Here is a 144,179-nt window from a genome sequence, read left to right on the forward strand (position 1 = left end):
TTGTCCTCCTAGAACTCTTCCAGAGCACGTCTCAAATTGGGCGAGATGGCAGAAAGAACTACCCCTTCGCCTAAGATGGTAGCAGGCTTGGTCACCACAGGAGAATCAGCAAAGAAGCTCCTAGAGAGAGCGTCAGCCTTGACATTCTTAGTGCCAGGAAGAAAAGAGACCACAAAATCAAAACGTGTAAAAAAACAAGGCCCACCTAGCCTGTCTAGGGTTCAAGCGTTTGGTCGACTCCAGGTAAGTCAAATTCTTGTGGTCAGTGAGGACCACGACTTGATGTTTAGCTCCCTCCAACCAATGTCTCCACTCCTCAAATGCCCATTTCATGGCTAACAGTTCCCGATTCCCCACATCATAGTTACGTTCAGATGGAGAGAACTTTCGGGAAAAGAAAGCACAGGGATTCATTTTAGATGTTACAGGATCCTTTTGGGACAAAACAGCTCCTGCACCAATCTCAGAAGCGTCCACCTCTACCTGGAACGGGAGTGAGACATCAGGTTGCCGCAAAACCAGGGCAGAAGTGAATCTTTGCTTCAGCTCCTGAAAGGAAGAAACAGCCTCCAGAGACCAATTCAACACATCAGCACCCTTCTTAGTCAGATCAGTTAATGGCTTGGCAATACTAGAAAATTTTGCTATAAATTTCCGATAAAAATTAGCAAAACCCAAAAACTTCTGGAGGGCCTTCAAAGAAGTGGTCTGAACCCAATCGTAAATGGCCTGTACCTTGGCCGGGTCCATTTCAATAGTTGACAGAGACAAAATAAATCCCAAAAAAGAAATCCTCTGTACCCCAAAAAGGCATTTCGATCCTGTGACATACAGGGAATTCTCCCTCAAGATCCGGAACACAGTCTGAACATGTTCCACATGAGAATCCCAATCCTTGGAGAAGATCAAAATATCATCCAGATAGATTATCAAAAATTTATCCACAAAGTCTCGGAAAATATCGTTCATGAAGCACTGGAAGACAGAAGGGGCATTAGTGAGCCCAAAAGGCATCACCAGGTACTCAAAATGTCCCTCCGGAGTATTAAACGCCGTCTTCCATTCATCCCCATGCTTAATGCGAATAAGATTATACACCCCCCTGAGGTCAAGCTTGGTAAACCAGCAAGCACCTTTAACTCTGGAGAATAGATCCGAAATCAGGGGTAGCGGATACTGATATTTAATAGTAATTTTGTTTAGGGTACGATAATCAATACAAGGCCTTAATGAACCATCCTTTTTGGCCACGAAAAAAAAAACAGCACCTAAGGGTGAAGAGGATGGTCTAATATGACCCTTCTCCAACGCCTCCTTAATGTAGGATCGCATAGCCTCGTGCTCGGGTACAGATAAATTGAAGAGCCGACCCTTGGGAAATTTACACCCCGGGCTCAGTTCAATTGCACAGTCATAACTCCTATGAGGAGGCAAAGACGCAGACTCATTCTCACTAAATACATCATAAAAATCCACCAAATAGTCAGGAACATCATGCGACTGAGTTGAGGTGGAAAAAACCGGAGCCTCACTAAGGGCACACCGACAACCCCAACTCACCACAGACACAGATTTCCAATCCAAAACTGGATTATGAATTTGCAACCAAGGAAACCCCAGAACAATGGTATCATGCAAATTATGCAACACCAAAAATCTGCAATTTTCTTGATGGTCTGGGGCGACCCGCATTACCACCTGGGTCCAAAACTGAGGTTTATTTTTCGCCAAAGGAGTAGCATCAATCCCCCTCAAAGGGATAGGCGTCCGCAGAGGTGTCATCGGAAATCCACAACGTTTAGCAAAATCCAAGTTCATTAGGTTCAGGTGTTGAGTTCATTTTTCCCTTCACCATTGAGGTCTGATGAACTCCCTCTTCTGGTGAAGGAAGGTAGTGAGCCTGATTACCAAAACACCTGAGCAGATTGATGACTGGGTGACAGGTACTTCGGACTGGATATAAGGCAGCCGACGCCCTTCTGCTTGGCTGGTGATTTTCCTGCTGGATTCTTGGAGACCAGCCTGATTCCTGCTTCTCAAAGCGAAGTTTTTTGCTCTGCGTTTGTACACTTTAGTTTTTGGGGTTTTTTTTGCTCTGTTTTTTTGAGTTCAGCCATCCCTGCCGGGGGTGAGCTGAATTCTATTTTTGTCTCTGATGTTTTGATCTTTTGCTCTGTCTTCAGAATATACCTGCGTGCTGATATAGTCTTTTGAAGTCTAGCGACTTCAGGGCCTGTTTTTCCTATCAGTCGGTTGGCACATTTTGGATAGGGTTTTTGCGGATGGCAGAGAGCAGCTTTCCTATCCTGTCCTATTTTAGTTAGCTTGGGCCCCATCATTTGCTCAACCTATCTTTCTATCTGTGTTAGTGTTTTCATCTTGCTTCACAGTCATTATATGTTGGGGGCTGCCTATTGCTTTGGTGTCTGCTCTGGGGCAGTTTAGTTTTTCCCTTTCTGTCTTTAGGCTATTTAGCTCTCCGGCTGTGATCGAGGGGTCTAGGGCACCGTAGGAACCCCCCACGGCTACTGCTAGTTGTTGTGGATAGGTTCAGGGGTCTGCAATCCGATAGCTGCCAACCTCTCTGGTTTTTCTGGACTTAGCTAGTATTTTGTTTTTTCCTCCTTCGGTGACTCATCATAACAGAATCACCAGCCAAGCAGAAGGGTGTCGGCTGCCTTATATCCAGTCCGAAGTACCTGTCACCCAGTCATCATCAATCTGCTCAGGTGTTTGGTAATCAGGCTCACTACCTTCCTTCACCAGAAGAGGGAGTTTATCAGACCTCAATGGTGAAGGGAAAAATGAATTCACAACATTCAGGGCTGCTCCCGAATCCACAAAAGCCTTGGCGGAAAATGTGGACAGGGAGCAGATCAGAGTAATTGCCAGAAGAAACTTAGGTTGAACACCACCCACAGAAAATGTGTGCAAAACGGTTCTCTCGTTTAGGACAGACAGAAATAATATGCGAGGCATCTCCACAAAAAAAAACACAGCTTATTACGCCTTCTGAACTCCTAACGTTGCTCCCTGGACAAAACTCTATCACATTGCATAGGTTCAGACACTTGTTCAACAGGTGGCAACACCTCTCGTGCAGTCCTGCGTTCACGTAAACGCCGATCAACCTGAATGGCTAATGACATAGAATCGTCAAGACCAGAGGGAACAGGAAATCCCACCATAGTATCTTTTACGGCTTCTGACAAATCCTTCCGAAAGAGAGCTGCCAAGGCATTATCATTCCAGGTAGTAAGGACCGCCCACTTTTGGAATTTTTGACAGTACAATTCTGCAGAATCTTCACCCTGGCTCAATGCCAACAGGGTCTTTTCAGCCTGATCAATAGCATTAGGTTCGTCATACAACAACCCCAAGGCTTGAAAAAATGCATTCACATTAGTCAGAATAGGATCATCTAGTTTCAAAGGAAACGCCCAATCCTGGGGATCGCCACGCAGCAAAGAGATGACAATTTTAGCCTGCTGCGCGGAGCTCCCTGACGAGTTAGGCTTCAAGGCAAAAAATAATTTACTATTTTTGAAATTCAAAAATTTAGACAGATCCCCAAAAAAAAAATCAGAAGTAGGGATCTTTGGTTCAGCAGCATGTGAATAAGCAAGGTAGGCGGAAATTCCCCGCACTTCCGCAGCGAGCTGCTCCACACGATCAGACAATTGCTTTATCTCCATTGAGAGAAAAAAAAAATTCCCCCTACGGCCTCAGAGATATAGAGGAAAAAATATACACACCTTTTTTTTTTTTTTTTTTTTACAATTCTTTCCTGCTATTGAGTACCCTAGGATCTGCGGTATGGCTGGTGATTCTGTTATGAATGAGTCACCGTAGGAGGCAAAAACAGAAATACTAGCTAAGTCCAGAAAACCAGAGAAGTTGGCAGCTATCGGATTACAGACCCCTGAACCTATCAACAACAAATAGCAGTAGCCGTGGGGGGTTCCTACGGTGCCCTAGACCCCTCAATCACAGCCGGAGAACTACATAGGCCTAAAGACAGAAAGGGAAATCTAAACTGCCCCAGAGCAGACCCCAAAGCAATAGGCAGCCCCCAACATATAATGACGGTGAAGCAAGATGAAAAAACACTCACACAGATAGAAAGATAGGCTGAACAAAAGATGGGGCCCAAGCTAACTACATAGGACAGGATAGAAAAGCTGCTGTCTGTAATCCGCCAAAACCCTATCAAAACAAGAGCCAACAGCTGATAGGGAAAAAAGCCCTGAAGACGCTAGGCTTCAAAAAGACTATATCGGCACTCAGGTATCTTCTGAAGACAGATCAAAAGGGAATTCAGCACACCCCAGCAGGGAATGGCAGAAATCCAGAAAAACAAGGAAAAACAAAACCAAAACACAAATGCAAAAAGCAGAGCAGGAATCAGACTGGTCTCCTAGAATCCCTCAGAGAAATCACCCGCAAGGCAGAAGGGCGTCGGCTGCCTTATATCCAGTCAGCAATCCCAGTCATCATCATTCTGCCCAGATGCTTGGTAATCAGCCTCACTACCTTCCTTCACCAGAAGGAGGAGTTCATCAGACCTCAATGGTGAAGGGGAAAATGAACTCACAACACTCTCTCCATATTTGGTGGGCATGTCTGATAGTGAAGTCTCTGTGGAAAGATGTAGTAAAATTAATTGATACTATCTTGGGTAGGAAAATACCTGTGTCATCGTCGGTTCTTCTGCTGGGGGACAGACCAATCAGTGCTAACAGTAGGACTTGCCATCTTGTTGACTTTATTGCTATGGCAACAAGAAATCACATAGCTAGCAGATGGAAAACCAGTACGCTCTCAATTACGCAGGTGAGGAGAAGGGTCAGTCTGATTAATGTTATATGAGAAAATAGAAGCCATCAGATCTGATTCTTTCGAAAACTTTCGAGGTATCTGGGATCCTTGGATTCAGGCATATAGAGTTGATGACCTTTCCAAAATGATATATTTATCTCTATAATATACTGGCATGGCAGTGGCTCCTTACAATCAGAGACTCTAAAGCAGGTACACTGGTGTCCCACATTGGTATATCTCGTATTATCGACACTCACTTTAAATTCCCCACTATCCCTTCCCATCCCTTTAAGTTTAACTTAGTTGTGTTATAACTGTCTTTCTACACATATTCTAAACAAAGATTCTGTAGTCAAGGATATCGTATGACTTTAAGTGCCTTTTTTTTCTATGTATTTCCCCCTGCGAGGGGATCCTTGTACTCAAATGTGACTGTATTTCATGTTAAGTGATGTTTTCATTTCAATAAATTTGTTGAAACTAAAAAACCGCTGCAGAAACGCATAGTGTGAACTTAGCCTAAAGGTTAATGCAAGTTGTTTTGTTGCTGTTCCAGATCTCTCATTACAAGAGATGATGTCACGATTGGAGGGAATCTTGTCAGAATCATTGGTATCTGACATTGGGTCTTCATATCAGCTGTATGTGATCAAAAAAGATGGCTTGAGAACTGCATGTTTCCTTGATTTAACTACAGGTAGATACATTGACCGTCAGGAGGCTCTTCTGCCTGTGCAGGCTGTTTTCTCATTTCTACTCCACTTTCCACCATTTTTATCTTCCTTCTTGCAGGATCTGGGCTTTCTGGAATGGGGGTCCTCTCTTGTCCCCCTGATGTTACCTTAGAAGTTACACAAGAAGATCTCCTGTCTCTCATTAAGGGTGATTTAAGTCCCATGACTGCTTACACAACAGGTCGCTTACGTGTCACAGGAAATTTACAGAATGCTCTGCAGCTAGGGAAAGTCCTTCCAAAAATAATGGGTTCCTGATGCTTTTTCTATGTTTTTTTTTTTTTTTTTTTATGTTGAATAGTTATTTATTAAGAACATTATTTATTATACTTGTATATTGCCATTAATTCATCATCACTGTCCCATTGGGGCTCACAAGCTAAGTCCCTATCAGTAGCAGTCCCTAACGACAGTCACCGGGGAAACCCACACAAACTCTGGAAGAACATAACTCCTTGCAGATGTGTATAGATTGAGCTATGGAATTTTAGCATTGATTTGTAATTTGGTCTTTTTTTTTTTTTTTTTTTTTAGCACTTAATATTGACATCAAGCATATAGATACATGCTGTCAATGTATATCTTTATATTTGTTAGGGCTCATACTCACTTGCGAGAGACTCGCACGAAAACCTGGCACTGCCGCCGACACTGGGACCGGAGCGTGCGGCTACATGTATTTCTAAGCAGCCGCACACACCGGTCCCAGTGTCGGCGGCAGTGCCAGGTTTTCATACGAGAGAATCATGCGAGTCTCTCCAAGTGAGTATAAAGGTACTGTCACACTTAGCGATGTACCAGCGATCCCGACCAGCGATATGACGCGGTCAGGATCGCTGGTACATCGCTAAGTGGTCGCTAGTAAGCTGCCACACAGGCAGATCTCACCAGCGACATCGCTGGGGAAGGGGATCGCTACTTACCTGTCACACTAGGCGATCTTGCGTCCTCCCGTCCACACTCGTCGCTCGTCTCTCCACAGGAAGCTGACGACGAGAAACCGTCCTGGACGTTCTCGCGCGATCAGCGATAACCAGCGGGGGAGCGGGTCGTAGGTATCTCACACACACAGCGATATCGCTAGCAATATCTCTATAACGTCACAAGTTATAGCGATATTGCTAGCGATATCGCTTAGTGTGACAGGCCCTTTAGCCGTAAGGCCTTAGATTTGGCCCTCTGACTTCTAGATCCTTTGAAAAGTAATCTTGCTTTTCAAATACTACAGCACAAATCTCAATAATTTTCATTGAAACTTTATTGAAAGGCAAACTAAATTTCAAACTGTTGAATTAGCAAATTATACTGTGTTTCTGTGTTTATATACATGAATTAAAAGAAAAAAAAAAGTTTTACCATTTATTATTAACTGTTCTTTATATCATTGATGTAATTGTAGAGATAATAAATGTAAAGGAATTGGAACCTAATAGCATGAAAGAGATGAAAAATATTTCTGTTCATAGTGGCAAGCAAATTCTAAAAATTCAGGTAGTGATCCTTAGGATCTTCCCCTCCAGATTACAGACTTTAGAGCAAACCAACTTCTTGCTGGCAGGGAGATTGATTTCCATGCGGATAGCTTTACATGTAAATTTGGAGACAGGTAAAGCTCACACCTTCAATTTGCCACATAGAACATGCTCTATGTATCTTATGTTTGAATATATTATCTACAGCATCTGAATGGCGTTTTATAAAAGTATAAAGGATTTATTCCCAAGCCATTGTAAAGCATTCACGTTAGATAGCTTTTTCTGCATTTTTCTATGCAGATTTTGTTGCAAATTTTGCCACAGTTTTAGTGCTGTGGCTTTAAAGATCGGTAGAATTATTGAAAATTTACCATGAGGCACCAGGTATATAATGTCACATGTTGGGAAGGGTTACACATCACCACTTTGAAATTTACACTAAATGCTGTTAGTACGGTTATTACGCAAACTTGGAAATGAAAGTGGATATAAAATGTGCCATGCCGAGGATCCAATATACGATAGGGAAATGGATGCAGTTTTATTTATCAACGCATTTCAAGGTGATTATACCTCTTCATCAGGACAAACCACAATGAACATGGATGTGCTGAAAGTTGTTAAACAACTGTCTGCCACAACGCACCCTATGCTCCCCTACAAGCCTTACGCTATGTTCACATTTTGTCCAAACAGAACCTGCAAATTGTCTCTTTAGGATGTGTGCAGACGCTGCGGAATCCGCTGCGGATTAATCCGCACGGATTTTGCAAAAACCGCAGATAATCCGCAGGTCAAAAGACCTGCGGATTATCTGCGGTTTTGCCTGCGGTTTGGTCCTGCGGATTCACCATCTCCACAATGGTGCAGATAGGAACCCGCTGCGGATTCCGCAGAAAGAATTGACATGTCAATTCTTTCTGCGGTTTCAAAACCGCAGCAAATCCGCACGGATTTTTCGCAACGTCTACACAGCGTTTTTTTTGTACTATTCATTTGAATGGTACTGTACACCGCAGCGGCCAAAACCGCTGCGGAAACGCAGCGGATTCCGCAGCGTGTGCACATACCCTTAGCGTGGCAGAGGACTGGAACTCTAGCACCAGCTATTGGCATTAGCAATCCTATAAGGCCGGGGTCACACTGGCGAGGAATACGGACAAGTGAGAGGCGCTAAAAGCACGCATTAGACACAGACCAATGATTCTCTATGGGGTCCCTCGCACCAGGCGTATATTTCTCATCCGTATTCTACGCTCCGTGCCAATCGCAGCATGCTGCGATTGTCAGCGTACTACGGCCGTAGTACGCCAATGCAAGTCTATGGGTGCGCAAAAAATACGGATTACACACCGACCACACGTGTGACTTGCGAGAAATACGCACCCGGTGTCTTTTAGAAACCCTGTCATAGGGCTCCATTATATGTCCATTTTGCAAGCCTGCGAGAAAATCTCGCCATACGGATGCTTACATGCGCAAAATACGCGACCACACCTTGATTACGGATGACATACGGAGCACTATTTAGGGGTCTGTCATCCGTATTACGCATGTAAAATACTGACCGTATTTTGCGTCGATTAGTGTGACCCCGGCCTAAGTCATTATCGAGCCTTGCAATACGGCTTGGGATAAAAGCCAAATTAGAATCCCAATTTGTGTACACAGTGTTTTGGGGTATTGCCCCTCATCGGAAAAAAGCATGAGATCTGATTTGGGTGAGTGAGAGTCTAAGACCGGGGTCACATTTACGAGTGCAATGCGAGAAACTTTTAACCCCAAATAGAGATATATTTAGGGCCTCAAAAATTAGTATCATGAAAAATACCCTATTAAACAAATACTTTCTTGATTAAAAAAACCAAAGAATTGGTTCACACCAAAAAGTGACAAAATCATAAAGCAAAAAGGTGTTCAAAAGACCAATAAAAATGGATAAACTAGAAGTCCCTGGTGTATCGCCTAAGCTCACACCTACCTGGCAGCGGAGGTTGGCACCCTAGGGGGGAACGTTGTGGCTCCCCCGCTCAACGATGACTATCCCTAGGGACCCTGATACACCCTGCAGCCACTAGGGAAACCCTCTACCCGATACTTAGAGGGACCCCTACCAAGGACTATTGATGCTGGTGCACATTAGATACAACACACCAGCATCAAATTAGAAAGGTTTCAAAACATGCTGAACATCACAATGTGTTATTAGTGTCAAACAATGATTTTAATTTTAGAGACGGCCAAATACCATGTCACAATCACAAGCAGACAGGGGTCAAGCTTAAAGGCTGAATCCTTCCACAGATATCACATACATCATGCTGACCCAAACGTACTGTAGTAATTGCTCCTGTCAATAAGAGACAGCCGTTCCACCAGTATACTGACACTTATGAATGTTCAAACCAATACATCAATGATAATATGCCAAATGAGTATATCAGACAACATATTAATACTCATCTGCTTCACCTGCCATGCAATAATTTTAATTGCAATAGTTTACGCTGCCAGGTAGGTGTGGGCTTAGGCGATACACCAGGGACTTCTAGTTTATCCATTTTTATTGGTCTTTTGAACATCTTTTTGCTTTATGATTTTGTCACTTTTTGGTGTGAACCAATTCTTTGTTTTTTTTTAATCAAAGTATTTATTTAATAGGGTATTTTTCATGATACTAACAATGCGAGAAACTTGCATTAATATCCGGCACTCAGGACCGGAGTGTTCAGCTGCATAGAAATACATACAGCTGCACACTCCGGTCCTGAGTGTCTGTGGCAGTGCCGGGTATTGATGCGAGACTCGCATCACCCTTGCAAGTGTAACCCCGGCCTACGACTCAAAATTTACACTAAAAAGTGGTGTAACTTACCATAGAAATAAAAGGCACTTTATATCCTGCAGTGGCACAAGGCTGCCGAACGATGCGGCACAGTCATTAAGAAAGTCTCTTAATAAACTTTGCTCATCTCACTCAGTGCACTGTACACCAAGAAGGGAGTGCAGAATGCCAAACTTGATGAATCCGGGTCCATATTTTCTTCTGCTCCATGAACACATTGGGGCTGATTCGTCAAATCTTTGGCAGTACAATGGTGGTGTAAAAACTTTGAAAAGTTTCAGCATTTTTGTGCCTCTCAGACTTGCGCAAATATTGTGACAATTGGTGGTGTCACGCCATTTTGCATTGGGGAGGAGTCGTGGTGGGTGTGTTGCTTTGCTACCCGTCTAATTTATCAAATCTGCCAGTGTTTTCTATGTCAGAATTTATGCTCCCATTAACTAAAGCAGCATTTCTGCTGCAGCAGGGGGGACTAAAAGATCATGTTTGTGGAAAAATATGATTTTTTTTTTATTTTCACGCCCAGGAGTTATAAACTTATGTGAAGCACTTGGGGGTTCAAAGTGCTCACCACAAATCTAAATAAGTTCCTTAGGGGGTATAGTTTCCAAAATGGCGTCACTTGTGGGGGGGTTTCCACTGTTTAGGCACATCAGGGCGACATAACACCCGCAGACCATTCCTTCAAAGTTTGCATTCCAAAACATCACTACTTCCGAGCCCCGACGTGTGCCCATACAGTAGTTTTCTCCCACATATGGGGTATCGGCGTACTCAGGACAAATTGAACAAGAAATTTTGGGGTCCAATTTCTCCTGTTACCCTTGGGAAAATAAAAAATTGGACTAAAATATCATGTTTGTGGAAAAACTACGTTATAAACTTCTGCGAAGCACTTTGGGGTTCAAACTGCTCACCACACATCTAGATAAGTTCCTTGGAGGGTCTAGTTTCCAAAATAGGATCACTTGTGGAGGGATCCCACAGTTCAGGTACATCAGGGGCTTTCCAAACGCAACATGGTGTCCGATCTCAATTCCAGCCAATTTTGCGTTGAAAAAGTCAAACGGCGCTCCTTCCCTTCCGAGCTCTGCCATGCGCCCAAACAGTGGTTTACCCCCACATGTGGGGTATCGGTGTACTCGGGACAAATTGCACAATAACTTTTGGGGTCCTGTTTCCCTTGGAAAAATAAAATTTGGGGGCGAAAAGATCACTTTTGTAGAAAAAACAATTTTTTTAATTTTACGGCTGTACGTTATAAACTTCTGTGAATCCCTTGGGGGTTCAAAGTGCTCACCACACATCTAGATATGTTCCTTGGGGGGGGGGGGTTAATTTCCAAAATGGGGTCACTTGTGGGGGTTTCCACTCTTTAAGCACATCAGCATTGAAAAAGCTAAACTGCGCTCATTCTCTTCTGAGCTCTGCCATACGATGAAACAGTGGTTCCCCCCACATATCAGGTATCGGCGTACTCAGGACAAACTGCACAATAACTTTTGGGGTCCAATTTCTCCTGTTACCCTTGGTAAAATAAAAAAAATTGGACCTGAAGTAATTTTTTTTTAAACATTCAAAAAATTCCTGTGAAGCACCTGAAGGGTTAATAAACTTCTTGAATGTGGTTTTGAGCACCTTGAGGGGTGCAGTTTTTAGAATGGTGTCACTTTTGGGTATTTTCTATCATATAGACTCCTCAAAGTGACTTCAAATGTGATGTGGTCCGTAAAAATAAAATGGTGTTGTAAAAATGAGAAATCGCTGGTCAACTTTTAACCCTAATAACTTCATAACAAAAAAAATTTTGGTTCCCAAATTGTGCTGATGTAAAGTAAACATGTGGGAAATGTTACTTATTAAGTTTTTGTGTGCAGTATCTCTGTGATTTAAGGGCATAAAAATTCAAAGTTGGAAAAATGCAAAATTTTCAAAAATGTTCGCCAAATTTCAGTTTTTCACAAGTAAACGCAAGTTATATGAATGAAATTTTACCACTATCATGTCACGAGAAAACAATGTCAGAATCACCGGGATCCATGGAAGCGTTCCAGAGTTATTACCTCATAAAGGGACAGTGGTCAGAATTGTAAGGCTGAGTGCAGAGGGACTTTTTAGCCCTGCGGATTTTTCCGCACAGAATGGAAGAAATCCGCAGGTCAAATGACCTGCATTTTTCCTGCGGATTTCTTCCATTTTTATTGCGGTTTTTGTGCGGTTTTCCATTGCGGTTTCCCCCTGCGGATTTGTTGACAGGGGAGATGGAAAATCGCACAAAAGAAGTGACATGCTGCGGATTTTGTACCGCAGGAAAACCGCGCGGAAAAATCCGCAGCGTCTGCACAGCGTTTTTTTTTTTTTTTCCATTGATTTTAAGGCTACTGTACATCACAATGCAGAAATGCAACGTTTCTGCGCGGTAAAATCCGCTGCGGATCTGCTGCAAATCTGCATCGTGTGCACACAGCCTAAAAATTTGGCCCGGTCATTAGCATGCAAACCACCCTTGGGGTAAAGGGGTTAAATGTCATAATTCCCTCCATAAGTAAGAATACTTTATACTCCACTGCCTCTCCGCACGTCTGCACCATGGCCTGCTTGCCGTGCAGTGCCGTTAATGGGCTGCTGTTCTCAGACTTTCTAAGGCTATGTGCACACAGTGCGGATTCTGCTGTGGAATTTTCCGCGCAGATTTTGCTAAATCTGCAGGTAAAATTACCTGCAGTTTTTGTGCAGATTTCCCCTGCAGTTTCCACCTGCAGATTTCTACGAGGGAGCAGGTGGAAAACTGCAGCAAAACCGCACAAAAGAAGCGACATGCTGCTTTTATTCTGCGCAGAAAAATCTGCAGCATGTGCGCAGCCTTTTTTGTTTTACATAGCCTTAAATGGTACTGTACATCACGTGCAGTTCTGCTGGGCCAAATCTGCTGCAGAACTGCACAGAATCTGCACCGTGTGCACAGGGCCTAAGGCTATGTGCACACGTAGGAAATTTTCCAGCTTTTTTTTTTTTGGTAGAGAAAACCGCACCTCTTGGCAGAAACCGCATGTGCGGTTTTGATGCGGTTTTTTTGGCAGAATTGTCTGCGGTTTTCTACTAGAAGAATGTTAATAAAGTTGGACAATACTAGACTCAAGAAAAAAAAAAAAAATGTAATTTCCTGCTCCAACCCCCCCCAGCCTCCATTTTGCTTTTACCAATAATAATGATGACTGACAGAAATGAGCAGCAGAGTGCCCAGCGGAGTGAAGATTTCAGCGTGCAGCGCCAAATGGTCCACAGGCCGTTCAGAATCCTCATTCTGGGGTGTTTGCTGCAAATCCTGATGCAGCACAGAGAGCAGGTAATAAGGTGTGATGATGTTTGAGTTGAAATTTTTTTGGATAAGGACCGTGATTATGTTTGGGATTCCATTATGGATAGGATTGGGGTTTGTTGGGAATAGGGTTATATGGATGGAATTAGGATTAGGCTTGTGATTAGGTTAGGTTATTGATTAGTGTTTGGATAATATAGACTTGGGATTGGGTATGGGATTATGGATTGGGTGTGGGATTAGGGTTAGGGTGGGGTTTTGGATTAGCGTTATAGTTTGGTTAGGTTTGTGATTATTGTTTGGATTATGAATACATCTTGGATTGGTGTCTTGTGAAATCAGACTTTATTATGTTTTTGATTATGACTATTTATGTGATTAGGGTTATGAATCAGAAAATGGTTCACATGTCTGTTTTTTGAGTGTGCTGTCTACTAAAAGAAAAATTTTATTTTAGGCTCAGCAGCGGCGAAGGAGAAAGCAAGGACGTAAATTTTGGGTGCACCCACTCTTAGTCGACCGAACCGACAAAGGGCATTTTAACATTCTTTATAATGATTTGAGGAGGTAAGTTGCGAAATAACTCAAGCAATTTTACTATGTAAAATGTGTATAAAAGTATGTAATCATTATTAACCTTTTTTATTTTTTACTTTGCAGATATCCCGAAAAGTTTGTGTCCTTCTGCCGGCTTCCAATCGCCGCCTTTGATCATCTGCTTGAAATCTTGGGTCCTCATATTACATTTGCTGATACGTTCATGAGGAAGGCGATCACTGCTGAGGAAAGGCTGCTCATCACCTTGCGGTAAGTAAATAATTGTTGCTTGGAATGTCATTACGGCCCTTTCACACATCAGTGTATCCGGTAGCGGTTATTATATTTGGAACATGTAACGGAGACACTGACACAGGTAGACACACTATAATTAATGGGTCTATGTACATGTCAGCGTGTATCTGTCCAGCTTGCTTTTTACAATGGGGTGTTTGCCACAACATATAATACTTCATAGAAGACATCAAAGGCGTTTTATAGCGGCCATACATGCTGACACGTTATAGTACATTTTTGTGTGACTTTTCAAATTTTTTTTTTTTTTTTTTCTTTTCAGGTATTTGGCCACAGGAGAGAGCTACACATCCCTACACCTCCAATTTAGAGTTGGTAAATCCACCATCTCTCAAATTGTGAGGTGCACATGTGCCGTCATCTGGCAGAAGTTGCAGCCCATGGTGATGCCTTCCCCCAACCGAGGAGACTTGGCTGCAGGTTGCAGCAGGCTTTCAGTCTGTGGCCAATTTCCCAAACTGCATAGGTGCAGTTGATGGTAAACATGTAAGCGTGCAGAAGCCACCACTATCAGGATCATGCTTCTTTAATTATAAGAAGTATTTTTCGGTGGTCCTGATGGCGGTGGCTGATGCACATTACAAATTTGTTGCCATCGACGTTGGTGCTTATGGTAGTACTGGGGATTCTCGGGTGTTGCGAACATCACTTGTTGGACAGCAAATTCTTCGAGATGGCGGAACGCTCCCAGCCCCAAGACCTTTGCCGGGTTCCACACATCCAGTGCCCTTTGTGATGGTATCGGATGAGGCCTTTCCCTTAATGACAACCCTGCTGCGCCCATACCCACGAAGGGGACTGACTGCCCGGCGGAGGATTTTTAATTATCGGCTGAGTCGTGCATGAAGATATGTGGAATGCACCTTCGGGATCATGACTAGTCAGTGGAGGATCTTTCACACTGACACCGTGATTAAGGCATGCTGTGTACTCCACAACTACGCTCGTGAGTACAGCTCCGAGGTAGATGTGGAGTACCAGCAGCCACAATGTAATCCAGTGCGCCATGTGGGAAGACCATCCAACTCGGGTGTGCATGTGAGAGAAACCTTTACTGACTATTTTATGAATCCACAAGGTGCCGTGCACTGGCAATACTCCTGTGCTGGTGTTGAGCAGTCTGAACAGCAGTGAAAGATCCAAGAAGAAGAAGTTGAGCGGCAGCAAAGAAGGACCCGTTTTTTAACTTATATTTGGTGGATTGATAACAACATCATTTCTATGAGCACCGCCAGGACCACACGACCACCACTATGGATAATGAAACGTTTGTTTTTGCTTTTATACCGGTGGTCTATTGATTGGACTCAGGATGTACTATTGGGGATGCTGGGACCGGCCATTGAGCCATGTTTGCCTCATCTTGCCTATTGGAAAATATTCCTCTTTGGTTAGAGTACCTATTTCAACCTAAATACCTTGGCTGGAATAAGCCATTAATACAGCAGATCCGCTTACTTGACCATGAATGCCACTTACATTTGGTTAGTTTCTTCCATGTTGTCGGGCGTCCTGGCCTGATTCTCCACCATATATGATTAACATTTTGGATCTTCAAAATATGTTATGTAAAGGTGATTTTAAAATAAAATGTTTACACCTTTTTGCAAAAGTCAAAATTTTTTGGTCTTTAACTTTGTAGTAATGCATGACAAACGTTTTTGGATTTGTTGAACACATTTGGTGTATTTGTTGTCTGTCTATTGAGTTGCCCTTTTACAGGTTGGAGTAATTATATAGTCAGCAATTAGTGGTATGATATCCTATGCTAGAATAATAGTTTCTATGTATCCTTTTAGGCCCCCCAAAAAATTTTGTAACTGATAATGTTATGGACATCATTTTTCAATTTGCACTATGTGAGGTTTATTTCAAGTAATCTAGGTACCATAGTCCCGTAACAGCATCACCATAGTTTGACTCTACACAATAGTGTTGTCATGATGTACCCATGACACTGGCCGTTTGTAACCATAGTTTAGGCCCCTTCGAATTGTGAGAAAGAACACAAAGTAAATTTTCTAATAAAAATTTATTAGAAAAACAAACTTTATTACAAACATTGTAATTAATTTTTCAATGTGAAAGAGAACAGATGGCCAACAACATTTTGGCCCAACAACAAAAATATCAGCCACAAACTTTATTTAGTTTAAATTATGGTACTGTGGGTAGTACCCACAGTTTGTGGCTGCATCCTGAGTGTAAGTCTGATGTGTTGGGGGACCAAGCAGCTCAGTTGTGTATGGGCGACTGCCTTGAGATTGGGCATTTTGTGGTTGGCCTTGGTTTTTTTTACGGAAAATTCCTAAAACCGACATTAAAATTTCATCATAGGGCAAAATAGGTGTTGGATCATGTAACGCTGTAAGCGACATCTGGACCAGGCTTGTGAATATGTTCTGGCGATCCGGTGGCAGGGAGCGAGCCTTGTTAGCAATTTGGAGAGCGAAAAAATCAAATTCGTCTTCCGTGCTAAACCTCTTTATCAAGGCTAGCGTCTCATTAGCGGCTTTGATTGTTTTATCCTCGCTTTTTTTTTGTTTTGTTTTTTTGGTTGGGCTGTCCTGACACTGGACCGCCAGCCCTTCCTCTTACTGTTTCCAGTACAACACTATTTTCAGCAGAGGTTGAAGCAGATGCCCCAGCATCTGCTGACAATGGGGCAGCACCAGCAACATCTTCACCAACTGAAGAAGTGGTCACAGCAGCTACATTTGAAGGTCCAGAAGCGTCTTCAGAATCTTCATCTTCCGTAGGAACAATGTTGCCTTGAGTGCTGGTTTCGACAAAAAAAGGAGAATCTCAATATACTTATCTTTTAGAAACAGAGTGCAAACGCAAGACAAGTGACATGCTGTGGGGACAAAACACGTGTCACCTGTCCAGGGATGTAGCTATACAACCTCCACTGTTTCTACACATAGTGAAGAGGGAAATTCATCACATCTCCTCTACTATCCTGTTCTATGTGGGCACAACAAATTAAAATAACAGTGCAGTTGTATGCAGCTTAGAATACACGGCCAATTCTGCCATACCACCTACAAATAGAGGATAAATTTCTTAAAAATAATTTTTGTTAAAAAACAAAACATTTACCTACGCAGTGTCCTTCCAGTTACCAAAAATTGTAACTCCTCATAAAAAGGGAACGAGTGTCGGGTAGGAGACGATCCACTTTTCTTGCAGCTTGCAAGATATTTATGGAATCGGTCCTTCACGGATCTCCATCGTTGCTTGACATCTTTCTCTAAACGAAAACAAAAAAAAAAGATTAATTGTAATATTTAGGTACACCTATTTTTGTAGTGTCAAAGAACACTTGAATTACCAATTTGCAACTGTGTTGCTTTAGTACACGAATCCCAGTCAGGATACAGCCAGCGTAACACTTTGGTCCAGCAGTGATCCCGGTAGTAGCGGTCCTTGTAGGCCTCGTCAGAAGGGTCCCATATGGCTGGAAAATCACGGACCTACAATGTAGAGATTACAATCATTAGATACTATGTAAACCCGAAAACTTAAAGGGAAAAGCATTTACGCCAATAAAAAAAAACCCATAAACCTAACCATACCCTACCCCTAAACCAACCCTATCCCTAACCCTACCCTTAGGCCGAATCACAAGCCCTAAACTTTACCCTAATCTCTTCCCTTTCCATAATCCCTACACTTTGTACAATCCCTACACTAATCCCTACACTAATCCCTACACTTTGTACAATCCCTACAGTAATCCCTACACTTTGTACAATCCCTACACTTTGCAAAATCCTTACAGTAATCCCTACACTTTGTACAATCCCTACACTAATCACTATACTTTGTACAATCCCTACACTAATCACTATACTTTGTACAATCCCTACACTAATCCCTACACTAATCCCTACACTTTGTACAATCCCTACAGTAATCCCTACACTTTGTACAATCCCTACACTTTGCACAATCCTTACAGTAATCCCAACACTAATCCCTACACTTTGTACAATCCCTACACTAATCCCTACACTTTGTACAATCCCTACAGTAATCCCTACACTAATCCCTACACTTTGTACAATCCCTACAGTAATCCCAACACTAATCCCTACACTTTGTACATTCCCTACAGTAATCACTACACTTTGTACAATCCCTACACTAATCCCTACGCTTTGTACAATCCCTACACTTTGTACAATCCCTACCATAATCAATATTCCAAACAGAATACAAAATACGTCCTGGGTTGATCAATTACATGTTGGCTGGGAAGGGTTAATGTTCCCAGGCTGTAGTGTATGCACAGCCTTTCTGGCTCTAAAATTATTGGGACCCCCCCAAAAAAAATTACGTGGAGTCCCCCTATATTTTAGGGACAGAAAGGCTAAGCAGACAGCTAAGGGTTAATATTTGTAGCCTTGCTATGAATATCAGCCCACAGCTGTCTGCGTAGTCTTTCTGGCTCTAAAAATAGGGGTACCAACACAAAAAAATTTTTTGCGTGGGGTCCCCCTATATTTTAGGGCCGGAAAGGCTACGCAGACAGCTGCGAGCTGATATTCATAGCCTAGGAAGGGGCCATGGATTTTGCCCCCCCCTCGGCTACAAATACCAGCCCGTAGCTGCCCCAGAACCGGCGCATCAAAGATGCGCCAATTCCGGCACTTAGCTCCTCTCTTCCCACTCCCGCACAGTGGCGGGATGTGGGGTAATAAAGGGGTTAATGTCACCTTTCATCGGTGACATTAAGCCTGGTTAATAATGGAGAGGCGGCAAGAAGACGCCGATCCATTATTAATCCAAAAAAGTTGGAAAGAAAACGGACAAAAAAAAACATTCAATGAAATAAGAACACACAAGTTTTTGACAAAAAATCTTATTTTACACTCAATCCTGCGACGCCCTCGTTCTCCTAGAAAAAAAAAAAATAACAAACAAAATTCATACTCCCTGTTCCGTCGCAGTCCAAAACGAGTGTCCCACGACGATCTGCCATGGAGAACAGTCACATCCTGAGATGTGACCGTCCTCCATGGCTGCAGAAACACACTGACCCAGCAGTGTGTTACTGCGCATGCGCGAGAGAGTTTACTGGAGTTCATTGACTCCAGTACTCTCCTTTACGGCAATGCTGCGTGGGAAAGGTCACACGCAGCTACATTGCCGTAAAGCGAGGTCCCGGAGCGCCCAAACACCGGTAAACTCTGAGAAAAAGTGCAGGAGCATCGCTATGTGGTGAGTATGTTTATGTTGTATGTCGTTTATTGTATGTTACATGTGTTGTATGTGTATTGTATGTCTTTTTTTTTTTTTAATCATTTACTGTACAATTGTGCACGGTCGCCGCAGGGACTACTCTCCCATCCTATAGCCGCATGGGAGCAGCAGTCCCATACAGCGACTGAGCACAATTGTGGGCCTACTGTCGCATGGGGACTGACACACACACATACATACCAAATCTATGAGATGGCCCACATCGATCCCCATGCAACGGTATCCTTCCATGACGTTATGGCGACTTCCTTCTTCTTCCATACACTCCGCCCACGCACTTCCTCTTCCTCCCCACACATCACTTCCTTCTGTTGCGTTTTTTTCACCCAATTCCGCAGCAATAACCGCAGATATTTTTATCTCTGCGGTTTTGCTGCGGAATTGCAGGACTCAATGGAAGTCAATGGGTGCAGAAACTCGGCAGAACCGCACAAAGAATTGACATGCTGCGGATTGTAAACCGCAGCAAAACCGTGCATTAAAATCTGCAGCATGTGCACAGTTTTTTTTAGTTTTCATAGGAAATAAAGGGATTGTAAAACGCTATAGAATCTGCTGCGTTTCCGCAGGCCCAAAACCGCTGTGGAAACCGCAAAGTGTGCACATACCCTTAGGCTATGTGCACACGGTGCGGATTCTGCTGCGGACCTGCTGCATTTCTGCAGCTGCAGGTCCGCAGCAGATTTAGGTGCGTTGTACAGCACCATTGTTTTCAATGGTAAACTGGAAAACGCTGTGCACATGCTGCGGATTTTTCCGCGGTTTAGGCTAAGTGCAGATGGACTTTTTTGCCCTGCGGATTTTTCCATGCAGAATTGAAGAAATCCGCAGGTCAAATGACCTGCATTTTTCCTGCGGATTTCTTGCGGTTTTTGTGCGGTTTTCCCCCTGCGGATTTGAAGACTGGGGAGGTGGAAAACCACGCAAAAGAAGTGACATGCTGCGGATTTTGTACCGCTGGAAAACCGCGTGGAAAAATCTGCAGTGGTTTTTTTTTTTTTTCATTGATTTACATGCTACTGTACATCACAATGCGGATATGCAACGTTTCTGCGCGGTAAAATCCGCTGGATATCTGCATCGTGTGCACACAGCCTAAGGCTATGTGCACATGTTGCAGATTCAGCTGCGTTTTTTTCCGCGTGGAACCGCAGGTAAAGTGACCTGTGGTTTCACACCTCTATCATATTAAAGGTGTGAAACCGCCCAAACAATTGACATGCTGCGGTTTGCAAACCGCGCGGAAAAAAACGCAGCGTGAGCACAGCGTTTTTGAAAACCCATAGGGTTTCATTGTACTGTACTTGGTCTGTGGAACTGCTGCATTTCCGCAGGGCCAAAACCGCTGCGGAAACGTAGCAGAATCCGCACCGTGTGCACACAGCCTTACAATCTGCAGCATGTCAATTGTTTGATGCAGAAACGCTGCAGTTTTACACCTCATCCATTATGAGGTGTAAGGGTGTGTGCAGACGCTGCGGATTCATCCGGGCGGATTTTGCGGTTTAGTCCTGCTGTTTCACCATCTCCACAATGGTGGAGATAGGAAACCGCTGCGGATTCCGCAGAAAGAATTGACTTGTCAATTCTTTCTGTGGTTTCAAAACCGCGCGGATAAATCCGCACCGTCTACACAACGGTTTTTGGTTACCATTCATTTGAATGGTACTGTACACCGCAGCTAAAACTGCTGCTGGTCCGCAGCGGCCGGAACCGCAGCGGAATCCGCAGCGTGTGCATGTAGCCTAAAAACTAGAGTTGAGCGACTTTTGGTTTTTTAGGGTCGAGTTTCGTTTCGTGAAACCCGACTTTTCCAAAAGTCGGGTCGAGCAAGATCGGCCGATTATAGGGAAAAGTCGGGGTCGTCCCGAAACACGAAACCCAATGTAAGTCAATGGGGAATAAAAGTCGGCAGTGAGAGGAGGACAGGAAACACACCTACAGTGCTCATTTGAATGCAAAAAGCATCAATTCTTCTAACTTAAGCTTGTCAACCTTAATTAACTTCATAATACAAGTTACGCACTGAAAAATGGGGGTTATTTGGCTAAAGTTGTGGGGGGGGGAGGGCTGGCTGCAGGTTTTCATGTGCCCTGGGCGAAAGAGCGCCCCTTTAACACATACCACAACTCATCATGCTCCGACACGGCAGAGAAATAGCGGTATAGTACAATGAAAAATACCTCACTTTTTACATCTCATGACGAGGCCCATCTATTTCTCCATACAGAATCATTGGTCCCATATAATGTTTGAAACAGTATATGATGAGCTCCACATAATGCCACAGTATATGTTGGTCCCCATGGATGAAGCTCCACTGTCTGATAGGCCCAAATAATGCTCCAAACATAATGGGCCCCATTTCTAATGCTCTAGTGTATAATGGGCCCTGTAAATGCTGCTCCAGTGTCTGATGTCCACCTTTGGAATGTTCCAGTGTATGGTGGGCCCCATCTATCATTCTCCAGAGTATAGTGCTCCCCAAAACTTGCTGTCCCAACATTGAAAACAATCAAATAAGTCTCCTCGCTAGGGAATCCCTGTACTAGTCTGGACTCCTCGTCGTCCCCATCTTCTATCTCACTGCACAGTATTTCAACCTTGCAAGTGCTGTGATCCTGAGCAAGCAGGGGGGGCCCACTCGTTGGCGACGGCACTGGCACAGGGCCCCTGATAGTACGGTGGTGTGTCTGATGGCGGGTGGGCCGAATCTGCACTTTCATCTGCAGCTTCCTCTTTGTCACCGTGTAAGATGGAACTGTATATGGGAAGGGTAACCTGAGTTTCATCAGGGTCAGATTCAGGCCGTGTAGCGTGCGAGGGGAATGTAGTGGTCTGGGTCAATGTACCAGCATATTCATTGAGCAGTGGCTGGGCATCAGTGCACTTGTGTCGCCCCCAGGAGTACGGTCGCCACACTGGCATTACCTTCCTCCTAGGGAGTGTGAGGTCATTCTTGGGAGCAACGAAGGATCTCTCTAGCAGGTTAACTGATTGGGCGGCGTTATTCCCACGAGTCATGACCCTCCAAACAGCGTTCATGAAGGCAAAGTGTTTGTTTTACGTGGGCAGTATGGTTGCAAAGCTGAACCTTAAAGGAATGTCCAGAAGGGCACCACCAGGAGTGGAGCCTACGGTTAAATTTGACTCCACCTGCGAAACCTCAACCATGCCAGCTACAGAACAGATGCACACATTGCAAGCTTAATTCCGTTAACGACCGAGACTCCGTCATGCCCCGCGGTCCGAGTCCGGCTTACTAGAGGGACACGTGAGGCTCTGGCACATGAGATTGGCCAATAACTGGTGTGTCATGCCCTTACATGTCCGTGGCTGCATGTGCGCTACACTGAAAAGGCCGGCGTTTGTCGCTTACAGGTGCAGATAACCCGCTGAACAACGTTAGTGATGGGGATCACTGATTACAATTATTACCCGCGAACGATGATTTCCCAGTAAGTGCAGGTCAACCGCAGTTCCGGAATTAGGCCTAACCGTCATTCCTGAAAAAATGAAAAACTTGCGTGTGCAAACTACAGGTGCTATAGCTTGCTTAACAGCTCGCCAGCCGTTCTCACGCCCAGTATGGATTACACGTGATTGCACAAAGGTGAGAAAGGGTACCGTATCCCAGGATAACATGTATGGATAGCGTACACATTCAAAATATATGTCCATACATCAGGAGGCAGGCTCAGACGGTGTTAGGCCCAGTATGGCTTGCACGTGATTGCACAAAGGTGAGAGGGTACCGTATCCCCAGATAACATGTATGGATAGCGTACACATTCAAAATATATGTCTATACATCAGGAGGCAGGCTCACATGGTGTCAGGCCCAGTATGGCTTGCACGTGATTGCACAAAGGTGAGAAAGGGTACCGTATCCCCGGATAACATGTATGGATAGCGTACACATTCAAAATATATGTCTATACATCAGGAGGCAGGCTCAGACGGTGTCAGACACAGTATGGATTTGACGGCCCAGACTATACAGCGGAGGAGCAGGGAGAGGTAAAGATTGCAAATGCTGGGGCCCTGCCCAAGCAAGGGGGGCCCACTCGTGGGCGTCGGTACTGGCACTGGGCCCCTCATAGTACGGCGGTGTGTCTGACGGCGGGTGTGCACCACCACCGTCAGAGACACTTGATTGCACTATGAGGGACCCTGTGCCAGTGCCCGCGCCCAAGAGTCAGCCTACCCACCTGTCCAGGGCAACGGCACTCGCACGGTGTCGTGTGCTAGGTGGTGACCCCGGCCATGGGGGGGGAGGCAGCACAGTTAGGGAGTTTTAGAAAGTGGCATATGTTGATGTTGGACATTCAGCTGATGCAAAAGGCGAAATAGGTCAAGTCCCAGGAAGAGGTGGACCAAAGCAAGCCATTTTTCTGTCACCCTATGTGTCATCAGGGGAAGGTGGGACAAAATCCTTAGAAACCCATGCATGGTTCATTTTAATGAAGGTTAGATCATCCACATTTTGGGTTGACAGACGGGTCCTTTTTTCTGTCAGGATTGATCCAGCTGCACTGAAGACTCTTTCCGATAGCACACTTGCAGCTGGGCAAGCGAGCTCCTGTAAGGCATATTGTGCCAATTCAGGCCAGGTGTCCAGTTTAGCGGCCCAATAGTCAAAGGGGAATGACCTGTGTGGGAGAACATCGATATGGGAGGAAAAGTAGTTTGTAACCATAGTTGACAACTGCTGTCTCCTGTCACTTTCCATCGATGCTGTATTACCAGTTGTGTGAGTGGTACTTGAAAAATCAGTCCACAACATTGTCATGAAACCCCTGTCTCCAACGCCACTTCTGCTGTGTGCACCATGAACACCTCTGCCAAGCTGCCCCCGGCCCGTACGGCTCGTGTGAGAACCATCACCGCTGCTGTGTGCTGGGAATGCCTCAAGCAACCGATTTACCAGAGTTGCTTGTTTATTAGCCAATATTAGGTCAAGGTTCTCCTGTGGCATGATGTTTTGTAATTTGCCTTTATAGCGTGGATCCAGGATGCTGGCCAACCAGTAGTCGTCATCGTTCATCATTTTGGCAATGCGGGGGTCCCTTTTTAGGATCCACAAGGCATAATCTGACATGTGGGCCAATGTTCCCGGTGTCAATGATGCACTGCGAGTGCTGGTTGGAGGAGCATTTTCTGGCAAATCCACATCCCTCCAGTCACGCAAAAACCCTGTACCAGACCTTGCCACGTCAACATTTTCACTTGCCCCACGAGATGCATCCTCCTCCCCTAAGTAATCATCCCCATCATCATCCTCCTCCTCCTCTTCTTCCTCCAACTCGTCCAGGAGAGGTCCCTGAGCAGACAATGGCTGAATGTCATCAAGGATTCCCTCCACCTCTTCCTCCTCTGCAAAATTGGCTGCAGACGCCTGCTCCTAAAGGTGCGTCAAAGTTTGCATGAGCAGACGCATAAGTGGGATGCTCATGCTTAGGATGGCGTCGTGTGCGCTTACCAGCCGTGTGCATTCTTCAAAACACTGAAGGACTTTACAGAGGTCTTTCAGCTTCGACCACTGCACACCTGTCAACTCCATGTCTGCTCTCAAAGTGCCTGGCCGTGTATCCTCCCACAAATGCATTATGGCCTGCCTCTGCTCGCACAGCCGCTCCACCATGTGCAGGGTGGAGTTCCACCTTGTTGCAATGTCGATAATGAAGCGGTGGTTGGGAAGGTGGAGCAATCGCTGCAGCTTCTGCATACGAACGGAGTGTACAGGCGACCGGCGGATGTGCGCGCACAGTCTTCGCACCTTCTGGAGCAGGGCTGTTAACTCCGGATAATTTTTGAGGAAGCACTGCACCACCAGGTTCAAGGTGTGAGCCAAGCAAGGTATGTGGCTAAGTTTTGAAAGGGCTATGGCTGCCACAAAATTACAGCCGTTATCACTAACTACCTTGCCTGCCTCAAGATGTACACTGCCCAGCCATGACTCAGTTTGTCGCTTCAAGTACTCGGCCAGCACCTCGGCGGTGTGTCTGTCGCCCAAACACATCATCTGCAACACAGCCTGCTGACGCTTTCCACTAGCTGCTCGATAGGGGGACACCTCGTGTGCAACAGTGGCAGCTGCAGATGGAGTGCTCATACCACTGCGCTCTGTGGACGAGCTTTCGCTTCTGGAGGAGGAGGAGGAGGGTCGAACGCCTACAGCCAACTGTTTCCTATACCATGGGCTAGGCAGCACTGTCCCACCACCGCTGTCCCCTGTGGACCCTGCATCCACCACATTAACCCAGTGCGCAGTGATGGACATGTAACGGCCCTGGCCATGCCGACTGGACCATGCATCAGTTGTGAGGTGCACCTTTCCACTCACTGACTGCTTGAGTGCATGGACAATGCGGTCTTTTACATGATGGTGGAGGGCTGGGATGGCTTTGCGAGAGAAGAAGTGGCGACTGGGTAGGTCATAGCGTGGTACTGCATAGGCCATGAGTTCGCGGAAAGCTGCGCTTTCCACCAACCGATAGGGCATCATCTCAAACGAGATTAGTTTGGCAATGTGAGCGTTCAAACCCAGTGTACGCGGATGAGAGACTGAGTACTTTCTTGACCTACTCATAGTGTCTGGGAGGGTGAGCTGGACTTGAGAGCTGCATATGGTGGAAGTAGCGGTGGACAGGGCAGACTGAGAGAGGGTTGATGATGGTGATGGAGTTGGTGTTCTTTCTGATGGCCTAGATTCAGTATTTCGTTGATATAACAGTGGGATTCCCTGACTGCTGTGGCCTTGCAACGACACCTCAACATTTGCTGCTGTGCTAACCGGTGGGCTTACAGTGGGGGAAACAATGTAGCGTTGCTGACTACCTTCTTTGTGATCAGTTGCACATGTGGCACTTGAGGTTTGGTGTAGTGTCCACGCTTGCAAGTGCATGCTGGTTAATTGTCTAAGCATGCAACTGGTATTCAAATTTTTCAGATTTTTCCCTCGGCTAAAGGTCTTTGCGCACTTCTTACAGATAACCTTGGCCTGATCATGAGGATTTTGTTCAAAAAAGTGCCACACTGCACTCTTCCTACTTTGGCAGACATTTTGCGGCCTAGCACGCTGTGATGTTTTGACCCTCTGGACAAGCTGTCCAGCAACTCTTTTGATATTTGGAACCTGTCTTTGGAGTGCTCCAGGCCTGCCAGATAACAGCTGTTGCGATGTTGATGTCTGCTGTGGATGCTCCTCATCTGAGCTATTGGAAGCAGCACCCTCTTCCCCCAATGGATGCCAATCTGGGTCAACAACTGGGTCATCCATCACCTCCTCTTCAATGTCATGTGCACCTTCCTCTGTGTCACCGTGTATGGTGGTATAGTGTGCGGTAAGGGGCACCTGAGTCTCATCAGGGTCAGAATCTGGCTCTGTACACTGCGAGGACAATGTAGTGCTCTGAGTGAATGTACCAGCAGAATCATCTATCAGCGGCTGTGCATCAGTGCACTCCATGTCAGATTCATCTTGGCCTGGGTAATTCACCATTTCACTTGATAATCCAGGCATGGTATGTGAAAACGGCTCCATGGAGTAATCAGTAGTATGGCCTGCGTCATCCTTCAATCTTGGTTGGGGTGAAGGACACAAGGAAAGGTGTGGTTCATGAACATGAGCCTCCAATGACGACTCAGTGCTTTTATTTTTTACAACTTCAGAAGAGGAGGCGATAGAGCTGGAGGCTGAGTCAGCAATGTAAGACAAAACTTTTTCCTGAAGCTCTGGCTTTAAAAGCGGTTTGCCAACTCCTAGAAAACTAAGCCTTCGAGGCCTTGTGGAGCCAGACGATGACGCAGGCTCAACACCTCCTGCATTCGGTCCTATTTTGCTTTTGCCACTACCATCAGATCCACCACCAACACCATCATTACCAGCTGCCAACCCCCGCCCAATTCCACGGCCTCTTCCACCAGCCTTCCTCATTTTTGGTAGAAATGTAGACAAAATCCAACAAACTATATAGTAATGTAAAACAAGGTACAAGGTGTCTATAGGACAGGGGAGATTTTGATTTTCTGCACACACTAGTGGACACTGGACACTTTTGGATTGTGTGAGGCCCACTGAATATCAGAGCGCTATGTCACAGGCTCGATGGCACAGGTGTGAAAAAAGTGACTACAGGATAAGGGAGATTTTGAATTTCTGCAGACACTTGTGTACACTGGACACTTGGATTGTGTGAGGCCCACTGAATATCAGAGCGCTATGTCACAGGCTCGATGGCACAGGTGTGAAAAAAGTGACTACAGGATAAGGGAGATTTTGAATTTCTGCAGACACTTGTGGACACTGGACACTTGGATTGTGTGAGGCCCACTGAATATCAGAGCGCTATGTCACAGGCTCAATGGCACAGGTGTGAAAAAAGTGACTACAGGATAAGGGAGATTTTGAATTTCTGCAGACACTTGTGGACACTGGACACTTTTGGATTGTGTGAGGCCCACTGAATATCAGAGCGCTATGTCACAGGCTCGATGGCACAGGTGTGAAAAAAGTGACTACAGGATAAGGGAGATTTTGAATTTCTGTGGACACTGGACACTTTTGGATTGTGTGAGGCCCACTGAATATCAGAGCGCTATGTCACAGGCTCGATGGCACAGGTGTGAAAAAGTGACTACAGGATAAGGGAGATTTTGAATTTCTGCAGACACTTGTGGACACTGGACACTTTTGGATTGTGTGAGGCCCACTGAATATCAGAGCGCTATGTCACAGGCTTGATGGCACATGTGTGAAAAAAGTGACTACAGGATAAGGGAGATTTTGAATTTCTGCAGACACTTGTGGACACTGGACACTTTTGGATTGTGTGAGGCCCACTGAATATCAGATCGCTATGTCACAGGCTCGATGGCACAGGTGTGAAAAAAGTGACTACAGGATAAGGGAGATTTTGAATTTCTGCAGACACTTGTGGACATTGGACACTTTTGGATTGTGTGAGGCCCACTGAATATCAGAGCGCTATGTCACAGGCAGAAATTGGCTAGTGTATCACAAACTACAAGGGGTATGTAGAATTGGGCAGAATAGGAATCTCCCTAGAGTGTAGGTCTGTAAGAACGGAACAAGTCCTCCACTTATCCTTCCACAGTGACACACAGATAGCTTCACTGTGGCTGTGATAACAGCCGTTACACGGTACTGTGTGAGGAGCGTACACCGCTGTATGGTGTGAAAAAATGCACGCTCAGTACCTCAGCAGGACAAAAAAAAAAAAATTGGGATTGCTTTTAAAAAAGCAGTTTGCAGAGCAGTGGGTAAACAGCAATGCAGCTGTCAGGAAGCCTTAGAAGGCAGCCCAACAACCAACACCACTGATACACCACTATATAGCCTCCCCTCTCCCCTTGCACTGCACACACAGTGACTGGTGTGTTGTACAGGCAAAATCGCTAGCAGCAGAAGCAGTTTTTTTTTCTTCTTCCCTGCCTAACGCTCTCCCTACAGAATCCGCAACCTCTCCCTATGCTAAGATCGGCAGAAGTAAGATGGCGGTCGGCGTGCACGCCCTTTTATAACCCCTGTGACGCCCACCAAAGCAAGCCAATCACTTGCATGCCCTTCTGAAAGATGGTGGTGACCCGTGCCTATGTCATCACGTTGCCCACAGTGTCCGTGGATCCTGATTGGCTGAAAAAGAGCGCAAAACAAACTTTTGAAACGCGACTTTGGCGCTGAAGTCGCCGACCTCATCCTAGGGTCGGGTTTCGTTTCATGAAACCCGACTTTGCCAAAAGTCGGCGACTTTTGAAATTTTTCGACCCGTTTCGCTCAACTCTACTAAAAACGCAGGACTTTTGTCCTGCGGATTTACCTGCGGTTTTCTCTCCAAATTCCGCAGAGCCAAAATACTCCGTGTGCACATACCCTCATAGTGACTGCCACTTGGCTGCAAGGCATGTTACAGCCACCGTTTCTATTGGCTGAGTTGTCTGGCATGTCCACTTCTGATTGGCTGATTTGACACCCAATAATAAAATCGTAACGTGGCACACACAACTAGGGGCCTTAAGAGGAGGAGGGGGGCACAAATGTGGTCGCGTCCTAGTCTAATGCGATTACTGCTGCTGAAGAGAAGTCAAACGACACGTCAGAACTAACTGCTGGAATAATAGTGACCTTAGGAAAGGACCAGGAAAAACAATGCTGTACAGTGAAGTCATTAGTGATAAGACGTAAAGTAGCCCTGGTCGTTATGCTGTAATGCGCCTACTAATCTTATTAGTGCGTGTATAAAGTGTCCCTGAAAGGTTATAAGCGATAATTACAGCCCTCCCCGAAGTCATTCATTGTGAACGCTGACTTCCCACACTGCACACCCCTCCTCCTGGCGCCCGATGGACTGCGCCAGTCACGGTGACGTCACGCCGGCCGGAGCCCATTTCTCTTCCCCTCCGCGGCCCGCTCTCCTCTTTGATGCTTCGGCTGCTGGAGAGAAACATGAAGCTGCTCTTTGCCATTGCGCTCATTGCCGGCTCCATCATCTTCCTGCTCTTCCCTGGAGGCTCCGAGGCTGACGAGAAGAAGAAGGGGCCCAAGGTCACCGTGAAGGTAACAGCGAGCACAGCGGCCACGGACGCCAGACACTGCAGTCATTGCAGATGCGCGAGACGTCCCACGGACGTGACCAGACGTGGCGGGGCCGGAGGATGCCGCAGGGGGCTTTGTCCTGTGGTGTGATGGCGGAGTAGTGAGCAGCAAGAGCCGTATATAGTGTGTATTATAGTGAGCGCTGACAGAACAGGCCCCTGTGCAGGAGCGGCGTGTGGCCCCCTGTGCAGGAGCGGCGTGTGGCCCCCTTTGCAGGAGCGGCGTGTGGCCCCCTGTGCAGGAGCGGCGTGTGGCCCCCTGTGCAGGAGCGGCGTGTGGCCCCCTGTGCAGGAGCGGCGCGTGTGTGGGCCCCTGTGCAGGAGCGGCGCGTGTGTGGGCCCCTGTGCAGGAGCGGCGCGTGTGTGGGCCCCTGTGCAGGAGCGGCGCGTGTGTGGGCCCCTGTGCAGGAGCGGCGCGTGTGTGGGCCCCTGTGCAGGAGCGGCGCGTGTGTGGGCCCCTGTGCAGGAGCGGCGCGTGTGTGGGCCCCTGTGCAGGAGCGGCGCGCGTGTGGGCCCCTGTGCAGGAGCGGCGCGCGTGTGGGCCCCTGTGCAGGAGCGGCGCGCGTGTGGGCCCCTGTGCAGGAGCGGCGCGCGTGTGGGCCCCTGTGCAGGAGCGGCGCGCGCGTGCGTGTGGGCCCCTGTGCAGGAGCGGCGTGCGTGTGGGCCCCTGTGCAGGAGCGGCGCGCGTGTGGGCCCCTGTGCAGGAGCGGCGCGCGTGTGGGCCCCTGTGCAGGAGCGGCGCGCGTGTGGGCCCCTGTGCAGGAGCGGCGCGCGTGTGGGCCCCTGTGCAGGAGCGGCGCGCGTGTGGGCCCCTGTGCAGGAGCGGCGCGCGTGTGGGCCCCTGTGCAGGAGCGGCGCGCGTGTGGGCCCCTGTGCAGGAGCGGCGCGCGTGTGGGCCCCTGTGCAGGAGCGGCGCGCGTGTGGGCCCCTGTGCAGGAGCGGCGCGCGTGTGGGCCCCTGTGCAGGAGCGGCGCGCGTGTGGGCCCCTGTGCAGGAGCGGCGCGCGTGTGGGCCCCTGTGCAGGAGCGGCGCGCGTGTGGGCCCCTGTGCAGGAGCGGCGCGCGTGTGGGCCCCTGTGCAGGAGCGGCGCGCGTGTGGGCCCCTGTGCAGGAGCGGCGCGCGTGTGGGCCCCTGTGCAGGAGCGGCGCGCGTGTGGGCCCCTGTGCAGGAGCGGCGCGCGTGTGGGCCCCTGTGCAGGAGCGGCGCGCGTGTGGGCCCCTGTGCAGGAGCGGCGCGCGCGCGTGTGGGCCCCTGTGCAGGAGCGGCGCGCGCGCGTGTGGGCCCCTGTGCAGGAGCGGCACCAATGAGATGTCCACCCCTGCTTGTATGGTGTATAAAAATGTGTGTGTATATGTATTATATATATAATATTACACCTTACTTGTGATGAGTATTTTGCACGTGTGTATAATATATATTGTATAATGTGTTAGGCCTCTTTCACACCCACCAGAGACACGTACACACGTAGACCCATTCAAAAGAATGGATCTGTTCCCATGTCAGTGTGTTTCCACAGACCGTGTGTCCGTGGGCAAAACAAGCTGACTTGTCCATTTTTTACCATTGGTACAGGTCACAAAACGTCCCGCACACGGAGAGCACACATGGATGTCATCCGTGCCACACGCATCGGCATCGGGGAAGAAGCGCTACAGTAACCGCTATTCCCAGCGGCAGGTGCTGAAGACGCTCTCATCATTCTCCCCTGCTCTGCCAGCGATCAGCGCAAGAGGGGGAGAATGATGCGTTATATTAAAGTCAGAACAATGCCAGTAGGTGGGGGCTTTTGGGACTATTAGGGTGTGTGCACACGCTGCGGATTTGGCCGCTGCGGGTCCGCAGCAGTTTTTGCTGCGGTGTACAGTACCATTATTCCCTATGGGAATAAAAAAACGCTGTGCAGATGGTGCAGATTTTTCCGCGGTTTTGAGACCGCAGAAAGAATTGACATGTCAATTCTTTCTGCGGATTCCGCTGCAGTTTGCCATCTCCTCTATTGTGGAGATGAAAAACCGCAGGTCTTTTGACCTGCAGATTTACCTGCGGATTTTGCCAAATCCGCTCCCCAATCCGCAGCGTGTGCACGTACCCTTAGTCCCATCAACCTACACCTGCTGCTGCTAAAAATAGTGACAGCAGGAGCGGATAATCTGGGTATTCCTCACCCGCCGCCTGCGCTATAACTAAATAAATGAAAAACCCAGCGTGTTCCCCCTATTTTCTATAACCAGCCTGGCAAAACTCACGGCTCGGGCCTGCAACCCTCAGCTTCAGAAAGGCTGGTTATCAAGAATAGAGGGGTCCCAACGCTTTTTTTTTTTTTTTTTTTTTAATTATGTAAATAAATATTTTTTTAAAAAATGGCATCCCTCCCCCAGTTTCTGACAACCAGCCTTGCTAAAGCTCACAGCTGGGGGCTGGTGTTCTCAGGCTGATGAGGGGCCATTGATATAGGCCCCCCCAGTCTAGAAACAGCAGCCTGCAGCTGCCCAGAAAAGGCACATCTATTAGATACGCCAATTCTGGCGCTTTGCCCTGTAGGGGGTGGCAAGTGGGGTGATAGTTGGGGGGGGGGTTGATGTCACCTTTGTATTGTCAGATGACCTCCAGCCCTGAGGTTACTAGCCCCATAGACAAATTGTAAGAAAACACAGACACCTAGAATAACCAACCTTGCTGACAGCTGAGGTTTGCAGACCCCAGTTGTGAGTTTTGCCAGGCTGGTTATAGAAAATAGGGGGCACCCACGCCAGGTTTTTCATTCATTTATTTAGTTATAGCGCAGGCGGTGGGTGAGGAATACCCTCATCTGCTCCTGTTGTCACTGTTAGCGGCCACAGGTGTAGGTTGATGGGAGTAATAGTCCCAAAAGCTCCCACCTGCTGTCATCGTTCTGACTTTAATATAACTCTCCTCATTCTCCCCTGCTCGCGCCGATTGCCGGCAGAGTAGGGGAGAATGATGAGAGCCGTGTTCAGCACCTGCCACCGGGGAACAGCGCTTACTGTAGCGCTTCTTCCTTGCTGGCCGACCATGTGGTACTGATGCAGCACACGGTTGCCACATGTGTGCCACAAGTAACACACACACACACAGATGTCTCCGATACCGATTTTTCCGGTGCCGGAAATAAACAGACATGTGAAAGAGGCCTAATATAGTGTGGGCGCTTAACATTTTGCACGTTTGTGTATATAATTTACATACGGTATATGGATGAGCATGTATATTCAGTGTATAATACACACTGTATTCTCATCCATACATGTGTGTGTCTGAGGCCGCTTTCCAGTCCTTACATTTCCTTTAACCCTATACATTGTAAATCTTCTGTATGGTGCTTTATCTATACTCCCAGGGCTCACAGCAAATGGGAACTTTTCTGCTGGTGATAATTGGTGTTTAACCCATAAATGTTTCCTATAAAAATGGATGGTTATCAGGTGAAATAAAAATCTGACACGTGAGCCAAATCCTGCGTCTCCCATTCAGCAGTGTATAGCGGGTGCCATCAGTATGACTGTGCGCCATCCTTCGGTGCATGGCTAAGAAGTTGGTCTCCTCTTGGGTTACCCTTGTGATGACCACATGATACAGTCTATTGATTGGCTAGTGGGTATTGAAAAATTACATTTTAGAGGCTGTCCTGTTCATCTGAATAAGACTGATGTAGAAGGGTATGTTCACACTAAGCAAACTTGCTACTTATTTCCGGTATAGGTTTTCAAGAGGAAGATTCACAGTCTTGGGGCGCAATTCCACTTGTAATGTAATCGGATGAGTGCAGTCCATTAAAAAATTGGATGTTGGCAGATGCGAGTTGCCCCATAGGTTATTATCTCATGCCAGTTCAGCACGCAAAGACTATCTCAGGATTGCTTTTGTGAATCGATAGCGTGCACCCATATAAGCCTATGGATGAGTGTGAAACATCGCACTGCACTCAGATATCACCCAAATGCGGTGCGCTTTCCTCGGACGCCGGCAATGGAAAAATTAATCAGACTCCTCCACAGCTTTTTCTCAGGCAAGAGGATCGGAGCACAGAAAACGGACACTCGGCTCATGATCGCAGCAGAGCTGGAGCTGAGTGTCATTAGAATACCACATCCGCAAGACCCAGTCGCCAGCCACCTCCTGACTGACTGGGCTGTGGGCCTCGTCTCACTACACATCCCAGCCCAGGATCATAGTATCACAGCACACGCTTTCCCGCTCTCCTCTGATTTCATTAACCACAAGCGCGCACTGGATACGGAGCGGTGACGTGCAGTGAGACTTCACCCACAGAGCAGTCAATCAGGACTGGTGCGTGCAACTGCGTCACACCCGCGTGATGCAAGGAGGTTCTGGAACTTGACGTGACGTTACCGGAACTCAGTGGAGGTTGCAGCTACAGGAGGCAGCGCTCTAGAATTGTGCTATCTACTCACATTAGCTTAATTTTATGCAGTCAGGATGGAGTCAAGCCAGCCATAGACCTGAGACCACTCTGAATTCACTGCGGATAGTCACTTCTAAACAACAAGGATCGGTAGAGTCATCAATATCAAAGTAGCGACAGCCCAATTCCTTTCTGGTAGTGTCCCACAACTTTTATTCCTGAGCTCCATTACATTGATCGTCCCTTATAATTCAGTGGAGTGGATTTCCTAGCACAGACAGCAATTCACTGATCAGTTTTTCTTGTGTTATCAAGCAGGATATCCTCAGAGTAGTGAAAACACATATTAGTTAGTGGGTCTGAGTAGATCCATGTGATGGAGGTATGGGGTGGTCCAGGATCAGAAAAATGGTTCTACCTTCTCCAAGAACAGTACCTCCCACATCCATTGGCTGTGTTTGGTACCTGCACCTCATTGAAATAAATAGGACTAAGCTGTCATAGAAGTCACAAAAAATGGACAAAAGTAGTGCTGTTTAATGTGATCCTATCAGCAGTTTTGGCCGATATAAGATAGGTCCACCATCTTTCAGGACTGATATATAACATTCGATAATGCTGTATATCTGCCCCCAAACCGACCTGTGAGAAGAAAAATAACTTTTATTCTAGTCACCCGCGGGGCGGTCCGATTCGAGGGGTGTCGCTGGTCCGGTGCCTCCCATCTACTTGCGATGCCACCCTCCTGCTTGCTTTGTGTGGATGACACATCTCCTCAGCATCACGCTCTTTCGCAGGCCTACTTCTCTGCCCTTTTGATGGGATAGCAAAGTACTTCATTCCGCAAGTGCCGGGAAAGGTCAGAGAACCTCGGCACCTGCGCACTGCAGGACTTTGTTCTGCCCTCAACAGGACAGATAGGCACACCTTTACAGGAGCATGATGCCGGGGGAGCCTGTGTGGATGATGCAAGGACATGTCATCCACACAAAGCAAGAAGGAAGCCAACATAGCATGAAGATGGGAGGCACCAGACCAGCGACAACCCTCGGACCAGACCGCCCTGCAGGTGTTATTTTTCTTCTCTTAGGTATCGGGTTGAGGGCAGATATACAGCATTATGGAATGCTGCATATCAGCCCTAAAAGGTGGTGGCCCTATCTTATATCAGCCAAAACTGGTGATAGGTTCCCTTTAATGTGTAAATAAAAAAAACTTGTGTTTTTTTATAATCTTATAGACCCTTCTAATTCTTATCGATTTAAAAGTGTCTGTATACCATGACTTTTCCTATTATAATAGCTGAGCTGGGAGGACATGACATACTGTCTGAGCAGGGGTAAGGTGGTGTCTGGTATAGGCAACTTATATACCTAGCCACATTAAAGGCTGATTTGCCTCCCTTATCCTAATTACTGTTGAGCAGCTATGTTCACATGTTGCATTTTTACTACTTTTTTTTTTTTTTTTGCAGGCAAAACCTGCACTCTTAGCAATGAGGCTATATACAGGCATTACATTTTTGCACAGTTTTTTTTTTAATTATTCAAAATTTAAGCTGCGTTTTACAGTATCAGAAAAGTCTAAGGCCGGGTGCTCACAATTCAGAACTAGCAGCTCTTTGGATGCAGCGCATGTTTGCTTTTACCCAATGTGCTGCCATCTATTAAACGCACCACATGCAATACATTCTAAAAACGCAGCAAAACCTGCCTTAATAAACAGCTTCTTTACAGCCAAGATGGCAGATTTTGCCTGCGGAGAATAAAAGGGCAACGTGTGACAACAGCCTAAAAAGCTGCTTTAAAAAAAAAAAAAAAAAAAGCAAGTTTTGCTGCATTTTTCATGCTGATACAGTTTAGTGCCTGTTACGGATGGCTGTAATTTTTTGCTGTGTTTAATCATTGATTTCTATGGGTGAAAAACTGCAAAAACGCTGAAAGTGACAAGTAATAATACACCCACGTCAGACTCCCTCCCTTTGATGTAGGCTCTGGCGCTTAACCCACATCTTTCCTGGCACATGTCAGCTGTCTTGAACAGCTGACATGTGCCTCTAACAGTTGCGGGTGGAATCGCGAATCACCCATGGCTGTTAACTAGTTAAATGCCGCTGTCACTCTGACAACGGCGTTTAACTTGCTTTTTCTGGAAGCGCACTGGAAGTCCCACCAATCGGTGAACCAGTCACGTGATCACTGGTCACTGATGGGTTGTCATGACCACCAAAGGTCTCCAGCAGACCTCTATGGTGGTGATAGTCGGATTGCTATGAGTGCAGCCCGTTGGTCAGCGCTCATAGCAAGTGAGCATTTCTGCTACGTGCAGGCGATCTGATCATCGCCTATATATAGCAGAGCCGATCGGGTTATGGCAGTTTCTAGTCTCCCATGGAAACTATTGAAGTATGCCAAAATTAAAAAAAAAAAAAAAAAATTATTAAAAATATTAAAAAATAAGTTCAAATCGCCCCCTTTCGAACCATTCAAAATAAAATAAAAAAATCAAACATGCACATATTTGGTATCACCGCGTTCAGAATCGCCCTATCAATATTAAACAAGAATTAACCCAATCGTCAAAATTACGTCTTTTTGGTCGCCACTACATTAAAATAAATTGCAATAACGGGCGATGAAAGGATCATATCTACACCAAAATGGTATCAATAAAAACGTCTGCTCGGCACGCAATAAATAAGCCATCACCCAACCCAAGATCTCGAAAAATGGAGACACTACAGGTCTCAGAAAATGCGCCTTGTTTGGATTTTTTTTCCCACCATTTAAATAAAAAAGAACCTAGACATCATTGATGTCTATGAACTCGTAATATACAAAAAGAAGTTGCACTCTGTCGTGCTAAAGCATGCAGACATGGAATATATGAAATATGAGTAGCAATACTGCTCTGGATAATAAGAAAAAATTAAGATGCTTAGCATATAATTTGGCCAATTCATGCATGCCCAGCAACCAACGACAAGATGGTCTCATGCTGTTGGGACCACCCTACCTGTCTAGTGTGAATACCTCTCTTAGGCTGAAGTCTGAATTCCTGTTCACATTAGCTTGGAAGTGCCAGTCAATCTTTTGTTATTTGTATGAACTTGTAGTGACCTGGACAATCATAATGGCAGGTCAGTTTTAGCATTTAGTGAACATGGTTAACAAATTTAAAACCCCAAAAAACCACTGTGAGATTGCACTTTTTTTTTGCAATTTCACCACAATTGCAATTTTGTTCCTGTTTTCTGTTACACGATATGTTAAAATCAATGGTGTCATTCAAAAATACAACTTGTCCCACAAAAAACAAGCCCTCACATGGCCAAAGTTACGGAAAATGAAAAAAGGTATGGCACTGGGAAGAAGGGGAGCAGAAAATGCAGAAAATGAAAATGCAAAAATACCTCTAGTCGTTAGGGTATGTGCACATGTTGCGGACTACCCTGCTGATTTTTCCGTGCGGATTTTGCTAAATCCGCAGGTAAAATGACCTGCGTTTTAGTGCGGATTTTCTGCAGATTTTGTGCGGATTTCCCCTGTGTTTTGACACTTGTGGATTCCTGTAATGGAGCAGGCGTCAAAACACTGCGGATCTGCACGAAGAATTGACATGCTGTGGATTCAAATCCCCAGAAAATCCGCGCGGAAAAATCCACAGCATGTGCACAGCGTTTTTGGTTTTAGACTTTAATGGTACTGTACACCGCAGCAGAATCTGCTGCGGATCCGCAGGGCCAAATCCGCTGCGGATCCACAGTAGAATCTGCAACGTGTGCACATACCCTAAAGGGGTTAAAAAGAAAAAAAAAGCGGTTTTCCAATTCAGTCAGGAATATTAAACTAAAGTGTGCTTGAGATTTCTGATATCTCATAGCCTTTGCTGGTACTGTGAAAAGCCGCTTTTAATTTGCATAAAACAATGCAGCAAAAATGCACCGTGTGAACACAGCCTTGGTAGGGCTGCAGAAACTCCATGCTTCATTTTTGCCTTCCAGGAGAGTTGGCAGAAGACTTCATAACAACCTTTATTCTGTAACGTGCTCTGCTATGTAACTCAGGGGACATGAACTTCTCTCTAAGGCTACGTGCCCACGATCAGTAAATGCTGCGGGTTTGATGCTACATATTTACGCAGCATCAAACCCACAGTGTCCAGATGATGCAGCATAGTGGATGGGATTTCTAGAAATCCCATGCCCACTATGCGTCCATATACGCCGTGGATCACCCATGGAGACTACCATGCCGTGCATCTTTCCTGACCGCAGGATGTCATTTTCTCTTGCGGAGACCGACAGTCTTTGCTACTCAAATTACATCAATCAAATGTATTGAATGCGGTAAATCAGCATGGTTCAGTGAGCACATGTGGATTTACCTGCGTTCAATAGACGTCAGTGCAGTGGATGCAGCGAATGTACGCTGCGTACAGAACGATCGTGGTCACCCAGCCTAAAGGGTGAATAACACTAATAAATGCAGGGTGGCTCGTAGATCTGCAGACCTCCTGAGCCATTGGGCCTTTTCAACTAGACGTCTCTTACTGATCAGCAACAAGAAAGTAGTAATAGCAAATCTGGTATTGCAGGGAGATCCACTAAACAATGTAACATTGGCAAAAAGTGGGGTTTAAACATAACCTTTAATAAAAGGTTATATGTTTTTACCTTGCATCTTGCTTTTATCTGTAGAAAATAGCCAAAAACCTTTCCATAACCTCCGCACTAAATATCTACAGTCTTGGAGAATGCCATTATATTAGGAAAGAGTTGAGTAACAAAATATTAGTTTTGAAGAGGCGCCTGTGTTTCATTAACGGGAACCTGTCACCTGTTAACTAAAAGAGCCACCTTCAGCAGCACTAAGGCTGCATTCTGTGAATTTGGTTCTTCCGTTTCTGACCCCCAGGAACGCCGAAATATTAACTTTTATAAATAGCTTCTCATACCTGTAATGTGTCCCATAGGTATGGTGTGTCCCCCTGTATCAGCTGCCTACCATCCGTCCATCATGCCCGCCCTGCGCCGCCTCCTTCTGCCTTGCTGTCGCCGTTACATGGCACAGCGCAGGCGCCCGCCGGTAACAGTTCTCGGGCATGCGCAGTGCGCGCCGCCCGGGAACTGACATCAGGCTATCACGCCTGCGCGTTTTGCAGGCTCCAGATTCCAAGCCCCGCAATGTGAATACATCATAACACGCGTCACAAAGTGAGAAACGTGCGCTCTGAGATGTAACTTGTGCCCAAAGCAAAGGCTTCCCACGTTTTCATGCACAGCCTAATAATTGATTGGGGTTTTTTTTTTTTTGGCTTCTTGTGAAGCTTTGATGAATGGAGGCCATTTAGGAGGTGGCACGATCTGACTCTGACCTTTTATTTGTATCCGATTATATTTTTTAATAAACTGCTTTAATATCAGGACTATTGTTCTGGGCAGACCTGCCGCACCGTCCAGAAAAAAATATTAACGTGTCCTAAAGGTTAAGATTGTATTACGAACCTGGTGTTATTCGGAGATTAGGATTAGAATGATGTCACTGTGTGATTGTTCTATACATCACATTTTATCTGCCAATTACGGTATTACATGTGAAGAATGGGCTGAGCTGCTAACGCGGAGTACACTGAATTGTAGTCTGTAAGTGTCATGTCTGGATCAATGTTATCAAGCGTCTTCCCTGCCCACCTACCGATAAACGTGTGTCTTTGGAGGCTGACTTGTTTTCTTGACCTTCTCTCTCTAAAGGTGTTCTTTGATATCAAAATCGGAGATGAAGAGGTTGGACGTGTAGTCTTTGGACTTTTTGGCAAAACTGTTCCCAAGACTGTCGATAACTTTGTTGCACTTGCAACTGGAGAGGTGAGAACTGAAGGCGAGAGTATACAGGCGTGTCATATCCATGCTCCGTCCTAGACCGGCACGAGGTCTGCGGTCACACAAAAATAATGAAGTGATTGTCTTATAAAATATACATTCCTAAGTTCTTCTATAACTGTCAGGAGACATGATACACATGTAATACCGGGTGAGTCATAAAGGACGGACGTTTTTAAACTAATCATAAAATCGTTAAATATTTATTAAATATAAATGTATTCACAGATTTGGTTACGTATACTAATAGCATTTGACAAATTCAAGTGTGGAAAACAACATCTGCCATGTGGTGGCCATTATCAGTGATGCATTTCCAAAGGCGTTCTTGGAAGTTGGCATCAACACGTTCCAACACAACTCTGTCGATTTGGGCAACTTCCACTCGAATAGCTTCCTTCAGTTCTTGTAATGATCGAGGCTTAAGCTTGTATACACGTGATTTGAGTTGACCCCATAAGTAATAATCGCACATGGACAGGTCTGGGGACCTAGGAGGCCAATTAATATCGCCAAACCTGGAAATGATGCGACCAGGGAAGAGAGGGCGAAGAACGTTCATTGTTGCTCCGGCTGTGTGGGCCGTTGCCCCATCTTGTTGAAACCACACACTAGAGATGGGGATATGTTGCCGTCGTAACTCAGGAACAAAGAAGTTATTTATCATGGCGATATAACGTTGTGAGTTCACGGTAACAGTATTGCCATTATCGCCTTCGAAAAAGTACGGACCGATCACGCCATATTTGCCCATAGCGCACCACACCGTTACCTTAGGGCTGTGCAGCGGTCGTTCATGTAATTCTTTCGGATTTTCATAGGCCCAATAACGGCAGTTCTGCTGATTAACCATGCCATTGACAGGGAAATGAGCTTCATCACTCATGAATAAAATAAGGTTGTCGTTTTGCTCAATAATTGCTTCCATCTCATGTGCGAACTTCAGTCGCGCTGCGTAATCCCCGCGCTCCAACTGTTGCACAATGGCCAATTTATAGGGGTGGAAATGCAGGTCTAAATGCAAAATACGCCTTACTGTACGATTACTGAGGGCAAGTTCTAAAGAATGTTTCCGAGCAGATCGACTCGGACTACGCAGCATGGCTTGCCTGACGCGTTCCACATTTTCAGGGGTATGTGCCGTTCGTGGAGCCCCCGGTGGTCGTTTGTTCATTAGTGTACCTCGTGTACGGAGTGCTTCAACCCAACGTAGGATAGTGTTACGAGCGGGAACAGCTTGATTTCTGTGAATATTGAAATGACGCCGAAACTCACGCTGAACGGCTGTGATACACTCATTATTCTTGACAAAACTGTCGTACGCAAAAACGCGATGTTCTATCGTCCACGGCACCATAGCTTAAACTGAAACTAAAATAAAAACAATGCTTTCACCTCACAAACATAACCCCGCCTCCCGCACATCTCTACCTCCACCTGGTGGTGAGTTATAGCCACTTCAAATACATCCGTCCTTTATATTTAACGATTTTATGATTAGTTTAAAAACGTCCGTCCTTTATGACTCACCCGGTATAATGGCTCATCAGCAAATCTATGAATGATTATGTATTGGTGTAACGCTTGCAGTCATGTAGATCTGATGCTGATATTCTTGAGTTTATCCACCTATAAATAGGCCATCTATGAAATACTACTATTTCTCCACCTTTTCTATAGCTTGTCTGTATCAAGTGTACTGGGTCCTTCTTTGTAATGTTTTGACAGGGCTACGTAATGACTTGCCATCCTATGGGTGATCCGAACGCCACACTGCAGTTCTCACTGAGTTTTTACCCTACATTAGTGTGTATAGCTGGAATGCTCATGACTTGGGCACGCTAAACATGTGTATAGCCTTAATTGCTAAACGGAGGCAAAAAGAGTGACCATTAAAAACTTTGCATCTTTTGGCTTTTACAGACTGTTGTCCGTGGCCAAAAATAAGCTGAGAAAAGCTCAGAAAAAGACGTGTTGTAAATTCTCCATAAGACCGTCCGAACAGGCTGACTTAGGCTGGTTTCACACTAGTGTTTTTTAGCGCTGCGCGTCCATGCGTCCTGCGCCCATCTTTAACATGGGGACGCATGGTCTAGCGTATGTACGCGTTCGTATGCGTTTTCGTGCGCATGTGTTTTTTTGTAGTGTGGGCCTAGGCATGCCGGACACAACCTGTTGCATTTTTGGTCTGTCCAACCTGTCTCAAAAAAACGTTTGCGCACGGAATGCGCAGAAAAATCACATTACAGTCTATGGAAACGCAGGCGTGCGCATGGATATGCGCACGCCTGCGTTTAAAAGAGTTAACATGGCTAGAAACTGGTTAAAACGCATGCACCTAAAAAAAGCAAACGCATACAAAATGCATGATGCATTTTTTTGTATGCAACTCTATTGTGCACGAAGCGCAGCGCTAAAAAACGCTAGTGTGAAACTAGCCTAAGGCCTTCTCGGATAACTGATTAGCTAGCAATAGACCGTGCAACACATCTCCTATGGAAGTCAATCAGTGCAAAATCTTTTATGAAAACTAATAACAAAAAAAAGTTTTTTTTTGCTCCGGTTACATGCAGTTCAGTTGGAGGAAAAAATATCCCCAAATATCCAAACTGCTGATGACCTTCTTAGGCTGGGATCACACATGCGAGGAATACGGCCGAGTCTCGCATGTTAATGCCCGACACTGCTGCCGGCACTTGGATCGGAGCGTGCAGCCACATAGCAATAAATACAGCCGCACGCTCCGCTCCTGAGTGCCGGCAGCAGTGTCTGGTATTAACATGCGAGACTCGGCCGTATTCCTCGCATGTGTGGTCCCAGCCTTAGAGGGGTTTTCCAGGCTTGAGGTAAATATTTGCAATCACTCTGACTGCAGATTGTGAGATTCTGACAGTGTGCATTACGTACACTGTTAGGATTCCCCTCAATTGTCAGATCGAGGGGGTGGTCTTGTGACTGCAAGTATATGATCTGCATACTGGCAGTAATATGTCAACAAGATTCTCATCCACTTCTCTCACTATTCAGAGCAATGTGGCCATGAGCTATTTGCCTGCAGAGCATTGGAAGAGCCCCCAAATTTGGTGAGAAATGCTAACTATATGATGTGTGCACTGGTCATACACATTAAATGCAGATATTACTGATAGAAACAATATTAGATAATGATTTGCAGATCAATCTCCTGCCTATGGCATTTTTAAAGTATAGCTGCAATTCTATATCTGAATGTTGCAGACATGCTCGACTTATTAGTTATGATTGGCTCTGCTCTTTTGGTTTAGTGATCAGGTAGCATCTCAACATCCCTAACCCGTCCCATCGTTTTGAATGCTGCAAGCAGAGCTCCTAAATGGAGTTTAAGGGATGGTCAACCCCCTTCTCAATTGTATAGACTGTTATTATTTTATAAAGGGGAATATAGCAATTGAGAAGGGGTTGTCCGAGTAGTGGACAGCCCCTTTTAATACAGAAAGGATTGGAATACTGTACTTTTTCCCAGGGCTGTGGAGTCGGAGTCGGTGCTCATTTTGGTGGAGTCGGAGTTGGAGTCGATATAAAATGGACCGACTCCTAAAATATGTAATAAATTGGGTACAGTAGTTCAATGCAGAATATGATGAATATTTTTTCATAGGAATTTGGGAAAGTTATGAAATGTCCTATAAATGACTGTTCTATTCCTGATCGAAGGCTACATTAATTTTTCCTGTGTTTTTTGAGGATACGTTTTTCAGGTGCAAAAGCAGATCAGCTTTTTAAAAAACCGAATCACCTGAAAGGTTTTTGAGCTCATAGATAATGTTTTCAATAGCAAAGCTTTTATGAAGAGGCAAGTTCCGGTCTGGACCAAGGGAATGCAGTGGACGTGGTGTACATGGACTTTTCAAAAGCTTTTGATACGGTGCCACACAAAAGGTTGATACATAAAATGAGAACAATGGGGATAGGGGAAAATATGTGTAGGTGGGTTAAGAGCTGGCTCAGGGATAGGAAACAAAGAGTGGTTATTAATGGAGCACACTCGGACTGGGTCACGGTTAGCAGTGGGGTACCACAGGGGTCAGTTTTGGGCCCGCTTCTTTTTAACATATTTATTAATGACCTTGTAGGGGGCATAGAGAGTAGAATTTCAATATTTGCAGATGACACTAAACTCTGCAGGGTAATCAATACAGAGGAGGACAATTTTATATTACAGGAGGATTTATGTAAACTAGAAGCTTGGGCTGATAAATGGCGAATGAGCTTTAATGGGGATAAATGTAAGGTCATGCACTTGGGTAGAACGAACAAGATGTATAATTATGTGCTTAATTGAAAAACACTGCACAAAACAGTCACTGAAAAAGACCTGGGTGTATGGGTGGACGACAAACTCACATTTAGCGGCCAGTGTCAGGCAGCTGCTGCAAAGGCAAATAAAATAATGGGATGCATTAAAAGAGGCATAGATGCTCATGAGGAGAACATAATTTTACCTCTATATAAGTCACTAGTGCGACCACACTTAGAATTCTGTGTACAGTTCTGGTCTCCGGTGTATAAGAAAGACATAGCTGAACTGGAGCGGGTGCAGAGAAGAGCGACCAAGGTTATTAGGGAACTAGGGGGTCTGCAATACCAAGACAGGTTATTACACTTGGGGTTATTTAGTTTGGAGAATCGAAGGCTTAGGGGTGATCTTATTACAATGTATAAATATATGCGGGGACAATACCAAGACCTTTCTAATGATCTTTTTACTCTTAGACCTGTGACTGGGACAAGGGGGCATCCTCTACGTCTGGAGGAAAGAAGGTTTAAGCATACTCAAAGATGCGGATTCTTTACTGTAAGAGCAGTGAGACTATGGAACTCTCTGCCATATGATGTTGTAATGAGTGATTCCCTACTAAAATTTAAGAAGGGACTGGATGCCTTTCTTGAAAAGTATAATATTAAAGGGTATATACACTAGTTTCCTTAATATTGCGTTGATCCAGGGAGCTAGTCTGATTGCCGTATGTGGAGTCGGGAAGGAATTTTTTTCCCCAATGTGAAGCTTACTGTTTGCCACATGGGGTTTTTTTGCCTTCCTCTGGATCAACATGTTAGGGCAAGTTAGGATAGGATATGGGTTGAACTAGATGGACTTAAAGTCTCCCTTCAACCTTAATAACTATGTTACTATGTAAAAGCAGATTAGAAATCTGCTCTATCTGTATATCCATTTATCCATATCTGTCTATCCATATCTTATCTGTACCAAAAAGAATGAAAGCCGGATAGCACAGACTAACACTCCTTTTTTTTAGCACCAGTCAGGTACACTTCATAGCTGCCCAAAAGGACGCCCAGGACAGGCATTGCTCGTCTTCAGTAACATCAACATCAACTGATAGAATAAATAGACTGCATTCATCACCACATCTTCTTAGGCTGTGTGCACACGCTGCGGATTCCGCTGCGTTTCCGCAGCGGTTTTGGCCGCTGCGGACACGCAGCAGTTTTAGCTGCGGTGTACAGTACCATTCATTTGAATGGGAAAAAAAAAACGCTGTGCCGACGCTGCGGAAAAAACCGCGCGGATTTGCTGCGGTTTTGAATCCGCAGAAAGAATTGCATGTCAATTCTTTCTGCGGAAACCGCTGCGGGTTCCTATCTCCACCATTGTGGAGATAGTGAATCCGCAGGACCAAACCGCAGGCAAAACCGCAGATAATCCGCAGGTCTTTTGACCTGCGGATTATCTGCGGTTTTTGCAAAATCCCTGCGGATTAATCCGCAGCGGATTCCGCAGCGTGTGCACGTACCCTTAAGGTGCAGGCTTTATTTTCAAGTGTAGGGGTGTGAAGTATGAGGTTCTGCAGCAGCTGAGGTGTGCAGTATGAAATTCTGCGGAGCAGTATGAGATTCTGCCCCCCCCCCCAGTTTTGATCCTGGCTACGTAGTGACTTCTATATACAGTACAGACCAAAAGTTTGGACACACCTTCTCATTCAAAGAGTTTTCTTTATTTTCATGACTATGAAAATTGTAGCTTCACTCTGAAGGCATCAAAACTATGAATTAACACATGTGGAATTATATAATTAACAAAAAAGTGTGAAACAACTGAAAATACTGTATGTCTTATATTCTAGGTTCTTCAAAGTAGCCACCTTTTGCTTTGATTTTTGCTTTGCACACTCTTGGCATTCTCTTGATGAGCTTCAAGAGGTAGTCACCGGAAATGCTTTTCACTTCACAGGTGTGCTCTGTCAGGTTTAATAAGTGGGATTTCTTGCCTTATAAATGAGGTTGGGACCATCAGTTGTGTTGTGCAGAAGTCTGGTGGATACACAGGTGATAGTCCTACTGAATAGACTGTTAGAATTTGTATTATGGCAAGAAAAAAGCAGCTGAGTAAAGAAAAACGAGTGGCAATCATTACTTTAAGAAATGAAGGTTAGTCAGTCCGAGAAATTGGGAAAACTTTGAAAGTGTCCCCAAATGCAGTGGCAAAAACCATCAAGCGCTACAAAGAAACTGGCTCACATGATGACCGCCCCAGGAAAGGAAGACCAAGAGTCACCTCTGCTGCGGAGGATAAGTTCATCCTAGTCACCAGCTTCAGAAATCGCAGGTTAACAGCAGCTCAGAATAGAGACCAGGTCAATGCTACACAGAGTTCTAGCAGCAGACACATCTGTACAACAACTGTTAAGAGGAGACTTTGTGCAGCAGGCCTTCATGGTAAAATAGCTGCTAGGAAACCACTGCTAAGGATAGGCCACAAGCAGAAGAGACTTGTTTGGGCTAGAGAACACAAGGAATGGACATTAGACCAGTGGAAATCTGTGCTTTTGTCTGATGAGTCCAAATTTGAGATCTTTGGTTCCAACCACCATGTCTTTGTGCGACGCAGAAAAGGTGAACGGATGGACTCTACATGCCTGGTTCCCACCGTGAAGCATGGAGGAGGAGGTGTGATGGTGTGGGGGTGCTTTGCTGGTGACACTGTTGGGGATTTATTCAAAATTGAAGGCATACTAAACCAGCATGGCTACCGCAGCATCTTGCAGCGGCATGCTATTCCATCCGGTTTGTGTTTAGTTGGACCATCATTTATTTTTCAACAGGACAATGGCCTCAAACACACCTCCAGGCTGTGTAAGGGCTATTTAACCAAGAAGGAGAGTGATGGGGTGCTACGCCAGATGACCTGGCCTCCAGAGTCACCAGACCTGAACCCAATCGAGATGGTTTGGGGTGAGATGGACCGCAGAGTGAAGGCAAAAGTGGCCAACAAGTGCTAAGCATCTCTGGGAACTCCTTCAAGACTGTTGGAAGACCATTTCTGGTGACTACCACTTGAAGCTCATCAAGAGAATGCCAAGAGTGTGCAAAGCAGTAATCAAAGCAAAAGGTGGCTACTTTGAAGAATCTAGAATATAAGACATATTTCTCGTTCGCCTTATTGGGGGACACAGAGACCTTGGGTGTATGCTGCTGCCACTAGGAGGCTGACACTATGCACAAAAAAAGATAGCTCCTCCTCCGCAGTGTACACCCCACCGACCGGCAGAGAATTCCTCAGTTTAGCTTAGTGTCAGTAGGAGGTGGACACGGGTCTTTTATTAGACCCATATCTACCTCGTTGTGCGTCGTTCCTTTTCAGGTTCTACGGAGGGATACAGAGTGAAAAGTCACATCTGTACTCCCACATGGAGTCTGCAAGTACGGCGTGTACTGCCACCCCGTATTCTTGCGGTTCTCCGCGGCAGGACCAGCCAGACGGACGCCGACACCAAGACGTGCCAGCGACTCCAGGGGTCCTTGTCGCCAGTCTCCCTCCCACTCGCCTACCAGAGCCTGTCGGTTGGATGAGACGCAAGACTTCTTCAGACAGGTAACGGATCGTGGATAGGTGAGTATTAGGCCCTGCTGCCCATTCCCGACGGTCACCTCTTCAATGGTCACAGGGGTAGGCGCTGCGGTCGCTCGCAGTCGCCACAAGGCTATACGCAGCTCAATGTTGCTGGGCATCCCCCCCTTCCCTCCCCCCTTTCTGGGTACAGGGAGCAGGGGTTTTTTTCCCATTGGGAGCGACTTGCGACTGCGGCGCCCCACTTTTTCGGACTTCCGCGCCGACCCCCTGCTGACAGGCGGCCGCCGCAACTAATTTAGGCCCCGGCTTCAGTTCGGGCCTACCGCTGCGTCGCGGCCACGCCCCCCGCCCCTTTCTTCTAAGCGGGCTTCTCTCCCGCTCTTCCCAGGCCCTCCCACCGCCTGTCCTTCACCTGCCCAGCCTGCTATTGGCTAGAGGGCGGTGAATTTTAACCCTGCGAGGTGCTCCGCCCTCCCTCCTCTCCTAAGGCGCGCTTTTTCTCAGGACGGCGCCATTTTCCCAGCCTGTTAGCCGGGCACCAGCTCCTCACTGGACAGCATCTTCTCCAGCTGTTTTTTTTCAGGAGGTCTGTCAGCCGGATTTCGCTCTGACCTGCATCCACTGACAGGTCGCAGAGCATCGCTTCTGGGGACACCGGACCGTGAGTAGCTCTGCACTGCAGACTGACCCTTCTCCGCCCTCTGTCCCCCAACCTTCCGGCATTACCTCAGCTTTTCACTATGTCTAAGTCTGATCGTACCCGCTCTACCGCCCCCCCCTGCACTTTAGTCAAGTACTTTGCATGTTCTTCGTGCAATCGCAAACTTCCCTCAGGCCAGTCCACTCCCCTCTGCCTGGATTGTAGCAATCCAATTCAGCCTGACGCCGTCCAGGAGCCATCTGCGGCCCCAGGTGAGAGTGAGCCCCCCATGCCTGGCTGGGCCTCCTCGCTTTCTCAATCAGTGGCAGACCTCACCAGGGTGTCTCAGTCCCTGGTGGCCGTTCTTGATAAGTTGCCCCTGGACTCTTCAGCAGGGCCAAGCAGGTCCCAAATTGTTCCATCTGAATCAGCCAGCGGTAGTCGCAAAAGACCCAGGCAAGATTCCCAGCCGGAATCCTCTCCTAGTCCCATCTCACCGCATAGCCCTTCTCATCAGTCTCCCTCTCGGGCCTCCTCTCCCGAGTCAGGGGAAGCGCTTTCGGACAGGTCATCTGAGGGGATTTTAGAGCTGGATTCAGACCAGGATGCAAGCATGAAGGTCACAGTGCAGGACCTCATTGCTGCGATCCATCATACCTTCGATATTGCTGACTCCCCTGCGAAATCCTCAGATCAGGAGGTTTCGTTCAGACGGGCAGAAACTCCCTCCAGGGTTTTTCCTTTCCATTCCCAGTTTGGGAAAATTTTTACCAAGGAAAGAGAGGATCCGACCAGACGCTTTCAAAGAGGAAAACGTCTCGGCATACTCTACCCATTTGCTAAGGAGCTCACGGACAACTGGTCGGCCTCTCCCTCAGTCGATCCGCCCGTGTCCAGGCTATCCAATAACACGGTTCTCCCGCTTTCAGGCGTGGCGTCCCTAAAGGATTCTAATGACAGGATTATAGAATCCCTGGCGAAGTCTGCCTTTGAAGCGGCTTCAGCGGCGGTGTGTCCAATCTTTGCTTCATCCTAGACAGCAAAGACCATAGCCACGTGGGCAGACGACCTTCGGCAGGGCATCTTAGATAAGGCGCAACCGGAGCATTTGGCCAATCTCGCCAATCAGATCTCCCAGGCTGGGGACTATCTTCTCTCCGCTTCCTTGGATGCTGCATCCTGTGCAGTTCAGGCGTCAAGCAACGTTATTGCAATTCGACGTACACTTTGGCTAAAGGCATGGCAAGCGGACTTGTCTTCTAAAAAGTCCCTCACTAACCTGCCTTTTCAGGGGGTGCGCCTCTTTGGGTCCCAATTGGACCAGATTATTAAGGACGCCACCGGAGGCACGAGTTCACTCCTCCCTCAGTCCAAGCCTCGCAGACCCCCACTAAGGCGTCAGTTTCGACCCTTTCGGACTTTCCGCCATTTCAATACGGCGGACAACTCCTCCAGCCAACAGAGACCGCAGGCTCGCCAGGAGAGAAGGAAAGTTTCCTTCAGACCCACTCCTTCCTGGCGACCCCACTCCTCCCAGGGCAGACCGTCCAGATCTAGATCTGGACGGTCTACTTCAGCATGACTATCATCGGGCACGCGAAGGGCCTTTCCAATTGGGAGGTCGACTTCTTTCCTTCAGGGACGTTTGGCTGGCCGCCGTGGAGGATACAAGATAGAGTTCGTCTCTCTTCCACGGGATCGTTTCTTCGAATCCCGGCCTCCAAAGGATCCAGCCTTGATCCCGGGGTTCTCTACAGCTATCGCCGCTCTCCTCAGTTCCGGGGTGATTGTGCCCGTTCCCGAATCGGAGCGCTTCACGGGGTTCTACTCGAACCTGTTTGTAGTGCCGAAAAAAGACGGCGCAGTTCGACCCATCTTGGATCTCAAGCTGCTCAACAAGAGGGTCCGCCTTCGCCACTTCCGCATGGAGTCGCTTCGCTCGGTCATCGCCTCCATGGAGGAGCAGGAATTCATGTGCTCAATAGACATCCAAGATGCCTATTTACATGTTCCAATTTTCTCCGGATATCAGAAGTTCCTTCGCTTTGCGATTCGACAGCATCACTACCAGTTTGTCGCACTGCCCTTCGGTCTTGCCACCGCTCCCAGAGTCTTCACGAAGATCATGGCTGCGTTGATGGCTTTGTTGAGAGTCAGAGGCCTCGTTCTTTTCCCGTACCTAGACGATATTCTGATCAAGGCTCCGTCATTCCAACAGGCTCACCAAAGTTTGTCAATCGTCCTGGACACTCTTTCCAATTTCGGGTGGATCGTCAACAGGAAGAAGTCCTGTCTGGTTCCTACCCAACGCCTGGTCTTTCTAGGTCTTCTGTTCGACACTCGTCGGTCAAGGGTCTTTCTCCCACAAGAAAAGATTCTCTCTCTGCAGCAGGAAGTACGATCGCTGCAGACCTCGCGATTCCCATCCCTCCGTACAGCCATGAGGGTCCTGGGAAAGATGGTCGCGGCAATAGAGGCAGTTCCCTTTGCCCAATTTCACGCCAGGCCTCTCCAGCAGGCCATTCTGTCGAAATGGAACAGGTTGCCTCGGTCCCTGGATCGCCCTGTCCATCTTTCTTACCGGATCAAGCGGTCTCTCAACTGGTGGTTGTCGTCACCTCTCATTCTATCGGGTCGATCCTTCCTTCCCATTCACTGGCAGATAGTAACCACAGATGCCAGTCTCCTCGGTTGGGGTGCTGTGTTCCGCAACCACACTGTTCAGGGTCGATGGTCGGATCGGGAATCAGCGCTACCGATCAACGTTCTGGAGATTCGAGCGATCCATCTTGCTCTGGTCCACTGGGAAAGGCTCCTCAAGGGACTGCCGGTACGGATTCAGACAGACAACGCCACAGCGGTGGCATATGTCAACCGCCAAGGGGGAACACTGAGTGTTTCAGCCCTGGCGGAGGTGTCCAAGATTCTTCGTTGGGCGGAGATTTCCGTCCCGACAATCTCCGCGGTTCACATTCCCGGCGTAGACAACTGGGCCGCCGATTTTCTCAGCCGCGAGGGTCTCGCGGCGGGAGAATGGTCCCTACATCCGGAAGTGTTTCATCTGCTCTGCCTTCGGTGGGGAACCCCGGATGTAGACCTCATGGCGTCTCGCCTCAACAGGAAAGTCCCACAATTCGTGTCCAGGTCTCGGGACCCTCTGGCAGTGGGCGCCGACGCCCTGGCCGTTCCTTGGTCCCAGTTCGAACTTCCCTACCTGTTCCCTCCTCTGCCTCTTCTTCCCAAGCTGTTGAAGATCAAGGCAGAAGGACTTCCGGTCATTCTCATCGCCCCGAATTGGCCCAGAAGGTCTTGGTTCGCGGACATTGTCAACCTTCTCGCGGACGCCCCCTGGAGGCTTCCAGACAGAACAGATCTGCTGTCTCAGGGTCCGATTTGCCACCCCAATTCTCGGCCGCTCAATTTAACGGCGTGGCTGTTGAGACCGAGGTTCTGAAACGAGCAGGATTTTCCGACCACGTAATTCAGACCATGATCCGAGCCAGAAAGCCATCATCTTCCAAGATTTACTACCGTACTTGGAAGGCCTATTTCACTTGGTGTGAGACCAATGACGTCGCGCCCATGTCCTTTTCGCTCCCTTCAGTCCTAGCGTTTCTTCAGGCAGGATTGGATGCGGGGCTTGCCCTCAGTTCCCTGAAGGGTCAAGTTTCGGCGCTGTCCATTCTGTTTCAGAAAACGTTGGCTTCCCGTCCTCAGGTTAAGACCTTTCTTCAGGGCGTGGCTCACACGGTCCCGCCGTACCGGGCGCCCGTGGATCCATGGGATCTTAATCTGGTTCTTGAGGTTCTGCAAGGTCCGCCCTTTGAACCCCTCAGGGATATTTCCCTTTCTCTCCTTTCTTGGAAGGTAGCCTTTCTGGTGGCCATCACCTCCGTCCGGCGCGTGTCGGAATTGGCAGCTCTTTCGTGCCGCTCTCCCTTTCTGGTTCTCCACCAGGATAAGGTAGTTCTGCGGCCTCCGCCCTCGTTCCTTCCGAAGGTGGTGTCCTCGTTTCACCTCAACGAGGATATCGTGCTCCCGTCCTTTTGTCCGAATCCAACTCATCCCCGAGAGCGGTCCTTGAACAAGCTGGACCTGGTTAGGGCGGTAAGAGTCTATCTGTCTAGGACGACTTCCTTGCGAAAGACAGAGTCTCTTTTCATTATCCCTGATGGAGCGCGGAAAGGTCACCCGGCGTCAAAAGCCACCATTGCTCGCTGGATCAGATCGGCTATCCTGGAAGCCTACCGTGTTAAGCGTCGCGGAGCCCCTCCGGGTATCAGGGCCCACTCTACTCGAGCAGTGGGTGCCTCCTGGGCGGTGCGCCACAGAGCTTCCGCACTGCAGCTTTGCAAAGCTGCAACATGGTCATCGGTTCACACGTTTGTGAAATTCTACAGAGTCCACACCTACGCTTCGGCGGACGCCAGCCTAGGTAGACGGATTCTGCAGGCCGCGGTGGTGAGTCCGCTGGCCTGATGGAAGTTTGTTTCCCACCCCAGGGACTGCTTTGGGACGTCCCAAGGTCTCTGTGTCCCCCAATAAGGCGAACGAGAAAACAGGATTTTTGGGTTGCTTACCGTAAAATCTGTTTCTCGGAGCCTTCATTGGGGGACACAGCACCCTCCCATGTTTTACAGCTCCTGTTCTTACTTTGGTTGAATGTTTACAGTTGAGTTGTCTATGTTGTCAACCTATTCTGTTCCTTCTCCTACTGCTTTCTCACTAACTGAGGAATTCTCTGCCGGTCGGTGGGGTGTACACTGCGGAGGAGGAGCTATCTTTTTTTGTGCATAGTGTCAGCCTCCTCGTGGCAGCAGCATACACCCAAGGTCTCTGTGTCCCCCAATGAAGGCTCCGAGAAACAGATTTTACGGTAAGCAACCCAAAAATCCTGTTTTTCAGTTGTTTCACACTTTAATTATATAATTCCACATGTGTTAATTCATTGTATTGATGCCTTCAGAATGAATCTACAATTTTCATAGTCATGAAAATAAAGAAAACTCTTTGAATGAGGTGTGTCCAAACTTTGGTCTGTACCGTATACAAGTACATGTATACAGTGTATTACATATTTACAATTTATTACAGTTTTTTGTGTTCTAAAGTTGTATTCCAATAAATAGATATTATGTTCTATCTAAATATCTTGATTATTGGATCATAGAAATGATTAAATGTCTGATGTTCACATTGTACTACAATAAATTTTTCACTTAAATATAAGCAATATATGTCGGAGTCGTGGAGTCTGAGTTGGAGTCGGTGTAAGGGCAATTGAGGAGTCCGAGTCGCAGGTTTGGGTTACCGACTCCACAGCCCTGCTTTTTCCATATTCAAGGAATAACCTTTACCAATATCGCACCGTTTTTTTTCCCTGCAGGTAAAATAAATTTCTATTTACTCACTGGGACAATGAGGTTACTCATTTGTATTCACCTTCTCTCTTAAAGGGAATCTGTCACCAGAAGCTGGTGGCCTATGTAAATGGCCTGTGTCCGGTCCGATGGGCGGTGTTTCTTCTTTGTCCACCCCATCCGTGGCCCCCGCACGTGATCTTTTCAGGTATTAGAGAAGTTCAAATCCTTAGTTCGTGCATGCGCAAAGCAATCTTGCTTTGCCCAACTGCTGGCAAAGCCGAAAATCATTACTGCGCATGCGTCGGTACACTATGTCCCGGAACACAGCGAAATACTTCCGGGACATAGTGTATTGATTTTCGGCTTTGCCCGCAGTTGGGCAAAGCATACTGCGCGTGCGCGAAGCAAGATTGCTTTGCGCACGCGTGAACTATGGAGTTGAACTTCTCTAATACTGGAAAAGATCATGGACGGGGGCCACGGATGGGGTGGAGAAAGAAGAAGAAACACCACCCATCGGACCGGACACAGGCCATTTACATAGGCCCCCAACAGATTCCCTTTAAGGCGTTGTCCAGAGTTAATGAGGGTTGCTGTTCTGTTTTCGCATGCAGGGTCCAATGTACCTGATTGGCTTCTTTTATTTTCTTATAGAAAGGGTTTGGCTATAAGGGCAGCATGTTCCACCGTGTGATCAAAGATTTTATGATTCAGGGAGGCGATTTCACACGAGGAGATGGAACTGGAGGTCAGTAAACAGGAAAAAATGTTTAATACTTTTTTTTTTTAAATAAGGAAGGTATTGCAAGTTGGTTTAAAGTAAGACATACAGTCCAGACTATTTGTGCAGCCCCCTTACAGGTTATTAGTGAGAATCATGCACTTGCACAACTGCCACGTTCAGTATTTGTTCCACTTCTGGTTTTGGCTTACAAATACAGAGGTGAAAAACTGATCAACCAGAGGAAAAGTATAATAGAAACCCGTCACACTTCTGTATTTATCACCCACTCCTGGTTTTGGCTTACAAATACTGATGGAAAATACTGACCAAATACTGAATGTGGCCTTAATACCTTTTCTGCTAGACATTTTTGACTTCTGGAAATATGGCACAAATGTTCATGGTGGGAAACTCTGCTAAGAAGTAGTGGACAGCTGATGGTGTAATAAGTGCAATCCTACAACTCGACGCACTTGTGGACTGAACTGCTATTACACAAACCAAACTTTGAAACCTGTCACATTTGTCTTGTTACTGGATTAAAAAAAAAAAAGAAAAGTCAGCACTTTGTGATTCATACAAAAAAAAAAGTGATTCATACAAAAAAAAAGATTACTTTAAATGTAACATCACTGGATTTTACATTAAAAGTTTGGAAAGCCAGTGTATGTGTATTATCTTGATATCCGTTTGGTACATCAGACCAAGCCCAGCAGACAGTGGTCACTTCCAAGTGTACACAAGGATTCACCGGGATTTTGGGGCAGTTTTATGTTTACTGTGAAACGTGATCTAGAAAATATCGGAAATTGGACTTGTAGTCTTTAGGTACTTTACTAAAGTAGTAAATGTCAGTCGGTTATTTGATATTTGAGATGCCACATCCAACCTGTAAACGTGTGTGCTTTGGAAGAGATAACTAGAACTTTCATCTTCTAATACAGGAAAAAGCATTTATGGAGATAGATTCCCCGATGAAAACTTCAAGCTAAAACACTACGGTCCATTGTGGGTGAGCATGGCCAATGCTGGAAAGGACACAAATGGTTCCCAGTTTTTCATCACTACCGTTAAAACTACTTGGTTAGATGGAAGACATGTGGTATTTGGCAAAGTTCTGGAAGGAGCGGTAAGATGTTGATTAAATACAGTTACATTTCTGAACAAATTAGTTAATGTGTGAGGATACTTGGCGATATTTGGAACAATGTTTAGAATTCAGTTACTACACATTATTCTTTTAATTGTGGGAGGTAACCCAAAAAATGCGCAAAGCTCCTCCGATGCATTCTAAATAAAAAGTTAAAATTCAACTGTTTTATAACTAAAAAAACACAATTGCCTGCTGATTAAGGAGAGATTTTTCCAGTGGTCCTACTCAGCAGCCACTGTCATCACATGCCATTGGCTCAGCCATGATAGAAGACTGCTGGAGAGTCTACAGTGGATATTCAAGTATATTTCCCTTGCTCGATATTTGTATAGTCCGAGCGCTGTGGAGTGTGTTGGAGTTATATATCCAACAAGAATTTAACCCCTTTCTGATGTTGGTCGTAATAGTACATCCACGCCGGAATCCCTCCCTTTGATGTGGGCTCGGGCGCTGAGCCCACATGTTACCCGGCCCATGTCAGCTGTGCCTGTGACTGTTAACCCGTTAAACTCTGACAGCGGCATTTAACTCAAGCTTCCGGCAAGCGTGCTGGAAACCCGCCCATCGATGACCCAATCACGTGATGGTGGGTCACCGATGGGTTGGCATGACAACCAGGTCGTCTCCAGCAGTCCTCTATGGTAGTCACTGCCGGATTGCTATGAGCAACGCCCGGTGGTCGGTATCCATAGAAAGTGAGCATTTCTGCTACATACAGGCTATCTGATCATCGCCCGTGTGTAGCAGATACAATCAAACAACGGCAGCTCTACCAGTCTCCCATGGAGACTACTAAAGCATGCAAATAGTTAAAAAAAAAAAAAAATAGAATTCAAATTCGCCCTGGACCCCATTCAGAATAAAACAATAAAAAAATTAAACATACACATATTTGGTATTGCCAAATTGCCTGGTTTTTTTTTTTTTGACTAAAGTTTGGATATTTTTTTTCTTTTCAATTTCACCGCACTTGAAATTTTGTTCCCTTTTTCCAGTACATGATATGTTAAAACCAATGGTGGTGTTCAAAAGTGAAACTTGTCCCTCAAAAAAAAACAAGCCCTCACATGGCCATATTGACCAAAAAATAATAACGTTATGGCTGTGGGAAGAAGGGGAGCCAGAAATGAAAATGCAAAATAGCGCAGGGGTTAAGTAAAGAAAATACAAACTAGATCTTTTCTTAATGGTGGTGTTCCAGTAGCACTACACCTATCCGTATAACCTAGCGTGGGACCCTCTACTATCAGTTGTAGTGTACTCGCCATGACTTTTATTCTTCATAGTCTCTGTTAGTTTTCATAGCAGTTATGTAACATGTGGAAGTTGCAGGAGATGTATTATTGTAATTCACTAAGCTGACACCATTAAATACTACATTCCTTTTGTGAGCTTTTGTACGATCTTGTCTTATTTCAGGATGTGGTAAGGAAGATCGAAGCAACCAAAACAGATTCACGAGACAAACCTCTTAAAGATGTGGTTATTGCAAACTCTGGCAAGATTGATGTGGAAAAGCCATTTGGAATTGCTAAAGAGTAAACTTATTGCAGTGCCAACTATACCAGAAATTGCTCTTCCATCACTGGATCAATTGGAGTTTGAGGATATGTTTAACCAGTTGCCTTTATTCTGTGATGGGCAGAAAGCTCTTTGCCATCTATACAGGGACGTCTGTGTAGCTCAGAACTGATCTATAAGTGACCAAAACAATATGCTGCCCAACATTGTTGGAGCTCCCAGTATACTGACTTACACATTCCACCCACCTCGTGTTTAATGTGTCTACATTGGGTTGGGGAAAAAAAACATAAGAAATGTGTACAATTCCTTGAAATAAACTGGTTTCTACAAAAACTATTGGTTATGATTAATATTGCTATGCTGTCTTGGCTCAGTGGTGAAGAGCCCTAATGGAAAACTAATCTTTTCCACTGCACACTGATGGGAAAAGTCTGCAGATATTTCCCAGATCAGTCAACAACAGGGCTGTGGAGCCGGAGCCCATTTTGGTGGAGTCTGAGTCATGGAAATTGAGGCGTATGAGTCAGAGGTTTGGCTTACCAACTCCACAGCCCTGGTCACCAATTGTCAAACCAACGCAATTAGATTGTAGCAGTTGACAAATTGAAACTGCCCATTGACATTCCATTTCTTGAGAATTGCTGATATTTTAATAGGTATGGGTGCTTGCTTGACAAACACTTGAAGCTTCATTTTGTATTAGTTGGAAATGTTTTTTTTGTAGTATATATAGAGAGAGAGCGCTCTCTGAGTGTAGAGCCCCATCCACTCTGCATAGCCACATTCACTATAATATCCCACATCATCTCATCAGCCAGAGCTACCGGACTACTACCCCTAATATCCCACATCATCTCGTCAGTCTGGGGTCAGAACTAGAGTGCTGAGTGGAACGGTCCTAACTTCCATACCGGGGATCCCTTTAAGAGAGGCCTGGGGTCAGTACCAAAGCGCAGAGTGGATTTGCCCTCACTTCCATACCGGGGATCTCTATAAGAGAGCCTGGGATCAGAACCAGAGCGCTGAGTAGATTTGCCCTTGCTTGCATACCAATGATCCCTTTAAGAGACCCTGGGGTGTCTCTCCCCTTTTCCAGAGTTCTGTTCCTTTAAATTTCATACACTGGCTGTTGCAACGGATCCGTCCAAAAACCGGATCCGGTGCATCAGTTTTTTGCAAATCTGCAACGGATCCGTTTTTTCACACTTTGACGGTTTGGTATGGAGGATGTGAGATGGGTATATGGGCACGGGAGGGGGGATTAATTTCTGTCATGTGCTCGCTGCTCCTTTCTGGGGGGCAGACAATGGCTGGGAGCTTATGTTCCCAGGGATGCTAGATTTCTCCCACCATGTCAGTATCTGCTGAGGTGTTGTCAAGTGGGAAAACTTGCTCATAGCAACCAATCACAGCTCAGCTTCTTTTGAACAGCTCTGGTGAAATGAAAGATGCTTTGTGATTGGTTGGTGATACATACATTCAGTTTTATATGTATATATAGATTAGCCCCAAACTTGCAAGTACTTCTATAGTTCATAGACAAGTGTCAAGGGAAGATAAAGTGTAAACATCTAGTAATTGGTCCACAAAAAATATCTATTCAAATCCACATTACAAAGTACATAAGTGTCAGTTTCACATTTTGGCCATAAAAAAAATCTGAACAGAAAATTTGTGCTTTACTATAGTGTTAGGATTTCTGATACACAATCTGTGTAATCCATAGGCCACAGTGCAGCGGTCATGGTGCACTAGGATCCCAGATGTCCATACGCTGCACTTTATAGGTTCTCCACGTGATGGTGTCCTAGTGTCTTCTGGAGAAGCCATGTTTGCTGTAAATTGCTTTGCTTTCTGAAAAATGCCACGTTTCATTGCATCATGTCTTTACAATATGGTGCTTCATTCATGCGTAATTCATTAGTCATCTCTCCAGTGTCTGAAGATAATTACCGTAATTGACATTGGCTTTCTGAAAACAGAAAATATCCTGAAACTAAATCCAATCCACCAAGGTCACAAACACTCTGAAGACTTTCTACTGTTTGTACAACATGGTGCCGAGAATGGTTTCCACCTCTTAGTACCATAATTAATAATCTGCTTCTCCATTGCTACAGGTCACGGTACCAGAGAGGGAGTAACATCCAGCTTTGCAGGTTCTGGTCTGAACATGATGTGCTTTCAATCCCTAAAATACTGAAGCCATATTTCTCAATAGGAGTATTATCCACTTATGTTGCAGACAGAAAAAGTAAGCATTACAGGTCCAAATGGAATGATGGTCTTATCGGTTTGCTGACCTGGTCATGGAACAGGGTGGCTTGTAGATAACTTTTGCTTGGCTACAGGAGGCTTCTTGTGAGTCTGCTGGTAAAGTCCTTGAATTACTCCTTGTAACACGACATCCTCAAGCATATCTAACATGAAAACAAATATACGGTATGTTACAATATGCCTTTCTGCTGGCAGTATACAAGACTGTCCACGCTAAGATTGCTGAGTGCTAATGAGCTAGGACTTCTATACTCGTTTTCAGATGTTTAACAATGGACCCTAGTGCTTTTTACGGGCTGCCAGGGTTCGGTTTTTTTTTTTAATGAATAATGTAGTAGTTCATGGAATATTGATAAGTGTATTTTTCTTATAGTAAAAAATTAGACTGAATTTCTTAAGACAGATGAATAGAGAAATACAGTGGCTATAGAAAAAAATGACATACCCCTGATCAAATACCACATTGTCATGTAAAAAAAAAAAAAAAAAATTACCAAGACTCCTCACTTCAGAACCTTCTTTCCTCCCTTAATATCACTTATGATGTCAGATCCACTTGAGAAACAATGCAATTTTAGTGGAAAAATAAAATAACGTGGCATAAATACCACACACTATTAAATGATACTTGAACAAAATACTAGTTTGACGTAGGCTGGGATCACACATGCAAGAAAGACAGCCGAGTCTTGCATGTTAATACCCGGGAGCAGAACGTTCAGCTGCATGTATTTCTATGTGGCCGCACACTCCGCTCCTGAGTGTCGGCGGCAGTGCCAGGTATTAACATGCGAGACTCGGCCGTGTCTCTCGCATGTGTGATCGCAGCCTTAGGCCTCATACTCACTGGCGATAAAATCGGACGACTGCAATCCGACTTTTAATCGGATTGCACTCTGACCAATGTTAGTGAATGGGTGACATCTCACTTGCGATTTTTTTTCTCAGCCAAAATCGGTCTGAGAAAAAAGTCGCAGCATGCTGCGATTTGCAGCGATTTTCTCCAATAGAAGTCAATGGGTGCGATTAAAAAAACGGACCATCCGTTTTCCATCCGTTTTTAACGGATACATCACCAATCTGTGGTATAGAACACTGTAAATGGTCCTGTAAATGACTTTAGAAAAGTTGCTGGGAAAAAAAAAAACAGATGGAAAAATAAAAAAAAAACGCATGACACTGGCATAACACTCCACCCTTTTTTTCCAGTCCAGAAATCGGACCGTTTTTTTAAACGCCAATGGGTATGAGGCCTTAGACTCCAACCCAGAATGCATGAATGCTGTCATCAGCATGGCACATCTACAAGTGGCAATCTTTGGCCACTCTTCAGCAATTTATTCAGGTCTGGGCTCTGGCCAGGCTACGCCACACGCTGATCTTCTGGCAAAGCCATTCTTTTTTTGAATCAGATCTTTTTTATTAAACATTCAGGAATCAATACAGAAAGAATATGACATCTTATATAGCTAGTAAAATTTACATTGAGAGCAAATATTATTTAAAGGGTAAAACTCTTCCTGTGTAAGAATAAATAAAAAGAAGAAATCTCAAAACACAGATATTTGCATAAAATTGAGCCTATAAACAACATGGCTCCACAAATAAACAAAAATCAAAATTATACATCAGTGCCTCATTTCAGCGGGAAAACCATCCCCGCCAGCCGCGCCACTCCGCATCATATTTCGCCCCCGCCCCCCACGGATATCAGGTCCAATCCACCCCAGCGGCAAAGCCATTCTTCTTTTGATTTGGAGGTATGCTTGGGGCCATGGTTGTGGTGAAATCCATCTTTAGCTTTTTGCAATAGGAGAAAGGGATATACAGAGAATTCTGCTATGCTGCTGGTCAAGAAGATTTCTGATGAGAGAAGATGGTATTGAATAAAGAGCAATTTTATTAATCTACGAGTTTCAGATTTGAACAAACTCCATCACGAAAAAAAGTTTGCATTTGATTGCGGTTTTTTCCATCATGGAGGAGTTTTGTTCAACTCCGAAATCCATAGATTAAAGAAAAATGCTTTGTTAGATACCAAAATCTCCATTGGAAATCTTGCCCAGCAGCGTTGCAGAATTATCTGTATAGCCCTTCCCATTGTGTTTACTGCTGGTTTTATTCCAGCATACGGAGCAGGCGCCGCTGACAACCCGGCCAGGGGAGCCATGCCATACTATCTACAATGTTTGTTGCCCTGCTGTGCACTTTGTGTTACTTTTTACTTTAGTATGTCTCTGTCTAAATAGGAACTTCATTATTATTTTTTTTTTTTTGCTTTGTTTGTGGGTATAAGCCGGAAGATCATTCTGATTACTAATATTGGAAGGCTTTACAGAGGTTGGGTGGGCCAAATATTCTCAGTTTTAATAATTTTAATTTCTCAGTTAGTAAAATTTACAAAATAGAGGTATTTTTATGCATTTTCTATGTTTGATGTACTTAAGGCTACTTTCACATTTGCGTCTTTGCGCGCATCGTGCACAAGTAAATCGCATGCAAAAACGCACATGCGTTCTCTAGGTGTCACATTTCACAGGAGGAAAATCCTTGAAACAGACTCCACCAAACTTTCTTTGTGTAGGGGGGTGGTTTAAACCAGTGTTTACTCTTAAAACGCATGCGTACGCATGTCCATGCGCACGCCTGCGTTCCCATAGACTAATGCGTTGTTTAGACGAATTCCGTGTGCAAGCGTGGTTTTTTTTTTTGTTTTTTTTTTTTACGCCTTTGGGTGGACCCAAAAATGCAACACGTTGCGTCCTGCGCGACTAGACGCACACCTGAAAAACTCATGCACACAAACGCAGACGAACGCATGCAAACACAAGACCATGCGTACGCCATGTTAAACATAGGTACGCATGCGCACGGACTCTGCGCAAAAACACGCTAATGTGAAAGTTGCCTTAGGGACACTAAAGACAGGCAGTAAAATAAAAGATGCCCTTTATTGTTCATTGGAAAATGTGCATTTGCTTTATACAGGAAGGAAAGGGTCTATATACCAAATGAATGAACAAATTTTAACCCAACTGCTTTATTAATCGTACACTTCTTACCTGTATCGGGAGGAAAAATGTACAGATCCTTGTAAAATCCTACTACTGCCTTGTGTGCTAATTGTGAACTGCAAAGGAAGTCAGGATAAGTGTCAGTATTTTGTCAATTTCCGTTATGACTGGGTACAGAGATTGCAGCTGTGGTATAGTTCCTTTCTAATTTTCTCGTGTCTTTTTTAAAGGGAATCTGGCCCAAGGTTTTTGCCATCTCATCTGAGAGCAGTATAATTAGGAGGTAGAGACCCTGATTCTAGTGGTGTAATTCCCAGGCTGCTTGCTGTAGTTTTGATAAAATCAGTTTTATCAGCAGAAGACTATCCCTAGAGGACTAATAAACCTGCTGCCAGGTATTTCTCCATATTCATGAGCTGTGTATAATAGCACCCCCACCACTGATGGCCTGTACATGGTGTACACAGAAAACAGCTGGCAATCAGTGCTGTGTGTTTCTGCTCCAGAAAATAGAATTAGACTTACTGGTAATTCTGTTTCTAGGAACCTTCCACAACAGCCACCTTGGAGGTTGTCTTCCCGCCCTAATGGGGGACAGGAACACAAAGGTTAAATAACCCTCCCCTTCCTGCTACCTCAGTGTTTTTTCTGACATACTAGCATGAATAGTTACCGCCAGTAGAGCAGGAATCATCAGGCAAACATATCATATAGGGAGGGAAATTAGTGCTGTCGTGGAATGTTCCTAGAAACCGAATTACCGGTAAGTCTAATTCTATTTTCTCTAGTCACCTTCCACGACAGCCACCTTGGAGTCATGCCAACGTTAATTTTTCTAGGAAGGGACTACAGCTTGCAAGACGTGTCTGCCGAACGTCAGATCCCTATTGAAATCCAGTCTATAGTGTCTAGTAAAGGTGTGCACAGAGGACCAGGTGGCAGCTCTGCATATCTGCTCTGAAGACGTATTTCCCCTCGCTGCCCAGGACGTAGCGACCGATCGAGTGGAGTGGGCTGTTAACGACTCAGGAGGAGAGAGATGTCTTGAGGAATATGCCAGGGGGATGGACTGCTTGATCCAGCCCGCTATCGTGTTCTTTGCCGCTTTCTTCCCTTTGTTTCTTCCTGAATACTGGAGGAACAGGTTCTGATCGATTCTCCAATCCCTGGTTGCCTCGAGGTAGCGGAGAACTACCCTGCGAACGTCCAGGGTATGAAACCTTCCCTCCTTCGGATTAGAAGGATTTGGGCAAAATGAGGGCAACACGATATCCTGGCTTCTATGAAAGTCTGACACCACCTTGGGCAAAAAGGAGGGGTCTAGACATACTATACTGTCTGAATTGAGTAGGAGGTAAGGTTCCTGTACTGATAGGGCCTCTAGCTCCCCCACCCGTCTAGCCGATGTGATTGCCATCAGAAACACTGTTTTGAGTGTAAGAATCTTTAATGAGATTTCTGACAGGGGCTCAAACGGGGCCTGTGTCAGGCTGTTAAGTACTAAATTAAGATCCCAGGGGGAACCTGATTAGGGAGTGAAGGGTGAATCCTGCCTGTCGTTACCATGAATCGCTTGACCCAGCGATGTCTGGCTAGGTCTTGGTAAAAAAAAAAAAGCTAAGGGCAGATACCTGTACTTTCAACGTACTTGGAGTAAGCCCTAGATCTAACCCTTTCTGCAGGAAGTCTAGTATTTGGGCAATATTTGGATGGGAGGGGTCAGGGGCCCTAGGAGCAAAATTTTTTCCATATTTTGCCATAAATTGCATTCGTCACCGGCTTTCTACTTTTTTGAAGGGTCCGAATTACCTCATCCGACAACCCTTTAGCCTTCAGAATATTGGCTTCAATAACCAAGCTGCTAGACGTAGCCTGGTCGGGTTCAGGTGTAGTAAGGGACGCTGAAACAGGAGGTCGGTCCTTTGGGGTAGAAGCAAGGAACCTTCATGTCCAACAGAGCGCTGTACCAGCTCCGCCCTGGCCACATGGGAGCCACTAGGATCATTGTGACTCCGTCTGCTCTTTTCTTTTGTAATGTTCTTGCCAGCATCAGGATTGGGGGAAAAAGCGTAGGCCAGTCTGAAGACCCATGGATGGGCAAATGCATCCGTCCCCTGGGCTCCGTACGTGGGACTGAGGGAGAAATAAGTCGCTGCTTTTGTATTCTGCCCATTCGCGAACAGGTCGACTTCTGGGTCTCCCCATCTTGAGGCTAGGGTCTGGAAGACCTCCTGGTTCAGACACCGTTCTCCTGGATGGACGTCCTTCCTGCTCAAGAAGTCTGCTTTGATGTTTTCCGACCCCTTCAGGTGTACTGCTGAACTGGATAAATGGTGCTTCTCTGCCCAGAGGAAGATTCTTGTTGCTACCTTCTTTAGACTGGCGTACTTTGTGCCCCCTTGGTGTCTGAGATACACCGTGGTCACGTTGTCAGAGCATATCCGAACATGATGGTTCTTGACCAGGGCTGATGCGGCTTTCAGTGACTCTTTCACCGCCGTCAACTCCCTTAGGTTCGAAGATCCGGATCTTATGTTCTGGGGCCACTGCCCCTGAAAGTATGAATCCTCGACCCCAGCCTGGCATCAGTACATAGTACTTTTAGAGGAAGTTGATCCCAACTTACTCCTCGTCTCAGGTTTCGGTAACTCAGCCACCACCAAAGAGCCGCTTTTAGGCCGGTTTCACATTAGCGCTTTTTAAGCGCACGCACGGCCGGGGGTAGCTCTGCCCCCAAGCCGGCTCTCTGCCCGGCGTGCCCGCCCTTTGCTTGTAGCGCCGCCTCCTAGCGGACAGCGGCGCCTGCGATCGGCGCACCCTATCTTTAGCATAGGGTGCGCAGATCGTGCGCAGGCCGTGCGCTAGTTGCGCTTTGACCTGCGCTGCGCACTTTTGACGGTGCGCCGTGCGCGCCAAAATCCGAAAAGTTCGATTTTGGCGCGCACGGCGCACTGTCAAAAGTGCGCAGCGCAGGTCAAAGCGCAACTAGCGCACGATCTGCGCACCCTATGCTAAAGATAGGGTGCGCCGATCGCAGGCGCCGCTGTCCGCTAGGAGGCGGTGCTACAAGCAAGGGGCGGGCACGCCGGGCAGAGAGCCGGTTCGGGGGCGGAGCTACCCCCGGCCGTGCGTGCGCTTAAAAAGCGCTAATGTGAAACCGGCCTTACATGTCCTGGAAGCAGAACCTTTTTTGATAGGTTGTTTGGATACTTCCTCGCGTTCATCAGGACATATGATTGGAGGACTCGTGTATGAGCTTGTGCCCAGGATACCGCCTGAATGCACGCCGTCAGGGAACCCAGGATGGATATGGCGTCCCTCAACGTTGGCGCCCTTTGGTCTCTGAACCTGATTATTTTTTGCCAAAGGTCTTTTTGCCGATCTTCGGGGAGAAAGGAGGTTCTTTTCTCCGAATCCAAGAATTTCCTCCTCGGGGAAGGATAGAGGGCCGACTTCTGGAGATTCGGTATCCACCCTAGGCCTTCGAGTATCTGTAGGGTTCTTGATACGTCCTGGTTCAGCCGGGTTACCGATGGTGCGACGATCAGCAGATCGTCTAGATACGGCACAATGCATATCCCCTGAAGCCAGATAGAGATGACTGCTTCCCTCATGATCTTCGTGAATACCCTTGGTGCTGGGGATACCCCAAACAGCAGGGCATTGAACTGGAGGTGGCAGATTCCTCGGTCGTGGGAGACCGCGAACCTCAGAAACTTCCGGTGATCTGGATGAATGGGAACGTGGTAATACGCGTCCCTTAGATCTATCGTAGCCATTTGCCAGTTTTGCCCAATGAGCGGGATCGCTGACTTCACCGATTCCATCTTGAACCTTCGGTACTTGATGAAGTGGTTCAGGAGCTTTAGGTTTATTATGAGCCTGTGTTTTCCTGAGGGTTTTTTTTATCAGGAACAGGCGAGAATAATGTCCCCTGCCCTCCTCTTGCGGAGGTACATATGAGACCACTTCTTCCCGTAGGAGTTCTTCTATCTGATGTAACAATATTTTCTGCAGACTTGGGGACTGTGCCGGGGTAATTCTTAGGGCGTTTGGGGGGGGGGGGGTCTCAAACTCCAGCTTCGACCCATATTGTATAGTGTGCAGGACCCACTGGTTCGAGGTCGTGGCCTGCCATTGGGTGAGAAACTGTGTGAGTCGACCCCCTACCTGGGAGTCACTGCTTCTCCGGGGGCTGCTGCTGTTGGGGCACAAGGATGTTTCTACCTTTACCCCCTTTCGGGTAGCTCCATCGACCAGTCTTGCCCTTTCCCCTGAATGGCCTTTGGGAGGTCTGCTCTCTTGAGGGACGAAAAAAAACGCCTTTTGGTGGATTTCTGTTCTGGCAGTGATTTATTCTTGTCTGAGGCCATCTAGGTCCGGCCCAAACACGTGGTGTCCCTGGAAGGGGATAGCACACAGTTTCGTCTTGGAGGTGATATCACCCCCCATGACTTCAGCCACAAGGCTCTCCTGGCCGAGTTTGAAAGGACAAGGGACCTTGCTGCCACCCGTACCGTTTCTCCTGAGGCATCAGCCAAATACCCTGTTGCCTTCTGAAGGATTGATAGGGAGTCTAGGATTTCCTCTCTTGGAGTGCCCCCTGATAGGTGGTCTTCCAAGATGCATAGCCAGAAAAACAAAGATCTGGCCACGCAGGTGGATGCAATATTTGCTTTCAGCAGGTTCGTAGAGGCCTCCCAGGACTTTTTAAGATGGCTCTCTATTTTGCGATCCATTGGATCCTTCAATTGGGAAGCATCCTCAAAGGGTAAGGACGTTTTCTTAGTGACCCTAGATACTTGGACGTTTATTTTAGGGATCTCCCAAACAGAACTATCACCCTCTAGGGGAAAACGGTTTTTCATCTCAGAGGGCACAGTAAGTGCCTTCTCAGGGGAGGACCACTCCTGAGCTATTAAATCCTTTATAACCTCATGAACTGGGAAACCCTTTCTACCTCTGGGTTTCAACCTTCCAAACATCTCATCCTGGACTGAGAGCTTGATCTCCTCCTCCTCTAATCCCATGGTATTTCTCACCATGGATACTAACTCCTCCATATCCTCCGAGGAGAAATAATATTTTTTCGCATCATGACTGGAGGTGGACGTGGAGCCCTCATTTTCCCAAATATCCTCCGATCCGGAGGAACGGACCTTTCCCGAGTCTGAGTCAGCCTCCACGGGTGCCCTTTTTCTCTTTTTTGAGGCAGGGCCCTGGACCTCGGGTGTCTGGGCTCCTATGTAGGTCTGAACCTCCTGCCTAATGAGTCTTTATGCTGTCAAACAGGGAGGGTTGTTCGGTACGCAGGATATTTTGCGTACAGGGTTGGCATAACTTCTGTCTGTAGTCAGAAGGAAACCTGGCACCACAAATACCACACTTGCGGGGGTTTTTAGGGGCAGAGGCCTTGTCTTCCTGCAAGAAGAAGAGAAGGCTTACTCAGACCTGTGCCACCGTATTTTGACAGACAAGGGACCTGGCCCTGCTACTCACTGTAGGAGGGGGAACGCTGGGCTCCGCAGATGCTGCAGCTGAGGGCTTCTCACCATCCATGTCCGTACACACCACAGACACACTGCGCTTACCTGGAGCTGCTGCACCCTTTTTAAGGGTGTTGCTGGCGTTCGTTCTCTGGTGCTCCTCCCTCCTCCCTGGGGAGGACGTTGGCTCCAACAGCGGCGGGGGGTCGACCATTTCCCGGGTCCCCCGGGTGCCGGCGCGCGTTTCCCCATTGCAGGACACCGGAGGCCGCAAACCGGAAGTGCGCATCATCGCTACTTCCGGTCTACTGCCCGCCCCCTCTGGCGTGCGCGCGTGGCTTCCCCATGCAGCGCTGGATGGAGGAAGGACCCCGGGGAGCTGTGCAGGAGCCCGGCAAGCATCATACCGCCCCGCTTACCCTGGAGGGCGCGGGAGGGGCGGTCATGTCCCGAGTCACACCGAAGGTGGAGACGGGAGCAGTACATGGAGGAGGAGAGGAGAACCCCCCGACCTTGGCTGCCCAGCTTTTGGTAAGGATCTAGGGCTCCGCTCGCTGGCTACGGCAGCCCCTTGTGACCTCTTCATGCCCCGATAGAGGACAGGAAAAACACTGAGGTAGCAGGAAGGGGAGGGTTATTTAACCTCTTTGTGTTCCTGTCCCCTATTAGGGCGGGGAGACAACCTCCAAGGTGGCTGTCATGGAAGGTGACTAGAGAAAAGTGATTATCCAAATTGCAGCTAGCAGCTCAGTGGGCGATTCAGGGTCTGTGCCCTACATCTTGCTGCGCTCAGATGGCATAATAAATGCCTGCTGACAGATTCACTTTTAACTAAATTAAATCTTCATTGTCGTAATAAAAAGCCATCCTGTGTAAGCCACCCAGAGCAAGGGGTTCAATGTGCTTCCCCTCACCCTGTATCCCCCCAGTCCAGGCAAAGCAGCTTGTTGGTTTCCCCCTTGGCTACATACCAGCATAAACAGTGAAACGTCATAGGAGCAATGGGTCTGGTGTATTTTAGATCTAGGCTTAGAGATTTTAAAACTGAAGTAGGCTCCTGTGCTCCACCAAAGTGCTAGGCATCTTCATACCTTCAAGGATAACCGCCTTTGTTCTATTTAAATAACGTCAGAAAAGGTTCAAGGATGCATAAAACTCTGAACTGTGTTTTTTTTTTTTTTTTTTTACACTGAACTGAACAAGGAAATAAACCCAGGTATTACATGTCTCCCGTTCTAGAACGTTAATTATAGGCTAAAATGACGTGTGACCACTAGATGGCGCTCCGGATTAAGCAGATGATCACTGAACTACTTGACAAGTGATACTTAGAAAACATATTTCTATGTAATCCCATAACATTGGAAAGGATTATTACATAAGGAATTTATATACCTCATTTAGAGAATTTTAAAACGCAGTTTTGATTTTACTATATAATGTGTCAATGGGGGACATCTCTCTGCGCTACTAAATATTACGGCCCATACTCACATCCGAGAAACTCAGACGAGTCTCGCATGTCAATACCCGGCACTGCCGCCGGCACTCGGGAGCGGAGTGTTCAGCTGCGTAGAAATACATGCAGCTGAACGCTCCGATCTGAGTGCTGGCGGCAGTGCCGGGTGTTGACGTGCGAGACCCGGCTGAGTTTCTCTCATGTGAGTATGGGTCCTAAGTGATAAACTATCGCAAACTTAAATCTTATTATGGCTGTATGATATTCTGTCAAAAGCCTATGATACCAGTTTAGTCTGCATGACGCCCTGAGAACTGCCTTCCGTCTCCCCATGTCCACAACTCTAAACTAGATTAGCGGGCCTGGCTCATATCTATGGTAAGTTTGTGACTTCCGACTAATCCAAGCCACAAAGGCCGGGAGGTGGTTTTCAGGGCACTAGTTGAAGCAGGCGGTAAAATAAGTAGACATGACAATGGTGTAAACAGAGCCATATTAACACTTTAAAGGGAATCTGTCACCTCATTTTTCCCCTATGAGATGCGGCCACCGCCATCAAGGGCTTATCTACAGCATTCTATTAATGCTGTAGATAAGCCCTCGTTTTAACCTGAAAGATAAGAAAAACGAGTTAGATTATACTCACCCGGGGGGGCGGTCCGGTGCCTCACATCTTCTAGAGATGACATCCTCTTCTTTGCCTCCCGGCGCAGGCGTACTGCTCTGCCCTGCTGAAGGCAGAGCAGAGTACTGCAGTGCGCAGGCGCCGGGAAAGGTCGGAGAGGTCCGGCGCCTGCGCACTGCAGTACTCTGCTCTGCCCTCAACAGGGCAGAGCAGTATGCCTGCGCCAGAGCCGCAACAGGAAGCAAAGAAGAGGAAGTCATTGCTAGAAGATGGGAGGTGCCGACCCGGACTGCAGCACCCATTGGACCCGGCCCGGTGAGTATAATCTAACTCGTTTTTCTTCTCTTTCAGGTTACATCGGGGGCTTAGCTACAGCATTACAGAATGCTGTAGATAAGCCCCTGATGGCGGTGGTCTCCTCTTATAGGGCAAAAAATAGGTGACAGATTCCCTTTAATGGCCAGAAAGGGCCTTTAGTTAAAAAAAAAAAACTGACATGAGTGACTGTTTTATGCAAGATAAATTATATTCTGTTTTCAGGTACATATAATCTATTTTACAGTATTATTTTTAATTTGTTTGCAACTTAAATACAGAAAAAGCATTTATTTTTTTTTTACTGTTCATGCTTCACACCAAATAACCCGTAGAGTGACTGCTTCAAGTTTACAAGGTTGCATGGATACCGAATATGAGTAGTACCATTTTTTTGTAACATGGAAGTAATACTTATTTTAGATAAAAACAATTGGATTTTTAAAATTTTTTTTTGAAGTGGCAACTTATTACTTCACATTATATAAAATCTGCAAAAAAATTTAAATATATGAATTTTTTTTTTGTACGATTTGTCCCCCAAGAGATCATGGAAGATTTCTGGGGAACAGTTTTCTTTTTCACTATAACTGTCATCCATAGTAGCCCCAGTTACAGGGGAAAACAGCCCACTGCAGAGACAAATGGCACAGCTGAGCTGATTTTGGTCTGCCAGGACCCAGCAACTCTGCTATGCGGGCAGGTACCTTATTATCATGATTAAGGGTGCATAGTCACCTGAAACGCGTCGATGTCGCATATCATGTAACTGCCTATGCTGATATTGTTTTATCCTCTGCTGAGCACTAGATTGTTGAGCTGAATCTTTCATGCTTTGATTGCTTCACGCCTTGACACAGCGTTCCCGTCCTCCGACCATCCAAGGAGGTCTACTACGGTGAGCAGGACTTTTTTACTTCAGTTGAAAATTAATATTTATAAATGTCACTTCAGTATTTGGTCAGTATTTTACATCAGTACTTGTAAAACAAAAACCAGGAGTGGAACAATAAGAGGAAAAGTATAATAGAAACACGTCACCACTTCTGGATTTATCACCGGCTTACAGATACTGATGTGAAATACTGACCAAATACAGTTAATAGTTAAGTAGTCATTAAGAGGTATAAAGGCATGTCCCTCTCCATTAGCTGAAAGCCTCCGCTTCACTGGTGTTAAAGGAGTTTAATAACAACAAATACAGAGTTACTGATGTCAGAATGAAAACAACGACTTGAAAACTTGGTAAACCGTTAAGTGAATGAGACAGAAGACGACTGTACCTGTTTTCTCCTGGAGTGTTGTTCGTGAAGAATCTGCAGGAAAGAAAAGTTGTACATAACTATTTAGTAAGTTGCCTTGTCTTGTCTTAGAGTTCTTAGTATATACACAATTTTGTTTTTCAGCAAAAATAAGTAAAATTAGGATTGATTGGCCATTTCTCTATATAAGCTGATAACGTGTCTTGCAGCAGAAATGACAATATATAAATCGGGTAACAACAATAGCTATTTGTACCTGCTAGTGAAAGCCTTATAAAACTTCCACTTTTCCACTTTCTAAGATATCATGTGCACAGGCCAGCATGTACCTTTTGTAAGGTTAACAAGTGATGATAGAAATCTCCCAAATCAATGCTCCGGTATATGCGGAAGATTTGTTGCAGAAATTTCTCCAACAAATCTAGTTAGTGCATGTGAATTCACTTGGACTCTTTACCATTCTATGATTCAAAACACGATGTAAAAAGTTGGAAGGGACATCCTGGAAGCATGATTCACTTAATCATCCGGGACAGATGTCTATCCAGCCTCTGCTTGAAGACTTCCATTGAAGGAAAACTCACCACCTCTCGTGGCAGCCTCTTCCACTCATTGATCACCCTAACTGTCAAAACGTTTTTATCTAATATCTACCGTAATCTGTGTCTCCTCCCATTCAGTTTCATCCCATTGCTTCTAGCCTTTCCTTGTGCAAATGAGAATAAAGATGATCCTTCTACAATGTGACAGCCCTTGAGATATTTGTAGACCGCTATTAAGTCTCCTCTCAGTCTTCTCTTCTGCAAGCTAAACACTCCCAAGTCCTGCAACCTTTCCTCATAAGACAGGGTTTGCAGACCGGTCACCATTCTGGTCGCTTTTCTCTGAACTTTCTCCAGTTCCTTGATGTCTTCTTCAAAATGTGGTGCCCAAAACTGGACACAGTATTCCAGATGAGGTCTGACCAAAGAGGAGTAGAGGGAGATAATGATTTCACATGATCTAGACTGTATGCTTCTGTTAATACTTCCCAGAATTGTATTTGCCTTTTTTGCTGCTGCATCACACTGTTGACTCATGTTTAGTTTATGATAATTTAGTATACTCAAGACTTTTTCACATGTGCTGTTGCTTACCCATATTCCTCTCATTCTGTATATGCTTTTTTTTTTTTCATTTTTATTGCCCAGATGTAGTACTTTGCATTTTTCCCTGTTAAAAACCATTCTGTTAGTTGCTGTCCAATGCTCCAGTTTATTTATATCTTTTTGAATCCTCTCTCTCTTCTCTAGTATTAGCTATCCCTCCTAACTTTGTGTCATCAGCAAATTGAATCAGTTTACTCTCAATTCCTTCATCTAAATCATTGATAAAGATATTGACAAATACGGGGCCCAGGACAGAGCCCTGTGGTACGCAACTTGAGACATTCTTCCAACTGGATGTGCAGCCATTTACAACCACACTTTGGGTCAGATTACTAAGCCAGTTTTGAATCCACCTAACAAATGCCTTATCCATTCCATACTTAGTCATTTTTGTGTGAGATACTTTGTCAAATGCTTTGCTGAAGTCAAGATATACTATATCTACAGCATTTCCCTGATCCACCCAATCAGTGATTCTGTCATAGAAGGAAATTAAGTTAGTCTGACATGACTTATTATTTACAAACCCATGCTAACTCACTTCATTCTTATCCAGGTACGTACATACATGTGGTTTATGTTTGGCCTATACTGTGTGTCTGAAAGTCCTTTTAACTTATGCGCCAACCCTAAAGACCCAACGTATGGATGCCCCAACTATTGCTCTTAGTGATTTGCACCAGATGTCATGACTTTACCAAAGGATGCCAGGATACGGCATTACTTTGGGTTTGTAGGATCCACGTGATGGTAAGCATTGCATCCCCTTTAACATTTAACCTTCATTATAACCTAAGTTAAAATGGTAGGATTATGCCTTTTTCAAGGGCTGCAACTATACAAAGTTCTTTTTTTTTTGGGGGGGGGGGGGGTTGGGCAAAAGGTCACTTTTGCCAATAAATGTAGAAAAAAATACTAATAAATACCCATGTTAGTTGGGGGCCTTGCTGGAATTTTGGTATTGGCTCTGATATTGGATCTTTGTGTACAGCAGAAATATGCTAGAAATGGACTAGAAGTGACCATAAGCTATGATTAACCACTCTGTTAAATGAGCTTAGCTTTTCCATTTCTCCCACACTTACTCTTTCACCCTGCTTACATATGTCCTTACAGTTTTTAGTCCACTAATCCTCACTCTCTTTCACTATCACCAAACTCTAGCATCCTCTAACCAAATGATTATCTCTCCTTCCCTCTTACCTCCCCGCCTGACATCATCTGCAGACCTGCTCCTCAACCTCATCTCTCCTACTAAAACATAAAACAAGCAGGAGCAGGTCACTATACTTCAATCACCTGCTCACCCTCCCTCTCTGATTCTCCTCACTGCTGGTGACATATCTCCCAATCCTTCCCATAAATTCCCCTCCTATTGCTCCCTACCTAATATGAACTGCCGCAATCTCTCTTACGTAAAAGCCTTGCCCCTAGTTCACCCCCCCCCGCTCCCTCTCTCTGGAGAACTCTTAGATGCCCACTCCACCTGCAATAAGCTCCCTGTAATTCAGGACCTCTTTACTTCTCGCAACTTTTCCCTCCTGGGCCTCACCAAAACATAACTGACATCCTCCGACACTGCCTCCACTGCTGCGATGTGTTATAGCGGCCTCCTTTTCACTAACACTCCTTGCCCTGGCCACAGACATGGTGGGAAAAGTTGGTCTTCTCCTTTCTACCAACTGCAACTTGAACCCAATCCCACCTATACCCTCCCTTATCCTCCCTTTTGAAGTCCACTCTATCCGCATCTTTTCTCCTTCCAACCTCCAAGCCCAGTCTCTGCCTTTATTGACCAATTCTCCATCTGGCTTCTTCACTTTCTCTCTGCTGACATTCCCACAAACATCATTGGTGACTTTAACATCACAACTGACACCCGCCAGTTAGCAGCCTCCAAACTCCTGTCGCTTCCTTCATCTTTTGGAGTTACTTAGTGGTCTTCCTCAGCCACCAACACAGACGGACATGCATAAGACCTTATCTTCACCTGATTCTGCTCCCTATTTAACCTCACAATTTCCCCCCTCCCCCTATCTGACCACCCTCTACTCACATTCTTATCTCTGTCCTCCTCACCTGTCACCAGTAGCGTAGCTACTGGGTGGTCAGAGAGGGCCGTTGTCCCGGGCCCCATCACATGAAGGGGCCCACCGAGAGTCATGAGGCAGAACACGGCACAGGAGGAGGATTGGCTCAGGCACGCTGGGTCCTATTGTACACCTTGCATTTCATTCTCACTTCCTGGTCCTGCCTCACTGCCTGCCAACTTCATCGGTAAGTGGGGATGGAATTTATTAGATTTATTAAATGAAGACACGCCATGGTCACTGGGGGGTGAAGGAGAGAGGATGGTGGTATTGTGTGAGCTGAAGTGAGGGAGGGGGACAGGGTACTGGGTGTGAATGTGAGGATGGGGTATTGTGGGGGGAGGGGGGGTGGCACTGTAGGTGAGTGTGAGAGAATGAGGGTATTGTGAGGGCCGAGGTGGTGGAGGGGGGAAAGGGTACTGGGGGGCTGATTATTATATTGTTTTGTTAGTAGATTATATGAACTCTATTACATGCTCATGGAGTATAATCCTAAAATAATAAGTTTTATTAGACATATATTAAAAATATCAAACAAAACGTTAGTAAGATCTGTATCAGATTACTGAATCCGAAAAACAAGAAGAGATCCAGTACAATATTTGATACGCATATAGATTCTGTAAATAAATGAATAATACCTGTGATAACCAAGGGTCCGGAAAAAGCAAGGGTGAAACGCGCGCTGGGGTGAAGGAGGCAGCGCCACTTACATCTACCATTATCTTGGTTATCACAGGTATTATTCATTTGTTTATCTATGCTGGATTTGGTGGAACTCTACTGCGTTTGAGAGACTCCAAGGCTCAGAGTAATATAACTCAGGGAGACATTAAAATTATTTCATGTGGCTGTATATTTGAATGAATTGCATTGCCATTATATTTACCTATATGTCCATGGGTTAATTAGCACAAATGCTGGAGAAAGTGTATTATTGGTTTTTTCCATACAGAATCTATGTGTATCAAATATTGTATTAACTGTGTTACCATACTAATTAGTGTATGAGCGCCTCCTGCTGGGCATTTTTGTTGTTTTAAACCTTTTAAATCATTGATCAATAAAAATTGAAGTTTTATTCATACTGGATCTCTTCTTGTTTTTTGGATTCAGTAATCTGATACAGATCCGACTAACATTTTGTTTGATATTATGTAGAAGTGCCAGAATTTATTTACTTTTTGGACTAATTTTGGTATATTTTATATATTAAAAATAGTGGTTAAAATACAGAGGTTGCTAAGCTAAATGGGGCAAACAAACAGACCAACTGGATATATGCATAAATATACAGTAATTTTTTGGGCAGATATTACAATGATTCAATCATACAAAGTGCCTAAAGCAAATACTGTACAAAACGTACACTTTCCATAGAAAAAGCAGAAATAACCGTGCAGAATAACCCCAAACTTCCAGGCTTTCACAACAGAGAAGCTGAATGCAGCCAAGCAATGGTGTGGCACGTGGGAAATAAAAAAAACACTTGGTCTGTACCCAGGTCTGGCCAATAAGAGATACGGCTGTCACCTTTCAGGGATGGTATTCAGAATTCTATAATGGTCCAGCGTCTCCCTTTTTGCGATGCCATCCTCCTGCTTGCTTCGTGTGGATGACGTGTCTCCTCGGCACCGCGCTCCTGCGCATGCGTACTTCTCTGCCCTGTTGAGGGGAGAGCAAAGTACTGTAGTGTGCAGGTGCCGGGAAAGATTAAAGAGCCCCGGCACATATGCCCTCAGCATGGCAGATAAGTACGCCTACGCAGGAGCGCTGTGCCGTGGAGACTGTGTGGATGACGAAGGGACACATTATCCACGTGAAGCAAGCAGGAGGACGGCGATCATAAGAAGATAGGAGGATCCAGACCAATAAGAACGACACCCCTTGGACCGGGACCTCCCTGCAGGCGAGTATAATAAATGTTGCTGTATCTCTTATCGGCCAAAGCTGGTGAAAGGTTCCCTTTAAGAAACCAAAGTAATATTACATGGGCAGGAAAATGAAAGGAAAAGTGTATAGAATACTTACAGCGTGGTATAGTCAGTCTGTATGAACCCCATCGCCCCAATGCACGTTTCGCTGCTACTTCATTAGGAGACGTCCTATTAATAGGTCATACACATTCCGGGGGGGGGGGGGTGACAGAATCCCTTTAAAGCACCACTCCAGCATTTTTTTTTGTTTCACCCTGGAGTGGTGCCTTTTAAATCGGATTGCACTCTGACCAATGTTAGTGAATGGGTGACATCTCACTTGCGATTTTTTTCTCATCCAAAATCGGTTTGAGGGGAAAAAAAAAAAAAAAAATCGCAGCATGCTGCGATTTGCAGCGATTTTTGCCAATACAAGTCAATGGGTGCGATTAAAAAAAAAACGGACCATCCATTTTCCATCCGTTTTAAACAGATACATTACCATTCTGTGGTATAGAACACTGTAAATGGTCCTGTAAATGACTGTAGAAAAAAAAAGTTACTGGGAAAAAAAAAACGGATGTAAACGGATAGAAAACGGATGCAAAGATTAAAAATCGCATAGAAATCGCATGACACTTGCATAACTCTCCACCCTTTTTTACAGTCCAGAAATCGGACCGTTTTTTTTAATCGCTAATGGGTATGAGGCCAAAGATGGGAAAAGTGAACGATTCCATCAGAAAGAATGTCAGCTGCAAGTCACCATCTATTACTGTACTGTGATCGCTTATATGGACTGCAGGACCGGTAGCTACCACTATATGGTCTCCATATAGTAATATCAGTGTTCTTTTTTGTATATAGATTTATTTTCAATCACAGAGCGGTCATCTGTTGATGTTCCTCTATACTCACAATTAGGGTGCACCACATTGCAGTAGTCAGGATTACCGATTAGGGGCCCACTCAGATTTTTTGCCCCCCCTTCCCCAAGCTGAAACCCTAGCTACACTTCTGCCTGTCACCCATGTCCATCAACTAGTGTACTCCAGCAGAAACTTCACACCTCTAGAGACTCACACACTCTCCAACTCTATTCTATCACATGAAACAGACAGTTCCACTGCTTTCTACAATACTACTATTGACGAGGTCATCCCGCTCGTACATGGCAGAATGTGACGAATCAATAGACAACCCTGGCGCAATAACCCCACTAAAAAGCTTCAGCAAGTGTCCAGGGTTTGCTGAGCACCGCTGCAAGAAAACACATTCGTAAGATGACTTCACTACATTTAAACAAGCAACACTCACATTCAAATCAGCACTCACCTCTACTAAACAGGCCTACTTAACAATCCATGTATCTTCCTTATCCTACAACCCCAAACAGTTATCCAAAACTTTTAACTCCCTCCTCTGCCCTCCACATATCAAAAAGTCATCCCTCAACCAAACAATCTCCAGCCATCACCCCATATCGCTTCTCCCCTTCGCTACCAAACTCCTTGAGCAGCATGTTCACGTTGAACTTTCCTCCCACCTCTCATCTAACTAGCTCTTCATCAACCTACAATCTGGCTTCCGTCCCTACCAATCCACTGAAATTGCCCTGACCAAAATTACTAACAACTTAGGCTGGTTTCACATTTGCGTTTTTTTTCGCGGTAATTTAGTGCTAAATAGCGCATGCGTTTTTTTTTCCTATACTTTGCATGGGATGCGCTTATGTGCGCATACACATGCGTTTGTACGCGTCTTACCGCGCATGCGTTTTTTTGCGGTATGCGCTCGGGCGCACAAAATGCAACTTGTTGCATTTTTTGTGCGTCCGATTTGCCTCAAAAAAAATGCATGCGCGCGCAATGTGTTTTTTTACAGCAAGACACCCAATATAAGTCTATGGGTGCGCATATGTGCGCATTGGCATGCTTATGTATGCGTTTTTTTGCACATGCGTTTTTTTTTTGTTAACCATGGAATTTAGGGGTTTGGGTTAGTTAGGGTTAGTTAAGGGGGTTTAGGGTTATTGTTAGGGTCAGGGTTAGGGTTAGGGTTAAGTATGGTTTGGTTAAAGGTTAGGGTCAGGGTTAGGGTTAGGGTTAAGTATGGTTTGGTTAAGGGTTAGGGTCAGGGTTAGGGTTAAGTATGGTTTGGTTAAGGGTTAGGGTTAGGGTTAAGGTTAGTTAGGGTCAGGGTTAGGGTTAAGTATGGTTTGGTTAAGGGTTAGGGTCAGGGTTAGGGTTAAGTATGGTTTGGTTAAGGGTTAGGGTCAGGGTTAGGGTTAAGGTTAGTTAGGGTTTGGGTTAGGGTTAAGTATGGTTTGGTTAAGGGTTAGGGTTAGGGTTAAGTATGGTTTAGTTAAGGGTTAGGGTCAGGGTTAGGGTTAAGTATGGTTTGGTTAGGGTCAGGGTTAGGGTCAGGGTTAGGGTTAAGTATGGTTTGGTTAAGGGTTAGGGTCAGGGTTAGGGTTAAGGTTAGTTAGGGTTTGGGTTAGGGTTAAGTATGGTTTGGTTAAGGGTTAGGGTCAGGGTTAGGGTTAGGGTTAAGGTTAGTTAGGGTTTGGGTTAGGGTTAAGTATGGTTTGGTTAAGGGTTAGGGTCAGGGTTAGGGTTAAGTATGGTTTGGTTCAGGGTTAGGGTTAAGTATGGTTTGGTTAAGGGTTAGGGTCAGGGTTAGGGTCAGGGTTAGGGTCAGGGTTAGGGTCAGGGTTAGGGTCAAGTATGGTTTGGTTAAGGGTTAGGGTCAGGGTTAGGGTCAGGGTTAGGGTTAGTAGTCATGGTTTGGGTTAGTGTGAGGGGCCACCTAATGCAAACGCGGTAAAAACGCACTAAACGCATACAAACGCATAAAAACGCTGCGTTTTTTTCATGCATGCTCATAAAAATGCTTGAAAAAAACGCAGCAGTTGTATGCTTTTGTATGCGTTTTTCAATGCGTTTTTTTGCGGGAAAAACGCGCTGCAAAAAACAAGTGTGAAACAGGCCTCACTGACAGCCAAAGCCAGACAATTCTTAATACTCCTCCTTCTAGGCCTGTCCTTTGCCTTCGACAGTTGACTACTGCCTCCTACCACACATCTTTTCCTTTGCCATCAAAGCCCTCGCCCAATCCTGAATCTCCTCATACCTTTTTCAACTGCACATTTAGCATCTCCCACTCCCACATTACCTCCTCATCCCGCCCTCTCTGTTGGAGTCCCTCAAGGCTCTGTCCTAGGACCCCAACTCTTCTCCAGCTATACCCTTGGCCTAGAATAACTCAAAATCAATTGGCTTCCAGTACCATCTGTATGCTGATGACACTCAGATCCACCTCTCTGGCCCACACATTACCTCTCTGCTGTCAAGAATCCTGGAGTGTCTATTAGCCATACCCTACTTCTTCAAGCTCAATTAGGACAAATCTGAACTCATTATCTTCCACCATCTCACATATCTTCCCTACTTGATTTATCTATCACAATAAATGACATCACGCTTTTCTTTGTACTGTAAATCTGCTGCCTCAGAGTAACACTTGACTCTGTACTGACCTTCAAAGCACAAATCCAAGCTCTCGCCATCTCCTGTCGCCTCCAGCTAAAAAATATATCCAGAATCCATCCTTTCCTCAATCTACTAAAATGCTTGTACATGCCCACACCATCTCCCAACTTGACTACTGCAACATCGTCCTCTGTGGTTTAGCTGCGAATTCTCTCGCACCTCTCCGGTCCATCCTTAACTCTGCTGCCCAACTAGTTCATCTCTCTCCTCGCTACTCCTCCAATTCCCCTCTTTGCACATCCCTTCATTGATTCCCAATTTCCCAGTGTATCAAGTTCAAACTACTAACACTGACCTACAAAGCCATCCATAACCTTTCTTCTTCATACATCTCCAAACTAATCTCCCGTTATCTTCCATCACATAATCTCCAGTATTCCCAAGACCTTTTCTCCTCTACACTTATTCGTTCCTCACCCAATCGCCTCCAAGACTTCTCCCGAATATCCCCCCATCTGGAATTCTGTGCCCCAATATGTCCAATTAACCACCACATTCGGATCATCTACCACATTCGGATCATTCACACAGAACCTGAAAACTGATCTCTTCAAGAAAGCTTACAACCTGCAATGACTACGCTGCCACCTCAACACCATCGGAGCTACTGCAGCCCCCCCAACCTACTGTCTCCTTCCCCACCATCCTGTAGAATGTAAAATGAAATGTAAGCCCGCAAGGGTAGAGTCCCCTCCCCTCTGTATCATTCTATCATTGTTAGTTTGTTTACTGTAGGTGGTATCTGTATTTTGTATGTAATCCCTTCTCATGTACAGCACCATGGAATCAATGGTGCTATATAAATAAATCTATTTATATAATTGCCTTGTAATGTTTTCATTTCCTGTTCTGTCCAGATGTCAACGTATCCAAAGAATTCCAAGCGGAGGAAGTTCACTGACCGCCATATTGGGACACCCAAGTGATGGGTGTCTCAATATGGAAACTGCTGCTGGTACCAACCTATTGCGCGGAACATCGTCGCACCACACACACACTCTATACGCACCTCACACACCCTAATGCACGGTACCACCGGCGGAACACCGTAGCACTGTGCCTGTGCGAACTCCGTGCAGGCACAGTGAATCATTTGGCTGATCCCGGCGGCAGATGCACAAAGTGTCTACAGGCAGAGGAAGCCGGTCACATTAAAGGGGTTTCCCACGAACGAAAGTTCATTTTAAAAATTGTCTGTGTCTGACCGTGTATGGAGCATACCACATCTCCTGGGCAGGGGAGGAAGCAAAAGACAATACTGACATTACAGCAGGGGATCACAGAGGATTCATTTTGTGAGGTAAAATATTTCACTGACTGTTTTTAAACAATATTTTACCTCACAAAATGTATCCTCTGCGATGATCTGCTGTAATGTCAGTATTGTATTGTCTTTTGCTTCCTCCCCTGCTCAGGAGCTGTGGTATGTTCTGTACACGGTCAGACACAGGGGTGAGAGAGACAGCTCAAACAGGACAGCACATGAGGGGAGAACACAGCACAGGAAGGAGAGAGACAGCAGACAAGGGGGATAGCACATGGGGTAGACAGGTCAAAGAAGAGAGCACAGACGGAAGAAGTCAGCACATTAGGAAAGAGAGAGTGAATAGGTGGGTGAGCACATGGGGGAGAGAGATTCTCAATGCTGCAAAGCCTGCTCCCATCGTGACATTACTGCCCTCCCAATGCGATAGCATCGGGCCTCCATCTAGTAGTAATAATAATAATAATGTGGTCCAGGAGCTTTATGTTACACCTTTACCCATTTATGTTATATTTGGAAGGTTAGGAACTTCTGCCTAAGGTTATGGTCACACAATGCAGCAAAATTAATGAGGTTTCTAATATCTCATGCGCACTATTTAATCTTTTCCTTGCAGATTTGAAGCAGTTTCAAATCAGCATCATGTCAATTCTCTGTTTTTTCATAAAAAAAACTCAAAAATAACACCTAAAAAACACATGTATTTTGTGCAAGCATTTTGCCTACCAACACTCCAGTACTTTCTGCAGATTTTTCTACTGCAAATAGTGAAAGTGTGCACATACCCCAAGAGTATCATTAACAATATTTTATTTATAATACTGGTGTTCAAAGCCCATCTCCATTCTGTAAAGAAAAGGCCCAGAGTAATCAATAATGTTCTCCAATTTTGTATTTTCATCCAGATAAATGCCATGGGCATCTTGTCCAATTTTCTTTTGCTCTGTGAATTTTATGTTCCTTAGTGTTGGTTGATCAGCCTTGTCATCGTGTTTCTGTCATATTGTAGAGCACCAAACACTGTCATACTCACCCCAAGCTGCAGTTCTTTTTGCTCTGTGGAAAATGTTTCACTTTTAAAAAATCTAACAAATCCTTGGGAACTTCCTTGTTAAACCACAAGACTCCCTACAACAGAATAAACAAAACAACATCAGAGGTGGTACAAATATTAGACCCTAGACTGCCATGCTAACCCATCAATAACCCTGCAGTCATTATGTGGAGTGCCTATGGGCTGTCAGAGAAAGGCATTTGCCTCTCTGTTTTCTTAGATGCTGCAGTCACTAATGACCGCATCTTCTAAAAAGTTAGACAGCCGGAAGTTTCTCTGATCCTGGGCGTTACAGGAGAACCCCTATTGCCACTCACGTTTAAGCTCCTGATGGAAGTTGGGTTGGCACTAGTGATGAGAGCGCGTGCTCAGCATGGTCGGCTCCAGGTGTTCGTGGGCCCCAGGCGAAAGAGTCTCAGTGGGCCCCTTTAACACATACCACAATTCATGATGCACAGATACGGCAGATAAATATAGGTATAGTACAATGCCAAAAATTTTACTTCTTACATTACATGAGTGATACCTATTGTAAATTCTACAACAGCTCAGAAACCAGACAATATAGTCCTCCATACAGTATAATGGATGCCATATATTGCTCCATTCAGTATAATGAGCCCCATATATTACTCATACAGTATAATGAGCCCCATATATAGCTTCATACATTATAATGATCCCCATATAATGATCCATACAGTATAATATGAGCCCCATATATTAACCAATACATAATGGGCCCCATATAATGTTCCATACAGTATATGATGGGTCCCATATAATGCTCCAGTATGTGATGGGCCCCATAAGATGCTCCATATATAATGGGCCCCATATGATGCTCCAGTATATGATGGGCTCCATATATGAATCTGCAGTGTATGGTGGGCCCCATATAATGCTCCATATATAATGGGTCCCATATAATGCTCCATATATGATGGTCCCCATATATTGCTCCAAATAAAAACAAAAATGAGATACTCAACTCTCCTCGCTAGCTGCTGCTCTGGATTCCTCAGAGTCAGCATCTTCCAGCTCTCTGCACTGTGACTATTTAGGCAGAGGGCGCACGTCATCGCTCCCTCTGACCTGAATCAAAGTCAGGCGATGCGGAAGACACCGCAGCGGTGGAATGGAGAGAGGCAAGTATCACAAGTTCTGAGGCCCTGAGCAAGGGGGGCCCACTCGCGAGCGCTGGCATCAGACCCCCATGGCGCGCTGATGTCCCCGACGGCGAGTGAGCCCCCCGTTAGCTCAGGGCCCCCCCGATACTAGCCCGGGTTCGCCAGGTGCTGGCGCCGACCCTGGTGCTCAGATAAGGTGTTATCCGAGCATGCTCATGTCCTAATAGTGTCTTCGGCGTGCTCTAATACTATGTTCAAGTCACCGTGGCTGCATGTTTTGCGTCTGTTTGACAAAACAACAATAGGCAATTCATGCATGTATTGCGGCTGTCAGACAGCTACAGCGACTCGAGCATTGTATTCGAGCACGCCAAAAACACTATTAGGACACGAGTGTGCCTGCTCATCACTAGCTGGTACAGCTACTGTCTGTGCCCATGATATCACCATGATGTAAATGTATGTACTTGAGGCTGTAGGTAAGGCATTGCATTGCTACATTTATTGGAGGTAGAGGTCACCGTGACTGTCAGGGACCACTGCAATATCTTACATTTCAAACGCTCATTACATTAACTTATTGATGGCAATGATACTGTATCATATTATTATATGGCCACTTTCTTACAAGCACAGTTTGGTCAGTACTTGTAAACCAATACCAGGAATGGAAGAAGTGCATATCTCCCAATGATAGGTTTTCTTTGCTTTGGCTTACAAATATTGATACAGAATAATAAAAAAGATATAACTGATAAAAGGGAGTTAAGAGTTATATACTTTTTAAAACATATAAGGTTGTGCGTTTTTTTTCAGCTTATACATTTCATGTTATTTACTACAATGAAGCCTTTCAGTCTTCTGTAAGCAATGGCTTCTTGTGAGCACATGGAAGCAATTTAACCCCTTTACCCCCAAGGGTGGCTTGCACGTTCATGACCGGGCCAATTTTTACAATTCTGACCACTGTCCCTTTATGAGGTAATAACTCTGAAACGCTTCCATGGATCCCGGTGATTCTGACACTGTTTTCTCGCGACATATTGTACTTCATGTTAGTGGTAAAATTTCATTCATATAATTTGCGTTTATTTTTGAAAAAAACGGAAATTTGGTGAAAATTTTGAAAATTTCGCAATTTTCCAAATTTGAATTTTTATGCCATTAAATCACAGAGATACGGCACACAAAAAACTTAATAAATAACATTTCCCACATGTTTACTTTACATCAGCACAATATTGGAACCAAAATTTTTTTTTTGTTAGGAAGTTATAAGGGTTAAAAGTTGACCAGCGATTTCTCATTTTTACAACACCATTTTATTTTTACAGACCACATCACATTTGAAGCCACTTTGAGGGGTCTATATGATAGAAAATACCCTAAAGTGACACCATTCTAAAAACTGAACCCCTCAAGGTGCTCAAAACCACATTCAAGAAGTTTATTAACCCTTCAGGTGCTTCACAGGAATTTTTTGAATATTTAAAAAAAAAAAAAATGAACATTTAACTTTTTTCACAAAAAAAAATATATTTCAGGTTCAATTTTTTTATTTTACCAAGGGTAAAAGGAGAAATTGGACTGGAAAAGTTATTGTGCAATTTGTCCTGAGCACGCTGATACCTGACGTGGGGGGGAACCACTGTTTCGGCGCATGGCAGGGCTCAGAAGGGAAGGAGTGCCGTTTGACTTTTTCAATGCAAAATTGGCTGGAATTCTGATCGGATGCTATGTCACGTTTGGAGAGCCCCTGATGTACCTAAACAGTGGAAACCCCCCCACAAGTGACCCCATTTTGAAAACTAGACCCCCCCCAAGGAACTTATCTAGATATGTGGTGAGAACTTTGAACCCACAAGGGCTTCACAGAAGTTTATAAAATGACCTTTTCACCCCCAATTTTTATTTTCCCAAGGGTAACAGGACCCTAAAATTTATTGTGCAATTTGTCCTGAGTACGCTGATACCCCACATGTGGGGGTAAACCACTATTTGGGCGCATGACAGAGCTCGGAAGGGAAGCAGCGCCATTTGACTTTTTTGGCTGGAATTGAGATCGGACACCATGTCGCGTTTGGAAAGCCCCTGATGTACCAAACCAGTGGAAACCCCCCACAAATGACACCATTTTGGAAACTAGACCCCCCCCAAGGAACTTATCTAGATGTTTGGTGAGAACTTTGAATCCCCAAGGGCTTCACAGAAGTTTATAACGTACAGCCATACAATTATAAAATCATATTTTTTCCACAAAAATGATCTTTTCACCCTCAATTCTTACTTTCCCAAGGGTAACGGGACCCTAAAGGGTAATTAGACCCCCTAAGGAACTTATCTAGATGTGTGGTGAGCACTTTGAACTCCCCCAGTGCTTCACAGAAGTTTATAACCTAGAGCCATAAAAATAAAAAAATCATTTTTTTCACAAAAATGATCGCTTTGCCCCCAATTTTTTATTTTCACAAGAGTAACAGGAGAAATTGGACCCCAGGCGTGAAAATAAAAAAAATCGTCTTTTTTCCACAAACATGATCATTTAGTCCCCATTTTTTTATTTTCCCAAGGGAACTAGGAGAAAATGGACCCCAAAAGTTGTTGTCCAATTTGTCCTGAGTACACTGATACCCCATATCTGAGAGAAAACTACTGTATGGGCCCACGTCGGGGCTCGGAAGGGAAGTAGTGACGTTTTGGAATGCAGCCTTTGATGGAATGCTCTGCGGGTGTCATGTTGCCTTTGGAGAGCCCCTGATGTACCTAAACAGTGGAAACCCCCCACAAATGACACCATTTTGGAAACTAGACCCCCTAAGGAACTTATCTAGGTGTGTGGTGAGCACTTTGAACCTCCAAGGGCTTCACAGAAGTTTATAACGCCCGGGCGTGAAAATAAAATCATTTTTTTCCCACAAAAATATTTTTGCCCCCAATTTTTTATTTTCCTAAGGGTAACAGGAGAAATTGGACCCCAAAAGTTGTTTTGCAATTTGTCCTGAGTAGGCTTATACCCTATATGTGAGGGTAAAACACTGTTTGGGCGCATGGCAGAGTTTGGAAGGGAAGGAGCACCATTTGACTTTTTCAAAGCAGAATTGGCTGGAATTGAGATCAGACGCCATGTTGCGTTTCGAGAGCACCTGATGTGCCCAAACAGTGGAAACCCCCAATTCTAACTCCAACCCTAACCTCAACACACGCCTAACCCTAATCTCAGCCCTAACCCTAGCCCTAGCGGGAAAATGGAAATAAATACATTTTTTTATTTTATTATTTTTCCCTAACTAAGGGGTGATAACGGGGGGTTTGATTTACTATTTATGGCGGTTTTTATGTTTGGCAGCTGTCACACGCTAAAAGACGCCTTTTATTGTAAAAATAGTTTTTGCATCACCACATATTGAGAGCTATAATTTTTCCGTATTTTGACCCACTGAGTCATGTGAGGTCTTATTTTTTGCGGGACAAGTTGACGTTTTTATTGGTATCATGTTCGGGCACGTGACATTTTTTGATCGCTTTTTATTACGATTTTTGGGCACGCAGAATGAACAAAAACCAGCGTTTCATGAATTTCTTTTGGAAGGGGTGCGTTTACACCGTTCTGCGTGCGGTAAAATTGATAAAGCGATTTTATTCTTTGGGTCAGTACGGTTACAGTGATACCTCATTTTTTCATGTTTTGGCGCTTTTATGCAATAAAAACAATTTTATATAAAAAATAATTATTTTTGCATCGCTTTAATTCTGCGAGCTATAACTTTTTATTTTTTCTCTGACGCTGTGTGGTGGCTCGTTTTTTGCGGGACAAGATGACGTTTTTAGCGGTACCATGGATATTTATATGTGTCTTTTTGATCGCGCGTTATTGCACTTTTTGTTCAGCAGTATGATAATAAATCATTTTTTGCTTCGTTTTTTATTTTTTAAGGGGTTCACTAAAGGGGTTAACTAATGGGACAGTTTTATAGGGCAGGTCGGTACGGACGCGGCGATACCAAATATGTGTACTTTTACTGTTTTTTTATTTCCAAAAAAATGAATTAGGGAATTTTTTTTTTTTTTTTATTTATCGATTTTTTTTTTTAATTATTTTTACACTTTTTTTTTTTTACTTTATTAGGTTGTCCCAGGGGGGGACATCACTGTCCTGTGACAGATCGCTGATCTGTCACATCACAGATCACTGTGACAGATCAGCAATCTGTCACAGGCAGTGTGCAGGTTTCCTGAACCTGGCCTCTGACTGTCATTGCACAGTGCAGAAGGAAAATAAGGCCCAACAGTCCAGGGAGGACCCCGCCTTATAAGTGCACTACAGAAGGGACAGGGTGTTTATGTGACAGTGGTCCAGGCTACGACACAGCAGCCACCGTTAACCACGACTACCCCCCTGGTCCAATAAGTATGTTATTTGCATACTTCCAGCCCCATTACAAGTAGCTGTGCATGGCCTCCCTCAGTGCGAGTATATTGAGAGGATGGAAATGCCCACTTGGAATGTAGCAAATTGTGTACTTGCGGTCACATGACTCACCACTCCAGGCACTGAAGAATCATCACAGCGTGCAGTGCCTGTGGATGTTAACATTCACAAATCTGCAGTCAGAGTGACTGCAGACTTGTAGCTTGTGACCAGACAACCCCTTTAAGGATGGGCCGCTATTCATGGGCCACTGTTGTGCGCTTGCGCTCAGGCTAAAATTTGCTAGCCAGTCCCTGCCAACAGCCCATCTATATACTCTGCTTGGGGGGGTTCTTTGTTAGGAATCCCTGTGTATGAGCCAGAACATAAAGACACTCATTAAAAAATACAGCCATTATGGCAGACTAGAGCTTCCTTTGCAGGGGAAATTCATGGTTGGTCGCAGCTTCTCAATGTCAGCTGTTTACCAGGAGCTGGACTTGCAATGATCAGCTGATTGCAATGGTGTCTGAACTTTGAAGGCTGTGGTCTGTGATGAGAAAACTCCATTTAAGGCCTCTTTCACACATCAGTATTTTTGATCAGTATTTCATCAGTATTTGTATGCCAAAACCAGGAGTGTCTCCAAAACAAAGAACAGACATCAGTCTTTCAATTATATTTTTTTCTTGGTAAGTTCCATTCCTGGCTTTGGCATACAAATACTGATGCAAAATACTGACCAAATACTGACGTGTGAATGAGCCTTAAGGGAATCTGTAACAATTTTGATGAGTAACAGAGCTGAAATGTTAGTGGAGCTATGAAGCTCAGCACAATTTCTGCTATAAGACATTCAGCTATCAGTGGTTTGGTCTGCGGTGTACACTGCTATCACTATATTTACACAACGATAACAAGGTATTTTAGCAAGCACACAGCTCAGGAAAGTGGGAGCCCTGATTAGGAGACCTGCTCTAAAAGCAGCCAATAGTGAAGGCTGATGATCATACAAGATTGTCAGGAGATGAGAGGGAGGGGCAGGGAGGTGAGAAGCTAAATTTAGTTAATTTTTAATTGGGTCTAATTCTAATGTGGAAACATTACATAGATACGAGTTGATAATGTACACCTACCTTTTAGCAGTTTGAATTGCAGTGCAGCTTGCTTTTGGTTTTTGTTTATTACGTATGTATGTGGTCATAGCCAAGGGTCCTGCACCCACTTTTTTCCCGGGTGCCATGGTTTTTCTATACTATGATAATTATAAACATCCAGATACGTTTAAATTGAATGATAAAGCGAAACACAATAGACGATCAATCTTTTGCGCCGCCCAAAAAGCAATGGTCCCATGTGCTAGAAAATTTTCCATTACTGGAGATCTTCTGCTGTAATTCTAATATCATGTCATGTTACGTCACGCATGTAATCTGGTGTTGTATCCGTAGCTATTTATACTTATGTGAATGTTTTTACATGATTTCTGTTATTTCCCACCGGTGACTGGTGGTTTCTGAATTCCAACCATATCGGTTCCCTTCACGTACTTGCTTCTTCTTCCACATCTCCTTAGACAGAACATCATGAATCAACTTTCAGTAAATTAGTACTGAACTTCCTCAGACCTTTTTCCTTGTGCCTGTATATGTTATACACACTTGTTTATATTATCAATTTTGGTAGAACTTACTATTTATTTATTTCTTATTTATGGGGCTGCAAGTCAGGTCCCTCATGGAAACCAGGTATCTGAAGGGATGGGTTTTTATGCTGGATCACAAGGGTTAGGTTTCTATCACGGTATTACAAAGCCAATTGCGAACAAATTACTGGCTAAAAAATACTTTCTTACTTGAATGTATGCCTCAAGTCCTTGCCGCCTTTGCTCTTGGACCTTGGACATCCAATTTGGAACCCGTTTAGGTGGAAAGTCAGGAACTTTGCAAGTCTTCTTGAGCTGTGAAGATGATAAAAATTTCACCCACTTAGTATGACAATTTGAATAAGGGTGACTGGTGTTGCACAGCTACAGACACTGACGGGAGTGAGCAAGTGACATGGCTTCAAATGTTTCCTTGTAGACAACGAAATAGAGTTATTATGAAGCCCAGTAGCCATGTAATCTTGTAGGCTCCACAGATGCATAGGCTCCAAGGGGAACACGATGCCACAACATCCGTATGGGGTTTTGGAACTAGCAATACCTATTGTGGAACATCACAGAGCATCCCCTCAGAACTCCCCCTTGTTAATCATTATTAACCAGGTGCTACAACGCAGTGTACTAGTTCCTTTTACTGTTTTCTTGTTTAATTACAATACATTCACATGTTTAGATCAGAATGAGGTGTGGACTAGTAAACTATGGCCTAAGCATTCCTGTGTTGACAGAGGCAGAGGAAATCTGTGCTTGCATTTCCATGACTGCAGGTACACGTCCCAGGAGATGGAACACAAACAATAATTGTTTACAACTGGAATATAAAGGGTTCCATAGAGCACACCAGATGATGACATTTCTATATCTTAAAAGTTATACTGTATTCTCTACATATTGAAGCAAGGTGGAATAGAAATAGCTTCAACCTCTGTGGACACCAGCGCTCCAGAGCAGAACACGTCTTCACAAGTCCACAAAAAATCACTGCAGATTGCCTAACAATAAAAAACAACACCATCCATGCCTACCATGATGTTCAGTGGTAAACCAAGCGTTGTCATCACTGGAGGCCAAGTGTACAGAGTGGTGGGGGGACTAGAGAAGAGTGCTATGGGGACAACAGGTGGGGTGAGTATAGTAAGGTTTTTTGTTTTTTTTATTTAAAGCTTTTAGTGTTTTCTTCTAAATCTGCAGATTTAGCTACGGACCTACAGGTATTCCACAGAAACTGGGGTTTGTTAAAGTCCAAAGAGAAAATCTGCAACTGATCAGTCACAAATATTAGCATACTGCAGTCTCACAAATCGGGACTTTCGGTCAATTTCTCAGTAGAAAAATTCTACAGCGATTGAATGAGACTTGAAGTTTTTTCCACCTTGTTGGTACTGTATTCCTCTGTGGATTGGTAATCTTAAAATCAGGACGAAAATTCTGTAAGTACCGTAAATGCTCTCCAAAACAGACCTGTTATTTATTCAATTTTTTGAATAGTAATGTAAGCTTGCATGATCTTAAATCCCTCTAAAACTGTCACTGAGTAATAGTGCAGATTTGTGCAAATAGATCTACAGTGTGTAATCATCAATTTGCCTGTAGGAATTATAGATAGAAGAATCTGTGAGAATTTCAGTTACACATCATAGGTTGCATGCTTGGACGTGTACAAACAAATCTAAAGATGAAGAAATAATACTCACCAGCTTATGGAGTGTATAAAATTCACTATATCGGCGGTCCAGTGTATGTCGACGGCCATTGCATAAGACATCTAATTTGAAGACCTAACAAGAAGAAAGGATTCAATTTATAGCCAATATACAAGAACACCTAATGAAAAGTCACATTAAAGTAAACAAAGAATAAAAAGAGAAAAGTATAGAGCTAATCGCTCTTATCCAAACACGTGAAGCGGAGAATACTTCATTGATGGCCGACAGATCCTGCTTGTGCGGGACAGCCAAACAAAATGAAAATAGAGGAATTTTTGCATCACTTCCACCCAATGAATAAAAAAATACTTTATTGTAAATCCATAAAAACACGCAAATCTATGTACAGTAGAGGTAAATTAAAAAGTGACGCGTCCACATGAATTTGCTTGTTTTGATGGACTTACAATAAAGCATTTCTCATTCATTGGATGGAAGTGCTGCAAAACTCCTCTATTTTCATTTTGTTTTGAAAAACAAAGAGTATACATACATATTTCTAAGTGCAAGAGACAGCAGATAGGCATCTAGGATGTACAATTTGAGATTCTTCACAATCCACACATGATTTGCGTTTGACGGAGCCTTAGTCAAATCGGTCACACACAAAAAAGTAATTTGATATTGCAAAGACAAGAAAAAAAGAAATGAGCACTCACCTGGTCTAGAAAGACCGGATGAGTGCTCCATTTCTTTTCTTCTTGTCTGTGCAATATACCATTATTCTACGTGTAAGCACCACCCAGAGGAGGTCTTTCATACTAGAAGTGTGAGGTGTCACTTGAAGTGAAAGAAGCACAGTCATCAGCTGATATATTTGGTGCCTAATCATCTAAGTGACAAAAGTAATTTGAATTCTCAGCTCTGCACTCAGATGTTGGGTTATGCAGGAATTCATAGGGTGAATTTTAAGATACCTGCAGCCTGATTTTCTATTACTCTAAGCTGACAACTAGGTTAATCCCCTCTGCCATTAGAACAAACATGCATGTGTTAAAGGGACTCCATCAGCACTGAATGACTGTTCAAACCAAGTACAGGTGCTCAGTGCATCTTGGCACAGCCAAACATTTAAGTGCCCCTTCCAATCTACTTGTTTTCCCGTATCACCACCCCTGCCCCCTATATCTGATTGACAGCCCTGGCTTTATAAAGCTCAAGAAGGGAGGAGATAGATGGAAAACATGGTGGGAAGGTGTATGTAAATGATTGGCCCCACCATGATGTACTGAGTGCCTGTACTTGGTTTTAACGGTCATTCTGTGCTAACAAGAGTCCATTTAATGGTGGAATTGGGTTGAAGAAAGAAAAAGTTGTTTCTCGGAGAGCTCTTATGTGTATAACCAGATTTACAGAAAATGGACTGAAAACTGTATTGTACAGTACTGAATAGACATCTGCTGAAAATACAGTCATTGCAATGACTAGTAAGACATAACCTTTAGCTTAACTTCACTTTGATTGGTATGTAATAAAAAGCTTGGATTTCTGTAGTATTAGCTACAAAAAGCTTACAGAAACTACAGCAAGGCATCGTAGTTTTGTAAAATGTACATCATAAACTTTGCAGCATGTGGACAGCAAGGGGTCTGCTCTGCAGGAAACGTCTGCTGATATTAATGATATGTGAACTCCCCCTGCCTTATCACCAGTGATTGATAGATTTCTTCCCATGCAGAAATCTATCAATCAGCAGCTGCAGGGAGCCTGCATATCATGCATACATCGATATCTCCCTGACAGAACGCTGCAATGCTTTAAGATATAAAGGCCCCGTCACACACAGCGATATCGTCAGCGAGATCGCTGATTTTGCATGCCAGCGACATCGCTGTGTGTGACATGGATCAGCGACCGGCCCCCTGCCGGGTATCGCTGATCATGCAGGATCGTCCTGGGCTGTTTTTTGATCGTTGGTCTCCCGCTGGCCAGCGCGCATAGCTGCGTGTGGCGAGAGACCAGCGATCAGCGACGCTGGGAGCTGGTTTCCAATGTAAACAGCGGGTATCTAAGAGCCGCGCGGCTCTTAGAAATCTGCTATTTACCCTGGAAACCAGCTTGCTCGCTGGTCCTGATCGCTGGAGGGGCTGTCTATGTGACAGCTCACCAGCGATCAGCTATGTCCTAGCGATCCCATCCACGTTGGATCGTTGGTGGGATCGCTGGGACATTGATACATGTAACGGGGCCCTAAGATCTACAGCACAACACCCAACAGATTCCCTGTAATAGGAAAAAATATACTAGCAAGTACATTACCATTGCACTACTTGTCATTGAGGGTATTGCCACATAAGTCAGAGCTCTTTATTACAGACCAATAAACAAAGTTCAGCTCAGTGAATAGCAATTTTCCTCAACACATTTTCCATACATGCTGTTGCGGAAGATGGGCAGCACGGTGGTTCAGTGGTTAGAACTGCAGCCTTTCAGCGCTGGAGTCCTGGGTTCAAATCCCACCAAGGACAACATCTGCAAGGAGTGTTTGTGTTACCCGTTTGTGATACCCGTGTTTGTGTGGGTTTCATCCCACATTCCAAAGACATACTGATAGAGAATCTAGATTGTGAGCCCAATTGGGGACAGTGATGATAATGTGTGCAAAACTGTAAAGTGCTGTGGAATACGTTAGCGCTATATAAAAATAAAGATTATTATTATTAGTTCACTTGGCTGCACACAGAGGTAGACAAAATGAATACTGTCTCTTTAAGTTTTCCACTGGTTTATTAAAAGTACTGCATAAACCAGTGCAATGTTAGCAAAACAAACCCGTCCTTCCTGGCCTAACAGGAACACAAAAACATAGCGTATGGCACAGTCTTTGCTCCTATGGGAAGCTGCACGCTTAAGAAACAAAAGGTTCAGCTTTCCTTAACATGAAACCCAGGTCCAGAGCTTGCACCTCCAGTCCCATCCCACACTGAATGCTAGAAGGCTGGGCATTTATCTTCTGGACTCCTCAAACTCTACAGCTGTTCAATCAACCTAGCACTAAACATGGCTGATTAATCCCTTTCACTACTTTGTGTGCTGGAGCTTTTCCTAGGTGTTGCTATCACTGAAGCTAACACCCTTCGTGAAACATACCTACCCTCCAGTAATTTTCCAGTGACTTTTTCATGCTGTATACTAATAGCCTACATTTATATATATTAAGCAAAGGAGCAAGGTTAGTGTGCAAGGAATGTCACAACCTAAGTAAAGCAATGACGAGCTAGAACTACACTCACTGGCCACTTTATTAGGTACACCTGTCCAACTGTGTGTTAAGACTTAATTTCTAATCAGCCAATCACATGGCGGCAACTCAGTGCATTTAGGCATGTAGACATGGTCAAGACAATCTCCTGCAGTTCAAACCGAGCATCAGTATGGGGAAGAAAGGTGATTTGAGTGCCTTTGAACGTGGCATGATTGTTGGTGCCAGAAGGGCTGGTCTGAGTATTTCAGAAACTGCTGATCTACTGGGATTTTCACGCACAACCATCTCTAGGGTTTACAGAGAATGGTCCGAAAAAGAAAAAAAATCCAGTGAGCGGCAGTTCTGTGGCCGGAAATGCCTTGTTGATGCCAGAGGTCAGAGGAGAATGGGCAGACTGGTTCGAGCTGATAGAAAGGCAACAGTGACTCAAATTGCCACCCGTTACAACCAAGGTAGGCAGAAGAGCATCTCTGAACGCACAGTGTGTCGAACTTTGAGGCAGATGGGCTACAGCAGCAGAAGACCACACCGGGTACCACTCCTCTCAGCTAAGAACAGGAAACTGAGGCTACAATTTGCACAAGCTCATCGAAATTGGACAGCAGAAGATTGGAAAAACGTTGCCTGGTCTGATGAGTCTCGATTTCTGCTGCGACATTCGGATGGTAGGGTCAGAATTTGGCGTAAACAACATGAAAGCATGGATCCATCCTGCCTTGTATCAACGGTTCAGGCTGGTGGTGGTGGTGTCATGGTGTGGGGAATTTTTTCTTGGCACTCTTTGGGCCCCTTGGTACCAATTGAGCATCGTTGCAACGCCACAGCCTACCTGAGTATTGTTGCTGACCATGTCCATCCCTTTATGACCACAATGTACCCAACATCTGATGGCTACTTTCAGCAGGATAATGCGCCATGTCATAAAGCTCGAATCATCTCAGATTGGTTTCTTGAACATGACAATGAGTTCACTGTACTCAAATGGCCTCCTCAGTCACCAGATCTCAATCCAATAGAGCATCTTTGGGATGTGGTGGAACGGGAGATTCGCATCAGGGATGTGCAGCCGACAAATCTGCGCCAACTGTGTGATGCCATCATGTCAATATGGTCCAAAATCTCTGAGGAATGCTTCCAGCACCTTGTTGAATCTCTGCCACGAAGAATTGAGGCAGTTCTGAAGGCAAAAGGGGGTCCAACCCGTTACTAGCATGGTGTACCTAATAAAGTGGCCAGTGAGTGTATATTCAGTACCATGTTGCCTTCTTATAATCAGTTACTCAGTTTAATTTCTTAGTACTAAAACTATAACCATCTGTACAGGGCCGGTTTTAGACAAGGTGGGACCATGGGCAAAAGTTTAAAATGGGGCACCAAATGCTAACATATTGCACCTTCACACAGAAACATTTCAGTTGTACTGTATGTGCTGAGTTCAGGCCGTTAAATGAGCGATCGACAATATTGACGTCGTTCGGCGCTTGTTTCCCGGCCTCTTTACACTGGATCACAAAGAATGATGGGCACACAGCGATCACTAATAGATCAATTTGTCCTCATACAGTATCATGCTATTAGTAGCATATCTGCACTTTTCACCAGGTGATTTGCTGCTGAGAACAATAATTTTTGTTCCAGCATAAACAATCCAATCACTCAATGAATAGGCAGCATTTTGCTTGTTTAGTATAATTTCACCTCATACTACTCCATATAGTACAATGCGCCCCATAGTTTTCCACATAGTATAATGTACCCCATAGTCCAACATATAGTATAACACATGCCTGATAGTCCTCCATATAGTGTAATACACTTCCCATAGTCCTCCATAGTATAGTACGCTCCCCATAGTCCTCCATATAGTATAATGCACACCCCAGAGTCCTCAATAGAGTAAAATGCAGACCCCATATATTACACATAGTATAATGCACACCCATAATCCTCCATACAGTATAATATGCACCCATAGTGCTAGAGTATAATGAAGTCCCCATATAGTACATATAGTATAATACACAGCCTATAGTCATTGATAGAGTATAATGCAGTCCCTATATAGTATAATGCAGCACCCATATGGTATAATGCATCCCATTGTCCTTGACTGAGTATAATGCAGGGCCACAGTCCTTGATTAAGTATAATGCAGCCCCCATATGGTATAATACACTTGTATAGTATAATGCACCCCATAGTCCTTGATAGAGTATAATGCAGCTCATATAGTATAATGCAGCCCCCATATAGTATAATGCACTCAATACTCATTGCTAGGGTATAATGCAGCCCCATATGGTGTAATGCAGCCCCCATAGTATAATATAATGCAGCCACCATATAGTATAATGCACCCCATAGTACTTGAGGGAGTATAATGCAACCTGTATCTAGCCCCATATAGTATAATACAGTGCCATATGGTATAATGCAACCCCCATATACTGTGGAATAATGCACACTCCATAGTCCTCATGTACTTTCTGATTTAAAAAAAAATAAATAAAAAAATACTGACCTCTCCCCGATCCCCTGCTGCTCTGGTCTGTACAGTGCATCTCCTCAGCAGCTCCACTGCCCGGCACAAGTGACATCATCGCACCCACTGTGTCAGATGCAGAGTGGGAATGATGGGAAAGGGTGCATCATCAAAGCTCCCGCCTCCATCATTGCTTTCAACTGTATCAGCTTCGGTCGATACGGTTGAATGTGCGATGCTGGGCGCTGACACCAGTCATGCCCGACTCACGGGTCCCATTAGTAGCACGCCACTGGCTAAGGGCCCTGAGGGGAGTGGCGGCCCTATGCAAAGGCCTTGTTTGCCCTGCATCTGTATTTTTCCTGGGTCAACCATTAAAAACATGACATTTTGAGTAAGCGGTGGGATGTGTTTGTATAGGGGTTTATCGGTGCCACTCAAATATTATGGGGCCACTCATCTTAGACATCATGAACCTCACATACAACTTTTAACAAAGGGACAGAAATAGTCAAAAGCAAATATAATGGTGACCCTATGTGTTTATGATTTACATTACACTGTAAAATATAAAAGTGTAATAGGTAAAGGCATCATAAAAATCTCAGTATTACAGATATGATGTGTATAAGAGACAAGCAGGATATTTTTGCAATTGGCATGTTCTCGCCTGTTCTAACTTTTGACATTTGATCTAAGGTCAGATCATGTGACAGACCTGAACTCATTCTTTGGCTCTCAATGAACAAAAACATTCCCCACACCCAAATCCTGTACAACAAAGCGTGTACGATTTCTGAAAACCAGACTTCACAAATCCTGACCAAAAGAAAGTGACAAGCAGAATCTACAAAAGAGGTTTACTTTGGTAATCTCCAAGCCATAACATAGCCACATTTCCTATAACTGCAATTCTGTCTTTCAGTAAAGCAATAAAATGTGATAGATTTTTTTTTGGGGGGGGACCAGATTTATTGCGAGACGCATTTTACATATTTAGAAGGGTCTATTGCTCTATCCTCAAAATGAAAGATAATAGTTAAAGGGCATCTGTCAGTAGGATGGTTACCCCCACTAACCCATCTATATTGGCATGTAGGTCTCAGGCTAAGTGCACACGTTGCGGAATTCCATTCCGCGGGAAAATCGCATTTTAAATTCCCGCGATTTTCCCATGGAAAAACTAGCAATTTGCAAGTGTAATTAGCTTGAAGAATGCTAGCGTTTTGCAAGTGATCTGTAGCATCGCTTGGAGAACTGATTGACAGGCTGGTCACACTCGTCAAACATAGTGTTTGATGAGTGTGATCAACTTTTTACTATTGAGGCTGCCTATGCAGCATCAGTAGTAAAAAGATCTAATGTTAAAAAAAATTAAAAAAAAAAAAAATCGGGTTATATTCACCTTCCGGCGTCCCATGCAGCCTTCCCGGGCCTCAGCGATGCTCCCGTTCCCAGTAATGCCTTGCGAGACCTTTGATGACGTCGCGGTCTCGCGATAATGTAGCGGTCTTGCGAGGAATTCGGACTGCTACAGTATCGCGAGACCGCGACATCAAAGGTCTCGCAAGGCATTACTGGGAACGGGAGCATCGCTGAGACCCGGGAAGGCAGCGCGGGACGCCGGAAGGTGAATATAACCCGATTTTTTTTATTCTATTTTTTACAGGGATATGGTACCCACAGCCTGGAGGAGAGTCTCCTGTCCTCCACCCCCTGGGTACCATCCGCAAATGTTCTGCTTACTTTTTGCATAGTAGGCACAGCCATATGCGGAAAGTAGGCAGAACAATGCATTCCTATGTGGGTGGAATCCTCGCGATTCCGCAAAATTAATGAGCATGCTGTGGATTTTTACGTGATGCGATTCCACCGCAGGAAAATCCGCAGCATTAGCACAGCATTGTGGAATCCCATAGGAATGCATGGGACGCTGTTTTTTGCGTTTTCTTTTCGCGGCAAAAAATGCGCGTTAAAAACCACCGCGAAAACAACGCGATGTGTGAATGCAGCCTTAGGAAGTTGACTAAATGATACCTCTATATCTGTAATCCGATGTCTTATTCCAGAGAAATCTACATTTTCTTATATGTAAATGAGCTGCTAAGACAGTGATCTTCATGAGAAGAGCCTCCAAGCTTACCGTATTTCCCTGGTATTCCCTTTATTAAATCACCAGATAAAGTCAACAATTTCTATATTCTATCTATAAAAGTGGTTTTCCTAAAACTTCAAATATCATTTCAAAACTTCACTTATTATAATCACAAAACCACACACACCACAATATTTAGGATCATACAAATGTCAATTACAGTAGAAAGCCAGGAACATACATATATGTACACATACACAACTTTTAAAATAAGTGTTGAACATGACACCAGTTTTCTAAGTAAATATATTTCTAAGGCCTCATACTCACTGGCGATAAAATCGGACGACTGCAATCCGATTTTAAATCGGATTGCACTCTGACCAACGTTAGTGAATGGGTGACATCTCACTTGCGATTTTTTTTCTCATCCAAAATCGGTCTGAGAAAAAAAAAAAAAAAAAAAAAAAAAAATCGCAGCATGCTGCGATTTGCAGCGATTTTCGCCAATACAAGTCAATGGGTGCGATTAAAAAAACGGACCATCCGTTTTCCATGCGTTTTAAAGAGATACATTACCATTCTGTGGCATAGAACACTGTAAATTGTCCTGTAAATGACTGTAGAAAAATAGTTGCTGGGAAAAAAAACGGATGGAAAACGGATGGAAAGATTAAAAATCGCATAGAAATCGCATAACACTCACATAGCACTCCGCCCTTTTTTACAGTCCAGAAATTGGACCGTTTTTTTAATCGCCAATGGGTATGAGGCCTAAAGGTGCTATTGGCATGAAATTCTCACCAGATATAGGGAACAACCCATCCAATCCACAAAGACAAAGAAATCAAATTATAGATGTCCATAAATTAAGTTATGCGTAATAATGAAAAATGACATGGAAAAAGTATTGAATGTGCTTACTGAAACTTAATTAATACTTTGTACAAATCCTCTGTTGGTGATGACAGCTTCAAAATTCCTCCTGTATGGAGAAACTAGTTGCATGCATAGCTCAGGTGTGATTTTGGCCCATTCTTCTACAAAAACACTCTTCAAATCCTGAAGGTTCCGAGGGCTCCTTATATGATCTCTGAGCTTTAGTTCCTTCCATAAATTTTCTATTGGATTTGGGTCTGGTGATTGTCATCCAAAGAGTTCAATTAAGGACTCATCTGACTAGACCAGTGTTTCCCAAACTCTAGTACTCACTGACCCCAACATGTCATATTTTCAGGATTTCCTTAGTATTGCACATGTGCTTGAACATGTGTTTTCTTCAGTAATGGAGTCTTGCGCGGTGAGCGGCATAGAGGCCATGGAGGTTTAGTGCAATACTTATAGTTTTCTTTAAAACAATTGTACCTGCTGATTCCAGGTCTCTTTGTAGCTCTACACAGGTGGTTCTTGGCTCTTGGACAACTCTTCTGATAATTTTTTCGCTACTCTGTCTGAAATCTTGCAGAGAGCACCTGGTTGTGGACGATTTCTGGTAAATTGGTGATCTTTCCACTTCCAGATTATGGTCCCAACAGAGCTCACTGGAACCCCCAGTAGTTTAGAAATTCTTCTGTAACCAATGCCTTCAGTATGTTTTGCAACAATAAGATTGGAAGATCTTGAGACAGCAAACTTTTACCCATCAAAAGAGGTTTCTTGTGTGGCACCTTGGTAACGAGACACCTTTTTATAGGCCATAAGTTGACCCAGTGGATACACTGGCAAACGCAGACAAAAAAGGGCCCCTCGGCAAGAACAATATATGGGTCCTTTGCAACCTAAAGAGCTCCTAAAAATGTAAAATTGCACCTGCTTTGGAGGTAAAATGGGCCCCCTTAACACTTAGGCCCCTGTGCAGCCACACAGGTTGCACCAATAATATGTCTGCCCCTGAGCGGATATGAATTGTCACTAGATTGTCTTCTAATTACTGATAGATTTCAGCTGGTGTTATGACTTTCCATGGCTTTTTGCACTTCTTTCTTTATTTGTTCAATACTTTTTCACTGTGTAATTTCTCATTATTTCACATAACTTAATTTATGGACATCTATAGTTTGATTTCTTTGCTTGTGTGGATTGGATGGGTTGTTACCGACATCTGGTGAGAATTTCATGTCAATAGGACCTTTAGAATCATATATACTTAGAAAACTGGTGATATGTTCAATACTTATTTCACTCACTACATGCTCCATTTCTGCATTTTACCCTCTCTTAAGTAAATTTCTCCGCTACCTTTTCATTAGTCTATTGTTGTTTTTTGTCTTTATAATGATACATATGGTATGGGGAGCATGCAAAGGAAAAGTGGTGGCAGTATTACCACAGATACTGACAGTAACAAGCTTATTTTAACTGAACTGCTTGGCGTCTACTGTTCCTTGTCTCTTGCTTAAAAGAAAAAAATCTCAATATTTATCACTGCCCTAAAGGGTAAGTCGAAGTGGCAGTGCGCTTCATCACAAGTGCTCTTTACATGACCAAGCACGCTGCCAAGACACCAATATTGGTTTTTATCACACAGTAAATACTGTGCATGTGACATGACAGAGATAGGGAGACACCTTACAGCAAGTAACCTGATCTGAACAAGGGTGGAACATTCATAGCAAAATGGAAACAAAAGCTTTATAAAGGAACAGGCAAGTTATTCTGGGGCAGACGTCATATACTGTAGAAGTCCTCGCCAGGTCCAAAACTGAGCTTCACTGACCCAAAATGTATTTTCTGGTTTGAGAAATGTGCAATAGGAGACAATTCAGCAATCAGAGCGGAGGAATCATCCGATGTTTATATTGTTGTATTATGACTTATTATAAGTAATGCATTACAAATATATGTTTTGAGGCACCAGGGGTCCAGTTACCTCTCAACACCTGAATGCGGATATGGGTCACTACATTTGGCATGTCTGTGGTTTCCAATTTGTTTTGTTACAATAGTCAATCTCCTGGAAATTAAATTAATTAACATCAAAGTAATGTGAATGACTTACTGTATGTGCTCGCTTGCTGCCATTAGTTGGTCACAAGTTAATGCAATAAGAGAAGAATAGGAAAATACAAAGTAATAGCAATAGGATCTTCAGCAGCGTGGGTTACAACCAGCTTAAAGAGAATCTGTCACCCCATGTTTGGATTATCAGCTGCAGGCACCGCCATCAAGGGCTTATCTACAGCATTCTGTAATGCTGTACAGTCATGGCCAAAAGTTTTGAGAATGACACAAATATTATATTTTCACATGATCTGCTGGCCTCTGGTTTTTATGTGTGTTTGTCAGATGCTTTTATCACATACAGAAATATAATTGTAATCATATTATGAGTAACAAAAGGTTATATTGACAGTTAGAATGAGTTAATGCAGCAAGTCAATATTTGCAGTGTTGACCCTTCTTCTTCAGGACCTCAGCAATTCTCCCTGGCATGCTCTCAATCAACTTCTGGATCAAATCCTGACTGATAGCAGTCCATTCTTGCAAAATCAATGCTTTTATTTTGTCTGAACTTGAAGGTTTTTGTTTGTCCACCCGTCTCTTGATGATTGACCACAAGTTCTCAATGGGATTAAGATCTGGGGAGTTTCCAGGCCATGGTCCCATAATCTCTATGTTTTGTTCCATGAGCCATTTAGTTATCACCTTTGCTTTATGGCAAGGTGCTCCATCATGTTGAAAAAGGCATTGTTGATCGCCAAACTGCTCTTGGACGGTTGGGAGAAGTTGCTCTTGGAGGACACTCTGGTACCATTCTTTATTCATTGCTGTGTTTTTAGGCAAGACTGAGAGAGAGCCCATTCCCTTGGCTGAGAAGCAACCCCACACATGAATGGTTTCAGGATGCTTGACAGTTGGCATGAGACAAGACTGGTGGTAGCGCTCACCTGGTCTTCTCGGAATAAGCCGTTTTCCAGATGTCCCAAACAATCGAAAAGGGGATTCAACAGAGAAAATGACTTTACCCCAGTCCTCAGCAGTCCACTCCCTGTACCTCTTGCAGAATATCAGTCTGTCCATGATGTTTTTTCTGGAGAGAAGTGGCTTCTTTGCTGCCCTCCTTGAGACCAGGCCTTGCTCCAAGAGTCTCCGCCTCACAGTGCGTGCAGATGCACTCACACCTTCCTGCTGCCATTCCTGAGCAAGCTCTGCACTGCTGGTAGCCCGAAAACACTGAACAGCTGAAACACTTTTAAGAGATGGTCCTGGCGCTTGCTGGTCTTTCTTGGGCGCCCTGGAGCCTTTTTGGCAACAAGGGAACCTCTCTCCTTGAAGTTCTTGATGATGCGATAGATTGTTGACTGAGGTGCAATCTTTCTAGCTGCGATACTCTTCCCTGTTAGGCCATTTTTGTGCAGTGCAATGATGACTGCACATGTTTCTTTAGAGATAACCATGGTTAACAGAAGAGAAACAATGATGCCAAGCACCAGCCTCCTTTTAAAGTGTCCAGTGGTGTCATTCTTACTTAATCATGACAGAATGATCTCCAGCCCTGTCCTCATCAACACCCACACCTGTGTTAATGGAGCAATCACTGAAACGATGTTAGCTGGTCCTTTTAAGGCAGGGCTGCAATGATGTTGAAATGTGTTTTGGGGGATAAAGTTAATTTTCTAGGCAAATATTGACTTTGCAAGTAATTGCTGTTAAGCTGATCACTCTTTATAACATTCTGGAGTATATGCAAATTGCCATTAGAAAAAATGAAGCAGTAGACTTTGTAAAAATTAATATTTGTGTCATTCTCTAAACTTTTGGCCATGACTGTAGATAAGCCCCCAATGTAACCTGAAAGAGAAGAAAAACGAGTTATATTAGATTCACCCAGGGGGGGACCGGGTCCGGTTTTGGTCCGATGGGTGTCGCGGTCTGGCGCCTCCCATCTTGTAGCAATGACGTCCTCTTCTTTGCTTCCCATCACGGCTCCAATGCAGGCGCACTGCTCTGCCCTGTTAAGGGCAGAGCAGAGTCCTGCAGTGCGCAGGCGCCGGACCTCTCTGACCCTCAACAGGGCCGATAAAGTACGCCTGCGCCGGAGCCGCGACGGGAAGCAAAGAAGAGGACGTCATCGCTACAAGATGGGATTCGCCGGAGCGGACTTCAACACCCTCTGGACTCAAACCGGACCTGGGGTGAGTATAATCTAACTCGTTTTTCTTCTGTTTCAGGTTACATCGGGGGTTTATCTACAGCATTACAGAATGCTGTAGATAAGCCCCTGATGGCAGTGACGGCAACTGATAGTACAAAAATGGGGTGTCAGATTCCCTTTAACTACCATCTGACCCAGTATATACACGTACTTTGGTTGTCCTCTCTTTCATTATGTCAATATATTCCCTGGGAGTTTTCTAAAATTGACAACTGGAAATGGCTGATTACAAGTTTTATAGTAGTGTAGAGAACATGGAATGCATTTACAATCACACTGACCACCAATCAATGTATTACTTTGGCAAGAACGGCCACTTAGAAAAGGCGCCAAGTCACAGATGGGTTTTTTCTGTCCATTGCCCTAACTGTTACCTAAATAGCCTGGGCTAGTGTCAGTGCCGTAACTATAAACTTCGGGGCCCCGGGGCAAAACTTCATAGTGGGGCCCCTCAACATTTCAATTACTAGAGGTTGTGCGGAACGTGGTGAAGCCTGCTACGCATTGTTGTATACAACACACAGGCTTCACCACGTTCCGCAAGACCTTTAATAGATTTAATGAAGTTTTAGAAGTTAAATATTAAGTGAATATGTTTGGAAAATTAATAAGGTGAATAATTCCAAATATTGCACAATTTTCAAATAACTGTATATGTTTATTAAATATTAAGTAGTTTTAAACAGTATATATTTAAACTTTGTTCACTTAAACATAACATTACCAATTTGTTCAGTTTTAAACAGCTACTTAAACATTTGTTTCCTAACTTTCAGAGAAGCGAATTCATCAATTACTTTGTCAAAGTTGATCTGTTGAGCTCGGTCGTTCTCAATTGAAAGTAAAGCTAAGCTGCTGAGTCTTTCTTGAGCCGTAGTATTTCTCAAGTAGTTTATGAGTTTAAGCTTAGCGAAGAATCGTTCAGCCTTAAACACAGTCACAGGAACAGTCAAATACATGATGCACGCTGTGCAAACGTCTGGATAGCCTGTGTGGGGTTCACAATGGGAATTATACTGTAGAAGAGGGGTAGTCTTATACGGCGAGTATATTCCAAACTCTATATTTTAACTGGAAAAGTTGGGGGTCGTCTTATACGCCGGAAAACACGGTAATACTAAATACTATCTACCTACACACGCACTACAACTACTATATGCGACACAGGCTGCACTGACGATCCAACACTGGCCGCTGACCGACGAGCAATGGCCAATGAGCAGTTCAGCAGTTGGGGTAAACAAGACCTCAGTGTCAGTGCACATCGCGTCCGCTGCCTGAACTATTGGCTGAGTCACCGCCTGGCGCGACACCACACGATCAGCTAACAGTCTACTGTCTGCCATAGAGCTCCTGTTACTAAGCGAAATAGCGTTTCCCCGTTTAAAGTATAAACGAACAAAAAACATTAACGCTTGCACTTTCATGGATCTTTTCGTTATTTTTATTAACTTTAAACTTGAATAATATAGGAGCTGGGTATTTTATGAGAAATTAAAGTATTAAAATACAATTTTTTACCATCAGTTTGGGGCCCCTTGGGTGGTTGGGGCCCCGGGGCAGTGCCCCGGCTGTAGTTACGGCCCTGGCTAGTGTCTTGTTGCTGACTCCTCGCTGGCCCCCTGCTTTTTTCTCCTCATTGAGGTTTTACAACTATTACCTATTGAATTACTTTTTATGATCTTGAATACGTTGTAAACTTATTTTCACAAAGTCAATATTTAGCACGGTGTAAAAGTACATGTCCAAGCCAACTATGAATGAACCAGCAGCTTTTCTGGTCATTTAGACCCCCAATAATCAACTAATCTTGAGGGAACAGTGTTGGGAGCTGTAACCTGTTTTAAAGAAGAATTGTGTCACCAATTTGGAAGATCCAGGATCACATATTTAATAATGTAATACCAATTTAATAATGATGTACCACTTTACAGTACACCGGTAAATGTGCCCGGCTGCGCTACAATAACGCTTCGCACAGTGCCGGCCCTAATTGTCACTGGCCACTTATAATAAGCACTATATGAATACATGTATACAATCAGCACTGTAGTAGAGCGTGCATGCTTGGATGAGGAGAGGGGGAACACGGCAGTCAGACACCTCTGGCAACAGATCATTTCCAACAAGAACAAAAGATTGGGAATGGTAATATCCAACAGCTGACTCACCTCTGCTACTGTGGAAAAGTTAGGATTCCTTCATACACAATAATTGTCTGCTGGTCTCGGTTTGGCCAAAATCCATCTAATGTGTATGGCCAGCTGGTGCCATCAACCACTCTGTCATAGGCTACATTCACATGTGTATGTTACTATCTGAGAGACATGGCCATTTTTTCTTAGGTAGCATCCTAAATGCAAAAAGTTTTTATTTTCAGTTTTTGTTTTTTTTCCACGGACACAGACAACCTGTCTGGACTAATGGTCTCCATTGGCTCTTAAAGAGGTTGTCCACTACTTTGTCATTGATGACCTATCCCTAGGATCGGTCATCACTGTGATTGTTCAGGGTCTGACTCTCAAATCAATCGGAGGTGGATGTGCAGTATGCAGCCGTGGCATTCCCAGTCGGCGGTTGCTGCTGACACAGAGAACAGCTGACCGGCTGGAGTACCGGATGTTGGACCCCGGCCGATCAGACATTGATGACCTACCCTAAGAATAGGTCATCAAAGATAATGTAGTGAACGACCTCTTTAGTGTATCAGTTATCAGTTCAAAATAGTTGAAACTTGGATAGAATTGTGAAGAATGAAGTGTGTCTTCAAAGTCATCTGTCTTACACGAATAGACTTCAAAGCACCACTCCAGCAGGGTTTTTGTGCAGCGCTGGAGTGGTGCTACTAATGTAAGGTCAATGCCCTTAGTCTTATACTTACCAGCAGCCATCTTCACCTTCTATCGCTGCAGTTTCCAGCAGTTTGTGACCTGCCGGTTCAGCCCCGTGTTTGCTGGGAGAGCCGGAGTTCACTTTTCATTGCAAGTCTTGCACTCATAGCTATGCACTGAGAGCTTATGACCGTTACCTCTGACTTCCGATCCCAAGATGGTGGAGCGGGATCTGAGCGGTACCGATAAAAAAAGTGAAGACGCCGGTGGGTATGTATGAGATTAAGGTCAGGAACCTTGGATTAGAAGCACCACTCCAGCGCTGAAACAAAAACAGAAAGCAGGAGTGGTGCCATAATGGCTGAGACTGATCCGCAAAATAGAGAAGAGTAGGACAAGTTCTGCGTTTCACATACCGGGAACACGGATCCATTTTTAAAACTGAATTATGTATGGCTCAATGAAACTCTATGGGTCCGTGTGCTGTGCTGAGAAAACAGAAAGCACCAGGACGTGTGTGTCACATGGATGTGTGAATGCAGCCTTAGCCAGAATATGTCAGACTATTGTGGGGAAACGTATCCTAGCACTGGGAAAGAAAGCCTACCTATGGCACAGGAGGAGAAAAAGGGAAGGTTTTTATCCACCTTCGCCAGAGAGAAAGAAAAAGGGTCCAGCTCCAAGCACAATCTATTACTGCTTAGTACTGGCATTAAACCAGCACACAAGAGTGAATCAGAGGAACTGACTCCAAACCACAGGCACATTGCCACAGATCAAAGGCTAGACAAGGCACTATCCTCTGTAGGTGAGAAGGTAACACGCGGGGCAGGGAGACTGTCAGATACGCCAACATCTACAGTGCTACATGTGGTATACAGGGACCGCTTATGCCCAGTGTGCCAGGCATTATGTAGACATCTACTAGTGATAATCTTGTCATCCTTATGCCACAGTTAGCAGATGGCCCCACCTGGGAGGGAACTTCTTTATGCTTTGATTGCTGGTAATGGTGCCATGCCCTGGCAGGAGGCTGCCCGTCAGGGGGCACACTATGTGGGGACTACGGGACAATACAAGGATTAATATGGGGGGCGAAGTGACTTGGAGGGTGAAGCGCTGCCAGCTGGGGTCCTCCTCACATGTGGGCACCGCGCAGCCCCTCACAGTGCCCGGCACAGGCTGGCACCGACCTACCGTGTGGGTCTTGTCGGACTTGTACACCTGGTGTCCCACTGCCGGGACGTACACTTCCAGCATTCTCCCCCCCGTGCAGCCAGGATGCCGGGCTCAGGGTCTCGCCGGGGATTGTCTATGCCCTGGCAGTGTGCGGGTCCGCAGAGCCCCGGGCTACACACGACATCTCTGTGTCACCCCACCCCCATCTGTGCCTTCAGCTGTTTGCCCTCCCCGCACATAACGCTGCCCCTCCCCGGCTCCATTGATGGACCGCACAGAGCCGTCCCTCCCGTCCACTCCCACCGGTCACCGCCCTCCGCCGCCTCTCAGCATGTCCGTCCCTCAGAGACATGGACGAGAGAAGTGGGGACGCCAGCTATGCCCGGCTCACGGTGTGGAGGAGGGTCACCCTCAGGGGCCCAGGCAATGCCATGTGCACCGGGGTCACACAGGAAAATAATGAAAAATATCATCTGTGGTTTTCGTCATTGAAGGCAAAGAGAAAAATCGCAATAAATTGGATATGAAGACGGGTCCAACACTGCACCAAGTCTCATCCAAGTGAATGGGAGGAAAACGGCAGCAGCTAAAAGTGCGGAGACTGGGGGGTCTGCTGTGTGCAACACATGGGTGGGACTGCCAGGTGTCAGACCCCCACCAATCTCAGATTGATGACCTATCATACGGAAAGATCAGCAATGTGACAGTCCAGGACAACCCCTTTAATAGCTAATAGCTCCAGTCTCCATAACTCTTTCACACATCAGTTTTTTGCCATCAGTCATAATCCGTCATTTTTTGAAAAAATTGGATCCAGCGTTTTTTCATGCTGGATCCGTTTTTTTTTCTCATAGACTTGTATTAGCGACGGATGGCCGCACGTTTCATCCGTCGTTCGACGACTCCGTAGGAAATTCTTTGTCCGTCGGACGGAGACAACGGACATAGGAATGTTTTTTGTCGAAGAGTCGGACAGCGACGGATCCAGCGTCGTCCATCGTTGGCTATAATGGAAGCCTATGGGCGCAGGATCCGTCGCTGTCCGTCAATAGACGGAATCCGGCGACGGATACTGTTTTTTAAACCTGAGCAAGCATGGAAAATTACTCTTCCTTTAATTTAACCCCTACAGCTGTTTTTTCCCCATTCTGGCATCTAAAAAATTTTTCTCTCTCTCGAAACACAAGGTACCAAGTTGACCTCAAGCTACATATGCTGCAACGGATCAATAGGATAGGTGATTACTTGCTGATCGGTGCATGTCTCCCATTCCTGGGGCACACTGACTGGCAGAAGGGGGCACTTTTATCCCCGCTAGAATCGAGGGACAGTGCACAGCATGACACCTGCTACATTAATTCCCTATGGGCAGTTGGGTAACAATCACAGTCGCAGAGCTTAGGACCAGGTCTGTGTAGGTGACGGACCCGCCAACGCCAGCGAAAACTTCAACTGGATGTATGTCCTCGGATGCACATTCAGCTGAAGTGTATTGTGGCGCAGTGCTGCAATACATGTTGCCGGACAATCAGAGAACAGCAGCTGACGTCTGCATGCACGTGACTGGGGGCATTACTACATAATGGGGGAGGAAATGCAGCTTGTATGTCCTTATAGTATTTAGAACTCTACAAGGGTCAATACATCTGACAACATGCGGCAGGAGTGAAATTGGGGCCCTGGTCCAAAGCTTGCACCAGGGCCCACCAAACTATAGATATGCCACTGCCTATAGGGCTGCTGAGTCCCAGCGGGCACACCCCAACAATCAGCAAGTTATCATCTGCGGATAGGTGATGAATTGTTTTCACCAGAAAACTCCTTTAATGTACTGTAATATCTAGCTGCAACTTTTTTTTTTTGGCAAGATAGTACACACACAGATGTCATGAAAAACATGACATTTTCCAGCAAAACATTGATTATTATTATTATTTATTGTTATAGCGCCATTTATTCCATGGCGCTTTACATGTGAGGAGGGGTATACATAAAAACAAGTACAATAATCTTAAACAATACAAGTCATAACTGGTGCAGGAGGAGAGAGGACCCTGCCCGCGAGGGCTCACAATCTTCAAGGGATGGGTGATAATACAGTAGGCGAGGGTAGAGCTGGTCGTGCAGCGGTTTGGTCGATCGGTGGTTACTGCAGGTTATAGGCTTGTCGGAAGAGGTGGGTCTTCAGGCTCTTTTTGAAGGTTTCGATGGTAGGTGAGAGTCTGATATGTTGTGGTAGAGAGTTCCAGAGTAGGGGTGATGGCAGGGGTGATTGAAACCAGCCTTGTAGTTGCCCTCCATTTAGTATTTTCTGGTGTTGGCTAAAACATGTGTTTCACACGTCAGTGTCTCCGGTACGTGTAGTGACAGTTTTCTCACGTACCGGAGACATTGACACACGTAGACCCATTCAAATGAATGGGTCTATGCACATGTCAGCGTGTTTTCACGGACTGTGTGTCCGTGTGCAATACATGCAGACATGTCCGTTTTCAACTGGACACACGGGCCGCAAAACGTGCGCACATGTGCACAGGGAGAACAGTGCACACTGTCCTCCGTGTGCATGGACAGCCACCGGGGAAGTAGCGCTACTGTAAGCCGTTGTTCCCCGGCGGCAGATGCTGAATGCGGCTGTCATTATTCTCCCCTGCTCTGCCGGCAAGCAGAGGAGAATGAATGAATGAAAAACTGACCTGCTATGAACTCCAGACCGTGGGAGAATGCAAGTGATGAGGTCACAGCAATTCAAGCTTTGTCACAGAAGGTCAGTTTTTCATTCATTCATTCTCCTCTGATCGCGGCAGAGCAGGGGAGAATGGATGACAGCCGGCTTCAGTACCAGCTGCCGGGGGACAGCGCTTACAGTAGCGCTTCTTCCCCGGCGGCCGTCCGTGTGGTACTGATGCGGCACACGGGTGGCATATGGTTGCCACATGTGTGCCGCACGTAGTAAACACACTGACACTGATATCTCCAGTACCGTTTTTTTCACATAGGATTTAATTAGTACTATATGCCACACCATTATTATTATCTATAGTGCCATTTATTCCATGGCGCTTTACATGTGAAAAGGGGTACACATAATAAAAATCAAGTACCTTAATCTTAAAGGGAATCTGTCACCTGGTTTTGACTGGCGATGAAAACGAGGTTGGTCCGGTCCGATGGGAGGTGTTCCCGATGTGTGCCGCCTCCCCATCCTTGGCTGCCGTCCGCAGTTTTTTGAGGAATAGTAGTAGGTCTACGCCATTTGTTGCGCGTGCGCTAAGCATTCTTGGCTAGCGCATGCGCAGTATGCTTTGCCCAACTGCGGACAAATTCGAAAAGCCTGACTGCGCATGCGCCAGTTAACTAAGCCCCAGAAGTATTTTGCTGTGTTCCGGGGCTTAGTTAACCGGCACATGCGCAGTCAGGCTTTTCGGATTTGCCCGCAGCTGGGCAAAGCATACTGCGCGGAAGCTGCAGAAGTGAAAGGAGCGTCTGCGGGACAGAAGTCAGAAGAGGCAGGGAGAGCTCACGGAATGCAAATGGATGTGAACTGTGCTATGTCTGTGCCAAAATACCTGTTTTCAAGTAAAGTTGAACTGTTGAGTATGAACACAGAGTCTGGAATTGTTTGTGGAAACCGTAAATCTGGAGCTGAGATTACAGAATCAGAAGGAACCCTGGAGCCTAACGTGAGTGTTGTACTTTGCAAATGTTACACACAACAGACGAGACATTGTGTTTCCTTTGTGGTGCACCAGGGTGTAGGGACACGACAGCTCCTTGCCACGACTACCACCATGGTCACCTCATAAAATTGGCGTAGTTGGCAGGATTGCAATTCCTCGCGTGCAGAAGGCGGAGGCCCCCGAAAACTGCAAAAATGGCAGCCGTTACAGACTTAAAGATGGGAGTGGTGACGCCTATCATGGGCGTCCTAAATCAAAAAGGGCGCAAAGACCAGCTTGGCAGAAGCAGTGGCCTGAGCCTCCTACTAGCCAGTTTCCTACTCCACACTGATGAGGGGCAAATACCCCGAAACAGCTGTCTGTGGATGGATACCATGTTTTGGCATAGGTGGTTTCCTTCATTGGAGACTGCCCTTCCCGTGGTTGTTCCTTCCCAGTGAAAGACCTGGCTAGTCATTGCTTGCGTTGAGAAACATGTGATGGTGTCTCCGCGGCTTCTGTTTTGCATGCTTCTGCATATTTCCCATAAGGGATGGGGGCAGTGCTCTAGAATCACTGCGTTGAGAAACACGTTATGGTGTCTCCGCAGTGTTGGATGTTGATCTCCATGAGGTCCATCATCCTCATTTTTCATAGTCTTCTACTAGGCATTGCTCCTACTAGCCAGTTTCCTACTCCACACTGATGAGGGGCAAATACCCCGAAACAGCTGTCTGTGGATGGATACCATGTTTTGGCATAGGTGGTTTCCTTCATTGGAGACTGCCCTTCCCGTGGTTGTTCCTTCCCGGTGAAAGACCTGGCTAGTCATTGCTTGCGTTGAGAAACATGTGATGGTGTCTCCGCGGCTTCTGTTTTGCATGCTTCTGCATATTTCCCATAAGGGATGGGGGCAGTGCTCTAGAATCACTGCGTTGAGAAACACGTTATGGTGTCTCCGCAGTGTTGGATGTTGATCTCCATGAGGTCCATCATCCTCATTTTTCATAGTCTTCTACTAGGCATTGCTCCTACTAGCCAGTTTCCTACTCCACACTGATGAGGGGCAAATACCCCGAAACAGCTGTCTGTGGATGGATACCATGTTTTGGCATAGGTGGTTTCCTTCATTGGAGACTGCCCTTCCCGTGGTTGTTCCTTCCCGGTGAAAGACCTGGCTAGTCATTGCTTGCGTTGAGAAACATGTGATGGTGTCTCCGCGGCTTCTGTTTTGCATGCTTCTGCATATTTCCCATAAGGGATGGGGGCAGTGCTCTAGAATCACTGCGTTGAGAAACACGTGATGGTGTCTCCGCAGTGTTGGATGTTGATCTCCATGAGGTCAATCATCCTCATTTTTCATAGTCTTCTACTAGGCATTGCTCCTACTAGCCAGTTTCCTACTCCACACTGATGAGGGGCAAATACCCCGAAACAGCTGTCTGTGGATGGATACCATGTTTTGGCATAGGTGGTTTCCTTCATTGGAGACTGCCCTTCCCGTGGTTGTTCCTTCCCGGTGAAAGACCTGGCTAGTCATTGCTTGCGTTGAGAAACATGTGATGGTGTCTCCGCGGCTTCTGTTTTGCATGCTTCTGCATATTTCCCATAAGGGATGGGGGCAGTGCTCTAGAATCACTGCGTTGAGAAACACGTGATGGTGTCTCCGCAGTGTTGGATGTTGATCTCCATGAGGTCAATCATCCTCATTTTTCATAGTCTTCTACTAGCCATTGCTCCTACTAGCCAGCTTCCTACTCCACACTGATGAGGGGTAAATACCCCGAAACAGCTGTCTGTGGATGGATACCATGTTTTGGCATAGGTGGTTTCCTTCATTGGAGACTGCCCTTCCCGTGGTTGTTCCTTCCCGGTGAAAGACCTGGCTAGTCATTGCTTGCGTTGAGAAACATGTGATGGTGTCTCCGCGGCTTCTGTTTTGCATGCTTCTGCATATTTCCCATAAGGGATGGGGGCAGTGCTCTAGAATCACTGCGTTGAGAAACACGTGATGGTGTCTCCGCAGTGTTGGATGTTGATCTCCATGAGGTCAATCATCCTCATTTTTCTGAGCCTAGGCCATGTCCCCTGGTGACTGGGCCTGCCCGAGATGGGCGTGGTGAAGGAAGGAGAAACCCCGACCCCTGTAGCAGATTCCTGAGGAACAGGAGGAGTCTGAAGCCAAACAGACAGAGCAGCCGGAAGTGGCTCCAACCACGAACGGGCGGGGTCTGGAAGAACAGAAGGGACATTGTGTTTCCTTTGTGGGGAGCCAGGGTGTGGGGGCACGACAGCTCCTTGCTATGACTACCACCTTGGTCACTTCACATCTACAAGGAATGGGTGAGGATACAATAGGTGAGGGCAGAGCTGGTCATGCAGCGGTATGGTGAAGCGATTTTGACAGCAGGCTGTAGGCTTGTCGGAAGAGATAGATCTTCAGATTCCTTTTGAAGGTTCCAATGGTAGGCGAGAGTCTAATATGTTGGGGTAGAGAGTTCCAGAGTAAAGAGGATGCGCGGGAGAAATCTTGAATGTGATTGTGGGAAGAGGAGATAAGAGGGGAGTAGAGAAGGAGATCTTCTGAGGATCGGAGGTTGCGTTAAGGTAATTACTGGAAGACTAGGTCATAGATATTTGGAGGAGACATGTATGCCATGGTTAGAGTTTTGAACTGGAGTCTTTGGGCAATGGGGAGCCATTGAAGGGATTGACAGAAAGGAGAGGCCGGGCAATAGCGGGAGGACAAGTGAATTAGTCGGGATGCAGGGTTCAGGATAGATTGGAGGGGTGCGAGATTGTTAGAGGGGAGGCCACCAAGCAGGAGGTTGCAGTAGTCAAGGCGGGAGATGAAGAGGGCATGCACTAGTGTTTTTGCAGATTCTTGATTAAGGAATGTACCGATCAGCAAAATATTTTTGAGTTGGAATCGGCAGGAAGGGCTTGGATCTGTGGTTTGAAGGAGAGATCAGAGTCAAGGATTGCACATTATTAGGATTTGTATTTGCTTGCCAGTATGAGTGGCTGTCTATTGACTGCAAATATGCGATTTTGTTATACATACGGTCATGTGCCCGCTAGCTTTTCCTTCTTCCTTCTCTGTATTATCATTTTCAAAAATCCAAAGGTTTTGTATTTCATTGTGTAATACACACACTGTGAGGATTCGGCTCTGCTTGCCGGTTCGAGTAGCAGTCATGTTACTCTATTGCATATTTGCGGTCACATGCAATCTAGCTTCTCACTATGAAAATGTGAAAAGTTGATCTAGCCTGGAAGACCCCCTTTAATGTTTTGCCGTTAAAGTCACCTTGTAGCTCTAACATTGGGTATGCTCTCAATGTTTTTTTGGTGAAGGCTGATCAATACCCTCCTCCTTAAACCCAAGCATGACGGCATGTATTTCTATACAGTAGACAATAGAGGACGATTCTTTTCTACTCAGCATTTATAAATTTTAGAGTTGCCCTTTTTCTCTCTGAATTAGTAAGGCCTGTTTCACACTTCCGTTTTTGACCATCAGTCAAAATCGGCCGTTTTTGCAAAAAAACGGATCCGCCATTTTTTTGGCGGATCCGTTTTTTTGCCCATTGATTTACATTACCGGTGGATCTTGACAGATGGCCATCCGTTGTATCCGTTTTTTTGTGGATCCGTCAATTTTTTTGCGTCCGCCGAGATGCCTGGACGGACCATATAACGTTTTTTGTGCTGAAGGATCCGCATTTTTAAAGTGCGCATGCCCGGAGGAATGAAGTCAGGCGGAAATTTAACCCTGAAATCATTTCTGGCGGACTGAAAAAATTCTCTCTCTCCCTCTCTCTCTCTTTTCCCGGACAGCGATTCCTTTAAAATTTTTCATTCGGCGGATCCGTCAAAAAAACGGTCCGGTGGCATCCGTTCACATCAGTTAACAACGGATCCGCTTTCCGCCATTTTGGCGGATTTTAACTGACACAAAAAAACTGATGTGTGAAACAGGCCTTAGGAGAGCCGCCAGCCAGTCCGTGTACTGCGATGTGATCGTTGTCAGTGTTATATGGCCATCTGACTGCACCCTTATTGGAAGACTATACAAGATGGAGCAGGACCAGCACAAGCATTAAGAGAAGCAAACAACCCCATTAGTGTGCCCACTCAGCAACAAGCAGCAGGGCGCACTTATCCTAAATAAATACAAAATTCTTGTGGTATTTGACCACTTAGCATTGTAAAAGATGTTGCCACGCAAATATTGTAACTTGCTAAGATAGCCCTTTACCCAGCAGTTAAACTTTGGCCTCTTGTTCCAATAAATACCTCCCTCCTTATACTGATGGAGGGGCTCATAAACCTATGCTCAGTTTGTGTGAGGAAGAAAGGACTTATTGCAGCAGGGGGCCTTGGAGCAGTGAGCAGACACACAGCTAATCAGTCCCTAGATCCTGATGAGGACAGGAGATGGTATAGCACCAATTCACAAGAAAAAGTATAACCACAAACAATAGAGGCTATAATTTGAAGTAAAATATAAATCTTTATTATAACGTAAATAACTTCATGAATGCACACATGGGCGTACCCACTGTGGGGCGGGGGGGGCTGCCCCCCCCCCCAGAACAGCGATGGCGAACCTATGGCACGCGTGCCAGAGAGGGCATGCAGAGCCCTTTCTGCTGGCACATGGCATCGCCGTCCCGCGAGAGGAGAGAAGGAAGCTGCCAGCGCCGGAGAGCTCAGAGCAGCAGAGAGGTGTGTGTGTGTGTGTGTGTGATGGGAGTGATGGAGAAGGGAATGATGGGAGTGATGAGGGAGGGAAATGATGAGAGTGATGGAAAAGGCAATGATGGGGATGATGGAGAAGGCAATGATGGGAGGGATGGAGAAGGCAATGATGGGGATGATGGGAGTGATGGAGAAGGCAATGATGGGGGTGATGTGAGGGATGAAGAAGGGGATGACGGGAGTGATGGAGAAGCCATTGATGGGAAGGATGGAGAAGGCAATGATGGGAGTGATGGAGAAGGCATGATGGGGATGATGGGACTGATGGAAAAGGGGATGATGGGGATGATGGGTGTGATGGAGAAGGCAACGATGGGGATGATGGGAGTGATGGAAAAGGCAATGTTGGGAGTGATGGAGAAGGCAATTGTCATGATCCATTTTTGGATCTGTGTCAGTTTGGGCTGCTCACATTTAAACTTTTTTCCTTTCTGGCCATCGGGGGTTAATGTCAGTTTTTCCCCCCGGTGGCCACTGGTGTTACTACATGTTTAGTTATTTTGCTGGTGGTGACCACTCCCACCTTCCTATATAAGGTCACCTGAGAAATCAGCTGGTGTTGGTGATACACTTCCTTTTGGATACCAACCGTGGTAAAGACAGGAGCTGGCTGGGTGCAGTGGTGCTTCAGCTGAATGCTGATCTGGTGCCTTAAGCCCCCGTCATACATAACGATGTCCCAGCAATCCCACCAATGATCCGACATGGATGGGATCACTGGGACATCGTTAGGCTGATCGCTGGTGAGCTGTCACATAGACAGCCCCAGCGATCAGGACCAGCGACGCTAGACGCTGGATTCTAATGTAAACGTCGGGTATTCACGAGCTGCGGCTCCTGGATACCCGCTGTTTACCTTGGAAACCAGCGTGTACGCCAGTTTCCAAGGTAAACAGCGGGTATCCAGGAGCCGCCGCTCCTGGATACCCGATGTTTACATTAGAAACCAGCGTCCAGCATCGCTGATCGCTGGTCTCTCGCTGCCAAACGCAGCAATGCGTGCTGGGCAGCGGGAGACCAGCGATCGAAAAACGTTCCAGGCCGCTCGAGCATGATCAGCGATAACCGGCAGGGGTGCCGGTCGCTGATCCCCGACACACACAGCGATCTCGCTGGCGCTCGCTCGCTGATGTGTCTCTGCTGCTCAGAGCATTGGCAGCAGAGAAAGCTAAGTGTTGTTTGTCTTACCTTGTCTGTTATCTTTCCTTGGTGTTATATTAGTGCAGCGGTGGGACCAGTGTCCGCACTTACCAATTCCCTAGTGATGGATAGGTGCAGGGTAAGTGAGGGACAAGGTATCCTGCTCGGCGACAGGTTGAAAGAACCTGTAAAGGGACATCAGGGAGATCAGGGCACGGCCTCAGGAGAGTGCAGGAGGTGTCCATTTCCACGTTCCCTATCGCAGGGCCCACTGTTGTAATTGTGTCCCCGGTGTTCCCTTGTTTGTCCAGTTGTTTTGGTGACCGACCGATCATCGGGTCGCGTCACGCAGGGCCAGTCACATATCGTGACAGCAATGATGGGAGTGATGGAGAAGGCAATGATGGGAGTGATGGAGAAGGCAATGATGGGAGTGATGGAGAAGGCAATGATAGGGTGGTGGGGGAGAGGGCAATGATGGGAGTGATGGAGAAGGCAATGATGGGGGTGATGGAGATATTGTCAGTGTTGATCACTGTATTACCTGTACACTGACATTATACAGAGCTCCTGTGTATAATGTCATTGGTGATCCCTGCATTACCTGTACACTATACACTATATACAGAGCTCCCATGTATAATGTCACTGGTGCTCACTGTATTACCTGTACACTATAGAGAGAGAGAGAGAGAGATTTTTTTTTTTTGTCCGGCACCCAGAAAGAATTTCGGGTTAAATGAGTGTCTGGAGGATCCGCCAGAAAAAAAAACGTTGCAAGCTCCGTTTTGAAATCTTTGAGGATGGTGACGGACAGCAACTTTTGGCGAATCCTCAAAAAAAAAGGATGCAACGGACAGCAATCCGTCACAATCCGCCATTAATGAAAGTCAATGGAGAAAAAAAACGGATCCTCAAAAGAAAATTGAGGATCCGTTTTTTTCAAAACCTGGCGGATTGTGACTGATTGTAAAAAACTGAAGTGTGAAAGAGGCCTTACACATACAGCAGCCTGTTCTGCATCATGCTGAGTTCCAATACATTTGTCCATTACTAACTTATTCTGACCCTGTGCTACCACCAACGCATTCTGGGCCTCACATTGCTGTATTTCCAATCCTGCACTTTAGTTAACATTCTTTGCAGGATCCAGCCACACTTACCAAGAGCACAAAATTCTTTCCCTTTATCTACTTTTACTTTCTGCAAGCATTCTGCTATCTCAGCAGGCTCCGCATCTTGCCCATATTTGTCCCAGTGTTCACTTGAACCAACACTGTGCGACCACATAGTCGCCAACATATCATATGGGGTTTGGGTTTCCTCCAACCCTGGAGTCTCAATAGACTCACTTGCAACCTCTTTTTGTTCCACTTCTGACAACTTTCTTTGCATATGGGTGTTTTGCTCATGCATATCTCGGTATGCACTGAGTAAAATCCAAATACGCCGTCCTAAAGACACTACATCACCTGCCTTAGCAGGGACACCACTGAGTACATCAACAACATCAGTAGGTGCTGACCCTTTGAGCTTATTCTCCCAGGGTTCTGCCAATCCACAACAACGCATTTCCTGCGCTATAATATTGTATCGAGCCCTGGTCCAGCCAGGGATCTCCACACAGCCATCCTCTTTCTTTAACATTTTGTTTTTCTGACTTTGTGCCAAAAACCCAAACATTTTGGCCTAGTGCCAACAAATTATTCTCTTACTCTAAAATAAGTTAGGACGTGAGGATTATTTCTTATCCCAACAAAGAAAAAAAAACTTCTGAGCCTTCTGCGTATCCTGCTGATTACGCCAATTTATGTATTGCCAACTGTTTAGCAATAAGGTTCGGATACGGTTTAAAGAAGGCCCCACTTGGATATGACACAATTTTATTATACAATGATTAATTTAAATGATAAAGCACCATTGTAGGCATTCACTACAGGCCACCTGTGAAAGCTGAAGATATGGATGAACTCTTTATGCATCAAACGGCCAAGTTCTCCAAAAAATATGACATAGTTGTCATGGGAGATTTCAGCTATCCTGACATTTGTTGGGAATCTCTCTCAGGCAAAACTAACAGGTCAAGGAAATTCTTATCCTCTCTTGCTGACAACTTTATCTTCCAAAAGGTAGGGGAGAAAACAAGGGGAACTGCTACCTTGGATCTAATCCTTATAAACAGGGAGGAAATGGTTGAGGAGGTAAAAGTGGCTGGGACCCTAGGAGGTAGCGACCATGCTATTTTAGAATTTTGGATAACTAGAGGAGGAAGACCTGTGAAGACTCAGACGTCAAGGTTAGATTTCAGAAAGGCAGATTTTAAGGGATTCAGAAAGAGAATTGGAGGGATCCAATGGCTGGATATCCTTAAAGACAAAAATGTCCAGTAAGGATAGGAAATCTTGAAAAATGCAATTCTCAAAGCACAATTGTTAACAATTCCGAAAAGAGGGAAGAATAGGAAGCATTTAAGGAAGCCAGGATGGATGAACACAGAACTTAAGCACATGCTAAAAAGGAAGAAAAAAATGTTTATAAGATGGAAAGAGGGAGGCATATCTAAAGAAGAATATAATGCTGTCTGCAGAACCTGCGGGGCACAAATCAGATTAGCTAAAGCTGACAATGAATTGAGGCTTGCAAGAGATGCCAAAAGCAATAATAAAGGATTTTGGGGATATGTCAAAAGTAAAAGAAAAGTCAAAGATGCTATAGGATTTTTACAGGATGAAAATGGTGAAATGGTAAGACAGGATGTTGAGAAGGCCGAACTTTTAAATTCCTATTTTGCATCTGTTTTCTCTCAGAAAGGAAATGTAACATCAACTGTTCTTCACTGTCCTATTAAGGGAATAGAAGAATCCAGGATATCTATAAACAGAAAGATAGTGAGGAAACACTTAGCTAACCTAAATGAATTCAAGTCTCCAGGTCCAGATGGATTACACCCCAAAGTACTGAAGGAGATAGCAGAAGAAATTTTTGAACCCCTCTCCATAATCTTTGAAAATTCTTGGAGAACAGGAGAAGTCCCAGAAGACTGGAGAAGAGCAAATGTTGTTCCTATCTTCAAAAAGGGGAAGAAGATGGACCCAGGCAACTATAGGCCGGTGAGTCTGACTTCTATACCAGGAAAAATCTTTGAACAAATTTTGAAACAACATGTATGTCAGTACCTGGATAAGAATGAAGTGATTAAACAGTCAGCATGGGTTTGTAACTAATAAGTCATGTAAGACTAACTTAATTTCCTTCTATGACGGAATCACTGATTGGGTGGATCAAGGAAATGCTGTAGATATAGTATATCTTGACTTCAGCAAAGCATTTGACAAAGTATCTCATACAATCCTTATTGAAAAAATGACTAAGTATGGAATGGACAAGGCAACTGTAAGGTGGATTCATAACTGGCCTAGTGATCGGACCCAAAGAGTGGTCGTAAATGGCTGCACATCCAGTTGGAAGAATGTCTCAAGTGGGGTACCACAGGGCTCTGTCCTGGGCCCTGTATTGTTCAACATCTTTATCAACGATTTAGATGAAGGAATTGAGGGTAAATTGATTAAATTTGCTGATGACACAAAGCTAGGAGGGATAGCTAATACTAGAGAAGAGAGAGAGAGGATTCAAAAAGATAGAAATAAACTGGAGAAGTGGGCAGCAACTAACAGAATGGTTTTTAACAGGGAAAAATGCAAAGTACTACATCTAGGCAATAAAAATGAAAAAAGCATATACAGAATGGGAGGAATAGGCCTAAGCAACAGCACATGTGAAAAAGACGGGTATACTAATAGATCACAGGCTGAATATGAGTCAACAGTGTGATGCAGCAGCAAAAAAGGCAAATACAATTCTAGGATGTATTAACAGAAGCATACAGTCTAGATCACGTGAAGTCATTATTTCCCTCTACTCTTTGGTCAGACCTCATCTGAAATATTGTGTCCAGTTTTGGGCACCACAAGTTCAGAAAAGAGCAACCAGAATGGTGACCGGTCTGCAAACCCTGTCTTATGAGGAAAGGTTGCAGGATTTGGGATTGTTTAGTTTGCAAAAGAGAAGACTGAGAGGAGACTTAATAGCTGCCTACAAATATCTAAAGGGCTGTCACATTGTAGAAGGATCAACTTTATTCTCATTTGCATAAGGAAAGACTAGAAGCAATGGGATGAAACTGAATGGGAGGAGACACAGATTAGATATTAGAAAAAACTTTTTGACAGTTAGAGTGATCAATGAGTGGAACAAGCTGCCATGAGAAGTGGTGAGTTCTCCTTCAATGGAAGTCTTCAAGCAGAGGCTGGACAGACATCTGACTGGGAAGATTTAGCGAATCCTGCTTTGAGCAGGGGGTTGGACCAGATGGCCCAGGAGGTCCCTTCCAACTCTACGATTCTATGATTCTATGATTCAAATTAATGAAATATATGACAATGATATAGCAATTACGGGAAATAGAGAATAGTAGGATATTGCGTATACTTATATATTCAAACTACAAAGATTTTAGTATATATACTTACATCAGAAAGAAGAAGAGAAAAGAATCTTCATTAGGGGCATTTACATCTGTCCGGAAATACTTCAGCTGGAGGAGTGGTCAGCGAAGACAGAATGCGTCCTAGGACCTACACTGTGAAGCGCGTCCTCTTACACAGGTCCACAAAGCTCCAGCCTTCAGTGACTGCTATACCAGCTTTTATACGCTTTAAACAAAAGGTTTACACAATATAATATTGTGTAAACATGAAAATACACAAGTTAGTTGTCTGATGTTCCAATCACATGACAGTGGCCAGCTATCATGAATAAATAACATCAAGCAAGACTTGCCTCTTCGGACTATTTACTCTTGCCCTAACATTTACATATGATAAGAGTAAATCATACACCAGAGCAAAGTTTCCAACAACATGCTATGATCAGAACCCTAGCACAAAATATATATATTTCAGACTACAGTTAAAGAGATCTTTAAGATTGAATACACTATAATGGGTTTCAGATCGCCAACTATATTTCTGGTTCTACATTAGGCTTCCCCAGCTATATTTCTATAGCCTTATGTACAATAATGTGCAATTGTCTATATGCCTAGTCCACTTTTAACCCCCATATGACACAAATATTAGGTGATGCCTTGTCAATATACTCACACCATTCACTGCTCTTAAAATTCAAGTAAGTCAACAGCGTACACAAAGGTTAATCCTTTCCAGTAATCCAGATTAAACATACTGTTTCAACAAGCATTGTCTTTTAGTATACTCAACACGGCTGCATCTCAATAGCCATTGCGTGTCTGACCTCATGAACCCTGGTTTTCAAGAACTGGTCATGAGACCTTCAAATGCAGGTTAATTTCAATATGGACTAATCAATATATTACAATATGTAGGCTATAAGATATCCATATTTTTATTAGCACCACACCATCTTCAGGTGAATACGTAATTAAGAGGAAGTTAGATCTGTGGCTTACTTCCTCTTGATTATGTATATGTAGGAGGAGAGGCCTCCGCCGAGTACCCGGGCCGGAACCGAGGGGACCGTCTTCCAGGTTCCTGGGGTATCTGTTTCCAGGGAGCAGAGCTAGGGGATGGACTGCTGAGACTGACAGGACAGTTGGGGGAGGAGTCCAGAGAAGAGGGGCGGAGAGGGCCAGACTGTGTAAGTCAGCAGAAGGAGGGAGAAGGAGGTGGAGACTTGGGGAGGGCCAGAGAGCGAGAGCCAAGAGCAGCTTCCAGAGAGGAGGACAGTGACAGGAGGGAGACTCTCGGTGGACCGCAGGGAGACGGCGCCGAGCTTACCGACAAAAGAAGACTGCTGCCTCACTCCAGCTCTCAGCTGCGGCCTACTCGCAGCCATCCGCGGCCGACGCCGCCTCACTCCAGCTCGCGGCTGCGGCCTCCTCGCTACTGCCCGCAGCCACCACCGCTTCACTCCTGACCACGGTGGTGACTCCGCCTTTGCCACCCACAGCTGCCACCACCCCGCTCCAGTCCGCAGTAGAGACTGGGCCTGTGCCCGCTGCGGATCCTCCAGTGCGGCCTCAGACTGCGCCTGTGGCCTATAAACCGCCACTCCCTGTCAGGGAGTTGCGCCCTCCACTCTCCCACTCCCAGGCGGTATCCCGCTGCCTCCGCTGGGGGACATCCCACCAAAGAACTCTCCACGGGCCTGTTGTGCCCTTACTCCTCCTGTGCGTCGGAACGCCCAACGACTACGCCAGATCTTCAGCGGCTGGGCCCAGTGGCTGCGACGCAAACACACCGTGGAACAGAATGCCGAGGGACGTCAGGGCAGATAAGTGATACATAGTGACTAAGGACCCGTAGTCGGCCATTCCGCGGCCATATAGTGACTGCTCTTTGCCGGATTAGTCGTGTTCTCCCAATCCTTGTTTATGTGTATTGGCTCCCTGCGAGGACAATTACTGTTATTCTGTTAGTTGCGTAACAATAGCCCTAATGGCATTTATCTATAAAAGTTAACGTGTTAAGTCATTTCTGTCTCGCGTCTCATCACTGCATCCTGCGTACCTGCTATTACCACATATACATCTGAAGGTGGGGCCAGTGAAGCCAGAGCTGATTAGGAGAAGAGCTTATGTGACATAACAATCGCACGTGAGCCTCGGGAATGCAAGTTTCAACACTGGTGGAACAGCACCGGTATCGGAAAGGAGTATAACTGTTTTTATTTTAATGGGGGCAAACATTCAGATTGAGAAGGGGATGCCTTAGTAGAGGACAACCTGTGTAACTCTTTTATTAGCATATAAAGTAGTTTACATTTGATTTTACCTGGTGGCGGGGAGGGGTGAAGTGCAATTTGCCTGATCTGCCTAGGGCACAAAAAAGCCTGTATAGCCGTACATTCCTTTAAATAGAAAATTAACTTGTTTTGACAAGAAGTTCCTCTTAGGTCACCAATCTGATATTAACCAACTCCTGTATATGAACATTCAGCTGGTTTGGAATACTTACCGTAATATTAACATACCAAGCTGCAGGAAGTCTGTGTGGGAGTAAAATTCCCTGAAACCAGCAGACTACAATATTTTTAGTCAGGTGAACTAATTGAGGATTTGTTAAGCATTACAATACTGTAAAAAAGTATGTGCTCCCTCCCCAATTTCTTCTATTTCTGCATTTTTGTCACACTTGTTTCAGATCATCAATCTACTGTTAATATTTGACAAGGAGAAAATATTATTAATTTATTGAAGGAAAAATGCTGTTCAGTCCTACTATTTTAAAAAGTAAATGCCCCTTGATCTCCTAAATCAGACAGAGTTGCAAAGTCAGAGCAAACCACAGTGGGAGCCATTATCCATTAATGGAGAAACTTTGGAACAGTGATTAGTCTTCCCGGAAGTGACAACCCTAGCAAGATTTCACCAAAAGTGTAGCGATGACGCATTCAGGTCACAAAAGAACCCAGATGAACAACTAAAGAACTGTAGACCTTAGAGTCAATGTACATGATATTACAATTAGAAAGACAATGAGCAAAAATGGCATCCACGGAAAAGGGGTAAGATGCAAACCTCTGTTGACCCCCAAAATTGAAAAGGCTCATATCTGCTAAACAAAAACCATCAAAACTTTGGAGATAATATCTTGTGGACTGAGGAGGCAAAGGTAGACTTTTGATTTTGGAATAAATGGATCCCATTACATCCAGTGTAATGAATATATCTAGTCTTGATATGTATTTGCTTTTAGGTCCATCCCATAATATTTTTACTTGCTATTTTCATGTCATTCCATTCCAAAAATAAATTTAATCATGTAAATGATAAACAAAACTCCATGTACATTTGGAAATACCTGTAATATTTAAAATATTATGCTGAAAAAGAGCTGTACAGCATGTTTATTAGTAACGACAGTATCACACGCACCCACAAATACATACTGAATTCATTTTTCCAAGCTCCGCTTCATGTTTGTGCCAGAGCTGGTAATTGGGGGTAAGACACACACTGTGCTCTCTGTCCGTTAGCCGAGATGTTAGGGAAAAGAATAAGGCACTACTGTGTGCTTATGTCCGGCAGTGGAGTGGGTCAGGAAGGGAACTGCTGCTACTGGCACACAGACACTGAACACTTGTCTGCAGGTGCGTATCTGTATTGAGCCTTACATGTAATGCACTTCAAGGATGCTATGTATATATATATATATATATATATATATATATATATATATACAGTGGGGCAAAAAAGTATTTAGTCAGTCAGCAATAGTGATTGCTTGTTTCTGACCAAATACTTATTTTCCACCATAATATGCAAATAAAATGAAAAAAAAACAGACAATGTGATTTTCTGGATTTTTTTTTCTCAGTTTGTCTCCCATAGTTGAGGTCTACCTATGATGTAAATTACAGACGCCTCTCATCTTTTTAAGTGGTGGAACTTGCACTATTGCTGACTGACTAAATACTTTTTTGCCCCACTGTATATTATTTTTATATTAACATTATTGATTACTCGACTATCCCCTCTCCAGTCCATACTTAATGCAGCAACCAGGGTCGTCCATCTGGCTAATCGGTACTCGGACGTGTCCGCTCTTCGTCAGTCATTACACTGGCTGCCCATTCATTATAGGATCCAATTCAAAGTACTTGTTCTCACCCACAAAGCTCTCCACGGTGCGGCACCCCCCTACATCTCCTCCCTCATTTCTGTCTATCGGCCTATCCGATCGCTGCGCTCTGCAAACGACTTTCGACTAACCTCTGCACTAATCCGTACCTCCCACTCCCGACTCCAAGACTTCTCCCATGCTGCTCCTATCCTCTGGAATGCTCTACCCCAAGAAATTAGGACTAACCACAATTTGCATAGTTTTAGGCGCTCCCTCAAAACACATTTGTTCAGAGTGGCTTATCACGTTCACTAATCAAAGTCATTCTATGTGCAAGTGTGCGTGTGTAGCCCATTCACTATCTCCATCCTTCACTCCCTCAAGATGGCTGGACCTTCATTGTAAATACATCATTGTAAATACACACCTGTACTTTTTATCTCCCGCACCTCATTGTAGATTGTAAGCTCTCACGAGCAGGGTCGTCTTGTTTTGTCTTATTTTGCTTTAATTATTTGTGAGAATCATGTGGGAATAGTGGATGAGGGCAGGTATGTCTCGCCCAGATTCCTTTCCTATGTGGCCTAGTCTGGTCAGTATCGCACCTGCTTGCTAATGAATAATGGGAGGTGGATATAAAAGGATGCCTGGTGGTTGTGTGAGTGTCTCAGCCTGGGAACACAGAGAGCCTGTCTGTGTGAGAGACACACGTGAGTGGAAGCAGTGCCCACTGCAACTGTGGTTTGGCTGGACGGGAGAAGCCAGCCAGTTGGTGGTTAGGTTGTCCATTGTTTAGTTAGTGCCGGACAGGCAAGGATTTGTTTTATGTTTTATTTCCTTTTGCATTGCTTTCACCGTTAATAAACCTGACCCAGGGTCAGTTATACCCGAATCCCAGCTCTGCGCCTGAGTTGCATGCTGAACACACGTGACCTTTGACCCCAGCAAAGGCGATCCCGGAGTGTTTTATCACATTGTGGTGGAGAACGCGGGCATCACATTGCAAGCATGAGCATGGAGGACGTGGTGAAAGCGCTGGTACAGTCCACCGCCGTCCAGCAAGAAGCTAATCGGGTGATGATGGCCCAGCTGAAGGAGTTGGTGGACATGACAGTTACCGATCGTTCGCTTCTCCAGCAGGTGGCGCAGCGCTTGGCAAGCTTACCTGAGCTTAACCTGGAAGCCGAGTCGAGAGTGATTCACGTGAGTCGGTACTGGCAGAAAATGACGCCTGATGATGACGTCGAGGCATACCTGACCACGTTTGAACGGACGGCGGTGCGAGAAAAATGGCCGAAGGCACGATGGGCCGGCCTGATTGCCCCGTTTCTTTCCGGTGAGGCCCAAAAGGCGTATTATGACTTGGAACCTGAAGCTGCGCAGGACTTTGACAAATTGAAAGCCGAGATCTTGGCCCGGCTGTGAGTGACGACCGCGGTCACAGATGTTCGACCTGATCCACGTGACGAAGAAGTGGCTACAACCCGAGGTGTTGACAGCGCCAGAGATAATCCAGAGAGTCGTCCTGGACAAGTACCTGAGAGCTCTACCGCCAGCCCTGAGGAAGTGGGTAAGCCATGGAAATCCTACGACGGCAGATCAACTGGTGGATCTGGTTGAACGTTACTCCGTGGCGGAGGGACTCCGAGACGACGCTACCCCACCTCGTTCTTCATCATCTCCACGTGGAACCGGTAAGACTGTTCCAGGGAGTAGGGGAGATGTAAAAATCCCTAAGACAGTGGGGGAGGAAAACGGGACTGCCCGCACTGCGAGGCCGAGAGTAATGAACTATGGTCTAAGCAAGGGGCCCGTTAGGTGCTTCCGCTGCCAAGAGATGGGACATATTGCTGCGAACTGTCCGGTCACTACTGAACCCATACAGTGCGACGTCACAGACTCTAAAAACCGCATGTCTATGGTTGCACGGGTAGTGAGTGTGAATGCCGGTCAAAAGGATGTGGAAAAACACTTGTGTGATTTAACTGTTGATGGCAAAAATGTGGTGGCATTGTTAGACTCGGGAAGTGTGGTGACTCTGGTGAAGGCCAGTCTGGTGCCAGCCCCGACTGGACCATCAGACAAGTTCTCTGTAACGTGTGTGCATGGAGACACCTGTTCGTACCTCACCGCGGTCATATGCATTACAACTTCCTATGGGTCTGTGCAGCATAAAGTGGGACTCGTCCCGGCGTTATTGCATGATGTTATCCTGGGCCGGGATTTTCCCCACTTCTGGCAATTGTGGGAGAATCAGTTGATGCCTTCGGGTAGTAGTGTACATGATTCTTCTCCCAGGGCGCGTGTGGGTCCCGAACCCCGGGAAGAGGTCTCCCCGGAAGACTCGGGGGAAGAGTCTGCGGGAAATGACCTGCAGTTCCCGTTTTCAGTCATGTCGGGTGATACGGAGGAGACCGGGGAAGAGGAGGAGGCTGACAGCCGTCCACCTCCCCGTTTGCCGGATTTAGAAGTTCAGAAAGATGACTTCCAAAGCGAGCAAATAAAGGATCCTACCCTTTCTCAGGCTAGGACAAATGTAAAAGTGATAAATGGGGTACCCGTAGAACCTGGTTCTAGGTTGGCATATCCTTACATGGTTCTGGAGAATGATTTACTCTATCAGATAGAGAAAAAGGGGGAAGATACGGTGCAACTATTAGTCGTGCCAAAACCCTACCGGCGGCAGGTGCTGGACCTGGCCCACGGACATGTGATGGGAGGTCACCTGGGAGTCCAGAAAACCACCGAAAGGATATTACACTGTTTTGTTTGGCCAGGCATGCATCACGATATCCGTGTATATTGTGAGTCTTGTCCTGACTGCCAAGCCTCTGCACCTAAGCCCCGGTTCTGTAGCCCTTTGGTACCCCTACCTATTATTGAAGTCCCGTTTGAGAGGATTGGGATGGATTTAGTTGGGCCCCTTCCACGGTCTGCACGTGGACACCAACATATCCTGGTCATCTTGGATTATGCCACTCGTTACCCGGAGGCCATCCCTTTGCGTAACACGGCCACCAAGACAATTGCCAAGGAACTGGTGCATGTGTTTAGTCGGGTCGGTATACCAAAACAGATACTCACCGACCAGGGGACCCCCTTTATGTCCAGGGTAATGATGGAGCTCTGCCGATTGTTACAAATCGAACCGTTGCGCACATCCGTGTATCACCCTCAAACAGACGGGTTGGTCGAACGGTTCAATAAAACTCTGAAGCAGATGCTGAGAAAGGTGATAGACAAGGATGGGAAGAACTGGGACTATTTACTTCCGTATTTGCTTTTTGCCATCAGGGAAGTACCCCAGTCTTCCACGGGATTCTCGCCTTTCGAGTTATTGTACGCCCGACGTCCTCGCAGACTGTTAGACGTTGCAAAAGAAACCTGGGAGGGTCAGGTCACTCCGTTTAAAACAGTGATAGATCACGTCACACAAATGCAGGACCGTATTGCGGCTGTTATGCCTATCGTCAAAGAACACATGATACAGGCTCAAGGAGCCCAAAAAAAGAATCTATGATAGGGGCACCAAGATCCGTACGTTTGCACCCGGAGATAGGGTGTTGATCCTGGTCCCCACGGTGGACAGTAAGTTACTGGCAAAGTGGCAGGGCCCCTTTGAGATCAAGGAAAGAGTTGGTGAAGTAAACTACAAAGTATACCAGGCAGGTAAACGGAAACCTGAACAGATTTATCATGTAAATCTGATAAAGCCCTGGAAGGATCGGTCTGCCTTGTCAGCGGAGCTGGCCCGTCCTGTCTGCTCGCATACCGTACCGGAGGTACGGGTTGCAGAGACTCTCTCGGAGCGGCAAAAGACTGAGGTCAGGCAGTTTCTACTTCACAACCAAAAGTTTTTCTCAGAAAAACCCGTGCAGTCTACGCTAATAAAACATGACATCGTAACGGAACCTGGTGTCACAGTTCACGTAAAGCCCTACCGAATCCCGGAAGCGCGCCGTGAAGCCGTTTCCCGAGAAGTGAAGGCAATGTTAGAGTTAGGTGTCATTGAGGAATCGCACAGTGCTTGGTCCAGCCCGATTGTGCTAATTCCTAAACCGGACGGCACCATCCGGTTCTGCAATGACTTCAGGAAACTGAATGCGGTCTCAAAATTTGATGCCTACCCCATGCCCCGGGTCGACGAGTTAATAGATCGGTTAGGAAAAGCCCGGTATATTACGACCCTAGACCTAACAAAGGGGTATTGGCAGATCCCTCTGGTGGAGGCTGCCAGAGAAAAGACAGCATTTGCTACCCCAGAAGGTCTATTTCAGTATGTGTATATGCCGTTTGGACTGCACGGAGCACCGGCGACCTTCCAGAGACTGATGGATCGAGTCCTGAGGCCACATAGGCAGTACGCTTCGGCCTATTTGGACGACATTGTCATTTACAGCTTGGACTGGGAGACTCATCTCCAGAAAGTACAAGCTGTGATTGACGACCTGTGGGAGGCAGGTCTAACCGCGAACCCCAAGAAATGTCACATCGGGCTAGAAGAAGCCCGGTATTTGGGGTATGTAATTGGGAGGGGTGTTGTTAAACCCCAGGTTGATAAGATTCAGGCGGTTCAGGACTGGCCACAACCTGTCAACAAGAAGCAGGTGCAGGCCTTCCTGGGGATCGCCGGTTATTATCGCCGGTTCATACCCAATTTGGCAGCCATCGCTACCCCCCTGACGGATTTTACAAAAGGGAAAGACTCCGTCATGATTAAATGGAGTTTAGCGGCTGAAGAAGCCTTCCATAGCCTAAAACGGGCACTTTGCTCTCAGCCCGTACTGGTGACTCCGGACTTCCGCAGTGAGTTTGTGGTACAAACGGATGCCTCTGATACCGGTATCGGGGCCGTACTGTCACAAGTGAGGGACGGAGTGGAACACCCAGTCCTCTATCTCAGCAGGAAGCTGAATAAACATGAGCAAAGGTATGCAGTCGTAGAAAAAGAGTGCCTCGACATTAAGTGGGCTCTAGAGGCCCTCAAATATTACCTGGTGGGCCGAAAGTTCAGGCTGATCACTGACCATGCCCCTCTCAAGTGGATGCACTTGAACAAGGAACGGAATAGCCGGGTGACCCAGTGGTTCCTTGCCCTGCAGGCCTACACTTTTACGGTGGAGCACCGCCCAGGGGTACAGATGGGAAATGCAGATGCCCTGTCCCGAGTGCACTGTTTGGCTGGTGTCATTGCTCGACCGGAGTGGTCTGAGCAGAAGGGGGGGATATGTGAGAATCATGTGGGAATAGTGGATGAGGGCAGGTATATCTCGCCCAGATTCCTTTCCTATGTGGCCTAGTCTGGTCAGTATCGCACCTGCTTGCTAATGAATAATGGGAGGTGGATATAAAAGGATGCCAGGTGGTTGTGTGAGTGTCTCAGCCTGGGAACACAGAGAGCCTGTCTGTGTGAGAGACACACGTGAGTGGAAGCAGTGCCCACTGCAACTGTGGTTTGGCTGGACGGGAGAAGCCAGCCAGTTGGTAGTTAGGTTGTCCATTGTTTAGTTAGTGCCGGACAAGCAAGGATTTGTTTTATGTTTTATTTCCTTTTGCATTGCTTTCACCGTTAATAAACCTGACCCAGGGTCAGTTATACCCGAATCCCAGCTCTGCGCCTGAGTTGCATGCTGAACGCACGTGACCTTTGACCCCAGCAAAGGCGATCCCGGAGTGTTTTATCACATATTGTATTGTTAACGTTGTTACTTATGACTTGGGTTTTGAAACGGTTAAACAGTAAAGCGCTGCTGAATATGTTGGCGCTATATAAATAAAGATTATTATTATTGATTACTATGCTTCTATTTCATCATCTTGAAGATGTAATGCTGACTGAACTGATCTGCAAATACCCAAGTTCTGGTGCCTAAGGTAAGTTCGATCTGCCAAAACATTTCAATACTTTGGATTTTAAAACCATATTCTATGAAAGGGAAGTATTTAAAGGGAACCTGTCCCCACATTTTCCATACATAGGCTACATGCACCACCTTTCAGTCATCTTTAATAGCACTACTACAACCCCTTCAGAAGATTCACAGATCCCCCACATACCTAAGAAAATTTCCTTTTAGCATTGTTTCTATCCATATGCTAATCGCCTCCTTTGTCCCTGTAATCACTGTCTCTCCAGCCCTGATTGATACGGCTAAAGCCCCCATCACACTAAAGGTACTGTCACACTTAGCGATGTACCAGCGATTCCGACCAGCAATATGACGCGGTCAGGATCGCTGGTACATCGCTAAGTGGTCGCTAGTGAGCTGCCACACAGGCAGATCTCACCAGCGACATCGCTGGGGGCGGGGGTCGCTACTTACCTGTCACACTAGGCGATCCTGCGTCCTCCTTCCCGGCTCCATGCTCGTCGCTCGTCTCTCCACAGGAAGCGCCGCTGGAAGCTGACGACGAGAAACAGACCTGGACCTTCTCGCGCGATCAGCGATAACCAGCGGGGGAGCCGGTCGTAGGTAAGTATCAGACACAGCGATATCGCTAGCAATATCGCTATAACGTCACAAATTATAGCGATATTGCTAGCGATATCGCATAGTGTGGCAGTACCTTAAGTGAGATCGCTAGCAAGATCGCTGCTGAGTCACAAGTTTTGTGACACCACAGCGACCTCGGCAGCTATCTCGCTACGTTTGACAGGTAGCAGCGACCAGGCCCCTGCTGTGAGATCACTGGTCGTGTTGGAATCACCTGGACATTTCTTTGATCGTTGAGGTCCCGCTGGGTAGCATGCATCGGTATGTTTGACACCTTACCAATGACCTCGTTAGCGACTCAGAAGCGAGACACATAGGTGTGGATTTTCGCTGATTCGAGGTCTGAATCGTCAGAGTAGCTGCTATGTGACAGGGCCCCAACGACCGCCGACTTTGTTACAAAGATCGCTACGGGTCGCCGTATCGTTGCTGCGTCGTTGGGAAGATCTGACTGTTTGGCATCTCACCAGCGGCCACATAGCGACGAAGCAACGATCCCTACCAGGTCGTATCGTTGTCGGGATCGCTGTAGAGTTGCTTAGTGTGACGGGGTACTTAACGTCTCCTAAGTCATTGCACAGTAGGGAGCAAGAGCTGCACAGATGCACCAGGCGTTGTGGATGATGTCAGCCACATCAATCAAGTAGCTGGTAAACAGTGATTTAACTTGAAGCTGGTGGGCCCCAGTGCAAAATGGGCCCCTATCGCAAGTCTTTAATAGTATTGTCCTTGTCATATACTCCAAAGGGACCTTTTGGGCCCCCTAAGCTCTAGGCCCGGGTGCGATTGTAACTCCTGCACCTATTATAGTTACGCCCCTGCTGATAAGCATATTGCGAAGAACAGGGCTGCCATCAGGGTATTACTGCCCTTACTTGCGTACGGGGCCCGTCGTGTCCGCTCCTTAAGTGGGGAAGAGGATGCCGCTGGACCGAGAAAACAAATCCAGAAAATCACCTTGTCTGATTTGGCAAGATTTATTTTGCAAATTATGGTGGAAAATAAGTATTTGGTCATTAACCCCTTTCTGCCAGCTGACGGGATAATACGTCAGCTGGCAGTATCCCCCACTTGGATGAGGGCTCCGACAGTGAGCCTGCATCAAAGCGGGGACATGTCAGCTGTTGTGAACAGCTGACGTGCCCACAATAGGCGCGAGATAAATCAAAAAAATCAAAACCCCAGAAATACTTTTTTAAAATGCAATAACGGGCAATGAAAATAACGTATCTCTGCACAAAAGTGGCATCATTAAAAATGTCCGCTCGGCACGCAAAAAATAAGCCCTCACTCGACTCCAGATAACGAAAAATGGAGACGCTACGAGTCTCGGAAAATTGCGCAATTTTTTTTTTTTTTTTTTTTTTTTTTTTAGCAAACTTTGGAATTTTTTTACCACTTAGATAAAAAAGAACCTACACATGTTTGGTGTCTATGAATTTGTGTTGACCTGGAGAATCATAATGGCAGGTCAGTTTTAGCATTTAGTGAACCTAGCAAAGAAGCCAATCAAAAAACAAGTGAGGGATTGCACTTTTTTTGCAATTTCACCGCACTTGGAATTTTTTCCCCACTTTCGAGTACGCAACATGGTAAAATCAATGGTGTCGTTCAAAAGTACAACTCGTCCCGCAAAAATAAGCCCTCACATGGCTATATTGACTGAAAAATAAAAAAGCTATGGCTCTGGAAAGAAGGGGAGCGGAAAACAAAAACGCAAAAAACGAAAACCGTTCCGGTCATTAACGGGTTAACAAAAGCTCATCTCAATATTTTGTTATATATCCTTTGTTGGCAATGACAGAGGTCAAACATTTTCTGTAAGTCTTCACAAGGTTGGCACACTCTGTTGGTGGTATGTTGGCCCATTCCTCCATGCAGATTTCCTTTAGGCTATGTGCACACGTTGCGGATTCTGCTGCGCTCCGCAGCGTTTTTGGCCCTGCCGAAAGGCAGCAGTACCGCAGACATGGTACAGTACCATGTTAGCCTATGGCATTTCAAATCCGCTGTGCTCACGCTGCGGTTTTTTCCGCACGGTTTTGCTGCGGTTTACAAACCGCAGCATGTCAATTCTTTGTGTGGATTCCGCAGCGGTTTCACACCTTTAATATAGTAGAGGTGTGAAACCGCAGGGCAAAACCGCAGGCTAATGCGCAGGAAAACCGCATGTCACTTTACCTGCGGTTTTACCTGCGTATCCGCGTGGAAAAACCCGCAGGTGAATCCGCAGCGTGTGCATATAGCCGTAGAGAAGTGATGTTTTGAGCCTGTCACTGCGCAACACAGACTTTCAAATCCCTCCAAATGTTTTCTATAGGGTTGAGATCTGGAGACTCGCTAGGCCAGGACATTCATATGCTTCTTATGAAGCCACTCCTTCATTGCCCTGGCGGTGTGCTTGGGATCATTATCATGCTGAAAGACCCATCCACATTTCATCTTCAATGCCCTTGCTGATGGAAGGAGGTTTGCACTCAAAGTCTCACGATACATGGCCCCATTCATTCTTTATGTACATGGATCAGTTGTCCTGGTCCCTTTGCATAGAAACAGCCACAAAGCATGATGTTGCCACCCCCATGCTTCACAGTAGGTCTGGTGTTCTTTGGATGCAACTCAGCATTCTGTCTCCTCCAAACACAATGAATTTTGTTTCTACCAAACGGTTCTACTTTGGTTTCATCAGACCATATGACATTCTCCAGATACTCTTCTGGATAATCCAGATGCTCTCTAGCAAACTTCAGACAGGCCCGGACATATACTGTCTTAAGCAGGGGGACATGACTGGTACTGCATGATCTGAGTCCCTGGCAGCGTAGTGTGTTACTGATGGTAGCCTTTGTTATGGTGGTCCCAGCTCTATGCAGGTCATTCATTAGGTTCCCCCGTGTGGTCCTGGGATTTTTGCTCACCGTTCTTGTGATAATTTTGACCCCACGGGGTAAGATCTTGCATGGAGCCCCAGTTCGAGGGAGATTAGCAGTGGTCTTCTATGTCTTCCATTTTCTTATTATTCCTCCCAACTTTGATTTCATCACACCAAGCTGCTTGCCTATTACAGATTCAGTCTTCCCAGCCTGGTGCAGGGCTAAAATTTTGTTTCTGGTGTCCTTTAACAGCTCTTTGGCATTCACCATAGTGGAGTTTGGAGTGTGACTGTTTGAAGTTGTGGACAGGTGTCTTTTATACTGATAACATGCTCAAACAGGTGCCATTCCTACAGGTAATGAGTGGAGGACAGTGGAGCCTCTTAAAGAAGAAGTTACAGGTCTGTGAGAGACAAATCTTGCATATTTTTAGGTGACCAAATACCTATTTTCCATCATAATTTGCAAAATAAATCTTGCCAAATCAGACAAGGGGATTTTCTGGATTTGTTTTCTCACTTTGACTCTCATAGTTGTGGTCTACCTATGATGTCAATTACAGGCATCCCGTCTTCAAGAGAACTTACACAATAGGTGGCTGACTAAATACTTATTTTCCCCACTGTATATGGTGGCAAGATGTAGACATACAGTTGTGGTCAAAAGTATTGACACCCCTGCAATTCTGTCAGATAATACTCAGTTTCTTCCTGAAAATGATTGCAAACACAAATTCTTTGGTATTATTATCTTCATTTAATTTGTCTTAAATGAAAAAACACAAAAAGAATTGTCATAAAGCCAAATTGGATATAATTCCACACCAAACATAAAAAAGAGGGTGGACAAAAGTATTGTCACTGTTCGAAAAATCATGTGATGCTTCTCTAATTTGTGTAATTATCAGCGCCTGTAACTTACCTGTGGCACCTAACAGGTGCTGGCAATAACTAAATCACACTTGCAGCCAGTTGACATGGATTAAAGTTGACTCAACCTCTGTCCTGTGTCCTTGTGTGTACCACATTGAGCATGGAGAAAAGAAAGAAGACCAAAGAACTGTCTGAGGACTTGAGAAACCAAATTGTGAGGAAGCATGAGCAATCTCAAGGCTACAAGGCCATCTCCAAAGACCTGAATGTTCCTGTGTCTACCGTGCGCAGTGTCATCAAGAAGTTTAAAGCCCATGGCACTGTGGCTAACCTTCCTAGATGTGGACGGAAAAGAAAAATTGACAAGAGATTTCAACGCAAGATTGTGCGGATGTTGGATAAAGAACCTCGACTAACATCCAAACAAGTTCAAGCTGCCCTGCAGTCCGAGGGTACAACAGTGTCAACCCGTACTATCCGTCGGCATCTGAATGAAAAGGGACTGTATGGTAGGAGACCCAGGAAGACCCCACTTCTTACCCCGAGACATAAAAAAGCCAGGCTGGAGTTTGCCAAAACTTACCTGAAAAAGCCTAAAACGTTTTGGAAGAATGTTCTCTGGTCAGATGAGACAAAAGTAGAGCTTTTTGGGCAAAGGCATCAACATAGAGTTTACAGGAGAGCGTTTTGAGGCATTCAAAGAAAAAAACACGGTCCTACAGTCAAACATGGCGGAGGTTCCCTGATGTTTTGGGGTTGCTTTGCTGCCTCTGGCACTGGACTGCTTGACCGTGTGCATGGCATTATGAAGTCTGAAGACTACCAACAAATTTTGCAGCATAATGTAGGGCCCAGTGTGAAAAAGCTGGGTCTCCCTCAGAGGTCATGGGTCTTCCAGCAGGACAATGACCCAAAACACACTTCAAAAAGCACTAGAAAATGGTTTGAGAGAAAGCACTGGAGACTTCTAAGGTGGCCAGCAATGAGTCCAGACCTGAATCCCATAGAACACCTGTGGAGAGATCTAAAAATGGCAGTTTGGAGAAGGCACCCTTTAAATATCAGGGACCTGGAGCAGTTTGCCAAAGAAGAATGGTCTAAAATTACAGCAGAGCATTGTAAGAAACTCATTGATAGTTACCGGAAGCGGTTGGTCGCAGTTATTTTGGCTAAAGGTTGTGCAACCAAGTATTAGGCTGAGGGTGCCAATACTTTTGTCTGGCCCATTTTTGGAGTTTTGTGTGAAATGATCAATGTTTTGCTTTTTCCTTCATTCTCTTTTGTGTTTTTTCATTTAAGACAAATTAAATGAAGATAATAATACCAAAGAATTTGTGAGTGCAATAATTTTCAGGAAGAAACTGAGTATTATCTGACAGAATTGCAGGGGTGTCAATACTTTTGGCCACAACTGTATAGCGACAGGATGGAGATATATGGGGCCAGGATGGATGGAAGTATATGATGGCAGGATGGAGACATATTGGGCCAGGATGAGAGGACATATAAGGGGGCAGTGTAAGGGATTGAAGAAAAATAGTCCTTTAATGCCACCTCCCTTTAAGGCTATGTACACACGCTGCGGATTGGTCTGTGGATTTGTATCTGCGGAACCGCAAGTAAAATGACCTGCGGATTGGCCTGTGGTTTATCACCTCCACAATGGAGGAGATGGTAAACCGCAGCAGAATCCGCAGAAAAGAAGTGACATGTCATTTCTTTCTGCGGATTCAAAACCGCAGCTTTTCCGCAGTTAAAAATCCGCAGCATGTGCACAGCAGATTGTAAATCACATAGATTTACATGCTACTGTACACTGTCTGCAGAACTGCTGCAGATCCGCAGCGGATCCGCAGCAAAAACCGCAGCATGTGCACATAGCCTAAGAGTTTCTGTGTAGATATATTGGAAATATTGTATAGATATGATTATGCTCCGGTACTGCTACACTACGGTGTATTACCTCCTGTTCATTGGTACTGCCACACTATGTGTTACCATGATGTATTATACTGTATTGCATGCTGTATTATGTCCTTAGTATTCTGGTATAGATTAGGGTACGTTAGTGCATCCTTTGGGTTCAATAGTGGAGGGCACTGTTAGTATAGTTCCATAGACTGGGTAAGAGTAGTTCTGTTGTGGGCCACTAGATGGGGGCATACTAGTGGGCCTTGTTAGGTATAGTGGATAGATAGTTTACATAAGGGTTAAAGGTAGGAGGCAGTGGCGGATTATAATGAGGTCAATCTGGGTGGTAGCTCAGGGCCCAGTGGTGTGGGGGGCCCACCAGCCCAGGGTAAATTGCCCCATTATAATCCACCACCATAGCGCCACGCCCCCTCATGCACCGTTCCCATCCTCGCCCTCCCAGGCAGACCCACCGGCCACCGCAGCCCCTCACTGATAAATCCCTGCTCTGTGCGCACAGGACCTGTGATGAGGTCCGAGGCCCCTGATCATGTGACCCCTGACTCCACCCCTCCTGTGACCTCATCACAGATCCTGTGCGCACAGCCCTCGATTTATGCAGGACTCTGATGTGCAGGTTGTCATCATGCTGGATGAGGGAAGTATGTGTGGAAAACCTTTGGAGGGAGTTGAAAGTCCGTGTTGCCAAGCGAAAAGCCAAAAACATCACTGCTCTAGAGGAGATCTGCATGGAGGAATGGGCCAACATACCAACAACAGTGTGTGGCAACCTTGTGAAGACTTACAGAAAACGTTTGACCTCTGTCATTGCCAACAAAGGATATATCACAAAGTATTGAGATGAAATTTTGTTTCTGACCAAATACTTATTTTCCACCATAATATGCAAATAAAATGAAAAAAAACAGACAATGTGATTTTCTGGATTTTTTTTTCTCAGTTTGTCTCCCATAGTTGAGGTCTACCTATGATGTAAATTAAAGACGCCTCTCATCTTTTTAAGTGGTGGAACTTGCACTATTGCTGACTGACTAAATACTTTTTTGCCCCACTGTATATAGCGGCCTTTCATATGGGGGGCAAGATGAGAGGACATATATGGAGGCAGAATGGAGACATATAAGGGTATGATGGAGATATATTATGGGCAGTATGCAGACTTATGAGGCCAGGATAAGAGGACATATATGGGTGCAGGATGGAGACATATGGGGGTCAGGATGAGAGGATATATAATTGGAGGTAGGAGGAAAAACATATGGGTGAACAGGATAATAGGACAAATATGGGGGTGGGATGGAGACATATGGGGGTCAGGATGGAGAAATATAGGGGCAGAATGGAGACATATGGGGCCAGAATGAGGAGACAAATATGGATTCAGGATGGAGACATATAGGGGCAGGATGAAGACATATGGGTGGTAGGATGGGAGAATAAATGGGGGGAGGATGGAGACATGAGAGGGCAGAAGAGAGACATATGGGGCCAGGAAGAGAGTACATATATGGGGGCAGGATGGAGACATATTGGACCAGGATGAGAGGACTTATGTGGGGCAGGATGGAGACACATGGGAGGGCAGGTTGGGAGAACATATACAGGTGCAGAATGGGAGAACATATGGAGGGCAGGATGGAGACATATTGGGCCAAGATGAGAGGACATATATGGGTGCAGGATGGAGACCTACAAGTGCAGGATGGAGACATATGGGGCCAGAATGAGAGGAAATATGGGAGGGCAGGATGGGAGAATATGTAAGGGGGGCAGAATGGGAGACATATTGTGCCAAGATGAGAGGACATATATGGGTGCAGGATGGAGACATATGTGGCCAGGATGAGAGGACATATATGGGGGCATGATGGAGAAATATAGGGCAAGGATGAGAAGACATGGGGGGCAGGATGGGAGGTCACATGGGGGCAGGAATGAGTCACATAGGGTTAGGATGGGGGATGTTATTATAGGAAGGTGTCAAGATGTAGGACATTATTACTGCAGAGGATAATTAAGGGATATTATTACTGCTGTGAAGTATTTTATTTTTGAGGATATTGTTTTCAGTGGGGGGTCCTGTTACTGTGCATCTGGCATAGTGTAAAGTTGGCAAAAAAGGGGGAATGTGCTCTAGATAACTATGTTATTTTCTGCAGAGACAAGTCCTGGCTGGAAGAATTGATGGCGGTCTGCACTGTATGAAAAAGCAAAGCGAAGATCAATATCTTCAACTAGAGATGTCACTGGTGAGTCAGTGTGTTACCTGTATACATGCTGTAACAAGACAGACGCCGTAACGTACGTCGGGGCTTATCTGGTTTTGGCACCCCAGTCCTGCACAGGTATTTTGAGCCATCTTGCTTTTACAATGCTTAGATTTGTCTGTGTCTTCTTATGCTATGGATTTTGGAATAACTATATACAAATTATGTGATTGGAAGCATTGACTTAGAGAAATTAGTAACTTAGATAGTAGCATGTCTGCATCTACCTGTTAGTATAAATATTTTTTCATGTAGGGTTGTGGTGCCACATAGTGGTTTCCCACTTCTTTCACTTGTTTTTAATAATTTTTTTGTGATTTTTTTATTTACAATAAAATTTTGATACCATTATTTACAAATGTGGTTATTTCTTACATTTGTTTTCTATATGATCTATGTTGTTCAGTGTACTGAACCATTTGGTTCGTCCATATGTAATGTCTATTTTGACATACCCATTGGGGCATATTTGTACACTTGCAATGTGACTGTAGACACATTTGCTCCTGACACTATGTACAGAGCTCCTGAGTATAATGTCACTGGTGAGTCAGTGAGTTACCTGTACACTGACACGATGCACTGTTTATCTATATCTATAATGGCACTTATGGTAATATTACTATTTTTTTTTATTAATGATCACTATTGTAGTATTAAGTCACTATGTGGTGGTAATATGTGATCTGGTCATGATGTGGGGGTATTTATCCTTGTATGTGGTATTATTTGATCACTATATGGTGTAATATGTGGTCTGGTCATGGTGTGACAGTATTTGTCCCATGTATGTTGTATTGTTTAGTCACTATGTGGTGGTAAAATGTGATCTGGTCACTATGTGGTGGTAATATGTGGTCTGGCCACTATGTGGTGGCAATATGTGGTCTAGACATGGTGTGGCAGCATTTGTCCCTTGTATGTGGTATTATTCGTTCACTATATGGTGGTAATATGTAATCTGGTCACTGTGTGGTGGTAATATGTGGTCTGGTCATAGTGTGGCAATATTTGTTTCTTGTATATGGTTCCTTGAATTCGTTCACTATGTTGTGGAAATATGTGGTCTGGTCATGGTGTGGCTGTATGAGGTATTATTCAGTTCATTATGTTGTATTATTAGTCTTTTTAAAAAATGTATGTAACACATTCCTTATAGAAAAATAAATTGAACTATACTTAAAAAGAGTGCTTGATATTTTAAGAAATGTTTAATAGGTTATGGTAAAGGAAAATAGGTTATGGTAAAGAGTTTGCCTTGTCATGGTGGCGGCTTAAAAAATATTTTGGCCAAAACAAAAGCTGCTGGCTGTGTATTTGATATGGTGATCAATGGGAACTGTTAATGTGTGCTTGGTGAGGACGTGGTGCAGAAGTGGAGCTTTTCCTAGAGTGGGAGGTGAGACTGTGGAATGTTTGAGGGGTGGAGGCGGAGCTGGGATGGAGCCTGGACGTAGTCTCAAGGGGTCCGAAAATTTTGCCCATATGGGACCCTGAAGTTCCTGGAGGCAGCCCTGGTGAGGCATAATGATAAAAGTCATTTTCTTAGGTATGCAAGGGAGATGTAATCTTATGGAGTTGCTAGAGTGCAATTTAAGACACAGGTGGTGGATACATTTTCTATAGGAAAAACTTGATGACAGATTCCCTTTAATATGTTTGTCATGAGTAAACATTTCAAAAAGCTACATTGTTAAGCAGAAATAAGAATTAGGCTCATTAGTAATACGCTTTCCATGAGTCCAGCATGTAGGCACCTCCTGGAGATTGACCCTTGACTTCTACAATGACAGGAACAGAGGGAGGTTAAAAGGTTTCTTCCCCCTCCTCCCACCAGTGTTTTCCTACCCTGGTAGATTACTGCAACTCTTTTCTTGCTTAGTGTGACACATTCACAAAACAGAATGAACCATGTGAGGTGAAAAAATGTATCATAATGGTGGATTCATGGAAACAAATTACCAGTGAGACTACATAATTCTCATTTTCCACATCATACTTCATTATAACAATACCTGAAGCCATCAAATAAGTGGCTTGGGGGGCACAATAGCCTAAAAAACAGTGGCGTAACTTGAAGCTTGTGGGCCCCAATGCAAAATCTGCAACAGGGATTCCAAAAATCATGGGTCTTTAAAAGTACTGATCTTCTCATATGGGCCAACTGGAGCTTTTGGGCCCCTAAGTCCAGGGCCTAGGTACAATTGTAGCCTCTGCCCCCACTATATTGCACATATTGCACATATATAATTAAAAGATTTTCAATCCCGAGATGGAGCAGGAATGGAGCATGCACAAAACCACTCCATTCATTGTCTGAAGGACTAATGGAAAATGCCAGCAAAAGAACTTCACAGACAATGAGGGTGTTCAGCACCACTCAAATGAGGCGGTCAGACACCCAGTGATCCTAAGGATAGCAGACTAGTTACAGTCTGGGACAAATCTTAAAACTTCTTCCTGATGCGTGACCTACAGAATAGGCTTCATATGAGGCCAGTAATGTTAACATATACTGCCATACTGTAGTATCACATTCAAGTCCCCTATGGAATCTAAAAATTAAGAAAAAAAAATAAAAATGAAATGTAAACATGTAAATCGCTCCTATTATTACAATTTAAAAATAAAGAAATGTAAAAAAAATTAACATGTAGTATCATCATATTGGTGAAAGTCCCATAAAAATTAAATTAATGAATCCAGACTGTAAGCCTTGTAAATAAAAAAAACCCTGAAACCCCAGAATTGCAAAACAAAAGCGAACAAAACATTTTTTGTACCCTAAAACTGTATGAACTA

General features: G+C 45.2%; 3 protein-coding genes and 1 long non-coding RNA gene across 7 annotated transcripts in view; 3 read left to right on the forward strand and 1 right to left on the reverse strand.

Annotated features, from left to right (window-relative positions):
• STOML1 (stomatin like 1) overlaps positions 1-6,910 on the forward strand; it is a 49,744-nt gene extending 42,834 nt beyond the window's left edge. For both annotated transcript variants that reach the window (XM_073579550.1, XM_073579549.1), the window contains 2 exons: positions 5,378-5,518; positions 5,614-6,910. In XM_073579550.1, the coding sequence (XP_073435651.1) occupies positions 5,378-5,518; positions 5,614-5,813 (341 nt within the window). In that variant the 3' untranslated portion in view covers positions 5,814-6,910. The remainder of the gene's footprint in view (positions 1-5,377; positions 5,519-5,613) is intronic.
• A 2,758-nt stretch (positions 6,911-9,668) lies between these two features.
• LOC141093090 (uncharacterized) lies at positions 9,669-15,665 on the forward strand. The gene is made up of 2 exons (XR_012232982.1): positions 9,669-14,001; positions 14,309-15,665. It is a non-coding gene; the product is annotated as an uncharacterized lncRNA (long non-coding RNA).
• Positions 15,666-29,633: 13,968 nt separating this feature from the next.
• Positions 29,634-57,788, forward strand: PPIB (peptidylprolyl isomerase B). Of its 2 annotated transcripts, XM_073579552.1 has the most exons (5): positions 29,643-29,893; positions 40,071-40,184; positions 54,709-54,802; positions 55,723-55,907; positions 57,351-57,788. In XM_073579552.1, the coding sequence occupies exons 1-5, from the start codon at positions 29,759-29,761 to the stop codon at positions 57,471-57,473; spliced, it is 651 nt and encodes a 216-aa protein (XP_073435653.1). In that variant the 5' UTR covers positions 29,643-29,758; the 3' UTR covers positions 57,474-57,788. The 2 variants fall into 2 exon arrangements, with proteins under 2 accessions (XP_073435654.1, XP_073435653.1); XM_073579553.1 differs by lacking the exon at positions 40,071-40,184 and having other exon boundaries at positions 29,634-29,893.
• A 1,242-nt stretch (positions 57,789-59,030) lies between these two features.
• On the reverse strand, positions 59,031-108,997 carry SNX22 (sorting nexin 22). Of its 2 annotated transcripts, XM_073579555.1 has the most exons (8): positions 108,792-108,997; positions 91,815-91,898; positions 90,310-90,414; positions 82,896-82,990; positions 71,915-71,947; positions 62,795-62,862; positions 59,759-59,875; positions 59,031-59,654 (listed from the first exon to the last, which is right to left on the reverse strand). In XM_073579555.1, exons 1-7 carry the CDS (start codon positions 108,852-108,854, stop codon positions 59,763-59,765), a joined length of 561 nt encoding a protein of 186 aa, XP_073435656.1. In that variant the 5' UTR covers positions 108,855-108,997; the 3' UTR covers positions 59,031-59,654; positions 59,759-59,762. The 2 variants fall into 2 exon arrangements, with proteins under 2 accessions (XP_073435656.1, XP_073435655.1); XM_073579554.1 differs by having other exon boundaries at positions 59,031-59,875; positions 108,792-108,996.
• Positions 108,998-144,179: the final 35,182 nt, after the last annotated feature.

Source organism: Dendrobates tinctorius, unplaced genomic scaffold (assembly GCF_039654945.1).
Source record: "Dendrobates tinctorius isolate UK_male_01 unplaced genomic scaffold, ASM3965494v1 ptg000062l, whole genome shotgun sequence".
Lineage (NCBI taxonomy): Eukaryota > Metazoa > Chordata > Amphibia > Anura > Dendrobatidae > Dendrobates > Dendrobates tinctorius.

Bases quoted from the DNA above. Each gene is read 5' to 3' on its own strand.
- PPIB (XM_073579552.1), top strand. From the start codon at position 29,759: ATGCTTCGGCTGCTGGAGAGAAACATGAAGCTGCTCTTTGCCATTGCG. The intron at 40,185-54,708 runs GTGAGAACTGAA...ATTTTCTTATAG, and splicing joins TTGCACTTGCAACTGGAGAG to AAAGGGTTTGGCTATAAGGG. The intron at 54,803-55,722 runs GTCAGTAAACAG...CTTCTAATACAG, and splicing joins ACGAGGAGATGGAACTGGAG to GAAAAAGCATTTATGGAGAT.
- SNX22 (XM_073579555.1), bottom strand. From the start codon at position 108,854: ATGCTGGAAGTGTACGTCCCGGCAGTGGGACACCAGGTGTACAAGTCC. The intron at 90,415-91,814 runs GTGAGTATTATT...TCATCTTCACAG, and splicing joins TTTATACACTCCATAAGCTG to CTCAAGAAGACTTGCAAAGT. The intron at 71,948-82,895 runs GTGAGTATGACA...TCTTTCCTGCAG, and splicing joins AAAAAGAACTGCAGCTTGGG to ATTCTTCACGAACAACACTC.